General features: G+C 40.2%; 3 protein-coding genes and 2 long non-coding RNA genes across 11 annotated transcripts in view; 3 read left to right on the top strand and 2 right to left on the bottom strand.

Annotated features, from left to right (window-relative positions):
- The window catches only part of TACC2 (transforming acidic coiled-coil containing protein 2), a 127392-nt gene extending 107326 nt beyond the window's left edge, over positions 1-20066 (bottom strand). The window contains exons 1-5 of the mRNA XM_017809161.1: positions 19946-20066; positions 19322-19453; positions 14615-14694; positions 12999-13059; positions 3036-3208 (exon numbers count right to left, since the gene is read on the bottom strand). Of these exons, the coding sequence (XP_017664650.1) occupies positions 3036-3208; positions 12999-13059; positions 14615-14640 (260 nt within the window). The 5' untranslated portion in view covers positions 14641-14694; positions 19322-19453; positions 19946-20066. The remainder of the gene's footprint in view (positions 1-3035; positions 3209-12998; positions 13060-14614; positions 14695-19321; positions 19454-19945) is intronic.
- Positions 20067-34265: 14199 nt separating this feature from the next.
- On the top strand, positions 34266-43412 carry NSMCE4A (NSE4 homolog A, SMC5-SMC6 complex component). 2 transcript variants are annotated; one of them, XM_017809234.1, is made up of 11 exons: positions 34266-34446; positions 36035-36115; positions 36623-36753; positions 37765-37904; positions 38568-38667; positions 39936-40026; positions 40475-40569; positions 41333-41381; positions 42017-42108; positions 42700-42791; positions 43130-43308. In XM_017809234.1, exons 2-10 carry the CDS (start codon positions 36049-36051, stop codon positions 42781-42783), a joined length of 849 nt encoding a protein of 282 aa, XP_017664723.1. In that variant the 5' UTR covers positions 34266-34446; positions 36035-36048; the 3' UTR covers positions 42784-42791; positions 43130-43308. The 2 variants fall into 2 exon arrangements, with proteins under 2 accessions (XP_017664723.1, XP_017664722.1); XM_017809233.1 differs by lacking the exon at positions 43130-43308 and adding an exon at positions 43315-43412 and having other exon boundaries at positions 34338-34446.
- Positions 38221-44421, bottom strand: LOC108494554. 2 transcript variants are annotated; one of them, XR_001873893.1, is made up of 4 exons: positions 44223-44419; positions 43469-43835; positions 41809-41894; positions 38221-38378 (listed from the first exon to the last, which is right to left on the bottom strand). It is a non-coding gene; the product is annotated as an uncharacterized LOC108494554 (long non-coding RNA). The 2 variants fall into 2 exon arrangements; XR_001873894.1 differs by lacking the exon at positions 38221-38378 and adding an exon at positions 41189-41692 and having other exon boundaries at positions 44223-44421.
- ATE1 (arginyltransferase 1) lies at positions 44415-119579 on the top strand. Of its 5 annotated transcripts, none has more exons than XM_017809232.1 (12): positions 44415-44542; positions 45743-45806; positions 46163-46225; positions 46715-46818; positions 47579-47851; positions 51830-52062; positions 54890-55018; positions 63077-63109; positions 68953-69134; positions 73414-73513; positions 99691-99811; positions 116434-119579. In XM_017809232.1, exons 1-12 carry the CDS (start codon positions 44455-44457, stop codon positions 116610-116612), a joined length of 1569 nt encoding a protein of 522 aa, XP_017664721.1. In that variant the 5' UTR covers positions 44415-44454; the 3' UTR covers positions 116613-119579. The 5 variants fall into 5 exon arrangements, with proteins under 5 accessions (XP_017664721.1, XP_017664719.1, XP_017664718.1 ...); XM_017809230.1 differs by lacking the exon at positions 54890-55018 and adding an exon at positions 53759-53887 and having other exon boundaries at positions 44416-44542; XM_017809229.1 differs by lacking the exon at positions 44415-44542 and adding an exon at positions 44720-44861.
- Positions 119580-141261: 21682 nt separating this feature from the next.
- LOC108494514 overlaps positions 141262-143502 on the top strand; it is an 18290-nt gene continuing 16049 nt past the window's right edge. The window contains exon 1 of the long non-coding RNA XR_001873875.1: positions 141262-141497. This is a non-coding gene — a long non-coding RNA (uncharacterized LOC108494514). The remainder of the gene's footprint in view (positions 141498-143502) is intronic.

Raw genomic sequence — 143502 nt, 5'->3', positions numbered from 1 at the left:
AGAATTTGTGGAGGGCAGAAGAAAGCCACCCAGAAGATTGGAAAAAAGCAAACGTGGTAATTTTCCACCCAGAGATGCTCCATCCAAAAACGGAAGGTCACACGCTCTGAAGACTCCAAGAGTTCACTTTGAGGGTGGAAAAGATGCGTTCAAAGCAACACAGGAGAGCGAGTTAAAAATAAACAGCCTGGAATGTGGGACTTCAAAGATTTTCCGTTTATTGTCTTCGTTTCTGTTTTGGCAGGATATAACTCACGAGTCACCCAAAGCAGGCATGTGCCAGCAGTCGCAGGAGTGAGGCTAAATAACAAGTAACTGCCTGAGGTGCCGCCCATCTAATAAATTTCCCGAAACAAGAGTCTTGTGAATCCCTCCGAGCTGACTCATCCGTGCAACATTCATCTCGCACGAGTCAGAATTTTGCCTGCTGCAGCCTAAAGCTGTCTCAGCCAGCTGGAATGTAAGTCCAAAGTGTTCTAGGCACTCACATTTTGAAAAGCAACCCCTGAAGAACTGCTGTTGTACGGTTCTTGAGTGATACATTTTTTTTAAAACGCAAATTAGTTACGGAACAGTATAAAGTTACTATGCTAATGTTACCAAAAAAAAAAAAAAAAAGCAAAACTGCACTTGCTGCAGCCAAACCACAAATACTCCAACCCCAAGATAAGAGTCTCCAGTGTATCAGGTGGATGCTGGTACAAATGCTCTCAGCTGGAGGGTGTGTGGGTGGTGCAGCTCTAGGTACACAATCTCCTACCTGTCATTGTGCAGTTCCACAAACAACTCCAATTTGCAGGAACGTTAGTCATGACAGGCCTAGTGTAAAAGTCAGCAGTTGGTAATACTCATAATTCCCTCTTATTTTCCCTCTCCCAATATATAACCTGCATACTGATAAGAGCAGTAGAAAATGGCTATTTTGCAGTCACAAATCAGAATGCACCACGTTGTAAGTAGCTTACAAGAAATTTATGTTTTTTTCAGTGGGACAGGTGTGGTTACCATTACAGACACAAACAATACAGTGAGTATGCACAATACCATGGAGAGAAACTACAGGCTAGAGGATACATGTAGTATTTGTTAATTGACATAACAAACAAACAAAATATACCTCTAAAAAGTCTCACCCTGTCCAATTTTACATCATCGCCCCAAAACTGATTTTTTTTCACTAGTGAGAATGATATCTGTGGCTTCCCTCCTCTGACATGAAAGTGGACAGACACTCTCAAAGACATGAGAATCTCATCCAAGAAAAAGCTGTTCTGTGTACAGACCTGGCAGACAGCAGAGTGAGGCAGCTCTAGGAAAGAAGCACAACCCCTCATCCCTTTAAACTTCATGCCTAAATATCTTTATCATTGTAAATTGACTTTAGCAGTCTTAGGCTTGGTCAGGCTCTATTATTTTCAGTAGATAATTAAAACGTGTTAGTGGCAGTCAGAAGAAATAGAATTAATAGTAAATAACTTCCTATGTGTGCACTGAAGTACAACAACCTACTGAAATGTAAGAGCTCCATAGCACAGCCAAACTGTCCCTTCCAGAAAATAAGCTGCTCTTTCTTGGAAAGTCTTTTTAGATTACTCATGTGTCTGATTTTCCCTGAACTGTGGTCACTGATGATCTTATTTAATACCTGAATTTGGATTTAAACTGCCACAAACTGTTGCATAATATCAATAATTTAAAAATGTAATAGAATAGACTAGAGTAGACTAGACCAGGCTTGAATACTGCAAGGGACTTACCATGATCCAACTGCCTGACCACTTCAGGGCTGCCCAAAAGTTAAAGCAAATTATTAAAGTCGTTGTCCAAATGCCCTTTAAACACTGGCAGGTTTGGGGTGTTAACCACCTCTCTAGGAAGCCTGTTCCAGTATTTCTTCATAAAGAAATGCTTAATCTTCATAATTAATCTTAATCTTCATAATTTCTTACAAAAAAGGGGAGAAGAAGAGTTTATTGCCTGCGATAGCATTAACAGTATCTGAAACATTTGTACTGGACTCCTGTTTGTTCTTGGTTTTCATTTCTCAAGGTGACATCTTGCAAAGAAATGGCAATCAGAAATGGTAGCCAGGGTTGGTGGAAACACACTCTGCTTTAAAGGATGTGGCAAATCTTTCTGTAGTGAATTCTCCAATCTTAAAGAAAATTAGTGAGAACGCTTCAAAAGGTGCCCACAGCCTAAAAATCCTACACATTTCTCAGCAAGTTACTGCTACTCCTAAATTGTATTTATCATTCTGTGCAATGGCCTTGTCCCTTCCAACCCAGGACATTGTATGGTTCTGTGATTCCCTTCTATTCCAGGTAACACTGATGATTTGCAAAGTACTCAGCTCTGTCTTGAAATCATTCTGGTATTACATAATTTCTTCATTGCAGCTGCTGAAAACAAAAGTAGCATGGGAAGTGTTCAAGTAAAAAGTATTAATGCTTCAGGCAAAATGTTCCTGTTGGGATATTAAATAAAACCCAGATTATGTTATCTTCTGCCATCCTTAGTAGCACTGAAGAATATCTTAACTCTGCAAGTGGTCCTATTTATTTCATAAGGTGAATTTTAAGACACTTAGAAGAGTGCAATGCTAATAAATATTAGCTAGGCTGGTACTTTTTAGTAGGATTTTTATACAGGGCTGAGCACAGCATTTTGCAATTGTTAACAATTACATCTTATTTTACAGTCATATACAACCACAAAAGACTCTCCAATGTTTCTCTGTCTCAGATGAGAGTTTATTAGTACAAGCAAAAAGCATAGAAAGTTTAGGTCAAGGGTTACTACAACAGATGGAGCCTTGTTTATAGTTAAGCAGTAAAGCAAGAAAATCAGTTTGGTAAATAGTAGTCTGGTGCTGTCAGGTTATTTTTGAGGGCATCATCATCATCACAATCCATCAGGATGACAGACATTGAAAATCAGTTACACAGGAACAGAAACTAAAAAATGCACAGCCCCCAGCTACCAACAGCATCAGGGCTTCAATTCTACTCACAGGGGGAAACTTCATTTCTTACCTTGTAGGTCCTGGCATTGGTGAGGTTTTGCTCTCAGCTGGTGGCACAGCAGCAGGAGGAGGATCTGAGATGTCCTGACCTCCAGACCTTTCTGTGCTGTTGTCCTGAGGGCTCCTTTTTGTACTGTGCCCATCACCAGGAGGTTGGCCTAATTCTGAATCTTGTGGAGTGTTCTAGAATAAAAAAAAAAAAAAGGACAATTTAAGTGGCTGCTGCTAATTTGGAGAATACACAAGCTGGAGGAGTTTTATTCTGCCCACTGATAGACAACTTCTGCAGCAGATTTCACTGCTTTGATGGAACTTGCAGGTTGTAAAGCCAGGCCATTTTTTTATTAATGACAGAAAAACAGAAGGAAGTGATTGAGCCAGAAATAAATACTAGGAAAAGAGGAGAGAGAGAAGAATGCAACAATTGTTCTAAAGCAGCCAGGGCCTTTACTGACCCAAGGAGGGTATCATCTCCTTTTCCAAGCCTGGCAAATGCTTCCTTGCTAAGCAAGTTTAAAATGAGAAGGATGGAAATAGGCTGTACACTTGTACACTCATAATATTAGCAGTATATCTGGAGTCAAGTTAGAGACAAAGCCAACATCAGTCAAGACCCAGCACTTGAATCCAAGTCCAGATAATTTCCCTCCCACTTCAACAAAGCTCAGAATGCCTCTGAACTGAACCAGAGGGCTTGATTCTTCCCCACACTGCCTCTCTATGATAACAGCCACAGGAAATGCTGCAGTTTCTGCAGTCATAGCTACAGAAATGTAATTGCACAGCTGAGGCAATGCTGCATCACCTCTTCTCAAAGGTAAATATTGAACCAGGACCTTCATCCATGGAGACATGCCTTTACATGAATGGGGGTTTTCTTTGTTTTGTTTCCATTGCAAACTACTGGTTTTGCTCCAGGGAGGAAGAGGGAACTGTGCAAGTGCCAGAGCTGTGACCCAGGCTGAGCCTGCAAATCCCTGGGGTTCTACCACACTCTGTGGGGCTGCTTACAACAGGTAGCGGCATCTTCCTGCTGATATTTTTTTTTTCTTTGGCAGAAGTATCTTTAGAAGGTGAAGAAAAGCTGGTAAGGGCTGCTCTGAAACAGTAGCTGAGGATGTTCTTCAAGTACAGCAAAAGAACTGGAGTAGTGGAGAGAAGCAAGTGCGGCGCAAAAATGAAGTTAGAACGAAGAAGGTCTTTTTCAAATCCTCTGGCATGTCAAGCAGTAGTTAAAGAGAAGGAAAACCGTTTCATCCGATCACCCTTAACATACAATCACTGTTGTTTTAATTTTTAACTGTAACTGCAAGAAGCCTGAGGCACACTTAATGTAAAGACATATGAGTGCATTCACTGAAGGGACGAGAACCACTTCAGAGTAACGTCAGAGTTTAAAAGCACAACTCCACACTCTTTTGGGTTTTCTTACTCTCAGTTTTAGTGTTTATTTTGCTCTAGCAGTAGTCAATAAACTGCAGAGAGCTGTTGTTGACAAAATCACGGTGTGCTCCCACACTGCCAAAGGCTTCCCGTGCCCGGAGCCGGGAATGAGACACCCAGTGGACAAGCAAAGCCCTTGTAACGAGCAAATGAAAAGGTCAGGGCATATTGAAGATATAAAAAGACTTCCTTTAGACTTAAGACAAACTTGATTAACTCTCATATCCTCTACCTGTCCCTGGAGGAAGCCCTTCACTACGGCTTTGTTTGCAGGAGCCTCCTTTATCACACCCCTTTCCGCTGGGAGAGACCAAGGGCTCTTGGTTTCGTGATTATTAAGCACTTACCCAGCATGTGCTGACATCTGGCATTTAGAATATTTATCTAAGTATATATGTTGGCCCCAAACCCAGAGTATATGGCAAAAAAATACTAGAACATCGAGATTTATATGAGGAAATTTCTTTCTTACAGCCAAAAAAAAAAATACTAAAAACCAGACCTGAGTTAGCTTACAGGGCTCTGGTTTGCTTTTTGTGCTGCGTTTTGGGCAGCCCTGCTTTTGTTTGCACGAGAAAATCTGAATGGAGAGTTTATTTCAGCATGAGTATGCGTCTGCAGAGAGAAAGAACTGGGAAAAAAAATGTGTTATTAAATTAATTATCAGGGAAAAAAAAACCCAACCAGTGGTTGGTAAACTCCCAGCAAGCCAGGAGAGGCAACCACAGCGACACACTCTTCCTTAGTCCATGTGTCATGTCTTACCATGCGAGGTACAGGTGGGTCAGACTGGAAGATGTGCCACAAACAAATACCTCATGGTAGCAGCCAAAGGAAGAACCATTCTCAGGCCACTTGCAGGCAGAAATGACCTCCTTTTCTTTCCCAGCAGGGCAGGGAGGGTAAGGAAAGTGGCACAAAGAACCCCAAGAAATTAGGCCAATTTACAAATTTGTCCAGGTGCCTCCAGCAGTTGGCAAGAGCAGTGAGAACTAATTATTTTTTTTTTTTTCTCCTTTCTACTACCACCATCTCCACTTTTCTTCAGCTGCTTTGTGTGCCAGGCAGGAGGAACCACCTCACAGCTCTCTTCAGAAGATGAAGAGCTGCATGTTTTGTCTCCTTCTCCCAAAGCCTCTGTCATGTCCCACAGCAGAAAGGTGCACACTGAATAATTGAGTCATTAACCTACTGCACTTACCCTGCAGTCTCAGTAGCCAGACATGGCCTCTAATTAGTCTCTCCTTCACAAGATCAGCCACTTAACTGAGAAGGCTCCTTTAGGTTACAATTCTCTGTTCTACTGACGTGCAGTTATCCCTCTTCTGGAGCCATGGCATGATGGGGATGCCTCCTGCACATAAATCTCTAAAGTAAAACTCCTGTGCTGAGAACCAGTACAGGTTGGTTTGTAGCAACAAACCTTTGGATTGTCATCCAGAGCCACAAATCCCACGAGCCACGTGATAACCAACAGTTAAACACAATATGGGCTCAGTTGTGGCATCAGAAAGAAACAATACTGATCAGCCTGTCATGTCATAAACCAATTAGCCCCTTGTTTCTAAGGCTCAAATAACACAGATACAAGGAGACCTAACTTAGAGGTTACACCTGCCAGGTACTTGCAAGCAGCATTAGGGCTATTTTAGGACAGTTTGAAACTGTAACATGGAATCAGGCTAGTTTGTCATTGACTCCCTGAGTCTGATGCTTCACAGAACACTTTGGGGCCAGAATAATTTTGGTGGAAGTTTGCTGGATTTTACTATTACTGTTTATCTCCAGAATTCACAAGTGAACTACATAATAGAGACATTTATTATACCTCGACACCCCCTCTCACCAAAATTAGGATGTTTCCATATTAGACACAGAAAAGGGCCCATGTTCCAGTGATTGTATCAGCTGTTACAACAATATCTGGGATTAAAATCCAAACAAAGACACTGGGAGGGGCAGATTGAGAAGGCAGGGAGAATGATCACAACAGACCAGGTCAGGTATGTGCACATGTTTGAAGACTACGTTTAATATTTTCCATGGGGTGTTTGGGGCCAGGGGACCAGTGAGGGTTTTTTTTTGGTGGGTTAATTAGTTTTGACTTTTTTTTTGGTTTTAAATAGTTTTGTGCTTTCAGGGAACTAATGTTTAAGAGGTTATAGTGCATCTCTCAACTATCCCTAAGCGACTGTCATTGGTCACAGGAAAATCTGACTCTCCAGTTCATTACCAAATTTAACATGTATTAAAACAATCTTAGCAACACAGGTCCTGTTGGAGCAGAGAGGAGTTTGAACTGTAGACACACTTATTTCTTTCTTTCCAGGATGTCTGAGTGATCAAAAAGCAAAGGTGTGCTATTACCTGGTAAGGCAAAGGCGCACATACATGTTCAAAAGAAGCTCAGAGGATTATTTTAGCAATAATCTAAAATAAATCTTAATGTAGATATTTAAATGTAAAATCAACTCCTAATATTCAAAGATACAGGAAAACTTTATATATAAGTCTTTTCCATTTAATGTATTAATTTAATGTTCACAAAAGAACATGTTCTGTGAATCTAAGCCAGACGGAAGAAAAACATAATTCAATTTTTCGATTAAGTTTTTCAAATTTAAGCTAGTCATGCAAATCAGGTGCTGAACTAGCTTTGCAAAGCATGCTGTTTTATTTTTAATTAACATCTGTGAAAACAATTAGGAAGGCTATGTTTTGTTCACAAGTATCATCAGAAAGCTGCTGTTAAATAAATTACTTTTGAGGTTTCAGTACATGCAGCCTCTGAAGTGATTGACTACACAAGCTTGTAGCTAAATTTATTCTATATTTGTTTCAAGTGTTGCATACTCCTGTTTGAAAAGGATTTTCATTATAAAAAGTTAGTCAACTGAATGACTTAAATAATTGCAATAAAAATCAGAACACAGAGGTTCTCAGCAGTTTTCTCTTTAAATCTGGAATAATTAAAAAAACCCACCAACAACAAACAAAGCAGGTTTGTCACAGAGAGTACACAAACAACAGAAGCAAAACCAAACAGCCTGTACTTTTCCCCCTTTAAGCCAGCACACCATTTAAATGGATAAAACTGATTCTCCTGAAATATGCAAGGTAATTTGCTTTAAACCTTTCCAGAAGCATTGGAGTCTGCGAGGACACAAAGTAAATCTACAGGATCGCTTTATTTTCCCGGTGACTTTGAACAGGAGGCCGAAGGAACAGAGCTCCATTAACAGTGTAGCCAAAAGGATTATGTGCACTGAAGTTGTCATACCAGAAAGAAATTCCTTTTAATGCCGCATGGGAGCCTTTTCCCAGCCCGGCTCCCAAAAGCCTGGCTCTCCCTGCTCCAAGCCATGCCAGCAGCATCAGGCACGGCCACAGCCTGGAGTCACAGCCATCCCGGGAACCTCGTGCTTCCCAGCGAGGCTCCCGGGCACAGAGCAGGCACGAGGCTGCTTTTAACACCTGGTATTCCCACTCAAACCCCCCGAACAGGTGAACTTCCTTTGACTCCCTCTCCTCTCAGTAAAAGTTGCTTCCTTTTCCATCTGCCCTCTGTGACATTCCTCCATTAAGCACACGGCCTTTTATAGCAGCTGCTGGAACGTGCCAGAGCTCTGAGGAGCTGGAAGTAATCTTGGAGGAGTTACATTAGGTTTCCATTCCCACCAACTCCCCCTGCTTAGTGGAGGGGAGGCTGGAGCAAGCCTTTACAAGGCTCAATCAATAAACCAGAAATTACCTTTTCTTTTTTCTCCATGCCTTCCATTACAATTTGGGGAGGTTTTTAATAGTTTCTTTTTAAAGTCTGCCCATTACAGGTTGTTCACGTCCACAGGGTGAGCAGTGCATGTCAGGACAAAGAGCAAAGGTCCTGTTGCTCTGCAGGAACAGTAACTGAGCAGTAAATTAAATTTTAAAGATTTTGTATCTTTGGAGAGCCGTTGTTTCTCCCTTATTTGGGGAAATGGGACCAAAATAAATAAAAATTAGATAACGAGTGGTTATTGCTTTAACAACCAGAACTTTACAATCACATTCAGCAAACACTGGTCAGCAAAACCAACAAATTGGTACCCGACATACCGGACCAAGCTTGAGCTCCATGTGACACTTTAGATCTGAAGAACTACGCTGAGACTTGGTTTTATCACCCGGTAAGGGAGCTAAATTCTGGTTTTAACAAAGAGCTGGTGCAGCAATCTGCATCACTCAGTGCCTGCCCCTTGCTGAGGGTGGCTGGGGTACAGCAGTTTGGAGGGGGATGCCTGTCATGACCACTTCCTGGGTTTTGGTGCCCAAACATCATGACTGCTGATCAGTTGGATGTAATTATGACATGATCAGATAGGGAAAGCAGACTCTTTCCTTAAGGGAGATTCTGTATAGAATTTTGCAATTAGAGAAGGTTTTTGTCTTTAATCAGTAATGGTGCAATTTGCTATTGCTTCTGGCGTGGTTTATTTGTCTCTCGCAGGAGTAGAATTTTAAGCTCATGCCTATTCTAATTAAAGCCCTCAAAGGGGCAGGAATGCAAAAACTGGCATTTGGAGGAAGCCTCGTTTAATTTGCTTCTCATGAACACAAGGAGCAAAGCAAATTGTGATATGGCAACAATGGTATTTGAAAAATTCTGGCCACAGCTTTTGATTGTAAGTACCTGTGACCTTCTCTTAGAGATAAAGGGTTGCTTTCCCTCCTGAGAAACACCTACAGAAATGACTCTGTGAAGGTAAAAATAAACACTCTGTGTGTGTATATTTATACAGTCACCATCTTGTCCTTGCTTTGGCTTTCTTCACAGAATACACAGATTCCTCTCAGCCACAAGAGCAACTCAAACCTTCAGGCTTCATTGCTGGTGTTTATGACTCTTCCAGTCCACTGAGGGCACTAAACTGTTTATCTGCAGATCCTTGTAATGTCAACATAAGTGTCTTCTCAACATCTTGAGAAGACTTGCTGTGTTTAAGGAGCATGCACTGAGCTAAATGAAGCATGGTGCTACAACTGGCTTCGTGGTTCTTGTTAACCTTATCTTTCCACCTGGTTAATGTGATCCATGTTCAGAGAGCAAAGGAAAATTCATAGTTATCCTTGTATCTTCACTGATCTTGCTTGTCTTCTTAGTTTCCTTTGTCCCTTTCCTCACTGATCTGATGAGTACCTACATTACTTCCTTAAGGATGGCAGGTATATGAGATATGGCAGGAGAGAAAGAGAGAGAGAATAGGGCTGATAATCTTGGAATAAAAATCTTCATCACATAACTTGCAATTTTCAGTCAATAAAGGTTGAGCTAAAGCAGCTTTCTGCTGGGTGGTTCTTAGGAGCCTGACAATAAAACACTCCAGAAGATGCTGTTGGATTCAAATGAAGTTCCAAATGCTGTTGTGCTCCCCAGACAATAGTGTTTGCCTGCCTAGTAATTTCTAACTACTCGTAGCTGTGGAAAATGCAAGTCCAACATTTTCACACTACTTCTGCATGGAGAAATGCAGTAAATAAGTGTAGAGGAACTTTAAAATGTAAAATATTTTCCCTTCTCATCTGTACCCATAAATGTACATTTCCCGTGAGAAATGGTGGTGGCTTTCCAGATGCCAAGGAAACTTTAACCATTAATTCAGGAGAGAAGGAATAGTCTTCTTCCAACTTCCTTTTCACTATGCTTTCAAATAAGGAACCCCGCCACAACTTTGAAGCTTTGTTCTTCTTTCATCCCCCCTCCTTTGCTCACAGGGAAGATGAGAACAAGAATAATAATTATTCATGGCAGTGAGAAGTGTCCCAGAATTTGCTGCATTTGCATAAAAGGACGTATAGTTCTCTGAAAACACACCATGTTCTTTTTTGTGTAAACTCAAAGAAACACTTGGTACTATTTATCATAGAATATTGGACCAGTAGTAATTACCACTTGGAAGTAAGAATTCACTGAAATGGTGACTAGAGGTGTGCTAGCACTACATAACCATCAGGAATGGGCACACTGGGCTGTAGCCAGCTGCCATCAACATCCTGATGTACACTGAATAAAATAGAAGGAAAACTGAAAGAGAATCATAATTTAGAGAGTAGAAGTGGTGGATCACAGTGGGCACAACAAACTCAAAGAAGAACCCATGTAGGGTAACGGCACATTGCACTAAAATGCTGTAGGCAAAATTATTATGCGGAGAATTGGGAATGTGTTTTTGTTCCCAGTTGAACATAAACAGTGGAATGTACACAGATGTTATTGCACGAGTCAAAAAGTATGTAAACACACAGTATGAGCACCAGAGCCCAGAGGGATTTGCCCAGTTATCATCTGTGGGAATGGGGGCTGAATGCTGGGATGTGCCCAGTGCCTCCTCTGCCAATCCCCACGACACTGGGATCTGGAAGAAGCACCACACCAATTAACAAGAGCCATCATTTCACAGAGGCACAAGGAAGTTGAAAGATGGGAAAAGCAATAATGCAGAATATTAACAGCAGGATGTGCAGCAGTCAGATTTGTCCATAACAAATAAATGGAGGAATCCTAGCAGGATCTCAGCATGACACTTCAGACTCTTCAGAAGTTGTAGCCCCTCTGGCAAAGAAGGCATGTGCTGCCTATCTTACACTTTTCACAGGAGAAAAAGAGAACAAAAAAATAACCAAAACATTAGGATGTATGTTTAAAGACAAATTAACAATAACATAGATGTGGAATAACCAGCTTTGTTTGGCTATTTACTTATTCAGAAAACCAGGAATAAGAAAGGGTAAAGCAAAATATACAGAAATAACTTATGTGTAGCTGACTTTGAAATTGCCTCTTCAACCGTGAGACAAATGATGCACTGCTAGAATTTCATCTTGGCAGCAGTTTTCACCTTCAAAGAGCTTTACAATTACTTGGTAACTTTGCCTTTTCTGTAATCGTGAGAAAGGCTGTGAAATATGACAGTGCTCCTCTTCAGAACTCTTGAGTGGCAAGAATTAAAAACCTGAGTTAAAATTATTCCATATTAGAAAACCCAGCCTATTCAAGCTTTCGAAAATTTTGTGCTCAGATTTCCAATGACAGAGAACTACTTCTGCCTTAACATCTTCCACACAACCCTTTAAAGCGAGAGCAGAGATGCCCTGGAAATGGCACAATTCTAGTAGAGGGGAGATCAAGATTAAAAACAGTAGTGGAAGTCAATAATGATCGTGTAACATTGGTTACTTTGGGAGCTCGTCCAGACTATCCAGAGATGTAGGGCTGAGGAAGTGCACAGATACATCAGTCTGTATGAAACTCTAAGCCTTTTCTTTTTATTACAGCCATGTGGATGATTTCTGGGCATTTGGCTGACCAGAAAAGTCAAGGAACAGCCTGAAGGCAGCCCTTGCCATTCCTCCATTTTACCCAGTGCCTTTGGGTGGATAAAGAAAGATGTGTCTAACAGGCAGCACAGCAGCTGAGACCTTCTACAGTTCCATAAACTGCAGTGCTTTCCCATTAAAAGAATTAAAGAACACCATTAAAGGACATCTCTCCCATTAAAGAACACCTCCATTACTTCACCTGTATTTTCCCTGCTAAAGGCTGGATCTCAAGCATCAAACTTGGTCAAAGTATTTGTTCTTCTATTTCTTTTTCAATTTAAACACCTTTTTCTTCACGTGGAGTTTCTATTTTCAGGGAAAATGCATCTTAAAAAATAGCTTATATTGAATTCATCATAAGCCCAACAAGCTGTGCCACTGACAGGGACCCTTGTTTGGGAACAATCTTTGCCACTGTAACAGGGCAGGGCACAAACCTAAAATCTCTCAGCAGTTTGGACTTTGTGTGCTGTTACAGCAAAACAGAACATGGTTGGTACATGTAAAATCACTTTGTTAAATACAAAGTGATTTTACATATACTAATGGCCCCAGCCTTATTTCATCCAAGCATTATCTTTGCTCATTTCCACTGAATTTACAACATATTTTCCTCAGAGTCTGGTCTTTACAAGACAGATTGAGTGTTTAATTTTTCCCTAAGTGTCTACTGCATTCTTCATAGTAGCACATTTATTCCACAGATCTTCCCACTCATTAAATGAGTTCTAAACTTAGCACAGGCTCTCCCATCTTCAATGCAAACCATGTGTGTGGCTTCCAAATGAGCTCTCACTGAGAGCTAGAGCTGGGCAATGGTGTTCTCTGATAAACACACAAACAAAAACAACTCATGTCAACTGGTTCTGAGTATAAGAACAACACTCACTGAGCTATTTTAGTGGTGTTAGAGTTGGAAGGAAAGGCAGCGTGCAAAGAGGGTCAAGTACAGGCTGTTCCTCTAAAGCTTAGATTGCTACTAAAGGGAAAAGTTAAAAGAAAGCAGATTTTTTTTTTACAACTTGCTGAAAACTTAAATGTAGCTGCCTCACAAATTTGCAGTCAGTGTCGAAAAACCCAAGAGCCAGAAGCAGATGCAGAGGAAAAAGAGCAGCCAAGCCTGATGTGAACATTTTGAATGCAAACCATGCAAACCAGTTTCATCATCCACTACCTGCTGTGCTCCTTGGCTGGGTGGTATAAGGATGACTTTATTTCCACTGGGGAATTTCTTACTAAAAATTAACATATTTGAGCATTTCAGTGGCCATATGAATGTTTGCTGTTTGTTAAGTGATTCTTTTCCAAAAGCTGTTCCCAAAAGCTTATGTGGCTTTTAAGATTTTATCACTACTTCTTGTTATTTCTCTGTTCATAGAGAGTAATTTGGATTCCTAACATGTCTTTTGTTTTGCTTTGGTTTTGTGGGGCTTTTTTTGTTTGTTTGTTTGCTTGTTTGTTTTTCTATGGGATGGAGTGTCTTTTGGGAGGGTGTTTTGCTTTGTTTTGTTTTTTACAGTCTGAAAAGGAGACCAGAAGCTTCCTTTCCTTACTAGAAGAGTTCTTCATTAAATTTCCTAATAAATTCAATAACTTTTAAATAAAGTTGCCTCAGGATGACTTCTTAAGAAGTACATTTGACTTTCAAAAACTTGGAAGCTGTACACAATGGAGAATAAATTCTCATTACTTAGTTACAGGGATTAACACATTCCTCTCTTCCCAAGCCCTGAAAAAAGCTGGGACCAAACCTTGGGCTAACAGTGCAACTTGGCCAGAATAACTAAGAATTATGGAAGATTTTTATTCTGAAAAATGATTTATGAAAAAAATCTTGTAATACTGATTTTCTTGAGAGGGCCCATTTTGCAATGCACAAGGTACAGCAGATCTGCTGAGACCTCAAGGGGAAGCAAAATGAATCCTTTGCTGGCTGGGGCCAGCAGTATATTTAACTGCAATTTAGCAGTTACCATAACATATGGAAGAAGAGAGGATAAAACATATCCTCGTATTTTAATAATTGAAATTATTGAATTACAACTTTTATTCAAACTTTTACCAGTATAGTAACTTCTAATGTAATTGTCCACCACCAGCCATAGCATATGGGTTCCCTTCATTTAATAAATCCAAAAATAACTCACGAAACAGCAACATGGATTAACAACACACCCTTCTAACAGGGGTGTAAAGTCCTGGATCAGGACATAGAGGGTGCAAGGTCATTTCTGAACGAGGAGAAGCTGCTGTGTGCCAGGGTTCTGAGGCCACCATAGCCATTGCCTGGCTCTCAGGGGCTCTCTCCACCCTGCCCATAACCCAGCACGCTATTTTATTCCCCCAGTGATTCCAAAGGATGTTGGTTCTGCTCCACCACACTCCTGCCCCACAGAGCAGGGCTGACCCACAGACTGAAATCCGGGACCTGCCTGGGCCCAGCCTTCTCCCCAGGGATGTGCCTGATGCCTGGGGCTGGGACTGGCCCAGCTTCCCATGGCTGCCCAGCTCCCAGGATGGGGTGGTGGGATGACCCAGCCCTGGAAATCCTCCACAGTTCCTGTTGCCCAGGGAGCAACCCCCTGCACCGTGCCCCGATGCTCTGGAGCACTGTCATTGCCAGAGGAAAACACACACAAAGGTGCTTTCAACTACCATTAATGACACTTAAATATGAGTGTATCGAGGAGCAGAAGACAAATGTGGGGTAAGCAGCCCATGGAAATAATTTCTGAAAGGTCTGATCCAGGCCAGAAGGGAAGGAAAATGCGATCCCACCATCACACTCACCTCATTTTCTGCACTGCTGTTCTCATTGCCCATTTTGGTGCTGAGAGCCAGTGTCACACAGCAGTTAAAGGGAGAGATCACTGGAACAAAAGAAAAAGCTCTGAGTCTTCTGTGAAAAACCAGAACAAAATAAAAACAACAGAAAACCCTGGAAATTTTGGGGGACTGTCATCTCAGTCACCCTATCAGCTGCCGCTCCTGACATCCAGTCTTACGATGATTTTGAGTCATAAATCAGGGGAAGAGAACACCTGAAGTGTTTATTTCCTAATGTTTCTCTGCTGTCTTCCCTACACTTGCTCTACTTATGCTGAAAGACATTCCTTGAAGCAGAGCTTTGTTATTCTGTTTCTGGATTATCCCGTGCCATTTGTGCAGGAAGGCATTTTCCTTGCCAAAGCTATTTTGGATGGCAAGCCCATAGGAAAACCTTATTGTCTTAACTGTGTTCAAACCTCTTGTACTCCTTGGGAGTTCCTGGATCAAGCTGCATGCTCACATTGTCAGAACCACATTGTTAATCCTGACCATCACTGAAACAAACCATTTTCCATAGATGCACTCAGAGAAAGAGTAACTTGACTTTTTATCTTCATCAGTGGCACTGTTCCCTGTTTTTCTTAGGTATTATTATGCTCACAATGTTATGATCTAAACACATTCTTTACACTTCACAGGTTCTGCCTACCATAATTACTATTGGTTTTATACTAGTTCAGCTCTAATTATTTTAAATTTTAAAAAAATCCTCTGAGCAGTTCTAGAATTGTCTCCCCAGGCATCACTCATTTCTGTATTTTTTGGAAAAGGGTACTCAATAATGAGTATACAACAGAGATTCACTTATAAACATTCACATCTTGTTCTAGATATTTTATTTTGGGGTTCATGCATTTAAATTCAGTGTATTTATTGTATTATTGAACAGGTGAAAATTACACAGTCTCTTGAATTTTATTTTCCAGAGAACTTGGGATTGGTCTGCAGCATATGTCAAGAAAAACACCATTGAAGTCAGGCTGTAAAAGAGAGGTTGCACTTTGAATCCTAAGGAACCATAGAAGATTTTAAGGAATGTTGTTCCCTATTACTACAGCACACTTTTAAAAACTTGGAACATTGTTCTTCTTCACAGGAGTCTTGGAGAGAGAAGTTCAGTGCTGTGCTTTTAAGCTCTGCTCTGTTTAAACTGGAGTGTCTTCAGGGGATATAGTGGTGCTTGAACTTGCTCCTGTTGGAATCACCGGGGCCAGGATTGCACTTTTGGTGATTAATTAGCAACATGAGGTTTTATCTGCTGAGATTACTGCCAAATCCTCTGCTCTCTTGAAACAGTTCTGAGCTACTTGAAAGGCTGCATGTAACATTTTCAGAATCCCTGCTCCCCAAGTATGAAGTACTCCATCCTGAAGCAGTGTGCACACATAAATCTTGCCAGGCTCAGCTCAGGGAAATGTTCCAAGACAACAGATTAAGATTATAATGTCTTAAGTATGCACTGATATAATAAAACATTCTTGCACTGTTAGAGCTGCTGACTAAGGTTTAAGTGCGCAGGAGGGAAAGAATAACTTGGCTGTAGCAATGTGCTTCCCTCAACAGCCAGCACAATTCCCTAAGAGTGACTATCCTGGCATTTCCGTGCCACTGACCTGCCGAGCTTTTCTCTTCCCAGATCTTTTTCTGTTCCCACAGACATCGTGTGAAAACGCCTCAAAATTTAAAGCTCCCTAAACTGTCCCCTCAAGACCACTTGCATTAATAACATAAACTGGGGGATAAATGGAACTCTCCCAAGTCCCCATGGAGTTTTTTAGTTAATTGGGGTGGGGTCTCGTATATCAACTGGGCAAAATGCAAATTTTGCTCATCAAGTCCTTAAATAGATAAGCTCATGCATGGCATAATATTGTTTTATTTATTTTAGAGCAAATTTTCTCCAGTGCATAAAACACTCTCAATATTCCTGCACCAGCTCAGCAATGCTGATTGTTAAGAACAGCAACTCGAGGCCCAATTTGTAATATTCATTTGAAAGAAAAAAATACTTTATTTACAGTTTTCTATTTAAATGTACAGGAATCAAAGTCGAAAATTGCAAGAGCACTGCAAAAGTGCCAGCTACCACAAATCTCCACTAACACATCATATCATACTGCCCACTCACTCTTTTCTTTCCCTGGAGCACGAAATTTCAAAATTGTCACACAATTCTCACATTACCACCTGTTCAATAATGAAGATAAATGTCATAAATAGGAAATAGGAAACGTCATAAATAGGAAAAAGACATTATATATTCTCCAGTAATGAAACAAGTGATAATAATGTGTGAATTACATTGCAGAGCACTAAGATAACTTTTCAGATTACAATGTTACTGTAATCCTTTTTACATACATTATTTCTCAATCATTCTCTGAATGCACAAGTATTACTTAGATTGCAAACTACAAGGGCTTTATCATACGTATAGAATTTCAAATAAACATTAAAAGCATGCTAAAAATCCATTCATTAAATAAACATAGGTTAACAAAAAGATAATCTCCATCATCTTTCTACGGTATCTTTTACAATTTACATGTCATTATTAAAATTATTATAACGCTACATATCTCAGAAACTGCTCACTAGTACCAAAGTGGTCTGTTCAGCCTATTTTGTGCTGTGAAACCACTGCTTTCCTGAAAGCAAGAGATGTTTAATGTTGCACTTACATTCCAGGATTAATCTGGCCGCTTTGGATTCACTGACGCTCCTAGAGCACGTCTTCAAACCATTCCTTCCACCTTCACCTCACCAGTTTTCACCTTATTTTCCTGCTCCTTCTCCTCAGACTCATGCAATGTAGGCTTTCTCCCGGGGACCCACCTTCATAACCTGCTCAGCAACCAACTTGCCTCCACCCCAGGCGAGAAAGAAAACAAGTTATACCTCCTCCACCCGGCCTCCCCCTGCTCCTGCCGGGCTGCTGTGGCTCTGCCTGTCAGAAATTGAGCACTACTGGTTTTCACAAAAGCAGCCCCAGAGAACAGGAACTTTGGTTAAAACGTGTTTCACTTCTACTGTTTCTTGGCCTGTGGCACGAGCAGTGCTCCTGGCACTACAGAAACTGTTCAGTGAAACTGCAGCAACAGTACACTGAAGTCATGCGTGTGATTGTTTTCAAGGGAGAATTAGTGTTGAGGGGAATATCTATTCTGCATTTTGTTTTCAGGCTTGTTTATGTGTTTGTGTTTGTCTTTCATTTTCTCGTATTATTCCTGAAAGCTGTCAGAAGTACCTGCTGGCAAATGTTGATGTGCTTGTTCAGGTTATGGTGAAATAATTTCCCATTTAATCATCCTGAAGGGTGGAGACGTGACAAAAACCCTTTGAAATGTGATGTTACAAGAAGTACTGGTTTATGGGCAAGCTGATTGTTATTATTAATTCTGGTTGTCCGTTCCAGTGATGTCTCCACAAAGGGGTGCTCAGAAACACAGATGATAACAGAAGACAGTGTATTTATCATTAGTGGGAAATCCATGGGACCAACAAGTTCCTGTGAACACCACTGGTGCTTTTTGGTGCCATATCTGACATGATAAAAGGCAGGATTTCATAGGGCAGCAATATGTTGTCTGCTGACTTTTGTTCCACACAGTCTTGGTCTACAAACTCCTGCCTTGAAAACATAAAGCATGTGAAGAGCTGGAAAGCACAGTTGCAAGGTCAAGGACTACATGAGTGGCCCTGCCTTTTAAGCCTTTTTTTTTTTAAATGAAGCTGGTGATCCAGCAATCCAAGCTGTATTATACCACCTTAAGCCACTGTTACTGGTCCAAGAAGAATTTCAAAGAATGGAAATAAATTACCTGAGCTTCCCCCCCTCCTTTTTTTTTCTAATTATCCTGAGCTTTTTCAGGTTATAAAGCAAAGTACATATAAGTGGGTTTGGTGGCATGTGGGTAATACAATACATTAAATAAATCCATATTATAACTTCAGGAATTTAAGCTGGAAAGGTCAAGATCTATAGAAGCTCAAAAACTAAAAGATCTGAAAGTGGTTGCAGTATCCCCTTTTCTCTGCTCTCCCCAGGCAATTCAGAACCCAGAAAATCTGAAGTTCATCACATCATAGTTTTAGTGTGCTTCTCCTTAGAAAACAAAACAGCAGCTTTGCAAAATTCATTGCCTTATAGACAACAAATAATGCAATGTTTTTTTTGTTTGGGCTCTCTGCCATGAATTTAAGAGCAGGGATCCTATGGGAGGTCAGGAAAACACAAGCCTGGTAATACATCCTCACTTCTGCTAGCTGCATTATTTCCTCATAAACACAAACTGAACTCATATTTGGTGCTCTTCCATTCCTAAGCTAAGGCCAGAAAATGCCAAAAAGTGAAAGTGAAGCAGCTGCAGAACAATTCTCTGGCACGAACTTGGAGGAAAATGTTCCCCTGGTATTTGATCATGATTTCTGACTGTGTATTTTTGTCACCACGTGTGCAAAGGAGAATTCCTCCGTTTGCTTGTGTAAGGTTTGCAAAAGCAACCTCTGCACTGGTGCCAGAGAGGTGAGCCATGTGCAAAGAGGTTCCACTACAAAGTCAAACCAGTTTGTGTAAACCACCAACTGTGAGGGAATTCCACATCCCTTGATGTCCCTATTTATTCTCTTTTATTTTATGATAGAACTGGTGGGAGAAGAAGTACTCACATCAGGCTGCTTTACTGTTGTTTGCTGGAATTTCCCCTGTGGTTCCTCATCCACACTTCATGCTCATCCAGGGAGAGACTGTCTTTTCTTGATCCAAAGAGGATCTAACCCAGGAGGACTGGAAGACTCAAACTGGGGGAAAACACAGGTCAGGTTAAAGGTAAGTTATGTAGTGGGTTAATGAATTAGGTATTCCAGTAATATCCAAATAATTTGTCATGAGTGATCAAATTTAATCCCAGTATATACAGTATTTGGTATGCTTACCAACCACACACTGCTCAGGTATGTTAGCTTCTTATAAATTGAACACATGCTACCTCAGGTATTTATATAAGACAATTTAGTTTGAGGTCATTTTGCTTTATGGTATAAATACTGCCAAAATAAGACAAAATGTTTTTATGTTCCTTACTTTCACAAGATTGATACCACACATAAAGCATTGCAAAGCTCTGCTGAAGCACTGAGCATATTTTACACACCAGCTGTTCTCACAGGAAGGAGAAGAAAGAGAGGTGTTCAGAATTTTGTTCTTTTCTGATCTTGATGTAAGCAGTGCAAAACCATTCCTAATTTCTGGATGTTACAACAACATCATAGAGATCTGCAAGAATGACTGACCTACGACAGCCCTTCAGCTTTCTCACAAATTCTAGAGGAGCAAACACCAAGAGCTGGGAGGGAGACCAAAATCCGTCCTGAGAATTAGTAAACACGTAATGATTTTCAAGTGCCCAGCTTGATGGGAAAGACGTTGCTTGGTAACATCAGCAGCTGGATCTGCTGCAAAGCCGTGACGTCGCCTGGCAACGGAAAGCTGAGCTGGATTTTTGTGAGAGTTGTGTTTGCTGCCCTTCCCCCAAGATAACCAGAAACTGCCTGTGGGGACTGCACCACTGAATCCAACTAGGACTGAGATTTAAAGGACAGAGAATGAGACAGTCCTTTGATGCAGCCCCACCTTGACTGATGTGCCCCACTTAAAGTACAAGCACAAAAAGAAACAGGGATGCCGAGTACCTGCTGCTAAGAGACTAAAGCATTTTTTAAAAAGCAGGTTATGGAAGTTAAAAGTTGTTCTTCCTATTTCTGGCTGATTTTCAATCAGTATGGCAACCTGGTCTGGAAAAATCCAATCAATGGCACACTTCCATTGCTCCCAACCACCCTGGTGCAGCACTTCAGGGCACTCCTGCACTGGCGGTGTTGGTGTTCTGTGGAGGCGTCACTGTGGCACCAGAGGTGGTTGGGTTGCAAAACCCAGTTTCCAGGGAGGAAGTGAAAGGGAATTATTTTTCTACAGCGTGAAACCTGGAAAAAAAATCATAATCCAAAAGTGTTTTGACTTCTGATGTGGTTCAACCTCTTCACTTAGCTAAGGCATTTGGAAAGGTTTTATTGACCCTCGTGGTAATGAAATGTTTGGACGTGGTGGTGATAACAGCTACAGAAAGATGTAACCACCTTATTATGCATACTACCCTTAGAAGAGATTTTAGAAAGCAGTGAGAGACATCAAGTGCCTGCACGACTTCACTGCGTTTTAGTCTCTGTACAGACAGTTCCTCCTCCCTCCTGCAGTTGTTTGTGTTTCAACATTCATGGCACAAAAAGTTTAGAAGGAGACACACATTTCTTTGGAGATTAATTGATTTGCTCAAGGTAAAAAAGCCTACCAAGTGGTAGAACTAGGATGTCAGCACTGGCTTCCTCAGTATGCTCCAGTTGCCAGACTCTGCTGGAACTTGAGTTAACGTGATTGGAACCTCCATCAGGAGGTACCCTTCCTAAGGAAACACAGGAGGGCTAATTAATCTAGGAATATTTTCCCAGCTGAAAAAAAGAAGTCTGATGTTTGTGGTTTTAACAAAACTTTCATAATACTGTATGGTTTAATGCAATAATAAATAAAAGTGATTCTGGAAATCTTAGCTGTGGTTCTGTTGCATCCTGCTTATCCCTTAACTGCCTCTCTGGAAGACATGGGTCTCAGATAAATTTTGTGTTTTATCTGCCAGTCCCACAAGGATGCTAGGGCCACCTCAGGGTGTCTAAAATGGTACTCAATGCCTACATGCATGGATCTCAATAATCCTTCTGTTGTGCATTGAGCATTAAATGTTTTAAGCACACGTAGTTTCCCTTCTGCTGCACTGTTTGCAGATGTCAAAGTACCGCAGAGGACCCAGTCCTTAAAACGTGATGCCAAAAGCATTTCATAAAATATATGTGATCCAAATAATAATATCCAAGTATTGGAACGTTTCTCTTTCCAAACCACATTTATACCAGCAGTTTTTCACCGGATTCCATATGCAGCACTTAAGTGAGTGGGAAGGTTGTGGATTCAGACAAAACACAGAGCTCCCTGCGCTGGCACTGACTCTCTCTCTGTATCCACATGCACCATCTAGCTATAGAGAGCTGGATAAAGAGTCATATTTAAGTTCTTAACACCATAACCAGCCAACAGGGCTGAGGAGCTCTAAGGGAGGCTGACCTACATAGCTCACCTGGTCAATCTGTGCCTATCATTGTACAGGACTGCAAATTATTTGCTGATTATGATTTATGAACAATATCTCCCCCATACTTGTATTATGAAGCATATATGACTGTATAATTCAGGTCCATAGCCAACTTGGCAAGAGTGCACATGTGTTTTTACACTCTAAATGCAAACAGTCATTCAAAGTGGGAGATCCCTGTTCCTAAAGCTCAAAGCTGAGGCAAGAAGAACATAACTCTGACTTGTGGAAAAATTCTGGAAGCAGTGGTGGGAGGTCTGATGTACGGGGTGGATTTTCAGAACCTGCTGGCTCTCTGCTCCTCAAGCTGGTCTGCCTGCTGTGGTGTCCAGTCTCAGCACTGGGAACGGTGGGACACGACTCAGAGACAAAAATCCATGTTATGTGAGGCAGAGGAGGAAACATAAGCAAGGTGGGGGTCAGCTGGTTTAACATGTCTCTAGAGGCACATACAAAGCCTGGGAAGAATGCATCACAAGATGAATTATTTCTTGCCTCTTTTTGGTCCTTCCTCCTTCAAACTATTTGTTTTCCTTTCCCCTCTGGCTTTACCTGCTTCTTCTGTCCATGCATTCCCTCTTTTCTCCTCCCTTTGCCCAAGAGGCTCAGTGGAAATACAAGGGAGGGCGAAGAGTTGCCCTAAGGTCTGGTTTTGTGAGAGCTGATGAGAGTGGCAGGGGAGAGCCTGGATATAAAGCTGCTCAGGAGGGAAGAGATTCCTCCCTTCTCGTTCTCCTTCAGCCGTGGGGTCTGACCCAGCTGTCAGCAGCTGTCTCTCCCTGCCTGGGGAAGGCAGCACTACTTAATCTCCCCCTTTCCTGGTCTGAGGTGTGTGTTGACATGTCAGAGTGGGCAGGTTGCAGCTGCTTTCTGGGCTCTGTGCTAACACACCCTCCGTGCCCACACAAATATCCCAGGAGAGGAGGACTCGTTCTTAGGCTTCTGGAAAGCCTCCAACACTCAGAGGCTTTCCTTGGGCTGAGGGGAGGATGCTTATTTTTTATTTCTGCTGACCCAACACAGGTACATAACCACATATCCATACAGTCACAGACATATATACACATGCCTATATTACATATATATATATGCATTTAACCTATGCAGGTTATATTCTTCATCCTCAGAGGCCGTTTAGCCTGAAGCTGATTTTCATAATATCATGATAGTTGTTTGATCCCTGGGTGAGAATAAATTACATTATAAACCCAGCTACTGAATATTTAGAAGTGATCAATGCTCTCACACCAGAAATGCTGTTTTATCACTAGTGAGGGCAGGCTATGAAAATAAATCTCTCAGGAGACTTGCACATCAAAACAACTTGTTAATAGCCAGACAAGGGTTAGGTTTCAGATTCGAGTCCAAGTAAGTATATTAGTTTTTTGCAGGACTAAGTCTGGGAACTGAGTCACTGACCTCTGAAACTGTAGTCAAGAGAGTGCTCATAAAGCCAGGAATCCTTATTTACAAATATGTGAGGTTGGCTGAAAAAATATTGACTTTGAAATTAAACTTGTTGAGTTTCTCCAGTCTTCTGCACCTCGAAAAGTTACATCCAGTAAGCACAACACTTACATGTGCTGTAAGCATTTAGCTGGCTTACTTATGCAAATTCTTCACCAATTCACAAAGCAGGATAACGCTGCTGACATTTTAAAAAAGCAAAAACTGAGACACAGGGGAGTTGAGTGATCAGGCCATTAATATGTTGTGTAATGCTGAGCTAAGCAGGAAACTAGGGCTAGTGTTCAGCCCTCAGAATAGCAATACAGAATAAAAATGATTGGTTTGATTTGGTAATACTGTTCTAAGAGAATAGGTTATATTTTACACAGGATACATACTGGATTAGGGACTTTTCACACTGATTTAGCCCTGCACTAAAAGACTCCATCACATTTCAAGGCTAATCAGGACCAAAATGCTTCCTCAGGCTTATTTGTAAGGTTAGTCAAGAACATTTTGGTGCACAGTGACATCACAGAGAGTATCCTCAAAAATATCAGAAATAATGAAGCACAGAAAAACAGTAAGGCTAAAATAATTTTTATGTGCTTTTTCACAAGGGATAATAATTGCACATCAATCAGAATGCTTCCTTATTGACATTACCATAGTTTCATCCTTGTTACAACGTTTAAAACCAATGTCATGAATGAATGTTTAAGCTGAATGTACATTCTAAACCTGTTTTCCCCTCGATTCCTTTGGTTCAGCTAAGCAGGACTGCAAAACAAGGTTGAGGGAAGTCAGCTAAAGCCAGTCCTCCAGGCATTTACAATGATCTGGTGACAACAAATGGTGCCCAAACTGCATTATCCTCCTCTAAACCTGAGCTCTTGCTGTTTGCCTCTGAGGCAGTGGCTTTTTGAAAAGATGATCTAATGCCATGCTGGTGGGAAGTGGTCCCAGTGATCCGTGGTGGTTGGTGAAGATAAAGTTACCTAAGCTGCTCACTGTTGTTACAGATGGCACAAGCCTTCAGCCTTTTGACAGACATAAACCTAATCAGCTTCACCTAACGACAGATTTAAACTCATAGAACATATTGCCTCGTCCAGCTGGGTCTACACTATTTATATTCATGTTATCATTTTCCAGCAATATGAACAATATCCAGTTTCAGAAGCTCACTCTTAATTTACGGGTGGATTTTTTTTCACGGGCTTTTCTTCATCGTTGATGGATATGTTATTGCAGGCTTTACAATACTTCAACTCAATCTAACTTTTGATTTAGGGAGCCTGGAGACCAGACTCGTAAAATAATAGCTTTTATGCACAATTATGCACTATATCGATTTTTTAAAGTAGGAACTGTAACACTGAATGAAAATTTGGGAAGAAAACCTTCAGAAATGATCTGCAAATGGCTGCAATACTGGCTGCCTGAGTTTGGAAACAGGCTTGGTTCTTAAAGATGTGAATTACCCTTTTCACCTCAAAGTAAGATTTTAACATAAAAATCAAATCATGTTTTAGTTTGGGCCATTACACAGATGGAACTTAACAGATGAACAGATTAAATTTGATTTTGCAGCCTGTTTTTATTTATCTACTGTTTATCTACTGCCATTGAGATGGTTTTTTCATCCCTAAACATGATAACAAAAGGTAATAAAGTGAATGGAAAAATGCAACATTGCCTTAATTCTTCTCCAGCTGCACCTATGATGTCTATAACCCCAGCACACAGAGCTATCCCTGTGATCCAGGGACTGGATCCATATTTGGATGGGGACTCAAAAGTGAAAATGATAATTCATCTTGGCACAGAATCCCAACAGTCAGCACTGATTTCTCAAATGATGGCAGAAGACCAAAGCAATGTGAAAAGTGGCATCCAGGTTTTTGAGCTTGTCGTATTTTTCTTGAGATTTGATCTTTCAGGTAGAAATACTCTGTGTTTATCCAAGCCTTATGCCTGTTTCTTTTGGATATTTAAGATCAAGTGCCTTTCTGTACTGCACGTCCTTGGCTCCCTGACAAAAAATGTCTTTTCTTGTTAGGGCAGGAGCCAATATGGAAAATAAGGCCTGGGTTGATGCTGTGTGCAGGTTCACACATGGAATTTTTGTCTCCCAGTTACATCAATTATTTTTAACTCATCACAGAGCGCTTTGAGATATTAGTAAAAGAAAAAATATAAAACTTCTACTTTAAACAGGAAAGTGTGACAGAATGTAGGGAACTAAGTACCAGTAGCCAAAAAGTGGTTACTAACCGTATTTCAAGTCAGTGGAATAAGCACAAAATAAGGTTTACAATTGTTTGTCCAGTTTAAAGTTCATGTGAATAAAGATTTGCATCTCCTTCTACACAGATGTGACCCCCTTTTTTTTTTTTTGTATGATCAAACTCTTAGGGATTACTTATTAAAGTCCTGTGCCTCTAGAAAGGAGCAATATTCTCCTCTGAAAAGTGTGATATAGGGTGACTCAAACCTCTTTAAACCTCAGATGTAAGAACAGAACTTGCCACAGAAAGATACCATGAAACTGTAGGATGTATTAAAGCAAAAGGCTTAAGCATAATTTCCAAGATTCCTGAAATCTTTGAATTGGAATGGTTTAATAGCGCCATGGTGGAAATACTGTTTTGGGGCTGTTAAGTTTTCATGCAGGAACTAAATATGGCATGTGTGACAATTAAGAAATGTTCAGGTTCATTTATTAGAATGCGAGAATATTTCCATGGTCAGTGCTCCTGACACACTTCACCTCCTGATGTGAGCATTGCAATGATTTAAGAGTCCACCAGAGAAATTGAAAAAAACCCAGCACTTTATCTAGACCATGAATTTAAACCTCCTGCCCCTTGCATCATGCAGAGATTTTCATATGGGTTCAATCAAACTGTGCAATGCTCCACATTTGTGGGTAAAATCAGGTCTTTCTCATCGAGAAAGTGGTTAAGTGTAATTTTTATTTTACAGTTGGAAGTGGCGTGGAAACTGTGAGTAACAGACAGTGTAACAAGTAGGCATGCAACTTATTCCAGCAGATAATAATAATTACTGTAGTTTCAATGGCACCAATATGCTGTATATATAATACACATATACATACAGAAATACAGGCAACAGCTCACATCATACTGGTATTAGAAATGACAGACAGCTATGAATAATAGAGCACATACACATCACCCTGAAGTGCTGGAGAATTCACTCTATACCAGACAACAGAGCACATTAAAATCTAGGCATACAAGGTCAAAACCTGCACATTTATTAATCTGTGCTGTAAAAATTGGGGGTTTGATACTCGTTAATGGCTTTTTTTGTACTTTCTCTCCCCATCCCTTGCTGCAGCAATCTTTCTGTTTGTGGCTTCAACCAGGAGTTGCTCACAACATCAGTTTGTCAACATCAAAAATTGTTTGTGCTCCAGAAATCTGCACACATCCTCCCTGCCTCTTTTGGGAGGTGAGGGAAAACCTGACACGGGACCTTCAGTGCACAGAAATGGTGCTGTTTGGCTGACACTTCATAGAAACAGAGAAAACAGAGCTGACCTCCTCTATTTTAGTATCTCTCAAAAATAAACATATTTAGTCAGGTCTACTGGAGGAAAAACACGTTTTGGGAATGGGACAAAATGCTCTGAAATCATATTTACCAGAGAATTCCTCTGAAAATATCTGCTATTTTGTCTAATTTGATCAATTCTTCAGTCAGATCTAGTCTGCAGAAACATCTACAGTGTTGGTCCAGTAATAGAGTCTTCTATTTTCTTTCATTGTTTACAGGGAGATTATCTTGCGGTCCTGTTTCCTCACTCACAGTTATACTGGTCTTGTTCCCTTCTAAAATATTTCTCAGGAAAATACGGCAGCTGTTCATATAAAACTAAAAATATTAGCCCTACATCTATCACATTATGTTTTGATAGCAAGAAAAACTGTTTACACCATACACCCAGCCAGGTTGCCATGAGCCAGGAAATCTTTTCTGATTACTTGTATTCAGCAGATTTCATCTAGGTAATAAAATAAATCATTCTTACCTTTTATTTCTGTACAGTCCCATTTCAGTCCTATAAAACTCCCCCACAGCACACTACTGTTTACACATGAAGCAAATAAACATATCCCAATCCATCTGCAAGGAGCTGGCTGAGCCCTGGGCTTGACCAAGAACCAAGAGTGCAAGCTGGATCATATGCTAGCTGGGAAACCAGGGAAGTAAATGAGTCTGTCAAGTCCTAACTAGCATTTAATGACAAATTTAATTTGGCAAGACTATATAGTTCAGTATTTTGTCAAGCTTGCTGAGGCTTGTATATTCTGTATATGGATCTTGACCAACTGCTATATTTTCATAGGATCCTGCATCCAAGAGCTTCTAATGAAAACATACAAAACTTAAATCAAACTTTGTTTCACCGTGTGATTTTTAGAACACAGTACTTAAAAAGGATTATGTCAAGAAAAATAAAAACTATAATCTGTGATGGCTCTACCCTTATCCTGGCTGTCAGCAGTGCAACTCTTCAAACCATTAGTTTCTGCAAATGAATGTGGAATCAATTAACATAATTTAAGCCATTCATTGAGCTTTAAGCCTGGATCATAGATGTAGGGTAAAATTTTACTCTTTTCAGGCTTGTTATGGACTTAAGGGGCTTCTATAAATGTTACTTCATCAGCACCAGAAAACACAAAAGCTGATCTGAGAGTTTTCTGCAGCCTGTGCAGGGGCTCCCACCTCCCCCAGAATGATGGCCCATCTTCCCAGAGAAAAGGTCCATGGAAGTTGAATTTGGCTTCCCTTACTGAAAGAAGCTGCACAGCACTGATTACGGGCTGCATGGTGTTACAGGTCAGTCATTCCCAAATACTGCCATAAAATCATTCTCTAACACTACCACAAGGGCATTTTAAAGAAAGCTTCAAGTGGTAAGAAGGGAATATACTCAATATTCTTCAGTTCTTCCATGCAGCTGAATGGAAGCTGCCAATGAAGACAGGGACCCCTCCCCAGCCTGCAGATTTCACAACCTGAACCTGCCCAGAGATTCCCTCTGCTGCCTGCTCTGGAAGCTCTCCAAACTGTTGCTTCTATTTCTATCCTGCTTGGTTTGTATCAAGCCCCACAAAATAACTAGTAAGCAATTTACAGTGCAAGTTGATTTTTTTGGATAAGGGGGAAATGTTCTGCAGGCACAGCTGTGAGTCTGAAGTACAACATTGGAACTGGGGTCATTTATTTGTTTTGAACGGGTGTCCTTTCTAATCAGCCCCACAAAGCAGTGCCCCTGTGACAATCCAAGCACATTCAGTCATTGATAACTTGCTTTGCTGATAAAACAACCAAGCTGTGACATAACTTAGACCTGCTGAGACTGGCTTTTCCCCAGGCCAGGTTGCTTCCCACGGCTCGCCCTGGGATTGTCAAAATGCTCAATGAGAAATACTAACGAGGTGATTCTGGAGCATGTGCAAAGTGACTGCTGATCTCCTCAGGCCTGGATATCCAAGCCTGTCATTGCCACAGGGCTCTGTCTTAAAGGTGGGAAAATGAATGGATGTAATGCAGATGCAGCTGTAAATGCAGATGGCAGGTTACTTAAAACTAAGCCAGTGAGGATCAGATCTTCCATCCATAGGCCCATCTGACTTTTCTGGTCAACTACCATCCCTTTTTTCCCTTTCCAAAATCCTTTTAAAATAAGATTTGTGGATTCTATGCATTAACATCTATTTAACAAATGTTTCAATCTATAATGTAAAAGGTTTGACATAAAGGGATGGAATTTTTTTTAACTCTGACACATATAGCAGGTTTCTAACCCATCTCTTGGCCTGTGTAAAGGGAAAAACGTCTCCTCCTAGGTAATGAGCAGCTTGATCCTGAATAGCTGAACCATGAGGGAAAAGTTCAAGCTATAAGCACTCTGTTTTTTTGATAAGATCAGATTTTGTAGGAAATATCGGCTTTATAATAGATAGGAGCATGCCTGCCATTGTCATCCTGTCGATAAGATTGTTATTTTCTTCCTGAAGACTTTTTTAAAGGCAGTTAATTGCAAAACAGTTTCCAAATCACTGCGGTGATATAAACCCCGCTCAATAATAAAATCCAGAAATAACTGAAATGGCCATGGACTTACATGTTGACAACAGGTTTCAATATCATGTCATCAATGTTTAAAAAAAATAACATAACCAAACCCTTGCTAATCTCAAACTAGTGAAGCATTATTTTGATCTAATTAGTTCTCCTAGCGGGTAGGACTAAAAGTGACTTGAACTCCCCTAAGATCTATAAGAGTTTTGGGTTACCTGAGGCCATATTGTACCTAGAACTGTTCAGTGTTGTGTTTTGCAGCCTGAAGGAAACCTTACTGTGCACGAAAGGACGAAACACCGCAGCCAGTTCTCACTTGAGAACATTGTTGAACATCTGCATAGTGACCAGCCAGCTCATTTTATCTCTGAAATTCTGCATGGGAAAAACACATTCTTGTTGCTACATGGCAACTTAAAAAACAACAAGCAATCCCTTCTGAAACAAACCCTTAGAACTATTTCTGAGAAAAAAAAGAACAACAGTGGAAGAGAGCCACATTTAAAAACTCCAGCATTTGCAAATAGTTATTACAGTCTGTAATGTTGTAACATGCTTTTAAAATGGCTATTTTAGGACATGCACATTTAACAATCAGTCTCTTGGTCTTAGAAAGATACTGACTAACTAGACATCATCCTGCAGACATACTATATAGGGTATGTGGATTGTAAAACAAGTTATACAAGAGATCATAAAACTATAGAACCTCAAAGGAGACACTGTTTTTTAATGGTACAGAGAAAAAATTCTTTTATTTTGAAAGACACTCCCTTTGCCTTTCTGTAATGTCTAAAACATAATTAGTAAACAGTTTTGAGTCTAGACATTTTTAAATTTAAAGAACTAATGAAAAATTACTTACCCAATTTTCCTCTGGACTGAAAATGAAAATGCACCACTCTGTCCCTGATTTATATAACCTTCTGCACTCCTTCCCTCCTGGCTGGTGTGTGGATCCCCTTTCTCCCTGGATCACATGAAAGTGTTCTATTAATGTGAATTGGCTGATGTTTGAGAACACTATGCTGGGTAGCTATGAGGTGTAAGGAATCTGACCCAGGGAGCTGCGGGGCTATGACACATCAGTTCTTCACAGGAATTCTCACTTGCTGGATGGGAAGAACACGAGACAGATCCTGTACACTGGGTGCAGCATGTTGTCACTGTTGTGGTTGTTGGTGGTGGTGTATGGTTTGCTTAAGGCAGTGAGACAAGTTCCACGTTATACCAATGTAAGTGGAATTTTTTCACTGCCTGACTATGACTACCAAGTATCAGGCTGTCTGTCTCACCTGACTCAGTAAGCAAAGGTTGGGAAAATGAATCAGTTTAGCAGGTGACAAACGTATATAAACACAGCATGGCTAAAATTGACAGCTGCCTTAAGAAAGACACTGCAAGTCAGCACTGCTCCACATATTTCCTAAGGAATGCTTTGCTGGAGTTCAGAATAAACATTCAAAGTCTAGGAATGCTCGTAGGTTACCTGGCAGGAGGGAGAGAAGGAAACTCTTCGGCCTCCATCCCATTCTTCATCCTTTTGCCTGTGTTCAGTTTTCTCTTGCCCACGTGGCCAGAAAAGAGGGAATGCAGCTTGTCTCTTCCCAGGATGGATAAGATGGAACTTTCAGCACACTTGTTTGGATGTAGTGGTTGAAGTTACAGTGTTACATGTGTGAGTCTTTCAGGAAAAAACCCATTCCACTTCAGTATAGACTCGTCTCAACTATAAACACCCAAAGCACACGTCACTGGAATAGGAAACTCACACCAATCACAGAATTTTCTTTTAAGTAGAGCATGTTTTCAGTTCCGTGGTACTTTTGGAAAATCCTCCCTTGGAATACACTATTTCAGAGAGGAAAAAATATTTCTTTCATCATAGGTTGTGAGTTACAGGCCTTGAAACACATGTAATAAAAATATATCCACATCAGCACAAGATATAAAAAAATGATTGCTGTGATAAGATTAAACCTGACACAGAAGTGCTTAGGTTTAAGTCAGTTGTTTGCATGGTGTTGGCAATGTCTAACAGGTGATAATTTCTAGAGATTGACATAAAGGAAAGTGAATTTATGAATTGTCTGTGAATACAGAAATTATTAGCATATTAAAATTTCAATGTCCAAAAAATTGCCATGCAGTTATGCAAAATATGGGCACAACTCTTTAGAGCACTAATTGGCTCTTTGCTTTTGCAAAAATCTGACATTGTTCTGCATTTGCTTTGTTCCTTCATTCAAAATGTACTGGATGGGCCACCAAGGATGCAGCTGTCTGGTTATTCTCCACTCTGAGGCATCATTGCTTTATGTATATATTTCCTGCTCCTTCTTGCAAATATTTATTTTATTTTATTTTATTTTATTTTATTTTATTTTATTTTATTTTATTTTATTTTTCTAAATTGCTGTTTGATTGTAGGGAAAAAGTAGAAGGTTTTTGGCATTTCAGTGCCCAGCAGCATGACTTCCACGTGTTGTTGTAGCAACCTGGTGTCAGTTTTTCACTTAATGAAACCTTCCAAGTCCTTAAAAAGAACTAGTCTCTGGTGCCAATCAGGGTTTGATCCTGCCCGGGTTTTTCTCCTTGACACCCCACCAGATTGGGCCCCAGCTTTTTTCACAATTCTATTAATAATTGTTCTTTCATATTCCTCTGAAAATACCTCCTTAGACTTGTACAATGTCTACTGTGATGTGATGGGCTTTACCCTAATCCACACTGCTGACAGAATATCTGATTTTTACCTCCCACATGATTATCTGTAAGTACAAAAATGGAAGTTTCTGCAAGAACCAAGTACAAAAACTTAAACTTCCACATTGCTAAAACAAATTTTTTAATTTAGCTACACTCATTAAAAATATTTTTCCCCATCTGTGTTTGCTTGCAGAGCTGGCAGATGAATGCCAAGTACCTTGGATGTTTTGTTTCTGATGTTTTCAATTAGTCCAGGCCCCATTTTGGATCACTGGGATTAACTTTATGTCAGGAACAGCCATCACTGGGCAACAAGTCCAGTGTTGCCATGGTTTTAGACAGCCAATTTCTTGTTTTATCTCTTCATCCTGAATAGTAGCATTTTTTTTGGTGTATTCCAGGGAAATGCAAAACATTTATGCTTCAAAATCATAAGCAATACTCCTGGGCAGTGACTAAACTGTCTCATTTAAAGACATGTCTTTTTTCATTAATGCCTAGGAATATCTGCTAGCAAATCAGGGATTTCATACCAGGAGATCGGTTTCCAGAAGTGGACAAATGGTTAGATCTGATATTAAATTGAATAGTGGTAGATCCACTATTTTAAGGGCTCTAGATGAGAGCATCAGCATGCTGGACAACTCCCAAGCTGAGATGCACTGCGAACCCCACTGGTAATTCACTCCTCAGCACCCTAAAAAGACACATTATTGCTCTGTATTTGGTGACAATGGAGACTGGCTTTTGCTTGCTGAAATACAGTATCTGTATACAACGTGAGGAATTTGAATTCAGTTGGAGATCCTCTGCTAAATGCCAGAAACTCTACATTCATTTCTGAACTCTGAGAGGAGCAAAGGAGGGAACGGTGAAATCTGCACACAGTGATCTCTGCTAATAAATCTGAAACATTTATTTCAAGATTCCTCTTTGTGAGTCTTCTCATTTCAATGAGAATAAGGTTGTATGTATATGCATGGATGAAAATTGAGTGAACATCAGACATAAAAAAAATCTTGGTGAGTAAAGACAACTTGAAAATCTTACAATGAACTGAATGTAGGCCATTTTCTTCACTTACTGTTTCTCACTGTTGACAATAACAAATGACATAGATACACAATAATAGCCAGGACAGCAGAAATCTGATCATCTGGACAAGCAGAACTGGAAGTGCTGGGTGTTTGGTTGGACTGGATGATGTTGATGGTCTCTTCCAACCCTGACGATTCTACAACTAGATGGTCTTTAGGGTCCCTTCCCACCCAAACCATCCTATGACTCCATCATTTATTTCATTTGCTAGAGCTCAGACCCCTGCTCAAGGACTAAGGCAGGCATTTCTATGGACATATATATATAGATAGATAGATAGATAGATAGATATAGATAGATAGATAGATATAGATAGATAGATAGATATAGATAGATATAGATAGATAGATAGATATAGATAGATAGATAAGATAGATAGATAAGATAGATAGATAGATAGATGATTGATAGATAGATAGGTCGATAGATCGATAGATAGATCGATAGATCGATCGATAGATCGATAGATCGATAGATCGATAGATAGATAGATAGATGTACTACAGGCGCTCAGCGGCGCCTTCCCTCCCGTTTTCCCTCCCGTGCCGCTCGGACATGGCCTGTCCCGCTCTCCCGCTCCCGCAGCGCCCTCCGGAGGCGGCGGCGGCCCCGCGCCCGCTGCGAGGCGGCCCCGCCCGGCCCGGGGGAGTTCCCTCCCGTGCCGGAGCTCGCGCCCGTGCCGGGGATCGCAGCGCGGCTCGGTGCGAGCGGCGGTTCGCGGGCCGTTCTGTCGGTTCGTGCGGCGGTGAGAGCCCCGCAGCCGCCCGGGGAGCGAGTGAGAGCGGCCCGGCCCGGCCTGCTCGGGAGCGCGCCGCGCAGCACAGGCGCTCAGAGCCCGGCGCTCCGCGGCGGCCACGGCGGGGGGCACAGACCCCCCGGGCGGACCCTGCGGGCCGAGGTACGCAGGCTCGGCCATGCCCGTGAGGCGGGGCCGCCCCGGGAGCGGCCCGGGGAGCTCGGGCACGGCCCCGCGGCCCCGCGGCCCCGACATGGCGCAGGGCGGCGGCGATTGCTCCCCGGGCCGGGGCCGCCTCCCGCTGCCCTCCACCTCCCGGGACGGGCCGCCGGGCCTCCCGCGCTCGCCGTCCCCCGCCGAGGACACGGAGGAGGAGGCGAGCGAGTGTGTCCAGCGGCTGGAGATCGGCAACGGGGCCGACAACGAGCACAACAGGTCGATCCGCAGGCAGTACCGGGAGCTCATCTCCAGCGTGCACCGTAAGGCGGGCGGCGGGGCGGGAGCCGGGGCTGGCGGCCGTGAGGGCTCCGTGAGGGTCCTGCGGTTGGGGGGAACTCCGGGTTCCTTGGGCGGCTGATACTTTGGGTTCGTGCTCAGGTCGACATTCGCCTCCCGGGAGGCATTTGTATGGAATGACAGCATCATGGAGTGGTTGGAAGGGTCCTTAAAGCTCATCTTCTTTCACCCCCTGCCATGGGCAGGGACACCTTCCACTATTCCAGGTTGCTCCAAGCCCCGTCCAGCCTGGCCTTGGACACTTCTAGGGATGGGGCAGCCATCCCTGCTAGCATAAATTCAACCGTAAAAATCTTATGCCATTGAAGTAAATGGAAAATTGGTACTTCAGTCTTAGTTAATGCATAAGCATTAATAAAGATGGAGCCTGTATCATCCTGGAATTAATGTGTTATATATTCTGTATTTTCGTGTGTATGACAGGGAACGAAGCAGCCAATTTTGATTAGGTCGTGAGTATGTATTTGTATTGGGTTTGTGTGGCCAGGGTTTGGTAGCAGGGGGGCTGCGGATTTGAGAAGCTGCCAGAAACTTCCCCCCTGTCTGCAGAGCCAAGAGGGACCCCCCACTGGCCGAGGCTGAGCCCATCAGTGACCGCAGTAACACCTCTGTGGTAACATATTTGAGAAGGAAAAAAAGTAACTGTGCAAAAGTAATTGCGACCAGAGAAGAGAGCAGCGAGAACCTGTGAGAGGAGCAGCTGTGCAGACCCCCAGGGCGGTGCAGAAGGAGGGGCAGGAGGTGCTCCAGGTGCTGGAGCTGAGGCTCTCCCGCAGCCCGAGGTGCAGCCCATGGTGAGGCAGCTGTGCCCCTGCAGCCCAGGGAGGGCCACGGGGGAGCAGAGACCCGCCTGCAACACGGGCAGGGTCCTACACTGGAGCAGGGTCGTAGCAGGGACCCGCGGGCCCATGGAGACAGGAGTCTGTGCAGGGACAGAGCTGCTGCCTGTTCCTGAAGGACTGCACCCTGTGGAAAGGGACCCACAAACTGCTGAGGCAGTTTGTGAAGAGCTGTTCCCATGGGATGGACTCACGCTGGAGGAGTTGGTGGAGTGCTGTCTCCTGTGGGAGTAACCCCATGATGGAGTAGGGGTAGAAGGGCTCCTCTCTCTAAGGATGAACCAGTGGCAGAAACAACATGTGATGAACTGATTGTAACCTCCATTTCCCTCCTCTACCGCTGGAGGGGAGGAGGTAGAGAATCTGGAATAAAGTGAAGCCCGGGAATGAGGGGAGGGGGGGGAGGAAGGTGTTTTGAAGATCTGTTTTACTTCTCATTATCCTGCTCTGATATTATTGATAGTAAATTCCACTAATTTCCCCAAGTGGAGCCTGTTTTGCCCGTTACAGTAACTGCTGAGGGATCTCTCTCTGCCTTTATGTCGACCCATGAGCTTTTTGTTCTATTTTCTCTCCCCTGTCCAGCTGAGGAGGGGAGTGATAGAGCTTTGGTGGGCACCTGGCCTCCAGTCAGGGTCAAACAAGCGCAGTATTTCTCAATGCTTCTGTGTTTAAATAATTTAGGATTTCATGTGTGTCTTTTCTCCCCCAGAAAATCGTGAGGAGATGCTGAGTTCTAAAAGCAACAGATTGACAGAAGCTTTGGAAGAAGCCAATAAACTGTTTGAGAAAGGTAAAACGAATTCTGTGCTCTTTATTCAAGGTGTTTGGCCAAGTGTGAGACGATGATGCCTTATAAACAAGAGAGTTGAGGTCCAAGTACTTTATGAGAAATTCTATATAATTTAAAATAGATATGTTTAGTTGAAGATTGTTTAAGTTGATATGAGAAAATAAATATTCCTGTTTATTTGCACTTAGAAATACTCCTTGCTTTATTTTGACAATGTATAGAAGTAGTACCCATAAAAGATATCAGTGTAGAGGGGTTCATTTCACTTGGAGAAGTGGAAAACATGTTGATAAAAATGCGTTTATTCTTTGTCAGTGTCACTCTCTCCTATTCTTTCTCCTTTTTTTTTTAATGCAAATATTATTATAAGGATTAAGTAAGTGTGTTAGAGGTGGTTGTAATAAAATGATTTACAAAGCTCTAATGGCAGGATAGACCCTATGCTGAATTTCATGATTATATTTTAGACAATTTCACATTGTTAGCATAAAATCTTTTCTGTGACAGTTTGCCGTGCACGAGAGGCTGCGCTGGATGCCCAGTTTCTTGTCTTAGCATCCAATCTGGGGAAGGAGAAGGCCAATGAGTTACACTCTGAGATGACATCATTTGATGCAGCAACATTTGCGGAAGACTTGGTGAGTTCCAGCCTCTGAATTTGCCAACAGTTTTTTGCTGGAGGTTTGCCCTGTTTGTTACAGGATCATAAAACAAAATCCTCAGCTCATACATGGCAGCTCTGATGGAACTGAATGCTCTTCCTATGGATTTCTTTGATTAACTTTCTGTATCTGGTTAGTGTTTTTAATTGTTTTAAATTACGTATTAAGCATTTCCAATAGGGGAAAATCCAACTTAAAATGCAGAGACCCCCAAAAAAATTATTGCACTGCTGCTGCTTTATCACAGTTCAGTCAGTTCGTGCTCTTGAAGTCTTTGCACCTTTTTTTAAGTCACTCTTTTGTAGTTTCTCAGTAGCTAAGTTTCTTTATCCTGCCTACCATTTTCTGTGTTTTGGGATACAGTCCTTAAGGCCCTGTGTCACTGGCAGGACTTTGGATGACTTGAATGCTTTTAGATGTGACATGTTTGTCTTTTTGTCCTGTGGCTGGGTGGAAGAGTTGGTTCAGAATAGCTTTTAAGCAGGCTGTTGGGGTTTTTTCCTCCTTGAAAATTTTCCCTTATGTTACAGCAGATTAATAAGGAATCTGATTCTTTGGTCAGGTCTAGAGCTCTACAGTATAAAACCCCATCAAGTTCAGTTGTTTTGTTGAAGTTTTTCTTGGCTTAGTGTGGACTGGTGGATGCAGGAATAGGCCAAATAAGTTGTTCTGTGGTATTCCTGGGAATGTGTGGTGTTCAGAAATTGTGAGATATCTGAGCTCTCTGGTGCAATTTAAGTAATGCTCTGCTACTTCATATGTCATCGAAAATTTGTTGGAATCTAAGCAGTTTTATTTAACTGTGGCTCTTTTTTTTCTCAGCTTAACAGAAGTTATCTGTTTTCACAGTATGTTCAGGAAAGTCCTTATGCAGTGATGTTAAATATTAATCTATCAGGCAAACACCACAATACAATTTCATGGTTTCACCATGAATGTATCTCCTGGTTTAAGTGAATTTTCACTGCATCTTTTTTTATTTTGTAGCTGACCCTCATGGGTATAAATCGCATAGAAGTAGAAGAAAATGATAGTGAACCTGGTGGTTTTTTACCTCGTGATGCCTGGCAGAAAGTGGGAGAAGAAGCACTAAAGTACTTCAGAAGAGCCCCTACCTTTCACTATATGTAAGTTCCTTTAAGGAAATACTATATCCTGCAGCACAAGGTAATGCCCTTAATGGAGTCTTATCTTTAATGCCCTGGGCTTGAACAGAGTTTAATCTGAGGTCACAGCAGAGTGTCAGCAAGGACTTCTGTGTGATCTTTCTTCTTCTGGTACAGTGAACTCCTCATCTCCAAAATATTTAATAATATTTCTTGCTTTGGTTTTGGTTTGGCTACAGAATAATATCACTAGCCAAAGTATTCTTGAAATGCCATCAGAAGTGATCCTCTTTCCTCTGCAGCCAGAATCAGGAATACAGGAGCCTTTTTGGTTGGTTGTTTTTTTTTCTTTTTTCTTTCTGAGACAGTTCCAGAATGTCAGTCCAGGGAGGTCTGTATCTTTTACCTGATGATTGTATTAGTGTGAAGAGACTGACAGTTGTTCTTGTACATCTGTGTTGATGGATTGTCTCTTAGAGTCTTGCAGTGGATCTCCTGAGAAAAGTGTAAAGTAATGACTGATATCTAAAGATAAAGCTTCATCACATTCAGAGATTTCTGGAAAGAACCATCCCCAAGAGTTGCTCCCAATATATTGGCAGCCTCATACCAGAACATGTATAGATTTCTAAGCATGCAGTGTAAACCACATTTCCATGTATGTGTTCTTTGTATTTCTGTTAGGTTGGGATCTTTCAAGTCTGATCCTCCTGTAGCAAAGCAACGGATTGAGAGGCAGAAAAAGGCTTCAAAAGGAGAAGCAAAACAGATGATGCCTGCTCAGGTTTGTAAAGCGTTACCTTTATTAACCATTTATTCTGACATAGTTATTACTAGTGACTTCTAAATCTTTCTGTTCATGTTGGTTTGGATTTTGTAATTCCAAACTGTGTAGTACTTGTGACATCCCACCCTTGAGGGGAAGGGATCAGCCAAGATTCATAGATGCTTGTGCTGTCCTGGGTTGTGCTGTAACTCCAGGAGCCAAAACAAGGATGTTTGTCACAGAAAAGTGCTGCCCTACCTCCATATCGTTCTTTTTCCAGCCACATCCTGTTCTTTCTCACAGTGTGTTATTAGCACAGTCCTTGGTTGTTGCTACCAGCAATCCTTGTTTGGCTCCGTGGCCATCCAGCTGTGTTTGAACCATACACATCAGCCCTTTCTGGGCTTCTACAGTACCAAAGGACTCAGACTTCATTATTAGGCCTCTTGATTTGTTTGTGTGGACTGCAGTGTTTCACTGAGTGGAGGGAAATAGGATTTACAGACTAATTTCATGTTCAGAAATATGATTTACACACTGATTTTTCAAGTTCAAATGAGCTTACTTGCTCTTATGCCTGTTGCTTTAAAAGGAAACAAAAAAGAAGCTTCTTTACATGGGCGTGGTTTCCGTTTTTCTGTAAGAAGTGTCTGACAGGGTGTGGCATTTGCCCTGAAATGTGATTAACAGCAGTTAATTAGCTCACTTAACCACTGTTTTTTCTGCCTTCTGTTTCCCTCTTCTTTCTGTCATGCACTGGCAGAAAGGCAGAAGTCTGGGCATACTTAGAGACTTGACATCTGAAACTTTGAAAACATAAACCATGGTGTTTTAGGGAAGCTCAGGCTGTGATAATGCCAGGACATGGAGGCAAAAGCTTGATTATTGTTTTCTAAAATACTTAACAGTGATTGAAATAGTGATAGGAAGGATTCTGTTGCACTTTGTACTGGGAAGAAGAGGAGCTGGAGGGTTTTCGAGTTGCTTAAAAATGATCTATATTAACCTCACAGACTGTACCACAGTGTATCCCAATTCCATAGAGCTATTGAAGAGTAAGTGTAGCCCTTAATGGGTTCAAAACATACAAGCCATGGCCTTTCAGGTTGATATTTTAAGATGGGACCTAAACCCTAAAGCTCTTAGCAAGCTGTCTCATGTTTGCATAAGTGTGTTTGTAATAGTGCATGTTGGGAGAAAAATTCAGCTTTTATGTTCTGTGTTCATAAAAGACCCTGTAATACAACAGTGGTTATTTGAGGTGAATCTGTGTTTCTTTTTCACAGTTAAATCAAATGGAGGAGTCTCATGACGAAACTACAGAAAAAGAAGTAGAGAGGATCTTGGGAATACTGAACACTCTCTTTGAAAATGATCGTAAGTATGAGGAAATTGGGCATTAATTGGTGAAAATGAATATTTGCTGTTTTTTACAGTTAGGAGTGGTTAAACTGCCAAAATGAGGTGAAGTTTGCAAGCACAAATCTTCATGTGGAAGCACATATACCAACTATGGATTTGTTACGAACACTCATCAGGGGCTGTTTGACTGCAAAGTCAATGTGAATCCTCTCCCCCTGATTAGAGCCTGCCACTTTTTAGAAGGCAACCAAGTAATCACTGCTTATGGATCTGCATGGGGGAAAAGATGGAAGAAAATAATAAACTCTATGGAAGATTTGTTTCTTTTTGCAGGCAGCTGGGAATTCAGCATTGTAACTAAATTGACAAACATTCTGTTAGGTTTTGAAAGGAGTACTGTCTCTCTTAAGTTTGTTTTACACCTTTTAACTCTGTTTTAACAAAGCCATTTTTGCACCTCCAGCTGAAACACCTATTTCCTTCTTTGATTTTGTGATTGATCCAAACTCCTTTGCACGCACTGTGGAAAACATGTTTCATGTGTCCTTCCTTATCAGGGTAAGGCATGATATGTTCTTGAAATCTCACTTTAGATATTGGAATTATCTAGACATCCTGATTTGTTGTTTTTATGTCTTCAAGATCGAAAAATTAGGTTTCAAATATGAGGAATACTAATTTATTTTCTACAAACAGCCCGTGATATTTTGGTAATCAAATAAAAAAGAAAATAGAGTTGACAGACTGATTTTTTTTCTTAGATCTTTCTGCTGCAATCGATTTACCAACAAAACAATTGTGAAATTTTGCTGTCAATACGCTTTTCAGAAAAGATTCTGGCTCACATTTCAGATATAAGAAAGTAGTCACAGAGTATAGAAGAGTTATTGAGGTTGTAGAAGAGTATGTTAGTGCAGGGGTTTATATGCACTTCAAACTATATTTAGTTTGTCTAATAAATAAAATTAATTTTAAAAGACAAAAACTGACAAAGATATTCTGACTAAATTCAGGTTTATAATGAATAGTGATGTGATTTGGTTATGAAGGGTTACCTTCAAGTGTATTTAATGAATAATAATGATTTTAATAAAGCAAAACTTTTATAATCCAAGTTAGCCACTGTTCCATATGGGCTGCATTCTTCATTAATAAGTGCTATATTTAAATACTTTTGTCCTATTTGTTATGCCAAGGAAGATTCTTTATCAATATATGTACTAGTTTATGATTATGTATTAAGTAAAAACACGAAATCTCAGTGCATTACCCTAACTGGATAACTCTAACTTCTGAAACTTTAAATCCCACTGTATTTTAGGATGGTCTTGCAGAAATAAGGCTGGATGATGATAAATTGCCAATAATAGGTAAAATCTAGCTTTTAAAAGAGCCTAATTGTTTTTTGCTACATTACATGTTACACATTCACAAAGTTTCAGGTTTATTTTTAGCTGGGGACAGTGAATGTAATTGAAGGTATGAAGAGATTTATGAGGAGTTGAAAGGATTGAGTCTTTTCAAATATCAATATATGAAAAAAGACCATTATGATGGTTTATACAAATTAATTCTATTAAAATAAATCAAAGATTATTACCTTTCAAGTTACATTTTTGCTAAAGTATTTCTTGTGTGCAAGAAGTCTCCGTTGTCTCGCTTGAGTTGGGAACTGCTGCAGCTTCAAAACATTTGGAAAGGAAATTCCATGCTACACAAGGACTTTGGCTTTCATTCCCACAGGATATCAATGGGGTTAAGACTTTGGTGGGATTTCATAAGGAATGAAATACTTACATCTTTCTGGGACTCTGCAAAACATTAGTTCCTAAATATTGAAGAGGTGGGACGAAGGAAATCTCTTCAGCAGTGTATGGTACAGGCTGTTGAGAGAGAGAAAGTGGGGGGAACATGCAGAATTGATTTGATTTTTGTGGAGCTTTTGTGTTCCTGGTGGACACTAACTTTGCAAGTGTAAATACTGAAACTACTGTGTTTTGATCAGAGTCTACAAAATTCAGGAGAGTAGGGGAGGAAAACCGAGGACCTGGAGCACGGAAACAAGTTGTCATGTCTCTGACCCAGGAGGAATGGAAGGTACCATAGAGACCGTTTGATACTTTGGATTAGTTCTTTTTTCCTTAAATGTAGGAATGCATCTGAGAGCTGGGCTGTTGATGCTCTCAGGAGGAGAGGTGTTCCCATGTACATCATCACTGCATTTGACCTTACGGGTGCCAGAACAATCACAGATCTAATGGGTGTTTTTAACTGCAAGAAAAGTGAGAACTGGGATAGCAATTCCATCTTTGATCCCTGAGGTCTGGTCAGTTTTAAGCTGTGCACTGACTTGCCTTTACTATTTTATATGAGACCTGTGTAAATACAGAGTCTGTTTCTTCCCTTCCATATACTTACTTCTGGAGGGGAAGTTCTCCTCACTATTTTGCTGTTTGTAGTAAACCTCAGAAGACAAAAAGTAGTTTTGAGCTCATACAGCTCTTCTCCTTTGTCCCTCACTTGGAATATGCAGGAGAAACATAATAATCTGAAATGGTGCTTTAGTGTGAGAAATTTCATTATTAATTAATTAGTAATTAATTTAAAATAGTAATTAGTAATTAATTAGTAATTAAATTAAAATAGTTCAGCTCTTGTGACTGACTGATTGCTGTCATCTCTAACCAGGAGATCATAGAAGTATTTGAAATAAGAGAAGCCATGATTAGCCCTCCTTTTCAGAGCACTGAAGAGGAAATGGAGACAGAGTAATTTTCCAAGTAAGTTCTTTTAATAAATCAAACTCAGTAAGGATCCAGTGCATGAGTTCCTTATGCACCTGGAAGAACTGCAGGGAAACTACATGGCACTTAAAAATGTAGGACTGTAAGCAGGGTGACTGTAATATGTGGAACATTGCTGTGTTCTTGCTCTCTTCATGGAACAAAATGTAATCTAGTCTTGTATGCAGTAATTAACTGGGGGGAAAAAATCCTTTATTTTTACATTTCTTGGTCTGTTCAGTGCTAGACTTGAGTTAATTTTTGGAACTTCATACTTGGAATGCAATGTTGGGAAGAATCATAGCTTAGTTTTTCTGTCTGTTTTTTTAACTTAGTGGCAGCTGATGTTGTTAATACAAGGAGTCTGAAGAAGGACTTAGAGGGAACCAGACTGTCTTCTGTTCCTACTTCCCTAAAATTTTTTCAGTGATAGGACTGAATTCTTTTACTGTCACAGTTGTTTCTTAAGTTCCAAATTTTATTGCATATTGTCTTACTTTTTCTTTTTCTCTTCCCCTAGGTGCCTTATACTTCACAATGTTTTCCTCAAGAACTGTTTTATGTGTATATATTGTAAAATTAAATTCATTCGTATCGGAACATCTCAACACTATATAAGCTGCTTTGTTCAGAATCATGGAATGGTTTGGGTGGGAAGGGACCTTAAAGCTCACCTTGTTTCACCCCCTGCCATGGGGAGGGTCACCTTCCACTGTCCCAGGTTGCTCCAAGCCCTGTCCAACCTGGCCTTGGACACTTCCAGGGATGGGGCAGCCACAACTTCCCTGGGCAACCTGAAAAAAAGTTTAGACTTGTCACAGGGTTATTACTATATACTGGCTTAGTTTACTACTTTATATAAAGTTTACTGACACTCACCAGCTTTTATAACAGGGAAACACTGCCCCCCTTCCTTCCTCCCTTGTCTTTCCCCAGCAGCGGCAGCAGCAAGTAGAATTCACCTGGTTATCCATCCCTCTTGGGATAATCTTGCTATCCACGTGATTTTGGGTGTTGCAGGAGAAGTTGATAGTGTTCTCACTGTTCCAGAAATAAAGGTTTGAGTTTGGAAATTTGGTCCCAATTACAGATAGCAATTCCCCTTTCTGTTTTTCCAGACTCCACCTGTGTGTGGTGGGTAACTTAGGCAGGCCAGCTCTATGGAGCCACGATATTATTTTGTTAAATATTAATAAAGTCTAGCTCCCTTTCCAGAAGATGCTCTGTGGGGGAGCACTGCCTCTGGAGTTGCAGAAAAGTGAAAAGTAGATTGGTGTGCAAGGTTTTACGTTCTTTTTGAGTCCCTAGATTTGCACTTCAAACTATAGTTTGAATTTTAGAATTTTAATTAGTTAAAATTAATTTTCTAAAATTACAGTTTTAGAAAAGACAAAACCTGACAGTTATATTGTCTAAATTGAGGCTTACAGCGAATGGTGATTTTTTCTTCCATCCATTTATCCTGCTGAAGCAGCCGGGTACAGAGGGATCTGGCAAATTGTTGCGAGGGTGTTTGTGGGGGTGAGAAACCGGTCAGGTCGCGAGGGAAACACGGTTAGAGCATCCAAGCCGAGCCGAGCGCGCTGTTCTGTTGCAAACCCGGCCCTGAGGGGAGGCGTGGGCACGGCCCGGGCGGGGGCGCTGCGAGGCCGCCGGCGCCATGCCCGCCGCCGTGGTGGAGTACAAGGGCTGGAAGGAGGGGCGCGGCTGCGGCTACTGCGGCTCGGAGCGGGGCAAGGTGTCGGCGGGTGAGCGGGGCCGGGGCGCGGCGGGCGGGCCGGGCCCGGGGGTGTCCCTGGGGCCCTCAGCGCTGAGGGGAACCCGCCGCCGCTGCCCGGGGGAAACATGGCGGCGGCGCCGCTTCCTGCGCGCGCCGCCCGCGCGCTGCCCGCAGCCAAGATGGCGGCGGGCGGCGTTTCCGGGCGGCCCGGGGCGCTGCCCTAAGGCGGGCGGGCACCGCGGGGATGGCGGCGGGCGGCGGCTCCCCGAGCATCGTGGAGTTCTTCGGCGGGGAGGATGGCTACCGCTGCGGATACTGCAGGAGCGACACCGGCAACCTCTCGCACGGTGCGGGCGGCGCGGGGAGCCGCGGGCGGGCCGGCCGGGTGCTGGCGGGGAAGGGGCGGCGGCGGGCGCGGGGCCGAGGGAGGGCGGCGGGGAAAGGCGGCGGCACCGCTGCCCGCCCCGCCCGGAGCTCCGAGCTCCTCTTACGGCCCAGTGCTTCCAGCTGGTCGTAAGAGAATTAAGCGGCAATTTCGTGTTGTTTTCCTGGGTTATTTCGGGGAAAGGAAGGAGGTGGAGAGATAAACTTTGCGCTTGTACAGTCGGAGAAAAACAGTTGCCTGCATCCCGAGATTTGTGTTGGGATTGGGGTTTTTACACGTAATGTGGCTGTTGAAGTCAGTAATCACGATATTAACGAATATGCCAAATCCTTGAAAGACATCTGCGTATACTCAGATTTGCAATAATCACAGAATCATAGGATGGTTTGAGTTGGAAAGGATCTTAAAGGTCACCCGGTCCCACCCCTTGCCATGGGCAGGGACACCTTCCACTATTCCAGGTTGCTCCAAGCCCCGTCCAACCTGGCCTTGGACACTTCCAGGGATGGGGCAGCCACAGCTTCTCTGGGCAACCTGTGCCAGGGCCTCCCTTCCCTCACCACCAAGAATTCCTTCCCAATATCCCGTCTAACCCTGCCCTCTGGCACTGGGAAGCCATTGCCCCTTGTCCTATCACTCCATCCCTTGTCCCAAGTCCTCTCCAGCTCTCCTGGAGCCCTTTTAGGCGCTGGAAGGGGCTCTAAGGTCTCCCTGGTGCCTTCTCTCCCAGCCCCAGCTGTCCCAGCCTGTCTCAATAGCAGAGCTGCTCCAGCCAGTTCCGCAGAACTTGCATTTTAAAGCCCAGCTGTGGTCGGTCAAGTGTTGCTGTGTTATTTATTTCAGGCATGTGGGCACATTCGATGACAGTTCAAGATTACCAGGATCTCATAGACAGAGGATGGCGAAGGTAAATCGAGAAAGAAAATACAAAGCCCTGTTGTCAGTTTAGATACAGCTTAGAGTCCACATTTAAAATTTAGATCTCTGAAAATAGTTAGCTAGTTTCCATTGGTAATTGCAATAAAACTATTTGTCCAGTACTCTGGGACTCTTTGTAACGTGACACTGTCGAACAGGAAAAGCTTTAATGATTTTGGAAGGATAACAATGTAGTGTAGCAGCAAAGAGCTGAAGAATTTGCTTCTCGACTTTTGTTACTCATCATGTAATACTTTGATATGATATTAATAAAAAAGGTTCTTCTTCCATTTATGTTTTGATATAAACAACAAAAAATCAATTCATATTTATTACTATTTTCAGGAGTGGAAAATATGTCTACAAACCTATTATGAATCAAACATGTTGTCCTCAATACACAATAAGGTAAGAAGCTCAAAATACGGTTGTGTAAGGGATTTGACCACTTCAAATTTGTTCCACCATTTCTGTTTATGGCTTGAAATACATCATATTTGGAAAGTTTATCTACTTTTAGTGATAGTTGGAATAGTAAATATGTACTGTTGGGTTTGTGCATAAGGACATCAACAGCTCTAGGATATTTTCCTGTAAAGAATCTTGTCTTTAACCCACAAACTGCCTTAGTAGCCCAAATAAGAGGGGCTTACACACACATTTTAGTGATTATAGTGATAAAAACACAAAACATGCCATGAGGACTGATGTTATGCAGTACAAGACAACATAAATTTCATTAAATCAAAAACGTTGATAAAATATTTGATCACTTAATATAGAAGAACTTCAGAGATAAATAGAAATTACATATGCAGTGTAATTTTTTTTAAGTGGCTCCTTAACATTTTCTTAAACTTTCACAAAAGAAATGTTCATAATTTTTAATTTTTTTAGGTGCCAGGCTTTGCATTTTCAGGCCTCCAAATCTCACAAGAAGGTTCTGAAGAAAATGCTGAAATTTCTTTCCAAAGGAGATGTTTCCAAAGTAGCGAGCGAAGGTAAGAAACTCGTAGTGTTCGAAAACCAGAGCTGATGTTTGGGAGGAGGATTAAATACCTTTTGTGTACAGACCCCTGGATGGGTTGTGTCTTTGCAGTGGGTTTTGAATCAAGAGCACTTCAGAAGCCCAGAGACCAAGTCGTGCAGGTGACTTGTGCTAATGAAGGTGTTCCCTTGCTTTTTCCATAGACCAGATTATTTTCCTAGGCACGTTCCTCCTTTCTAGCTGGGAGCTGTAGAGGATTAGACTCTGTTTTTACTTCTGCCATAAAACTGGCAATCTGGAGAGGATCAAGCAGAGTGGTTGGTGGCAGAGAAAAGGAAGAGCAAACAAAGAGGTTTTTTCCTGGTGATTGAACAGTCACACCTCATTTATCCAGCACCAAACCGAGCTATTCTCCATTGTGGTGGAACTTGTGTTGGTTCTGAACCATTATAATTTGCCCTTTTTTGTGTGTGTGTGGTATGCTAGGAGTTTTTTTTGGCTCTTTTTTGTTGTTTGATTGCAGCTATGGCCTGAGATCAGTTGACTGTCCTGTTTTAGTGGAGAGAATAAAACCGTTCCCAAAAATGAATTGGTGTTCATAATTCGGGGTCATAAAGGAAACTTTGTTTTCAGACTCTTACAAATACTTTATGTGTTTGAAAACACTTGTAAAATTGGAAATCAGTTACTTTAGTATTAATTGTAGTTGTGCAAAGTGTGAGCTGTGGTTACACAGAGAGAAATTCAGTCCTGCATGTTCTGATTGTCTGCAGAGGAGCCGATGGATTCCCACATAGAGGATGCGGTCGCCTGTGATTTTCCATACAAAAGTGAGTCTCAGGTCAGTCAGTCTGAACTGACTCCCTTGGGTGTGGATCACACTGAGAGTGTGCAGAATGAAGATAAGGACTCAGGGGAAACAAAAGAAGAGGTGAATGTGCAGAAGGTGGAGTCGGATTCTCTCCAGACCTGTGCAGCCAAGGACACACCAGTCCCTGGAGAACCATCACACTCGGCTAAAGTTGTTCATGCACCACCTAAGCCAGGTAATCACATTTCTGGTAGTCATTGGAGTATACTGCCATGATTTCACATCTTGTTGAAGTCCTTCTTTTATCTTGCCTAGTAAATCAATCATTGTTTTGTTTTACTCCCTGTGCTCCTCCCAGTTTATGGAACTACAGTGGGTGTTACTTGTTTTCTTAGTGTTTCCTGAAAGTTACATTGATTTTCATTATGTATTTTTTAAAATCTTATTTGCATTATATTTTTTTTAAATTATTTTTACTTTCAGTTAAGTTATGGTGAGTACATAACTACAGACAATAGTTTCCTGTAAGCTGTTTAGACTGCAGTCAGATAGGTCAACATGATAGAATCTCATCAGACATTGGGATCAGTTCCCAGTTCAGGATACTTTTGTGTGCAGAAGAAGATGTGCAGCCCAGCTTTCCCTTCCTTCTATGGGATGTGGTGACTCAGGCTTTATGTACCTTGAGATATGGCTCATGGATTCATAGAATATCTCAGGTTGAAAGGGACCCATAAAGATCATCTTGTCTAATTCCCTGATTATCCAAGCTGGATACAGTTTGCTGGTTTCTGAGTTAGGTCAAGGCTTAAGCTTGTTTCTTGTGCAGTGGTGGGAAACCAGTTTAAGACCCACAAAAAAGATCCCAGGTATTATTTTTATATTTCTTAATTTCTGTGGTTTATTTTGTCATATAAACTCTACTGTTTATACTATGCAAATAACTTAAGACTGCATTTTTCACACTTTGATAAAGTCTTTGCCACAGATCTAAGTAACATTGGAAATAAGTTTGGTGTATTGTGTTGTTATCTTGTGGGCTTAAAGAAAATCAGATAGCTCTCTGCTGATTAAAAAAAAACCCAGATTCTTCTGGTCCTCTATAAAGAATAACATTTTCTAGGTGAGCTTTTTCATCTGTTTGGGAGCTTTCCTTGTTTCAGATTTTGAGTAACTTTAGAGAAGAAGTATCACTAGAGGATTGGAAACTATGTAGGAATTTCTCCTTTTTGTCTTGCAGTGAACTTAATTTTACATTTCTGTAAGGAGATGCAGTAAGTACATACAAGAAGTAAAGCAATCTCTCTCATTTTACTTCTCTAGTTTTACTTCTCTCTCATTTTACACATTGCTACAGCTCTCATGTGCCAAAAACTGAAGTAAAAAAATGCTTATTCCTATCTACAGTTTTATGGGAAAGTCCATGGAATCTTGGAGGCATTTTAATATAACACTAAAAATTTTTAATATAATACTGATTTTAATAGTATGGTCACTCTCTTCAATATTGAAGTTATCACTCAGTCAAGCTTCTTTTATTATAATTTATCTTATTGATTTATTTGTTAGAATAAAAAGTTGTATTTATCTTCTTATCCTCACCTCTAATTTCTTAAGTAATAAATGAAAAACTTAGGCCTGTGTAAACTTCAGTTTGGAAGCAAACCAAGTGGCCGCTGACAGCAGGTGGCAGACTTGGGTAAAGATTAGGAGTGTAAACCTGCTATGAAAAAGGTGAGCTGAGGTCTTCAGTGAGGCTTAGAATAACCTCGGGTCAAACTTTAAACACGGGAAATGCAGATAAGAAATCTTGTAATATTGTAATGTGTTGCAGAAAAAAAGGGCTTACTTGTACAGAGGAGAAATATTCATTAGTGTGGTTCTTTCTGGAGGCTTTAAAGGAAATATAAAGTGAATAATAAATGCATCAGAAAGCTTATTTAATTTTTTAGAGCAGATGGTGTAACAGGTCAAATCCAGTTTAAAATTTTCCAGATAGAAAGATGTTTAGTTTTTATCTTGGAAAATGCAGACTTAGCCCGCAATAAGATTGTTTAATTGCATTTTTATTGCTTTATAAACAAAACAGGTCATTGTCCTGTAGGAATAATGCGCTGTTTCTGCACAGTTTCAGATAGAAAAGAAGGTTTGCTTATGTCTGTGTATGCACATTTATTGTTTTAAGAAGTTTTTCTTGCTAACTTACAGCTTGTAGAAGATGTGAGACACAAAACAGATCCCGATACAGATGAAGTGCTCGTTCTTCAAATGTATCGTGACTGTTTTAAATAAACTCTTCCTGTGACTCGTTTGCCTGAGGACAGGTCACATAGTATCCCTAATTCCCTCTTGTTTGTCCTTTTCTGGTGAATAATTTTAGCTCAATCATAAAATCTGCCAGAGCCATTGTAGGATGTCTGAGGCCAAAGGGATAGCAGCTCCTTTTCCAAGTCCCTGAGGCGCTGTGAACGTTTCAGCTGTCGTGGAGAAACCAAAACTGGAACTCCTGGATGAGCCACAAAGAGCTTCCCACTAACTTGCCCCAGGAGTACACTCAGAAAGTCTATAAATTCTCTATGGTAGGCATGTTAAAAAGAATACTTTACAGCATTGCCAGTACTTAAAATTATCCCAATATAAAGTATTTTTCCAATTTCCATGATGTTTCTGTTGGGAAGGAAAGATGCTTCAGGCAGCGGATCTGAGGGCTACAGGTCTTTCCAGGTGAAGTGACTCTGAACACACCAGTGAGCTTTCAAAATATCAGTGCTCTCACCATTTCCACTTTGCAGAAGGATCCCATTGTTCCCATTGTCCATAGGAAGGTCTGAAGTGGGTAGAGAACAGGAAATACGTGGGTAGAGAACAGGAAATACGTCAGTTTTGGCTAAAAAGTTACTGGTGGGGAGGAGGATGAAGGAAAGATTTATGTTTTCATACGAGTTCTGGAAAAAACAATTTCCACGTAATGTCCAGGCCTTCAGGAGAGTGAAGTGGGATAAGCCATAGTTACGTCTGAGTTTGGATTGTTTTTTGCTTCTTATAAATATTAGTGGACTTGGGAATGTGTCTTCTTCCCAATGCTTCAAATGAAACCGCCTTACCATTCAGGGTAGTTTAATTTTGAAAAGTATCCCAAAAGTTGCCAGCCTGTCTTTTGCAAATCAATGGATTTGGGGAGAAATATAATGGTATAAAACATTTCTTCAGCAGTTTGTAATAACATTTGTTACCATTTGGATTCTGTGAAAGATACATGACTGTATTTCCCTATATTAGTTTTCCCCGCTCTTCCTCACTTTTTAAAGTCTTTAATATGGGTCTTTTTTGTTTTCCAGCTCATCTGCCATCCTTTAAGTGCCTTTAGAGGGTAGCATGGGGACCAGCCTTTTTTTTTGATTGAAGAAAATTATATATAATTTTTCTAATACTGCCATTCTTCTGTCTTGACGTTTTATCTTACATTAGTGTCCTAATTATAAATCTAATTGGACCCCTTCATTGAGGAATTTGGACCACTCGAATTTTTATTTGTGCATGTCTCTGGATTTGTGTTGATTTAAAACTGAAGTTCTTGTAGTACTAGAGAGCAAATGGGTCAGGATGGGAAACTGGTTTGGCTTCTCTTTTTAGTAAATACCTTTTCACAAATAGAATGTTACAAATGGTTGATCTGTTCAAGACAGACTGACAGAAGTGGATGGATTAATTAAAACAGACAATCTGAATATAATTTTAAGCATAGATGTAGCACTAGTGTCAGTGGCACTGATGGCACTGGCACTGGCAGCATTTCTGCACAGTGCCCACAGATTCCAGGTGACAAAAAAGAAATCCTTTTTTTTGGGGTGTCTGTCTTCTACAGGAGTTTGTCCTGTAGCCACTCTGGCTTTGAATGTGGTAGAACAGTTCTCTGAGTTTGGTTGCGAGGTTTTGTTGGTTGTGTTTTTGACCTTTCAGTGTTTCAAGTTTTTAAATATATTCTTGGCTTTGGGGTGGAATCGTGGTCAAGGTGATCCCAGATTAAAGTGCTGCATTAAATAGCTGCAGCAGAATCGTTGCATTAGCTTGGCATCAGGTGTTGGGAGTTGTAAATGTAAAAGGCCACAGGTGAAATTAGTGCTGATTTTAGCCATCTCTTTTCAGTGATTGCATCAGAACTGCTTGCTTGTTGTTAACTGTGGTGTTTAATTCTTTGCCTGTGCCCTTGTAGGGAAAGGGGCTGATCTGAGCAAGCCACTGTGTCGAAAAGCAAAGGACATTCGGAAAGAGAGGAAACTACAGAAACTCCTCCAGAACCAGAAGTGCACCTTAGAAGGCTCTCAGCTTCCAGGGGGAGATCAAGCTTTCCTCTTGCAAAACTCTAAACCTAAAACAAACCAACCTAAAACCATTGAAGACTTTGTTCTTGTGTCTTTACCTGATGATGCACGACACAAATTAGAGGTAACGTCTTGTTCGCTGTTGTGGGAGGCAAATGAAGGAAAAGTCTGGTTAAGGAGTTTTTCAAATGCTTAGGTCTGTACCTTTGACCTTATGGAGTAGTTGTAGTTTAAATCTTGAAATATATGTGATACTGCATTATATATATATATATTATTTTATATAACTGTATATATATATATATGTAAAAAACATTATATATATAATTGTGTATATACATATATATATATGTAAAATGCAGCTGAGCTCTGTGTAGCCACAAGAGGGTACTCTTGCACTGTGCAGTCATTTCTAGCAGAAACCAGTGCAGTGACCAAAATAACTTGCAAATTGATTTCATACAGCGTGACTTGAAAATGAAAGACTTTGAATTAACCGAGTGTGGAATGATGAGAGAAATTCAACGTTTAGTTCTGGAGCATATAAATACTTAAAGTATCTATGCTAATGAAACCTGACAAGAGAGCAGTAACTTCATCAAATTAAACAGATACCAAGATAGCTGCTCTTTATGCACGTCTTTGAGGCGTGTTGATGTCTTTGAAAGCTGTAAAAGTGATGGTAGAAAAATTTGCTTAATATACTGCTTGCCACTGCATCTATTAGAGCCAGCAATCTGGAAGGTTCTGGGCCTTCTAACATTTGTTAATCATAAAAAGCCGTTTTTCTTTTTATTTTTCCTGTAAGCTGGAAAACTTAATCTGAATATGAGTATTTTCCTGATCATTTTCAGTGGTGGTACTGAAAATTAAAATACTTACATGACTAGAAGCCATGAAGTTGATCCATCTCATTAACTCTTCCCCATTTTCTCATGAGTTGTATAAAAGAAGCACGATGGCTTTATCTGAACACCTTCATTTATAAGAAGCAGGGAAAATCCAAGAGTTTTTTCCCAGTTTGTCTTTGCTCCTTCCTGTGGCTGTCAAGTGTGCTGTTTTGTTATATTGGGTTTTTTAATAGATCAGAACCAACTAACTATTTGTGAAAATAGGACCATTCTGAAAATTACACAGCTTTTGAAATTAATATGACTAAATATATTTGAGAAGACATGCACTGCTGCTCATGTAACAGCATTCTTCTGCTTAGGGGGAAATTGTTTTTACTTAGGAGAATTTTTAATTTATAAAGAATTTCTAAAATTATTTTTGTGTGTTTAAGAGTGATGATGGGAAGACTGATAACTGCTTATTACAGTTAACTCGTAATTGAGTATGGAAACACTGCTTCATCTTCTGCTTTCAATTTCAAAATATCAAGAAATCCCCTTGGGATTATTGCCATAAAAACAGTCTTTAGATGAGGAGCACAGAGTTGAGTCTTCCAAGTCTTTCAAGTGTTTCTTAGTGTAGTATGAAACTACAAATGGATATTCTAAGTAGTACAGGAAATCTCTTTAAAATGTTGATCTGTTGGTGTTATTTCCTGAAAAGTGTTTGTGTATTTCTTGTAGAGGCGTTTTAGTTACCTTAATTTGCAGTTTGAAAACCTCCTGTGTTATTCAGTGTAAATATAAAAGCCTTCAGCAGCCTAAATTGAGCAGAAGAATTAGAAGGCTGTTGGCTAATATTATCTGAATTGTGCTGACCCTTGTGCAGGAGGTTAAAATGTGTCTCTGTTGTGATGTTTGCATTATGTGTAAGTGTATAGTTACTGCGTGTATTGTAATAATAAATGTGTTTAACTTCTTCTGAAGGTGAGGGTGGTGAGATCATCTCCACCAAGTTCACAGTTCAAAGCCACATTTCAGGAGTCTTACCAGGTCTATAAACGTTACCAGATGGTTATTCACAAGGACCCACCTGATAAACCAACCATAAATCAGGTCAGAAGGCCAAATTAATTCTATGCAAAGCTTCCCCTCCATTTCATGTGTCTTGTTTCTTGGAGAAACAAATGTGGATTTTATATCCATTGTATATATTCAGGAGCATTTAAAATACTGTATCAAAGAAAATCAACATCCTGAAAGTGCAAACTCTTCTTTTTGTGAGAGCCACAAATATTTGGTCTTAGTTGCAGACTGAAAAGTTATGGATGTTCCATGGGGATGCTGTTGGGTAAGAGATGGAGAGGATGAGGCTCTGGGAGAGAGATATTTTGGGCCTTATAAATACAAATCTCATAAGAACTAAATCCAGCTGGGCACTCAGCCTGATAACTGGTCTTGTTGGCTTTGGTTTAAATGCTTCCATAAGGAGGAACTAATGTGACCAGGGCCAACACGTGAGCAAAAGTTTATCACACAAATTGTTGGTTTAAGGTTCACAGGAGTTGAATAATTCTCTTCACTTTCAATTTAAGCCTTTCAAAAAGTGATCTGTGCACTCCATCTAAATCACACATTTTTACTGCTTCTTGTAATGACCAGGTGGAGTGTAAGAGTGAACTGTCAGACATGTTACCTCTCTGATAGTATAAGGAAAAAAAAGTATATGTAGCCAGACTATGTTATTGCTGAACGAGAGAAATGAGTGATGTGACATTAAAAATAGTACATTTTAAAAGTCCTTGAGACTGTACAACGAAACTAAAATTTGTAGTTGATTTGTTAGATAGTAGGTCAATAAAAATAGATTGAATAGACTCCTGCTTTGGAGTGTTCTAGTGTTACACAGCTTTTATTGTTTAATGGAAGTATCAGCAGTCAGTTTAAGTTTGGTGTTAGTTGTCAGACTTTCTCCTCTAGGAGGTTTTAAAATAGAAAACTGACTTCAGAGGCTTTGAAGTGGATAGGAGGAGATCTTCCACTAGCCTTACCTTCAGAAGCAGATTATCTGATGATATGCACTCAAAATAGAATGCTTGTATTTCCCTTGCTCTGAAGGTGAGGTTAGTACCTGTCTCCTTTGAGGACCCCCAGTTCAAATCATCCTTCAACCAATCTGCCACTTTATTTGCCAAGTATCAGATGTCTGTACACAAGGACACACCTTCTGACTGTGGGGAGAATGAGGTACAGTTCACTGCATGCACCTTTCTGAAAGCATCTTTTTAAAATGCACAGTTAAATGGTGGGAAATGGTGTCTCTGAGGGTGATTTTAAATATTAAAATACTGCAATTTCCATTTGGGAGGGAAAGCACTGAGGTTTTCAGTAAGGTTCTGTTGCAGGCTTCAGCCCAGGGGTCACTGAGCTGAAGAGGGAGGGATTAAACATGATTTGTAAAGAGGTTGGGGACTGAGAGTTCCACTGGAAACAAGATGATGGTATCAAAATGTTTTTTTGATGATAAAATCATCTTCTGCCTTAAAGTTGTTTGGTACCTTTTCTACATTTCTCCTTAATTTTTTGTGGTCTTGCTTAATTTAACAGGTGGAGGTTTTAAAAATCTCACTTTGATTCCCATTGCACAGTGCTCAACTGGAACTAACCTTTGCAGTAGGAACAGTGCAAAAATATCTCCTCCAAATATTGATTGAGAGTACACTGCATATGGGTGCACCCTGCTCTTAAAATGGTGTTTACAGGAGGCTAATCCTAATCTAATAAATTAAAAAAATAATTAAAAATACTCCTGGGGTTCCAAACAAGCAGCAGTTCTCCATTTCTCTGGAAGGTGGCACAACTTCTTCATTAGCAGAGTTAATGAAATTGCAACCTCAGAGCTGTCATTTCTATCTATTTTCTATCTACTGCAGATGTAGAGCTTTAATATTGGTCAGCTCTCTAGCCAGGCTTTTCTGTTCTTGGGAGTGATACCTCACAAACTGTGGCTGTTTTCCAGGTAGAAGAGTAAAACCCGTAATAATTTTTGGCTTTAGTTCAAGACAGTGTAAGGAGAGATTTTTTTTTTTTTGTGAGATGTCTGTAATGCTACTCTGGAAAGCCATAAAATCCATTTCACTTTGTTTTGTAAAATAATAGGTCTCATAACAATAAGTAGTACTCTGTGCCCTTTTTATAATTACTGATATAAATGGGTTTAATTATAATAATGTGAAAATGGGACACATGCCAAGGTAGATTGAGCTATTTACTAGATTTGTACCAGGCATTACCTGGTCTGATTAGGGACTTGATTTTTCTGCTATGATGTCAGTTTTTCAGCCTGTTAAGGTGTAAAGTCTGTCATGGGAATTGCTGTTGAAGAAGAAGGGGATGGATTTCTGTTCACTGCTAACAGTGTAATGGATTTTTATCCCCTTTTTCCTTGTTACTAGCCATAGGTGTTTCCCTACATTATCCCATTTTTTTCTTAATTTATCTGGTATAAATTAAAGTTACCTGGAAATATTCTCACCCCTCTCAAAAACCTTTGGCCACTTGCTGCAGAAATTCAGCTTCAAATCTGATCTGGTTGTTTCTGTGCTATGGAGTGGAGTGAAGTACTGATATTACACAGAGTTGCTGGCACTTCAAAATATTTATGGCAGCGTGTTTTTATTGAATTGAATTGGTGTCCTGAGGAAAAACACAGCAAACAAATTTCTAATTAGAAGTTTCTTCATAATACTTGCTCTTAAAAAGAGTGCTGTGGAAGAATTGATTTTTCAGTTTTTCCCTGGGGGAAGCACAGAACTTTATTGAGCTGCAATGTAAGTGCATGGTCATCTGCTGCTTTAGGGATACGTGTATTCTTATCTTAAAATAGTTGGTGGAAAAATGAGAAGAATTAGGGGAAACCTCAGCAGATTGTGAAGTGGTAAGGTATAAATAGCTTCTGAACGAGGTAAATCGTGGAAAATAGGTGTATCTCTGCCTATTGGAGAAATTTATCCAAGGCTACTCTTGAATTAGTCAAGTTCCTGAACTGCTCATTTTTGGAAGCTACGAAAATATTCATGAAAAGAACCTGTTTTAATGTTTGTCCCATTCTTTGCATTTTTTCTGGGCCTTTATGAAGTGCTGTCTATGGCCCTTTATCTCAGGTCCAAAGTGACAGTTGTCACGTCCTGTTCCCAGGACTTTAAATAGCATTTGGTTATATTTCTGGGAGAAAATGTGTAGATTAATGTATGGAAGAATGATCTGAGACTAGGAAGAATGAACTTGTTATGTATTTTATATAATCCCAAGGGGCATAGACTGGCTCTTTGGAGGAGACCATTGGATTAAAGGAGTCTTAGTAATGGTTTGCCTTCTTACCTAAAGTCTTATCTGCAAATATTTTAATTCTTCCTCAGCAGCAAAAATACCTGTTTCTGGGTAGGAAATGCAGGGGAGGACCTTGCACAGCACAAGTCACCTGGAAGATGATCCAGGTCCACCCCAGCTTCAGGATGATTTATAAAGCATGTGGAGTTAGATAGGTAAATGTTTCAGGACATTTTGCCACCTGCCTCTCTTTTGTGTTTTATATGAAATGTCAGGATTTATTTCTTGATATTTAAATGATGGATACAGGTGTGGAGCTGTGGAGGTCTGGAGGCAAAGATTTGAGGTGAAATGAGTGCAGTCAAAACATTTTTTTTCTTGGCCTTTTCATCCCAAGAAGGAAATGTTTTGATCCCAGTGAAGTAATCAATGGATAGTTTGGGTAGAATAGTGGGAATCTCCAGCAGTTCTTCTTCATGAAGTATCATCTCACCAGAAGCATCACGTTTCTGAGCCAAGGTTGTCTTTTTTAAAATGCTTCTTGTAGTCAGTTATAGAGGCTGTCAGTGTATTTTGTACACAAACACGTATATATATATATAAAAACTCCTGGCTGCTTTAGTTCTTTGACTGTATTCAGTTACTGTGCTAAACAAAAAACCAGTGTCTGTCATTCCAGACTGAGTTTTACATATTACATATTGCCATGTAAAAATTTGGAATTAAGCGTTTTTTCTGTTCCTGCCTCTTCTCTAGAGAACTTAATGATTGATCTGTGTGGTGTAAAACACTGATAAAACACACCTAGTTAATTAAGGTGATTTTTAATCTTCAAGTCTTTTTACAGCAGTCTTTGTCTTTAAGAGACACTGCTGAAGTGTAGCTGAAACAAGCTATGTGGCAGCTACACAAGTTAGAAAACATTTCCATAAAAGATCATAAAAATTATGCAGTAGTTTCCAGAAAGAGCAAGAGTGAGCAGTTTATTGCTGTTTAGACCTCCTGAAACAAGCGTGGTATTGAACTTTTCACGAGCGTCTCGTAATGACAAACTCGTAGAAAAATAATATCTGTCTGTTCCCCTCTGTGAAAAGTAGCTGGACACTCTCTTTGCTTTGTGCTTAACTAAATATTTGTCTTGGAAGAAAAGAATTTCGCTGCACACAAAAGAGACACTGTTTGAAAAGGTGCAAAAAATTACCGAAATACGTACGGCGGGTTTTTTCTTTCCGAGGTTTTTTTTTTAATTGCCTCCCAGGAATCCACTTGAACTAATATAGAAGACTGAGGGAGTAGTCTGGGAAATACCAAGGAGCATGTTCTGATCACTTCCAAATTGGTGTCAGCAGCCAGTTGCAAACTTTTAGGTCTCTCTAACCTAGTTTCCTCTTTTGTTTTTTAGTGAGACAGTGCTTAAAAAAATCAATAGCCTTCGTGGTTATTTTTAACCTTCTGTAGCTTCCCTCAACAGCCCAACATTTTTATCATGCTCTTGAACGAGTTCTTTTATTATTTGGCTTGATGGCAGCCTTGGCAGAACATCTCACTGTGATAAACTTGCACTTCAGGTCTCTGGTAACACTGATTTAAAAATTTAGAACGAGTATTTCTATATCAGCCTGATGCCTTCTGTCATGGATTATAACTTGAAATGCCTAAAAGAGCTGAAGAATTTAGGCACCCAGACAGTGAATTTATTGTCCACAGTCATATCATTTCAGTTGAGATTCTTTTTGCATCACAGTTTATGTTGTTCTTCCTGATTTAGCCACTGAGTTTTTTATGCAAATCCATATAAAATTAAATAATCTTTACTGTAAGACTGATAGATCTCTGCTATATTGAGAGTGAATTTCTTCTGAGCAGACAAAGCCACAGTGACTTTTGTCATTCCATAAGGGAATTGAGATTGTTAGTCTGAAATGTAATTTCTGTCCCATCAGCAATTTTTTCCTTAGCACCATTCTTGTAGTGAAAACGACATTTGAGACATGCATTTAGTCTTTAGATCCCCTCTTTCCTTAAGTACAGTGTTTTGAAGGCTCTTTCTTCACATTCAGGTCTGTTTAACTCTCTGAAACTGTGGGTTTTTAGCATTCCTGTATTTTTGTAGGCAGTTGTTGAAAATACTAAATAGAGCCAGTCCCAGGATAAGTCTGATTCCTCTGCTGACTGAGCTCCACTATATTGCCCAGTTCAAGGGTGGTTTGGCACCATCTTTTCTTGTAAAGATGCTACTTTCTGTCCCATTTTCCTGATTTTTACAGAAAGTTTGAGAACTTTTGTAATTTTCCAGCTCAATTTCAATCTATTTTTCTAAATATCTTCCTTTTGTTGTTTGGTTTTTGTCTTTTTTTCCTTGGGAGGGGGTTGTTAGCAACCCTTATTGAAAGTTTGACTTATTTTTACCTTTTTTCACTGTGCAGATTTATGGTTAATACTGATTCTAATCTGGTTTTGGCTAAGGAAGATAAGGTTTGCATGAAGCCAAAAGAAGCTGGATAAAACAGGAATAACATTGGACCTGGGAAGAAGCTTCTAGAGCAGAAAACCCCAATTCTAGCTCTGTGTTTCCCTGCAGATCTAAAAGATTGCACTGCTTGTGAGGAAGAACTCCTGGGAGGATGCCAGTATCCCTCTAGGAAGAATGCCAAGTTTCAGGGCTCTTTTCTGTTGCTGGGTACAGGAACATTCATTTGGCCACTTAGAGTTGGGGGAAGCACTGTGTTGTCCTTGGAATTAGGGAGGGGAAGAGGGAATGAATTTGCCTACCACACGTGCAGGTGATGCACTGGATCTGTAGCTTGCATGACTTGTCATTGTTATTTTTTATTGTTGTTACGACCTTGGCACATTTATGAAAAATAAAGCAGAGAAAACCACGACCAAAAACCAAAAAGAAGAAAGGCCCAAATCCCATATCCATTCCTCACCCTTCTGTTCCCCAAGAAAAAGGGCAAATACTCAGTTTTCCTTGACAGCGAATTGCAAATATGAGCAAACTCTTTATCTTGTCAAGGGGAAAATGATAGATTTTTTTTGTGTGATAATTTTTTTCTGTGATGTCTTTGCACTGAAGACAGTTTTACAGTGCCTGATGACCCCTGAAAGCTGTGTTTTCCTGAGAAGGCCATGATGCCCTTGTGTGACATCACAGACCTTCACTTGCAGAAAGTCTCTGGGCCACCAGGTGAAACCCATTCCAGTTTAGCACCTGAATATCTTCCCACATTTGTAAAAGGAAGCAGGTGTTAACACTCTGGTTTTATTACCACTTTTTAAAGCTGGGCATGTGCTTTTACTCCAGCAAGTAGCTTTGGGTTGGACCCAACTCTCCATTTATTTTTCTGCCTTTTTTCTCCCTTTGATTTAATTCTCAGTGATGTGTTCATCTCTTAGTTTTATTAATTCTGTTTAAACTTACTCCCTGTTGTTGTGCTGATTCTTTCTGGCAGCTGTAATTAGTTTGCAGCAAAGTAAAAATGTTGTGGATTTCAGATATATTATAAAGCTTTTAAAAGGCTCAAGTTTATGTAAATCAGTTGGAAATTAAAATTAGAAAAACATGACTTTGTGAAAGGAATTTTAATTGTGCTTATGTGACATATTGAGTTATTTTACATGCAACATCAGCTTTTGGCTGTATTTCTTTCATGGTTTATTGAATAATTTTTAACTGTATTCAGAATAATCTTGCAGTGAGTTTGTTCATTTAGAAACTGAATCTTATGTTTTCTTCTTTTTTAAATAAGTGTATAGACTAAGTATATTCCTGAGTTATGATTTAAGTGCTGTGGATTTGGGGGTGGGAGGGGAGAGTAAGGGAAGATAACAACAGAGATCAGTGGATCTAAAATATTTATTATACTCTCCAGCTCTATGTGTGATTTAAATTCTTCCTTAAAAAGAAAATGAATAAACCCACAGCAATAAATTGTGGGTTTTTTTGGTGTTTCTTAATTGACATCTAGGGAAGATTCAGTGTCTTCTGAATTTTTTTGAGGATTTGATTAAGAAAACTGTTTAATAATATTTAATAATTTATAACAAGACTTGCAATGTTTTTTTTTTTCCCCTTAAGATTGTGATCCAAATTCAAGTGCAGTTGGAATTTTCTCCAAGCCAGCAGTACAGCTGTAACAGGATATAGTCCCCAGCAAGGGGAAGTTATGCTTAGGTGCACTTAAAAAGTCCCCCCTCACCCTCAAAGCCAAGGGATTGGACAGCAGGGCCTGGAGAATTGATAAAACTATCTGAAAAGTGTTGTGGGCACAGTTTTCTCACCATAGGGTTTAACTTGCACTATAAAGCTAAAGTTACAGATCAAGAACTACTGGGGGTCTTCTGACATGAAAATTAGTAACACATGGTTTATTTTTTCTGAAACCTGCACTTTCTAAAAGCATTGACTGGAGGGACTGATGCACTCAGAGTGTAGGAATTTGTAACTCTCTGCTCTTTTACTACAGGAAAATGACTCAAAAATTCAAATTTTTGATTACCTTTATAGGTAGTGCACAGTCCCCTGCCTGCACCAGCACTGTATGAAATTCAGTGCTATTCCATAAGGTCTATGTCCTAAGGTTTATTGTTCATCCAGAGATCAGCTGCTGCTGTGTTTGAGGGGGAAAGGTTTGAAAAGTGACTTCTGCCAAGTCCTGACTCTTTTACATCCCCAGATGCACTTGGTTAGAGACACAGCCCTGGAGGTTAAGGTTCTCTTCAGTTCGAGCTGCAGTGGGCCAGTTAACGTTTGCAGATCAACATCAGTGTCTACCAGAGGCTTCTTTTTATTTCTAAAATCTGCTTTGCAGCTCTTTCTGAAGAAAAGAGAAAGTTTCACTTCCTTAGGCTGTATGTGGAACTCTGTTCTAAGTCAGCAACTTACACTGTTGGTACTTTTTATTGTTGCCTGCCTTCCTCTCCGCCCCTTCCCTGGGTAAAATGGGATAAGTGACAAGCAACCACCCCTTTTTTTTTGTTTTGTATTCCCCTTTAATTAATTAATCCCAGAATTTAATAGAATCCTTAACAACAGGCAGGTTTTTGTAGGTGTCTCTATATATTCTCTTTATCAAACTTTTAATTAAACATTCCTGTTTACTATTACTTTGCAGTTTGTGAACTGCTGACTTATTAAATCACCCAGTTGATACCAGAGGGGGAATTAAACTGTGTAACACATATTAGTTATTTAACAAGGGAATGTTTTGGGGTTAAATACATACTAGAGTTTCATAACATGTTTAATGTGGAATCCATTAATAAGGAAGTATTTGTATCAAATAAGTAAATGGTAGTGAATAAATGTTATATTTTATTACTCTTAGAACCTTGGACAAGCCCCAGATCATTAAAATATTACCTTTTTGGTTGATTATCTACAGCACATCATTTTCTACTGAGTAAAAAAAATCTAGGTTTGAAATGCACTTTCAGGAGGTTGGTTTTTTTTTTTATCTTTTCCCTTCCTCTTCTCTAGACTTAAAATGGGCTTGCTTTTGATTTTGAATGTAAAGTGACTTAATTTATTTTAAGAATTAGGAGGGCCCTGGCCCTCATAATAGTGGTGGGGCAGGTACCAATGGAATCAATGGGAAAAGACTCTGTTGCAGGGAGTCAGAGAGAAGGGTAATGTGTGATTTAAAATAAAGGACACCAGAAACAGACCTGTATTACAGGGTGATAATTCTCTCACATCACATATTTAAAAACCATCTTCTATTTTATAGGAAAGGAAGTGCTTTGGATAGTTAATCATTATATCTATTTGTACTTCTAAACAGAATGTGAGAGTTTGTTTATGGAAATTTAATTTAAAATCTGATGATGCTTTTCAAAGATACGGTTTTTAAAGAGTGTATTTGACTATTAATCTATCTTATAGTACTGCTAATAGTTTTCTTTGTTCTTCTGCTTTGCATATTTGGACTGTCTTCTTGGGCACATGTTCCTGATGAATCCACCTCGCTGCAGTTCACACGATTCCTGTGTGATTCTCCTCTGGAGGTAGGTATTTGTTCTGAAATGAGTGTGTTTTTTCTCCTGCACTCTCTGTAGTCAGCCAACCATTCTGGTATTGGTGGGTGGCACAGAATTTCTGTCATCACCAACTGGTAAGGAAGATACTGCTGTGCTGCTGGGTAATAAGCTACCACTGAAGTTCACAGCACTGCACTGGAAGGCAGAAGCAGAAAGTGCTGTGTCTTTGCTGGGTTTTGATTTATTTCTGTGAAAAGGAAAAAAAATGTGTAACTTGCCAAACTTGTATTTGACTCCAGCCTGAGGTAAAAGTTGAGGAGAGATGCTGTTCTTTCATTTCAAGTAAGCAAACTGCTGTGGGTTTCTTGCACTGTCTTTCTTGTTAGTGTTGAAGAGCGAAGGGCCTCGTGACTGTAATGAAATTGTCAGGTTATAGTAATTACACTGGTAATTTGATCTGTGGCACTTTGAATGAATCCATGTGTGCAGAGTTTGCTGCTTTTCTCTGCTCAGTCCACTGGCCTTTACATTCCTGAAAGCTGAAGAGTAATAGAGCTCATTAGACTTTATAGGAAAAGGGCTTTTATCACCTCGTCAACTCAGGCAGCAGACTGCCATTATATTCTTAATTTTGTGTGGCTACATAGATGTTGATGCACACTGCCCTGCCAGGTTTGTACTGATATTGTTTCTTACAGACACTTTTTATTGACATTTCGAAGCTTGAATTAAATTTTGTGTGGCACCACTACAGATGTCTTCAATTAGATGAAGTTAAATAAAAGGGGTTATATATCAGAGGCCACGGGATTCTTGAAATTCTTTATTCTCAAACAGTTGCCACAAGCAAATCTAGCAGTGTGTAAGTCTGTTTACTCTTTTGAGCAAAAATAATTTAAAATAGAATTTAAACCTTACATGTTTTCGATTTGTCGGGTTTTGAATTTTTAATGTTATTATTAGCTGCAAATAGTATGAACACCCAAACTCTTCCTGTCTTTTTTGTTTTCTCAATTTATTATTCAGTTTGGTTTCTGTTTTGGCTAGGGGCTCTGGCATAAAAAATGAATGCTTTAAAAAAAATGATACAGTGCGTAGTAGCAGAAAACTAGGCAGTTTTCTAGCAGTAAACAGGGTCATGTAAAGAGAAGTTTGAATGTTATTTTACTCATGCTTTTGTTTTAGAGGCTACTTTTAAACATTTGCCATTTTACCACTTCACATATGCAAATATAGCCTGGTTGGGAGAGGAATGGTGGTCATGGTTCAGCACAGAATGGCCTGCAGGACTCACCCAAAACCCTGTGCCCTGGTACCCTGTTGTTGTCAGGGGGAGAAGGGCACAAGGAAAATCTGGACTGCTCAGAGTGATTCCTAGTTTTTAGTGCTCAGAGAATTAGGGGGATGTTCTGGGCCAGTGTCATCATCACTAATAATCATCTCAGTGCTTGGTCTCCTCAAGTTCTTCCATGTCATCTTGAGACAGCAGTTGGAATGAGCCTCAGCCCTTGGATGTGCTGTGGCATTCTGCAGGCAAAGGATGATTTTGTTTTGTTTTCAAATTACTCTCTAATTGCTCTTTAATCTTTTTTTTTCCTCTTGACTGATGTTAAGCATTAAATTGCCGATTTCATAATGCTCCTGTCAAAATAATCTTTTTGAAAGAGCTGGTAATTTATACCCATTGTTTTGGGTGTGTCTACAGCAATGTTTTTTCCTGCATGTGTTTATGCTCTGTGGATTTATGAACTTTGGGTAAATCAGTGTTATGGGATCTTTCTGTAGCTGTTTACCCTCAGTTCTTTTTTAACTGTCCTGAATACTTTTCAGTAATGATCTTGTTTTGCTGCAACATCCTTCAGTCTTGAGTGATTCACCTGTGAGTCTGGAGAACCTGGATCCAGCACAATGGAAAGGGATCTGTTTTCTGTTGTGCAAATGATCATTTGTTCTCACTTTGTTTCCTGTTATATGTATGAAGAGGCTTTTGAATTCTAAAGAGCCGAAAGATGTTTGTGAATCTCAGTCTTTGCTCTTCAAAAGCACATCAGCTTCTGCTTTGCATTATTTTGTTTATTGATTTGATACTTAATTCTCACTGATCTAATAATAAATGACACCATTACAGGTCTGTAAATCCCAGGATCACCTTCTGTAGGATGTCATATTTTACTTACATTTGATACATGGCTCGGGACTAAATCAAAACACATTTCATGTAGAGATTTTGGCAAGTTGCTTTTTTTTTCCATCATCTCCACGATGTTTGTAGAGTGATGCTCAAAGTCTCTTGCAACTGAAGTCCTTTGTGCCCTCACAGCTTCACTAATCCTTTTAGGATTTTAAGCTTACTGTGAGTTTAGCTCAAATTCCAGACTTTTCCAGTCAGGTACAGAAGTTACCTCTGTAAGGAATGTCATATTTCGATGCTGTGACTTGATTTACTTTGTTTTGATCTGGAATCACGGAGCTGTTCAGGTTGGAAGGGACATGTTGAGATCACCTAGTCCAGCCCCCTGCTCGAGCAGACAAGAGCAGAAAGTTGTCCAGGACTGTGGGTTTTGAACATCTCCAAGGGTGGAGACTCCACCAGTGCCATTATTTGTCCCTCTTCTGAGTTAAAACCTCTGTCCTTCTGTTCAGATTGGATTTCCTGTGTTCCTCATTGCCCAGGATGCTTTTGGCCTTTTTTTCCTGAGAGAGGGTGCATTGCTGGCTTTCCTTAACACAGACCTGCAGTGCTGCCTCTCTGCTGCCTCAGCCTGTGTTTGTCAACTGCTTTCACAGCATCTCCATAATCCCTAATGAAAGGAGGACAGGGTACTGAAAAGGGAATAATACCTTGCTAGCCAAGGGATAGGAATCTGCCATATGGTGGGTTGTGTGTGTGTGCCATTGGGAAAGGAACTGCTGGAATTAATCACTTTACTTATTCGGCAAATAATTTCCACTGGAGTGTGGGAGTCAAGAGTTTCCTGCCTTATTTTTATTTTTTTTCTCTGATTAAGGGATAGCATGGGCTTCATAACTTCCTCCTCCCTCCATCCACAGGGAGGGTAAAATGGAAGTTCAAAATATGAAATTTCGTGAAACCTTCCAGAGAAAAATAATCATGGAGTGTGTGGGCAGGCCCCATTTTGGGTAATTATAAGTAAAACACCTCTTAAAATTAAAGAATGACCAATGTGCCTTGAAGATAATTGAGCACTCTCACCATCATTGAAGTTCAATTATAAGCAGTTATTACATTGAGATGTACTAATTGGGCAATATATAATACCAGTTCTATTAAATATTTAAATTTTAATAATGTGTTTTAAAATATGAGCAATCAAATGTGTTCATGGAATCATTAGCTAGCAGAATATGAAAACAGGTAAAATTAACGTGTAATGGAATATATTGTATTTTTCTCTGCATTACAGTCTAAACACTGGAGAGAAAATTATGAGGGTTTGTCGTGGATTTAGTTATTTTTTTCTTTTTTTCCTCAATATAATCAGATTGTAATAATTCATTGTATTGAAATATGAGTATAAACTGTTAATTTTAAATAAATGGGTCCCTCTGGATTGTTTCCAGGCTAAGGCATAATTTTAGTTAGATAAGGTAAGCCCCTTCTGCTGGGTCTTGCTCACCTGATGTCAGTGGTATATTTTACATCACCCTTGACAAACATGGTCCCAGTGGAGCTGTCAGTAGTAGGGAATGGTTATAACCTCCTTCAGGAAAATGTTTCATATTCTAGACCTGTTTCAGGTCAAATTGCCTGGATGGTGCTTAGGAAATCAAGCTAAAGGAGCCAAGTATTCATTGAGAAATGGGAGAAAACGTAATCCTGACAAGCATTACAAAGGATTACATTGTATGAGAACTTTTGAAGGAGGAGGAAAGTCTTACTCTTTTTAAAACGTTATTTGCTTAATGTAATGGGGATCCCTGAACATTCTGCCTGAGATCAGTGCTGTGCTCATTATGTTTGTTACCGAGCATAGACCCTTTTATGTTCATGACATTTTACTGTAATTGCATTAGTGAAATAACTGTAGGTTGTACTTTACCAGAAGTTTTTAACTTCAGTTTGCAGAGTTCCAGTTCCATGTGATGCTCTTTGGAGGTTTGGGGTCACACACAGGCACAACATTTGTTTAACTTCAGGAGACTTTGCTTTGGGTGAAAATCTTTTCCATGCTGGCTAAGAGACTATCTGTTGTAACATCCATTAAATCCTATATGACGAATTTTTGGCAAAGAAAGAAAATCTGTTTTAACTGAAACTTCTTTAGGCAAGTCTGTGTTTCATTACCAATCACATTTCCCTATGGCTTTGAGGAGATGTTTCATTTTTTGTCACTGGCTGCACCCTGATAGCTGAGAAAAGAACCTGACCTGTGCTGAGAAATCCTTAGACAACATTTCTTACTTGACTGTGTCCCTGCTTAAAAGTTGGACCACTGACCACGTGATTTCATTTGGCTCTGCTGAAAAGTTGAGGATACAGAATGAAACCTTAACTGTTGGATAAGTAGGCTTTACCTGAACAAGATAACCCAGTGTAATGTGCTATATCTGACTTTAATATCCTCATGTACTGCAGATGGAGCTCTCAAATGTTTAACCATTTCACTTTTAGAGTATTCCTAGCTCCACATCTAGTTTTGTGCTATATAACTATATAAAAATGCAAACATTTTGTTATGTGGCCTTTGTTTTGGGACTTACTGGTTGGGTGAGTCACTTGGAATGATTTTTTGCTCACGTGGCTGATTTCTTTTGACACATGTGGTACCAATTAGAGTAATTTCTCCTGCCCATCATCTCTTCAGCCTGTGCTACTGTATCAAAATACTTGATTAAACCCACCTTCTGTTGTTGTAATGCAAAACAGTTGGTAATAGCAGGCAATATTGTCGGATTTATTGAGTGAGAAGCAGCTTTCTGAAGACCTGGCAATGCAGTGGAAAACATGACTAGATGGATAATTAAGTTGAGCACAGTGGAATTCGGGATTAAAGTAAACTTGACGTGGGAGAAAATGGAATGCCAAAGTCGGTTGTGTAATACAGTTTAAATTAGGAGATCATTTTCTTCTTAACTCGAAGCATGAGTTTCTGGCTCGAGGTGCTTTACCCCATCCAGAGGCAAAGTTCACATCCAGAACCACAGCACACAACAATAGCCAGTTCCTTGGTGTTTTTGCAGCAGATAACTCTGATGTGGGATGACAAAGTAGTAGTTCCACACATTTTTGTTGCAACACAGTTTCAGGTTCTTAGATAAAAAGTATTTCATCGGTTATAGAGAGAGTAAACCATGTTACATAAAGAATTAACTGTTCACTTCTTTTTATGCTCCTCTGAACTAAATTTAATGGCCACTGTGAGAAGCTCTGTGGCCAAAGAGCTGCCAGTGCCTGGGGACATAGAGGAGAGAAGAAGAATGGTCCTTGGGAAGGGCTGGCACAGGGACATGGCATTCACCTTTCTGCCCTTGGGCTTTGCCTCTTGTTGCAGAGTAGGTTGGTCACATTAAAGGGTGTCTGCAGAATTTGCTTGCATGTCATAATGCATTAATAACTTGGTGAATCACCTGGTTTGATCATGTCAGTCCCATAAATGCTCAATGGCTCTTTCATATTTGTGTTTGGGATGTGTGATGTGTGAGGTTTACCCATTACAAATACAGCAAAGTCACAAATGATCCAGTGAAATAACACTGTTTTCCCTGCTTTTCAAATTCCTTCTTTTCCTAAACACGGAAGGCCAGAATAAATTTTCACAGCATTGAGTTGTGTGTTAAAATTCTTTCTAAAATTGCTTTCTTGCTGGAATTGTGTCAGACAGTCATGTCCCTCTCCTGTTTTCTCTTAGGCAGAGCATGCCCCGAATGGACCGGAATGTGGCTATGGATCTTTCCACCAGCAGTACTGGCTGGATGGGAAGATAATTGCTGTTGGTGTGATTGATATCCTGCCCTACTGTGTGTCCTCTGTCTACCTGTACTACGACCCAGACTTTTCTTTCTTATCCTTGGGAGTCTACTCTGCATTACGGTAAGAGGACATTTTCATTATCTGGTTGGATGTAAGAGTAAGAATTGATACCTCTCTCTAAACTTGTGCTTTTATTTTCAGTCTAAACATATACTGGTAACACTATACCTAACAAAGTATTTCTGGTGTTTGGGGTTTTTTTTTTTGTTGTTGTTGGGTTTTTTTTAAAATTCTCTGTGGTTGGTCCCATTCCAAATAAATTTTTAATTGTCATCATGACTAGGGATGTATCTTTCCCGTTAGCTGAATACTTTTACAGATTAAGGAAACACTCAGAAACTAAATACCTAGTTTTTATTGCCCCTGAAAATAATTTAGTATTGCTTGGTTTCAGCAGGAAAAGCCCCTTTTTTGTTTGAGTAGAAATAATTTTTCCTTTGACCTTTTTCTTAGCTCAGTCAGCAAATGAAATTAATCACTTTTATAGTTTTATGCACATTGAGATCATAAATAACAGAGTACCTAAAAAACATTGTCTTCTGCATTAGTAGTCTCCTGCTGTACTAGCACTAAGTATATTTTTCAGGTATGTTAATCTCATTATCTTTGCCTTTAGAAAGGCTGATGGAGAGAGTAATCCTATGAATTTTAAAGCCTTACATTAATTATCAACAGCCTTGCAAAACAGTAGGAATAGTGGGTAATGCTTTTCACTGTGAACTAGACTTGTATGTGAAATTGCAAGTTACTGTTTTTCTTTCATAAGCAATTTTATGATTCCATTATTATTATAAGGAGGAAAAAAAAAAAAACCCTTAGTGAGTGGAAATACTTGTGCATCTCAATTTTTTTTCCTTACCTTTTTGCTTCTCTGCTTACATGAAGTGAGTTGGTCACAGACACGTGGTGTTCCCAGGGAGGTTCTGGTGAAGCAAACTGGGTTTGAACCTCATGGCAGACACATCTGTTTCCAAGTTTGAGTTTGAGAAGCTGCAGCACAAGTTCTTTTTGCCTGTTGAGGTTTGCACTGAGCTCCTTCAGGTGCAAAAGAAGCACAGGAGTTGTGAGGCCCAGCTTTCTTCTTTCTCCAAGGCATCTTTTGAGAGGCATCTCCTCTGTAGGTGGAGCTTCTCAGCTAATTTTTATTATTACCCAACAGGGTGGGTAAATGGCATGACTGGAACTACATAAAGCCCAAACACTATTTTTAGGAAGCTTTGTATCACAGTTACTTCATAAACTTTTGCTTTTTATAACTAATAAACCGTGTGCAATTTAATCTCTCAAAAGTCTAATCTGAATTTGTTTAGATTCTTAGGAAATAAAGACATCCTAATCAAAATCTCTATTTTTTTCAATTCTCCCTTGGGTGTGAATTTTGTGATTTCTGAATAATCTTTATATGAAGGAGAAACTGTAGAATCATGTCAGGAGGGACCTCTGGGTGTCATCTGCTGCAGTTCCAGCACAAATCAGGGCCAACTTCAAAGTCATTGTGAGCATTAATGAAGCTGCTCCTGTAGCTTCTCCAGTGGTCTGCAGCTAAAAGGGTCTGAAGTGTCATTTTTCTGAGGCTTTCAGTGCCACTGGTGATTTTATAGAATTAATCAGAATTAACAAATGTAGAAAAACACTGGAACTCCTATGACTTGGAATTGATCTATTTTCTGTTAGATTTTTAGAAATATTTTATTACATACGTTAGATACTTGAAATTAGACTATTTTTTCCTTGCAAGCTGAACATATAACATAAAACACTAAGTCTTCCTAAGAGCTGTTTTTTTTAGTATTTGTACATATCACATTACTTTATGTAATAATAGACTGACATAATCCATGCTTATGAATTCTCGAAATGATTTTAAATTTTCTGTATAATAAATTTAAAGCTGTGTCAGTGCACCATGGCTCAACTTGTGAAAAAGCAGCTTATAAATTGTGTGGCATTCAAGGCAATAAAAACAAGTTCCCAACAGTCTTAGAGGGAGCCAGCCTTGTTCTTCTTTCAAAGAGGGAGGAAAAAAAAAGTTGAGTTCGGGAGGACTGAGGAAGTTGCAGAGGAATCTGATACCATCAAAGCTGTTGCCAATTTTACTCTGAGGAGGTTAAACTGCCTCGCAGTGCTGTCACTTCCACTTCATGCCACTGGGAGAATTTTTGCTGCTGAGTCGTAGAAAGGATGGGATTTGAGGATCATTTGAAATATGTAGGCATGTGTTAAAGAATGAGGGGGGAAGAAGCTGCTTGGAAATACCAGTCTTACCAAAGGAAAAAAAAAACCAAACATCCCAAAATACTGAGTGACTCCTGTTCATATGATCAGAAAGTTAAACCTTCCCCCTGCTACTTAAGATCATGAACAGTAGACAATCACAGTATTCATAATCTCTCTTTAGCAGGAGGACAGGTACTTGAACTTCTTTTGGAATTGGGCTGTGTAGCACTGAAATACTAAATCTGAATTTTGTGTTGATGAGATGGATGTTTTTCTCACTACCTGACTCCTCTTGTGCCATTTTAACTCCTTATAGATATAGAGAGGACCATAAATGAAAGGTTTGCAAAAAGATAGTTGCAAGTCTGTGGTCCCTTTTCTTTAGGGAAGATTTAGGCAGAAGGTGTGCAGGTGGTGTGGTGCCATCCAGTGACACATCCTTGCTGTTCCTGGTGTGGAATGATGGAGTCAGAGGACTCTCCTGCCCTGGATCACAGCACACCCTCCTGGAAAGCAGAAAGAAAAGGATGTTACAGCATCCTCCCAGTAAAACTGTGCCTGGAGTGGGGTTGGCTGGATAGATGAATGGAGGACAGAGGACAAACTGGAGTTCAAGGTCCTTTCCTACAGCACAGCACTGGAGACTGCAGGAATGTGAAGGCACTGGCAGTGGTTCAAGCTCCCTTTACTATCAGAGGCACTAATTTGGTTGGATGAAGCATTGCTGCCCATGCTAAGATTTGCTGCTGCTGCAGCCCAATTTTTACCTCATTACATTGGAGTCTGTCTCACTTTCTGTTCAACCTTGAGTCCTTTTATTAGATCTTATTGTATAGTTCAATTGGAAAGAGCCTTTAAGGGATTTTGAAATTCAACAGTAATGTTTTTCCCCTGCAGTATTCCAGCTTTTGAATTGCAGGAAGGTGTTTGTTTAATTAGGTCCAGGATAACCTGCATGAAAACAGTAAGGTGATTTAATTTCATGCTCTGGCTTGTGAAGATTATGTATAGGAAGTGCATCTTTGTACTTTTTTTAGAGGTATAAATCTCACTTCTGGAATCTGTTGTATTTTCCTGGGGTTTAAGCTATGGAATAGATTCAGTTTCTAGACAGACTCTTGTTTTTGAACAGGCCTCAGCAAACTACACACAACTGAAATGTTGAATTTTCAGTACATTTAAACATCTTTATTACTAATTTAACATTAAATGATAAAGAATCTCCAGTATTTGTGTATGCTTCCTATATGCATGTACTCATATCTTGGATCATAGAGGGGTTTGTGTTGGAAGGGACCTTTTAAAGTTCATCTGCTCCAGCTCCCCTGCAATGAGCATCTTATTCCTTTGTCACTGAAAGCAAGAACCAACATCCATGTTTTACCAAATTGGTTACAAAAACGATCTGCAAAGTTAGAAATGCTGTAAAAATGATCCTTATAGAGGAAGCACTGACTGAGCCTTTGTAATAGTGCTGCTTTCCTTGGGCCAGTGAAATAAAAAGCAAACTTATTTTGGAATACACTGACACTTTTCTTTCAAAATGAAGGAGAAAATTGTACCAACACTCATGGGATGGGTGAAAAATACCTTTTGTTGCATAAAAATGGATGTTTTTACATGCAAATTGTTGGAACACAAATGATGGAACAAACAAGAGGCTTATCCTTGAAGCTTATTTTTTTAAAAATACTCTGATTTCCTGAGCCAGGTTAGCCAGTCTGTGCAATAGATGGGCCAGATTTCTGTAGAATTCCAGTATACATGAATATTAATAAGAAAGCTGTTAAATAGAGGCTCTTAATCACTTTTATTTAAATTTCAAGTCTGGCAGTTGGCAGGACAAGGCACAAAAATGAAAGTATTTTTAAGCCTGACGTGGTGTTGTTTATTTTGGTGATTTGTTTGTTTGGTTTTTAAGTATTAATTTTCAGTTTTTTATGTGTGGGTTTTTTTTAAAACATTAGTTTGGAGTTTATGATCTTCATATTTTATTTTTTAGAGGTCTAGTCCTTTTAAATAGATCAAGAGCCAGGTAGCTGTAAAATATTTCACTATGAAGAGGTAAAATAACTGTAAGAATCGTATTCAAATGTAATTAGTCTTTTCTTTCCTTTCACAGAGAAATTGCTTTTACTAGGCAACTTCATGAAAAAGCTCCTGATCTCTGTTTTTATTATATGGGTTTCTACATTCATTCATGCCCCAAAATGAGGTACAAGGTAAAGTGTGTTTTTACATATTTCCTTAGTGTACTGTTATTCAAAGCTTTTGACAGTGCTCACAGTAATATAATATTTTGTAAGTGTCCTTTTGGATTTTAATGTAGGCTTTATATGGTTAAATGTGAATGTTGGTTACTATTTAACTTGGCTTAGGATTTTTATTTTTTTTTTAATTTAGCTGCGTGTGCTGTTTGTTCCAGCTTGGCTTAAGAGCAGTTCACATGGAGAGCTTTTCAAGAGTGTCAGATAATGGTTTGTCATTGGCTTACCTGGTTATCTCTGTTTACAGTATCTCTTCCAGTAGACTGCAATTCTCCCTTTTTTGGGTTTGCATATTTGTGGAACTGTTGCTTGGTGACCAGAGGCAGTGATAAGATGCCTTCGTGGTCTTGGAAAAGCTTGGGCTTTTCCTCCTTGTTTTTATTTTAAAGATGGGGGACTTGTCTGCCCCTGAAATCAGTGAGAGGTTTGGGGAGCAGCAATTTTGAGCCAGGTAGCAGATTTTTGAGGAGGGGGCCAGGAGAACCCCCAGGATGTTGAGGGTGACCACTCTGTCACCAACCCTCCTTTGTAAAACCCTCTTGGCTTCAGCTCAGTTTAGACCCGAGTGCTTAAGAGTGTCTTTCCTCTGTGTCTTAGATCTTTTCTCTGGAACTGTATCATTGCTTTTGAATATTATTATGATACAATTCCAAGTACTGAACATTGATAGCAATTTCCTGAACATTTGCACGTTTATATCTGTTAATAATGTGAAAAGATAAAAAGCTCACAGAATCTAGAGTAAGAGGTGCAGTGTTTTCATTCCCTTTTTTTCCCCTCAAAGTGTGCTAGAAGTCTGCAATATTTTCAGCTAGTTTGCAAATACCCAAAAAATTGTGAGGCTCACTAAAAGTGGGGGTTGTGAAGGAAAAACCATTTCAGCTTTTTTTATGGTCTACACTCCAGGTGACCACAAGGATTCAGTCTTCTGAAAATAACAAATAACAAATGCCTTCCTCAGATTTTTTTTAGAAGATGTTTGTCTGTGTGTGTGTGTCCCTTTTGCCAATTTGAATTTATCATGTACATCTGCTGGCCAAACAAAGAGAATATTAAGTTTGAGGGAAGCAAATGGGTTGGAAATGAGTTGGAAAGCACTGCCTCTGCCATTGAAATCATCTTGCTGTCACATCACCAGCTTGAACCACAGGTTCTGATTACTTTCTCTACTCTTTGGAGATATTTTAAAAGTTTGGGATGAGTTGTCCATGTTGAGACGCTGCAATTTAACATCTTTTGTCTGTTCTACAACCTGCAGGGTTCAAGACTTGTAAAAAGAATGCCTTTGGTTTGCCAGGGCACTTAGGAAAAGAAACAAATCTGGCTATAATGGCAAAAAGTGTTCCAGTTCTGAAATATGTCATGGTTAAGAAACTTTGGGTTCAGCTGCTTGTAGTGTTTTATTAAAAACATGAACTTTGTATACATGGATTAAATAAATGTAATAAAGTAGCCAGCAAAATATTTAAATACAAGTTAATTGCTAAACTCAAGAGCCACTATACATTGGTATTATTTATCTTAATGTGGTATCTGTTCTGTTGGGCCAGTGCTGGTATTTGGAAATGATTCCATCAGGAATATAAGATTCCCACAATGCTTCTGGATTTCATTCTTAAGTGTTGGAAATGGAATAGATTGTAGTGGGAGTATTTTACTTTTTGTTTCCCCCACAAAAGCTCTTTTTCTTCCCTTGCTTAGACTTCATGACTACCTGATATGACTGTGATTGGGTAGAATGTACATTTTAGTCTCCCAGAAACCTGCACATGTTGTTGTGCTTGGGTAGTTCAAGCTGGGGCAGGGGCTGTGGGGGGAGAAGAAGAAAGCCTGCTCTCAGATAATTAGAACACACAGAAACACACATAATGTATTGGCAGAGCAATAATTTAATAAATTAATTGCAATTCTATTTTATATTTCTTTTCCTGGGTGTATTTGCTTTAGAAGTAGCCAAAAGGAACGTGACTGAAAATCAAGTTGACGTTAATTCTGTGTGGTTCCACTTTACCCTCACTGAAATAATACACCGAAAACAAATTCTAAAGCTAAGCTCTGAAATGTGTCTGGATAATGCCACTGCTCTTGGGAAGTGATTGGGAATGGTAAAGTAGGGTGGGCAAGTACTGACTTTGCAGATTAAGTAATTTCAGTAATGCCTGCTTGACTTAGAGGCATTACATGCTGGAGACTTTGCTTTATTACAGTTTAATAGAGATGTTAGAGGCTCCCTTCCCTAAATGGTAATAAAATGGAAAGAATGAGAGGCTGTAGGCAACTGTTGTTAAACTGATGGCAGGTAAGGAAATTAAATAAAGGGGAAAAAAAAAGAAGGAGCTGGAAAGCAAACCCCACTGGGGTTTTATCCTTTGCTTGTAATTTTCTTTGCAAATCTTATCCTAGAATTTTTAGAAAGGGAGGCTCAGCACAGTGTCACTTCTCTGAACATGCAGTGTCTTCTGAAGAACACATACCTACATAAAATTATACAAAATTTATTACAGTGGAGTCATGGAATTCGGGAAATCTTTGAAAATTTTCCTTCTCCTAGTCAGGGTGATCAGTGGAAATGCCTGAGCTGACACTTGCATTTGATTTTTGATGGCCATGCAGTACTAGACAACTTCTAGCAAAGGTGCCTGGGCTTGGCTACTGGTTTGTACCAAACAGCTGAGTCTCTTGCTGCTGGTTAAAGAGGGATGAATTGGGATGCATAAGGAACAGGGACTTCAGGATGTTGATTTAAGGAGCTTGGAAGTGTTCCCCTTTGCATGGAGTAAAACTCAGTCTGCTGTACAGGATGTGTTTGGAGTAATTGGGAATCTGTTCCATGAGCTGTTGTATTCCTCTTACAATGCAAGGCTGATGCTTTAATGCTGTGCACATGAGGGCATGGCTGGACATTTTGGTTTGGGATGCACATGGCTCCAGGGTTGGAGCTATGGACGTCCAGCAGCAATCATTAAAGCCTTGCTCTGCAGGGGTACCCTCTTGCAGTGCAAGCTGTAGACATCTCTTCTGGATTCTGACTTTTTTGGGTCTGTAAAGTAGTAGTCAAACATTGTTTTTTAAATCGTTGGTAATATCTGATCATATATAGCAGTGTCTGGTGTTTGGTATAGCTATGGTATAATTTTAATTTTTAATTTCTTATAATATTGTGGTATAAAATTCGGCAGCTGCTGAATATTTTTAGCTACAGCTGAACAGGTCAGGGGCTAAACTGGCAGAGAATATGTGGGGGTCAGTGTGTGACCTCCTCATCTGAAGGATTATCTTTCCACAAATGGTACAATTTGTGGCATGAATACTGTGTAATCCAATGGAAGATTGGAGGCCTGAGTGTCCTGGAAGCCAATCCCAAGTCAGGATTCCTGTGGCTAAGTAACAGAGTTGAAGAATTCTGCATTATCAGGCAGGAAGATGAATGGTTAGAGTGTCATCTAACCCATGGATCAGACATAATTACAGAGGTTTTTAAAAATAAAGCTTCCTTTTGACTCACTGTTCCCATTCCTTTTGTCCCCAAGCAGCCTTGGCATGGATTGCAACGGGATTTTGAAACAGTGGAGTCCCAGGGAAATCACTTTAAGATGGGACAAGGGAATATATTGTGACATTTAGACTATTTTTTAGTTCCCAACTTCTCTCAGATTTCTTCTCGTGTATGGGTTAATATTTATAAACTGGTAAAATCTACATTAAATTGAGACAAAAGGATTTCTGTAGTCCTGTTGACTCTTAATATGGAAAAATCCAAGGAAAAACCTGAAGCAATGGCTTTGTTCCATTTTTTTCTGGGTAGGTTGGGGTAATGCAACATTAAAATGGTTCTCTGAAGGAATTCATGACCTTGTGGTAAACCTTCTCAGGCTCTGTTAGATGTGGTGGGTCTTACATTGGAAAATAGTCTCCTGGAAAATTTTCCAGGAGTCATAAGATGCAAAGTCTTTTTCCTAATGCATTTTAGAGTGTGTGATCAAATTTTAAGTATAAGAAAGTATTTTTCTTTCAGATGAGGTTGGTCTCAGGGTTGCTTCTCACGTGTTTAAGTCCTGTATGTGTACTTGTTAGTGTTTTTCACTTAAAGACACTTGTTTACAAACATATTTATAGAATTACAGAATTAAAAGAAGCACCTTTAGCAAGCAGCCATATCAGAGAGATGTTTGAGATGACCTTGGATTTTTTTCCTCTACTAATATTCTGCTTTACCCTGCATCTTTCAAGTCAAAAATTTTACTCTATGGCTCTGTGTTAAGAGTTCACATTTTCCAGTCTCTACTGAACTCTTTGAGATCCTTTCTGTTCTTTCCATTGCAGTCCTTTGCTGATTTTGAGTCTCTTTAGGGGTGACCCTAAACAGCTGCTGGGTTTGTTTCTGGTGTAGTTGCTGCTGTATTTGCTTTTGGGCTCCTGTTGACGTTTAAATAATTTTCTCCTCTTAGGTTTTTGTGTTGGGAAGGATTTGTTGGTGACATTTTCTAGGTGAGTGTCCTGGGCTTTGTGAGGTTTCTTCTGTGTCAATATTTGCACATAAATACTGCAGTTGGAGCTTGTATCAGTACTTGTTTTGGTCAATAATCTGCTTTCCCTGAAGCCACTCCACTGATGCTGGTAAATAACTCTCAGTGTACTTTGAAGTGCACAACAGATTTAATGTCTTCTTGCTGTGTTATCTCTGTGTGCCATTTTAAGACCATTCTATGATGTGAAGAGGTGTTTTGACTGAAGCCTTTATCCAGACTTGTATGCAGGCCAAAGTAAATGGAATTATTTCAAACAGTCTCCTTCAGTATCAAGTCATGGCCAGACTTCAGATAGATGGAATACTAGAAAGGGCCCTGAGATGTCAAAAAAGAAACAAAAGGCTGATTCAACTGTGATTAATCATTCTTAAACTAAATACCTCTTACTGACTGTGGTCCTAAGCGGTGCCCCTGGAATTTTATGGCACTTGAGAGGCAATTTCTTTGGCTGCTTTCAGGAATTTCAGCATCACTCCTCCTGCAGCAGCACAATGCATCCAGTGGTAGCCTGGACATCCACAGGATCTGCAGAGGTCTGGCTCATCCCTGCTTGTCCAGACCCTCTCCTCATATCTGCCTGTGGAATTTAGTTAACCTTTCCAATAAGCTGGGATTTGCTGTGCAAGCTGAAATGTGTGAGGGAAGGAGCTTTGATGTGACTCACAGTGATCCTGTGGGATTTTGGGGGTGGTGAGCACACACTGTCGTGGTTCTGCCATGGAGCAGCAAACGGCTTTGCTTCATGTGTCACCAGTTCCACACACAGAGATCTGTGCATGGGCTATTTATTCAGTATTATTGAAGTTGCTACCAGCTGTCAGCCTCCTTTTCTCACTGGTATTACTATTTAGCTTGATAATGGGAAAATATTCTGAGCTGGGAGTAGTTTGGAGGACTGGAGTTGCTCTGCTCAAGTCTGTTAGCATGTGAGCTAGTGGCTTTTCCAGGATTAATGTTGTCAGTTTACAGGAACAAATCTGCATTCCAATTAGTACAAAACAATTTGTTTTGTTTTTCTTTTTAATAAACAGGTCATAAATAGTCAGCTAAACATCCTGAAAAGCCAGTAGTTGTCACAGATTGCCAGGTTGTCGTTTGCAATACCATTTAATAATAAAGAAATGAAATATCTGCATTGTAAAACCATTATCTACTCTAAGAAAGCAATAAAAGTTGTGACAACACAGTGGTTTTGCTTTTTTTTGGCAAGACTGTTGAAAAGAAACAGCAAATAATATAGACAAAACCATATAATAATAAAGCCCTGAAAATTATAAATTGTACAAGTAGGGGGGGATAATCCCTGGTTTTATCTTGTTGACATCACTTTTAACTCTCTCCCTCCCTCCTTCCTTCCTTCCATTTCCTCACTGCACTTCCCTACTGGTTGGGTTACTCCCCTACATGAGCTTCAGCAGCTAAAATTGAACATTGATTTCTTCAGAGCTCTGACCTTACCCAGTGTGTTCCTTCTAATGGTTTGGGTTGGTGTCTAAGGAGAAAAAGCCTACTCTGGATTATATTGGGCTTCAGGCATTAAAACCCAAAGGGATTTTGAGAAGTCTTTAGAAGCAGCCAAGACTTCCAAGAGGATTTTGGATGATTGATTCAGTGTATGTGTTAAATGCTTCTGAAAATCAAGCTGCTTTAATACTCCTTCAAAGTATGACTAATGCAAAAAGTCCTTATCTGTCTACATGTATTTTATCAACTGTGTTTTGACTGGAACGTTGGATGTCTGGTTTTTGGATCTGAGAAGTCAGGTGCTGTAGTCAGGATTCCAGTGTCCTTTCTGCTTAATGCTCCCCTCTTCTTTTTTTACCTTTTTATTTCCTTTTGTTTCTTTCCTTCCATAAAAGCTTTCTCCTTTCACCTCTCCTTATCTGGAAGCCCACACTAAATAAATGGAACTTAACATGTTGGAATAAAGAACTCTGAGAATGTGGGGCAGAATAAAAATACCACAGGGGAAAAATTATTGGTTCTTTAGTTCTTGATGTAATGCTAGTGATTAAGTATTTAAAAGCTTTTCTTTTTGACTTTTGACAGCTTCCTACAAAGTGTTTGAGGACTCTTTCTAGGTTTCTTTTTTCTTAAAGACATCTAGAGACAGGTTGTGAAAACTACATTATTATGAGCATCAACAAGCAGAAATAAGGAGATGCTCCTGCCATAACTGAATGTTAACAGGGGATTTCCAGTGAAAATGTAATTATTTAGAGCAGAATTGCAGTTTCCATGTTGTATTCGTAGCAGGTAAGCATAGTGAATGCAATTACTCAATCACTTTATTTTTTTCCTAAGCTATTGGCTTTTACTGTGTGTGATTGGTAAATTATTACAGTTTTTCCTCAGTGCAAGTGTTGAAGCTGTGCCAAATTTCACACAGCACTTGCAGGGCTAAAAACCAATTGCAATCCTGTTTTTCTGCTAGAAGCAAACACAGATCCCAGCCATGTCTTTTTGCTTAACTTTATTTTTCCTGGTAAAATAGTTTGAATGATGACTTTTTGTTTTTTTCCTTGTCATTTAGAACTCCTTAGGGAGAAAAGGGAACATGTCCCTGGGGTTTTATTTTTCTGATATTGGAAATCTGGATTTCTTTCCGTTGTTTATTTGAAGTCTAGCAGAAATGAAGTGAAAATAATAATCATATTTAGACCTGATTGTATTATTTATAGACTTGTATTGGGGCAGAAGACTTTGTTCTACAGCTGAAGTGAACAAGTCTCATTACTGCCCCTTGAGAAAATAAACATGTGTCCCAAAGCAGAAATTTTGGAGTGTATGTTGTACAAATATTGAAGGAATTGTGTCTGAAAGTAATTTTCAGAGTGAATTTGTATATGAGGAATGGGCTTTCTACAGTTTCCTCTGTATACCTGGAACTTGGTCTTTGAGTGCAAAACAAATGTCTTCATGTTGAGTAAACTTTGGTTTTGTTGAGTTGAGTAAACTTTTCTTCTCTATACTGGAGACATAAATGTTATTAAATAGGAGTAGGTGATTTTGTGTAAGACTTTAGCCAACTGAAATCTTACCTCATTTTCATTAAAGCCCAATAGTAAGAGGTGTGGTTTGTTAAATTGTTGGCCAGTTCTGTACTGGTGGATGTTTTCTGAGTTACTAGAGACAACTTGACTGCCTCTGTCAAAAGGAGCTGCTAAAAAGATTTATTCAGGGTCATGTTAATAAACCTCAGGCAAACCATCTTCTGAATGATAGTAGCTGGTAGAAATTTATCATGTCTAATTCATGACTCTGCATAGTCATAAATTCACTGCTTATTGCTGACTTACACTAAATCTTATTTGAAGGCTCATTTGGGGACTCCATAGTAACCATTAGCAATTAAAGAGAGAACTGTAAATTGTGAAATACAGAGACAAAAGAGGTGTGGGGTTTGGTTGGTTGGTTTACTTGGTTGTTTTTTTTTTATTTCTGTGAGGGGGAATAATACACCTCACAATTCACGTGCCTTTAATTTTTCTGCTTCATCCGAGGAATGAGATCACAATTCCCATTTCACAATTTTCCAATTACGGATCTATAAATCCATTAGTCCTTGCTAGTAAGTGTAAGAATGCATGGAATTAAGTGTATAGTGCTGCTTTGTCAGCTTCACTTCGTTTTTTGTTGATTTAATCATTTTGGATGATCTTCAAACACTACTTAACACCCTTTACTTCTGAATTTTGTCTCTGTTTGTGGGGCGTTCCCAAAAGTGAGTGAATTTGAATATGCAGAGGTGGACGTCCACAGCACTGTGATGCAAAGGGTTAAAACATATTTATGAAGATGCTCTTCACTTTTCCTAACATAGTCCCTGTGTGAAGTTGTCCACAGCCAGGCCAGTTTTCAGGGCAAAATATTGAAGTCCTAGAGAAAAATCAGCACTTGAAATGTGTCACTGAAGTCATTGAAACACTGGTTACTTTTATCAGTGCACCACATTTATTGAAGGTGGCAACACTTGGACTGTTGGATCTCTCGTTTAACTTCAGATCCAACTGCTCTTATTTTTGCAGTTTTGCTGATGATATTAGCTCTAATTAGGCAATATTGTCAAGTGGAATTTATTTGGTCTGAAAGCCTGGAGCTCCTGCTTTTCCTGGCTCTGCCGTTTTTCACTTGTGGTCTTTACAGTAGGAGCTGGCTGACAGGCCACTTAATCTGCAGGAGATGTTTTTTTCTCCAATTTTCCAGGAAAGATTTAATGGGAGATACTTTAATGAGGCCTGGTTTAGCTAAGACCTCATTAATTTTAGAGGTATCACAGTACGTTTCTCTGAAGTGTTACATTTAATCTAGATGACAATTTGTTACTTTGAACGATTATTTTCTTTGTCTGAGTTTGTTTAGCTGCCGACTGCACTGAGTCTCCAAGTAAAAGTATAATTAATGAGCAAAAAGTTCCCTTATTTATCCTCAATCTTTATATTAAACACAGTGCTTCTCACAGTCTAGTTTGCAAAAAGTTCAGCATCAGTGTTTGGATGGGAAGGAGACCCAGAATTCTGTAGAAGTGAGTGATTTGGAGCCAGGAGGGAAAAGTGGAATCACACATTATGCAGTTCATCCCTTTTCTGCAGCACAGGTTCAACTCTATTTGTGTTAACCTTTCAGACCTGCTGGACATGTGTGTCAAAAGCCACATCTCTGGGTGTCAGTTGTATACTTATATATTCCTGTGCTTTAGTGGTCTTCCCATTGAAATTCTTTTTCTTAATGTCTGCCCTGAACTCTTCTTCCTAAAAAATAATATAATTTCTTATTATTATACATAATTATATATAATATAATATTATAATTTCTTTTATGGTTATTGTGTTTGTGGGGTTTGTTTGCAACCCCCCTTTTTTTTTTGAACCTGATGGCTACCAACATATGTCTTCATGAGCTTCTCTGATTCTTGCTAAAAATCCCAACCAACCCTCCACCAAAAATACCCCTCAATTCCTTCTTTTCTTAAAGTCTCATTTTTTTTGGCTTTTTGTAATTTTTTTAAGCTTTTTGTCTTTTTTTTTTGTTAAGCTTTTTGTCATTTTTTTAAGCTTTTTGTCTTTTTTTTTTTTTTAAGCAGTCTAGAAGATTTTTATCAACTGATGTATTTCTGTCTTAGAGAATGGTGGCTAAAATTAGGCCCTCAGATGCTGAGATCAGCTTCTAACACTTGTTTGTGTAACATGAGTTACTGCCCTCATTGTGCTAAGGAAGATGGTAGGCTCTGGAGGCAAGGAGGAAGGGGGGAAAGGACAAAAAATGGGAATTGTGCAAGTACAAAGTTTTCAGAATGGCCTAAATTGAGATGTGGGCTGAGTTATTTTTAGTGTCAAGGTTTGTAACTACGTGACTATGAAAGCACATGTGTGTAGGCTCTCGAATTTCTCTGCTGCCCACTCTGCTTTAGCTAAATCTGTGCTAAAAAGTTTCATTTTTCTTTCTTTCAGGAGAGAATATTGCATTAAATGCGTTGACAAAACATAGAGGGCTATATGGTTGTTCCTTACAGTGCTTATGGAGATCTCCTGGATGAGTTTTATCTTCCTTATTGTAATAAATTATTATTTATAGTACTGTAGTAAATACTGGAAGCGACAGCTCAAAGAAAGGCATAACTGAAGAATAAAACCCCAGAGCAAGGGTGTAATAGCACTGAGTTGCAGAGGATGGTAATTAATCATGTTTTCACACTACCAGCATATCCCTGGTATGGGAGGAGCTTATTTCATGTTATCCTGTGGTAGCCACCACTGTTATTCAGATGCAATTAATTTAAAACTGAATTTCTACTCTTTAATCTGTCCTAGAGACAGTAGTTGAGGTTTGTGGGGCCTGGCAGGCTCTGGGGTGGTGCTGTGTTTTCACAGAATATCAGGAGGGCACTGCAGCTCCGAGAGGTTGCTCAGAGCAGGGCCCCGAGCGGGAGGGTCAGTGGAGGAGCAAAATATTTTGGTTACAGCTTCTTTAAAGCTTTTTCTTAATCTAATAAAATCAGTTCCCAAAGGCTTTCTAAGGTTACCTTACGGTGGAGACCTGGGACCTTGGTGAATTGTTGTCTTCTGAGTGTGAAGTTAAAAAAAAAAACAACCTCCCTCGCTGTTTCCAGACACTGCCCCGAGGTTTCTGCTTGTCCTGGGAGACTTAACCACTGCCAAAAACTTTATTTGGTTTAGTTGTTTTCATCTGAATAACTGAACTGTTCTGAAAGGAATGACTGAAACTGTTCAGAGTAGTTATTTGCTGTGTTAGATGTGTCGGATAATTTGGGGATTCTTACTAGAAAAATTTCAAGGGAGTAGATCATCTTTTTTCATAGCGTATGATACTGTTTGCTCCCTCCCCTTTTCTTGTTCGGAATAAAAATGTTTTCAGAAGTAACACTGAGCTGGAATGACACAAAAAAAGGGTATGAAAATGACTCCATTGTCAATTAATTGAAGAAGGGTGGGATCGTGGAGCAGAAATACATAGGACCCAAATTCTCTGTTCATCCCAACAAAAAAATGGGCTGTTGTTCTATGAATGGACAGAAGACAAGATGAGCTTTTTGTTCCACTGATCTATTGATTTTATTTATTTATTTAAGCTATTAAGGCTACTGTTCTCAAGGGCTGCTTAATGCTGGTATGATCAGTGTGGTTGATCCATGATACATTCTGTGATTTAATTTTTTTTAATACGTTCTTTCTGTTTTAGTTTTTACCAGTTGGCATTGGGTGGCTTGCTATTAACTGCTTTTAATTATCTTCCATTCAGGGGGAAGGGAGGAAGGTGGAGAGGTATTATTATTGATCCTCTCTGCATCCTCCATTTATTTCATTTATTTCAGTGAAGGATCTGAATAAAATGTAGTGCCAGAGAGCCCGTCCCAAGTTCTGCCCCTGCTTCTCAGTTTGGGCAACCTGAGGCTGCTGTGCAGGAAGATCAGGGGGGGCAGCTCTCCACGGGGAGAAGCTTTGGGGCTTCTCCACCACAATTCCTTCTAAAAACTGGGTGTGGCACTGAGAAAGGACCCAAAGGGCAGCACCTGCGCAGCCGAAATTATTGCAAGATGGTATTTTATGTGTTTCTCATAAATGTTTGTGTGCTTCCAGTAGAGCTCAATTTGAAAGCCCTGAGTGAAACTTTATGGCAGCAGATAAATTGGTTTCTTTTTCAGAACTGTATATTTATTTGCTGTTTATTGTTGATGATGGTTTAATGGATTTATAAGCACAAAATGATTTTCTATCAGTGGAAGATTATAAAGAAACTGAACTTTAAATGCCTTCTTGATCACATTGATGACTTGTTAGTCCTTAAATGCCTGCAATGACAGCCCTACCTTCTGATGCAGTTTTAAATGAGAGTTCATTTACCTGCTTTACTTCTGATGTGGGAAGAAGTTGGAGAAAAAATATACTGACATTCCTCAAGACAATAGTATTGAGTTGAAAAAGCTGTAAACTCTTATGGAAATATCTAAAATCTAGTACACTACAGACTAAATTCTGTGTAAAGTGAGCTTTCTTTCATCTTTTTGCCTCTCTGGTGGTTTTGTCTTTAAAACAAAACCAAAGAAGAATAAGTGTGAACTTTCTCCCGAGAGGCTCTTAAAACTCCAGATATTGTTCCTTCCCTGAGATTTATGAACTTTTTCTGGGTTTTTGGCCAGATCTGCAGGGAGTGGTGGTGGAGTTGGAACGTGCCAGGCTTCTGCCAAGCCTCATCCTCCCAGTAACCTCCCAGTTCCAGCTGTGCTGCTGCACATTGGAACAGCCTCAAGTGCCACCAAGGCTGGACAGGAGGCAGAAACATTTTTGGCCACTGTTCTTTAGATGTGTAGATCTGTATTAAACTTACTTTGACTCAAACTTACTAAAGTTTTTGTCATTTAAACTTGTACTGTGTCAGTCTTTGTTGGCATGTGATGCTAAGCATGCAGGTGTTCATAATACTTTGTCCTCTATTCTAAAAGTGTGTTAAAGAGGCATGGAAGTGCATAAAGCTGCTTTCACATGTCAAGATATACATGCACATGAATGCAGGGTGGAGCTTTATTGATTTTTTAATAAACCAAGGTGATTGCCTGGGCAATTTTTAATTATTTTAACTCTGAAAAGCGAGGACTGTAAAATGTTAGAATGTCAACAAAGTGCTTGACTTTTATAAGTGCAGTTGTAATTTTAACACTCCCCTAATCCTCTATTTGGGTGTATGTTTAATACACCCTTGAATTACCAGGTTTTGGTAAGATCAGGACTTAATCTAGCATGTAGTATAGTTACTGATTCCAGCCCATCTGCCTTCAAGCTTTAATGTGAAGGTGATTATAAAGAAAAGCTTACAAACATCTGGCATTAAGAGAAAACTGAAGTGTTGATGTTTCAGCTCAAAGGCTTTGGGGATATATAATGTTAAACAGCCTGTTTTCCTAAACATGCAAGTAGACACTTGTGTACCTTTAAATGGCAGTAATTCAGATGAAAGCAGAATAGTGAATGTGTTCTGACCAACCATGGAGGATGATGTTGGGCACTTAAACAGAGCTACTAGATGCAAAGCTGCATGCAGAATGACTGCCACAAAATTTCCCACTATAATTTCATTTTGTTCAGCTTTGTGTGATAAAAATGAACTTACTTGACAAGAATTTCAGTATTGTAAGTTGAATATTTTGTTTATAATTAAGGAGAGAGAATTTGTTCACATAAGGAGGAGTTTGAAACTGGGCCTCTCTCAGTTTAGTGTTTCTTCTGACAACTAATGTAGCTACAGCCTGGTTTGTGCTTTGGAGTGTTCAGGCAGAGAAGAAAAGAGAAGAAAGCCAACCAACCACATCCTGGGCTGCATCAAAAGCAGCGTGGGCAGCAGGTGAGGGAAGGGATTCTGCCCCTGTGCCCCCTCAGGTGAGACCCCATCTGCTGTGCTGTGTCCAGCTCCGGGGTCCCAGCAGAGGAAGGACATGGACCTGCTGGAGTGAGTCCAGAGCAGGCCACAAAGATGATCAGAGGGCTGGAGCAGCTCTGCTTTGGAGACGGGCTGGGAGAGCTGGGAGTGTTCACCTGGAGAAGAGAAGGCTCTGGGGTGACATGAGAGCCCCTTCCAGGGCCTGAAGGAGCTCCTAGAGAGCTGGAGAGGGACTGGGGACAAGGACATGGAGTGATGGGACAAGGGGGAATGGCTTCAAACTGACAGAGGGCAGGATAGGGTGGGATATTGGGACAAAATTGTTCCCTGTGAGGGTGGTGAGGCCCTGGCACAGGTTGCCCAGAGAAGCTGTGGCTGCCCCATCCCTGGAAGTGTCCAAGGCCAAGTTGGACGGGGCTTGGAGCAACCTGGGACAGTGGAAGGTGTCCCTGCCCATGGCAGGGAGGTTGGAACTGGATGATCTTTAAGGTCCCTTCCCACCCAAACCATTCCATGGTTCTATGATTCCAAGATGATGGAAAGCTGGTAGGGCTTTTGGTGGCAGTTCAGATTCTTCTTCTTACAGCACTGGGGCTGTTGGCTCTCCCAGGGGATATTTGTGTGGGATGTGGGGTGAACGCGGTGCTGCCTCACTTTGCACATTTCTGTTTTGGGAGACCACTTACCATCTCTTCACTGGTTTTGCAGTGAGGGGCTTTGTCTCCTCAGTGAGGGCTTGGGTTCAGCCTCATGGTTTGTGAGCCCCACAGGCCGAGCTGCTCCCAAGGTGGGGTCGGATGCTCTCCTGCTGAGAACGGACTCCTCGGAGAGCACAGAGGGGCTTTGTTTGCAAATTCTCCTCTCCCAGAAAACAAAGCAGGCTTGTTTAACAAACACTTGACAAACAAAATGGACCTAAAATTAGAATGCTTATTTCATGAATGAAAGCTTACTATGAAAACAAACATTTCTGAGGACAATAGAAGAAACTTCTTTCAAAGCGCACGTGTTTGGATGGTCCAGAATTCTTGTGCAGATCCTTGTTGATCTTTTGTACAGATAGCTCTTGCTTTACTTGCTGTTAAGGTTTAAGTTCTAACACATGCTTGGAACACTGTGGTAATGTGAGCCTTTTTATTTATTTATTCAGTTTTTAATCTGCAGATGTAAGGGAGACAAGCAGGTTTAGATTTTTTGGCAGAGGTGACTTAGCCTGGTAATATAAATCTTAGACCCTTAGAGACTGAGATTTATCATTGCCTTATTGTCTCCTTCACATTTCTAGTCTGAATAACATTTTTTTTTGTGTGTTAGGGATACATTAACTTGAATTTCACAATATTATTTATTCAAAAACCTGCACAGTTCTTTTTACTGATAAACTTGCTGTTATCTCCCCTTTGTCCTGCAGTTTTCTATCCTAAAATTACTGTTAACAGCTATTTGTATGTATGTGCCACTGTTGTTGAGGTTGTTTCTTCAGTAATAGGCTATGGATATTTCTTTGATGAATGACTAAAAGTAAATTATTTGGCTTGTACTAGTTTTATTATTGTTGGACTTAAAAAAACCCCTTGTCTAGTGTACTATATATTGATAGAAAGCCTTAAAGTTAAAAATCTTGTACTGTTCTGAATTATAGATTTCAGAATATTATTTCTTGCTCTTAGATGTATGAAAGCAAATAGAAATGAAAAAAGCTGGAGGGGCAATTTTTGAAGTGACATCGCTTTTCAACATGATTTAGTGGCCTAAAGCCTATAAATGCTTTTGAAAATCCCACATAGCATATCTTAATCTAAAGCCAACATCACACATCTGAATTCTTAATTAGGAGTATATTTCAACTTGTGAATATCAGCGTTTCACAATTTGCAAGGCTGTCAATTAGTCTGGTATTTATTATGTCTTGAAATATTCCACGGGCTGAGTCGGTAGCTGGGGCGTGAAGGTGAAATATGAAATTATTTATTCAGTGTAAGGCTACCACCAGCCCAGACTTCCTTGGGTAGGTCTCACTTTCTTGCCCTCAGAGTCTAGTCTGCGTGGATTTTTGGCAAGTTGTGTGTGGTTTTGGCTGGGTTTTGTGAAACCAGAGGCTGGAGCAGGACTTTGGGGAAGTCTGGTACAGGAGGGGTATTCCCAGTGGTGGGATGGCCACAGAGGGACCTGACCCATAAGGCTGAGCAGAACAAGGGGCTCTGAGTGTTCAGGGGCTCCTGAGGGGTTGAGTGGGATGAAGGGTTGGGTTTTGGAAGCTGTGGAGCTCCAGGGAAAACTCCTGAGAGTCATTGGAGAGACACCAGGAGAGGTGGGGAGAGCTCGGGCACTGGTGAGAGCTGGTGGTTGCCGGGGAAAATGGACTTGGGAGTAACATCAGAACTGTGCTGGGAAGTTCTGAAGGTCAACATAATGGCAAAGAATTGCCAAAAACATTAGAAATCCAGGGAAATTGAGGGGCAGGAAGAAACACAGGTTTCCATGTGCCCTCTTGGTGCTCAGTCCTGAACATTTTTATCCAGAAGCTGAGAATGTGCAGTTGGATTAAGTTGCAAGAGCAACACGTGTGTTGTGCATGGATAGAAAGAGGAAATTGGAGGCTTCATGATACCTGAAAAGTAAATATATAGAATTTACCTCCTTTCCTTTTGTGTTGTCTTGTAGAGTTGTTGTGTTAAAAGGTGAGGAAAAACCAGACTGGAGTTGAAGTGAGTCATGTGAGTAAAAGTAGCAGGTTTGACAAAATAATTTCTTGTAATTATCACAGAAGATTAAAAACATTGGTTTACTGTTTGGTACATCATAACCAGTGTCAATGTTTTTATAAAATAAAAATAAAAAATTATGCACCCTGCCCTCACACCCATTTCTGTTGTGCTGGTGCTCTAGTTGTGGTGAACTTTAATTTTTTGGTTCCCTGTGCAGTTGTACAGAAAAGAAAACATTAAAACATGCTCACTTTCATTTAAATTCTATCAATTTGTGTTTGTCTGTTAGATAAAGATGGTGTGTTGTGTTTTTACTTTGATAACTACATGGTAGAAACCTCTTTGACAGGGAATTCATTTAGCTTTCCTGTGGAATATGTCTGTAAGNACAGAGGAATGCTGTTCTTTTAGATATGACTCCAGCTAGGGAAGTATTAATGAATGTTTAAGCTATTTGATATCAGTGTGACAATTTTGTGCATGCAAAGCGTGTCTATGATCTATAAGGTTGGGCATATTTTTCCCAGTAATTACTTCACTTTATGTTAAATATGAGAAAATAAACTTTAATACTTAATTTCATACATTTAATTTAATGAACTCAAAAAATATTGTCAGTTTATGGCAGCCCTTCAAGAGAAAGATATGGGATCCACACGATTGAAATACTCAATTCTTTTTCTCTTTTTTTTTTTTCTCCTTTTGCTTCTTGCAGCTGCCAAAATAAACTCCTTTTGAGATAGACCTAAGTCAACAAGAGTTGGTGTGTCTCTAATGAAGCATTCCTCTTGAGGCCCCTACTTGGGTTTTATCTTTGGGCCATAGTTTTTTTTTTAGTCTCACTTTCCAAGTTAATGCTGGGGTCTCCTTAAGAATTTCTGCTGCAGATTCAAAGTAAACAAATTCCATTTCAGTAATCATAGGATTTTTATTCCTCCAAGCTCTTTGATTTTTTTTTTTCAGTAAAAAGACAATGCATATTACATTTTCTTCTGTAATATACTTGAAAAAATATGAAGTTGTTGAAAAAGTTGGCTAAAATTCAGGGAAGCTAATAATGCTCAAATGTAGAAGCTTATAACTCTTCTTATTGTTTTCTACTCAAGTTTTCTCAAACTGTGCTACTTTTTTTAGCATTTCTAAGTAGCTTCTCTATGGACAAGGTGTATCCCAGCTTCCACCTTCAGAAGAATATCTGGGTGGTACCATCTTTAATTAGCTTGTTCCCAATTGAATTTTCAATGGCCATTTCCAGTAAATGTTAGCTGATTTTAGGTATCTGATTTGAAATCACGGAAGAATTTTCCCTGTGAAATGTTCTGAACGTGAAGCTCTTTGAATTCATAGGGAAACTCAGTCTCTAGATGTGCACAAATATACTTGAATTAGAAATGTTCTTTGGAATCTCAGTCTTGTGTCGATGCCTCTGTTCTGCCAGCTTAGTATCACTGATACTAAATATTAATGACTGAGATAAAATGGCAATATTTGAAACTATGCAGTGTTTTGATGTTCTTGGTGGCAGTCTCTGGAATTCCAGCTAGGAATTTCAGCCAGTGGAGTTTTCCTGTAAGTACCATCTCATGTCTTATTTTTGTACATCAAACACAAAGTTTATGTAACAACATTGAAAGCTAAACTTAGTTTCAACAGTCTATTTTAATAAAATACCATTGTGTACAGCACAGATTAGCAGATATAAACAAAAAATAGAAATAGTACTAAAAAAGGGAAAGGAACCTTGGGAAATGGAAAGAAGGCAAAATAGATACATCAATAGTATGTAAAAATACTTTAAAAAAGGGGTTAAAAAGTGACACTAATTTTATGTAAACTACTTTTGAGTAGCTCCATACTTGTAATATTTCTCTTTGTTTCTCACTTTCAGGAGTTGATTTCATATTTGTCTGTCATTTGGATATTATTATTTCAGTTTTGGATAAACAGTCAGCCTATTTAGGGCAGTTCAGGATCCATAAATTTGCTGCTCCTGTCATCCAAAGTCTGGAACCAGGGGACAGCAGCAGTTTCAGGGTAAATAATGCACCTTATTGGTGCATGAAGGGACCATTTTGTAATGTTTGTAGTGTTTGTTGTGTGAAACACCTTAAATGAGGCAAATTTAATCCAAGATTAAAAGTTTAATCTACACAGTGAATGCTACTAAAATCTAAAAATCGTAAATATTGAACTTGTCTGTGTGTGTCTGTCCATCTTTCTTAGAGAAAAAGGAGTAAGAGGGAGAGAATGGGAACAGGCACAGCTATTTAATGTCCTATGTCCCAGTTCAGAAATGTTTATCTGCACTGGACACTCATTGCTTGAGTAGATATCAAAGTGCAAAGAATAGAAACATAAAATACTGATAACTGCCCTCTCAAAGGTTATGTGTAAATTATCTTTTCATAAGTATTCATTTAAATAGTGTGGGTATCTAGTCATCAAGGAGATGATAAAAGTATAGTTTTTATGATGCAATTCCTGAAAATACAGATATTTTTCTTTCCTCTTTTGTGCAAGCCTAGTCACTGGCTTTATTCCAGATTTAGTGGCTTTGATATGGTGGCTTTAGATAGAGTGTAGCTTTAGTTGCTTAGAACAAGTAATGGAAAACTCTCACTTATTGCTCTTTATAAATGAGAAAGAACAATCCCTTGGCAAGAAGTCTTGGAGGAGAGAGAGCAATGCCTGAAGTAGTTGTCAGAGGATGCCCAGAGCTGTGTCTTATCTTTAGCTCTGGACAGTTGCATCCCAAGCTGATAAGAGCTGGACAGAGTTAGAGACTAAAGGGGAAAGGAGAAAAAGGCAAACCTGTCCCAGATGTTCCCATTTGCTCTCAATGGAAAGCAATTTTTTGTCTCCCAGCCCATGTTGGCTGTTTGACAGTGTCAAAAACAAGCTAGAAAGTGCTCAATATTTCAGATAATTGCTATGAAAGAGGACAAGGTGAAAGCAGCTATTTAGGGTGTACACTAAGTTATGAAAATAGCAGAATCCAAACAATCCAGAAGATTGCTAGGATTAGCATGTGTTGACAAAACAAAGAAATAGTTTCTGAAGGTATTTCAAGGGGAGGGGGAAGTATTTCTTTGGAAGTTCTGCTTTACAGAGCACCATAGACAAATGAAGTGCTGAGATTTACCTTAAATCTCAGTGAAATTTAAAATAAACAGAATTTAATTCTGTTTTTGTGGTGGGCTAAGAGCATGTAGGCAGTTAATGGCCAAATAATTGCATGATAGTTGTAGGATATTGAACATGAAACTCGGCTGCCTTCCTTTTTGACTTTTACTCATTATCTTAATCTGTTTTACACTTACCTGAAATATTTTATTTACCTGAAGGACACTATGGAAACCTTCTGAAACACTTTTTTTCCCCTATGTTTAGTGAACAGCTAAGTATGAATATAGAGTCAATAATTGTAGGAAATTATTTGTTTCCTACGAGTTGTATGACATCTAAAAACAAGTGTCAGAAGTATTTTTGCTTTGGAAACAGTTTATGATTAGTTGTTTCTGTTAATACTCTACGTGGTACTGGGAAATAAACAGAAAAGAGGTGAAAGTTGGCAAATTATATACAAATTTGCTTTGATCAGTCAGTTTAAAGATCCATGAGGCACATTGAGAAAGAAAATACCAAAAATTGTAAACTGCCCTAAATAAGGGTTGGAACTAGATGATCTTGAAGAAGCCTTCCAACCCAAACCATTTTATGATCCTGTACTTCTGTTGGAAATACAATTTCAAATTATATTTACATTTCACTTATGGGAAACCAAGGAATATAGGAGAAGGTGGGTGTTTGCTCTGACTTTCCATGTTTGAGGTGCCTTAGGGAGCACCTTAGAGCTCCCTGGCTGCCTGTAAAATTCCCATTACACTGATTTTGTGCCTGTGATGACGTAATGAAAAGGATGAGAATCAGCACAGCTTTTTGAAGAGCAAGGACTAGCCCTTCATGGATTTCTCTAAAGCAGTTTGAGTTCTGTGAGCTACGAAATGAATCGTGGTTGTTATTTGTAACATCTTTTAAGGATTACAACTCATTATTCTTTAATAAAACAGAAAGATGGCTGAGCTCTCAAAAATGCACCCCTGGGGTCCTAAAAATGTGGAGTGTGTAATTAAATCAGAGTTTGCAGTTTGGATAAAATCAGCTTGTTTGATCCTGGCACTGGAGTACCAGGCAGCCTGTTCACACGGGGTGGAGCCTGTGGTGAAATCCACGGTGTCACTTATTCACTGAGTTACCTAATGATGTAACTCCTCTTTGGTCCCGACTTTCTTGTGTGCTGAACACTTTCTGATGATAAATTCAAAGTCTCCAGCCATCTCTCATGGATAAATAGAGCTGCTTGCTTTATGTCTATTACTTAAGGGGTTTTTGTTTGTTTAAAAGGATTTTTAAAACAGTGACCGCGAGGTGGGAGTGACTTTGTGTAGGTAGTTTGGGGGGGGGGAGGTTTTTTTGGTTTCTTTTCTGAAGTCTTTTAGGCCTTCCACAGGTGGATCCCACATGAGTGGCCATGGACAGTTGGCATCACAGAGGGATTGAGGTGCCCAGCTCAACGCGGGCACCGCCGACCTCCTCCTTTGCAAACACGGCGGTTCGAGTTACTGGCAAAGGGCTCTCCTGGGGATCCATAAAGCCCATTCCTGTTTGTGTAATGAAATCAGGGAGCAAGGGTCTGCTGTAGTGCTTTGCTGGTGGGATTCCAGCGGGGTTGTCTTTCAGTGGAAGGGCTGAATTTAATCACCCCGTGGTCTGTCGTGCTCTTCCGCGGGCGGTGCCGCCTCGCCCGCACGGGTCGCGCTGGATGATTTGGGGTTGCTTTGTTTGTGTAGCCAGAACGCTTCTTTTTAAGCATCTGGCTGGAAATGGAGATGAAGGCAGTCCTAATTCACTTTTAATAAAAGATCAATGCCTTTATTGTGGAAAAATAGAATACAGATGTAAGCTGTACCTGATAAAAGAATTAAATGTGTGTTTGACCTTCCTGTTTTGTTTTTTCAGTGCTACTGGTGCTTGACCTTCTTCATTTCTGAGACTATTGTCTTTCTTGCTAGTTTTACATTTTAAATTTTACTTAGACTGCAAAAACAAACTCTGCTGGTGTTTTTCATCTCAAGTGCTTACCAAATCCCTCAGATTTTACAAAATATTTAAAAAGTAATCTCCAGACTGAAGTCTCATTAAAACCTTCGCCCTTCCTGTGGAACAAAAGTTCAGAGAAGTTCTGGCCGATTCTAATTTGGAAACTGTCAAACAAAAAACATCACGGTGTGAAGTATTAATTTAGGTTTGGCAGCCTCACTGTAAAATTTATTTCCAGAAGTTTCCAATTAAAATGCAGCATGCCTAATTGTATAAGAGGAAGCACCTTGAAGGCTCTTATGTAATATAAGAGGAAAAATGCCCCGAAAATTAGTGAAAATAAAAAATCTTGGAGGTATTTTTTTGTTAAACAAGCAATCACATTTATGTTGCAGTGAGTTGACTTGGTAGAAGAAACCATGTACTCAGGAATTTCTTAGCCATACTGATTTTCAGTATTGCTTTTTAATCAAGCCATTTGATAGATTAGTCAGGTATTTATCTTTTGGGTTTCTTTGTATCTTTATTGTACCTGGTGCTGTCCTGCTCCTTGAGCGATGCAGTTTGTATGGTTTTGTCCTGGGATCCTTTTTCCCTGATTCAAAGAAGAAAAAGCAAAACTGGCTAAAGGACAGGTTGAATAAGATGGTTAAAGGTGTAGAATACCTTATCTAATAGTGCAGTAAAGAATATAGGTCCCTTCAGGCTGATGGAGGTATCGTGGTATCACAGAATGATTTGGGTTGGAAAGGACCTTAAAGCCCATCCAGTCCCACCCCTGCCATGGGCAGGGACACCTTCCACCAGCCCAGGTTGCTCCAAGCCCCATCCAGCCTGACCTTGGACACTTCCAGGGATCCAGGGGCAGCCACAGCTTCTCTGGGCAACCTGTGCCAGGGCCTCCCCACCCTCACAGGGAAGAATTCCTTCCAGTATCCAACCAAACCCTCATCTAGTTTATGTGGTACCGTATTTCTCTGTAAAATCATGAGTGACAGTGGGATAAGGCAACAATTGTTCACTGTATTTCTGTCTCAGAGGCAGGAACAAGCTCTAGCTCGCAGATGGAAGTAAATCAAAGCAATTGTTTAGGATTATGCAACGGCAAAATCCATTATTACTGAAATTACCTGGTTCTAGAAGGACCTGTGCTGCAAACTGTTGGAAGTCAGGAGTGGATTGGCAGAGTAACACTAAAGGCTCATCCTGACATTTTAGTCTTCACTGGTTGTTTTCTACTCATGGTTGTCAGAGATGGGATATTTGACTGTACCATGGACATGAGTATGACCTGCAGTGGCTTTTATCTTATAATGGTTCAAAAGGTATTAATATTCTGTCTCAAGAAGGATGTTTCTGGTGTCCATAAAAATTCTAAATAGCACCAAAAAAAAAATTAAATTTTAGGTAAATATATGGGGTTTGTTTCCAAAAACATTTCAAAAAAGCACATTTTTTTTGTTTCTGGACAAAATGTAGATGCAGAGAAAGAAATATGTGCAGTTGTTGTATATTGACAGAGTGCATTTCATCAGCAGGTGGTGTTGGATTTGAGAAGCTGAAACCTGAGACAAGTGCTTAGGGATGGTCTGTAAGATGATACTTTTTGTTGAAAGTCTTGTAGTTAAATATTCCCAAGATTGTCTGGACAGCTTAAACAGTGCTACTGTGCAAGAGCTTTTATACAGTGAGATAAAAGAAAGCAAAATGTTTTCAGTTGTGAACTTGTACCACAGACAGAATGACTTCTGAAATGAATGCTGATTTAATCTGAAGTCAGAGAGAAATGGTTTTCAAAAGCAGTTTTGCAAATCTGATTAAGTTCTGCTGTGATAAATCCCTCTGCAGCACTTCCCTTTGGGAGATCCCCTTTCTGTTTTGGATTTATGTTGTTGTACACTGCAAATCAGCAATATATAGAATAAGGAGTATAAATAGTATGCTTAGAGGCAATTTTTTTAGATGATGTAATCATTTTAGAGTGAGTAATGAAATTTGAACATTTTTCTAGAAGTGCAGATGATCCTGGACAAGAGGTAGAATCTGTCTGGGTTCTCAGGTTTAGATGTTTTCACAGTCCAGGAATAAGGAGACAGAGGGGAAAAAATACGAGTTGAATTCACGGTGGTTTGTTTTCATATTGAGGTTTTAAATATTTGGAAGAAAGTAAGTAAATTGAGAGTAAGTGCTTATGGAAAGGGTGGTGATGGGGAGGTAAAAGCCCTTAGACATTATTTCATTTGATTTAGCAGATTCTGTGGGTTCCCTGTTTAATTCTGTCAATACAGACACAGTGCAAATGCTGTTCATTAGAAAACTCCCCTCGATAGGTCCCATGTTCCCACTTCCTCTGTGCAATGAGTCATGGGATGTGGGTTCAACCATCAGTGTAAATAAAATGCCTTTTCAGGAGCACTGTCTTCCTTCAGGTATGTTTGTAAACACTTTTAGGAAGGGAGGATATCAAAGAGCATCAGTGGCTCCTTTCATTTTTACCTCTAATTCCATTGTGTGTCCCAGGTCAGCAGTGTGTCATCCCCACAGCCTCCTGTGCCTTCAGGGAAGTTTATTAGCAAGATCCTAAGTTTTGGAGGAAGAAAACATCTAAAGGAAGCCACCTCAGAACTATTTCTTCCTTTTTCTTTCCTAAGTAGGGTATTTTGGTGCCCAAAAATAAATACTGAACCTGCAGTGATGGCTTGGATAATCAATTTTTCCCGTTCCTGTGTTGCTCAGTACTGAAGAAGCCTTTTTTTTTTTTTAATAATTATAACCAAACCACTAATGCTGCAATGCAGTTAATTTTATATATCCTATTTATTTGCCAGACTATGACGTTATAGAATTAATTGGGAAATTTAGAATACGGCTGCATAGTGATACAATTTTCATGTGTGGGATTCACAAAGGTGATAAATCTCAAGATGTGGGAGCAGTATTTCCTAGGAAAACTAAGTGGCTGGGCTGTCTTTACATATAGCCATGAGTATGCCCCTCTACTGGGAAAGTCTGATTTGCCACCTTGTATTTTCTGTGCTCTGAAAAATGATTCCTTGGCTATTTCTGCCTTCTGGGCCACTTGAGAAAGTGTCTTTAAATCAAGAAGTAGTTTATATTCTGGTTTTTTTTTAAATATGACTGAAAAGGCATGTTTTTTCCCCCAAGTCCTTAAATTGTTTCATCTGAGTAGTGGTGGCTAAAAGTGTTCTTTAAGCACTACCTTCACATACCATTCAATTATTTCTGTTTACAGAGCGTAACATTTCAAAGTGGTTTATTTAATAATGTCATTTCCATTCTCTGGCTTTAGAGGATTTTCTAAGGCCTTGAGGTTTAAACTTTTGCATGGACTTGGAAGAATATTGTTTTAATTTAATATAAAAATTTGCCTTTAATTAAAAAAAACCTAAAACCAACACCAGTAGTCACCAGTCAGTCCTGAATGTGCTTCAAATGAGAAAATCAGTCACACACACCATTTCAGAAAGGTATATTAGATATTTGACAAGGTTCAGCAGGAAGCTTGCCTATTTTTATGTTTTTTCATGTGGGCAGTTTGACTGGTTTTATCAGAGATAATTCTTGTATTTTCTACTCAACAGTTTACAGTTGGTGGGAAATACATTAAAAAATGTTATTTATTCTGTAAATATTATGAAGAGTCAAACAGTAGGAGTGTAAAAAGAATTGGGGATTCTCTGCAAACTTGCAATTGTTTCTTCTGATTCTCCAAAATGGGGTGTTGCTCCATAAGTGTCCCTGAAGGAATGTCTTTTCGTCCAGGCTGTAGTCAGGATAATTATGTGTGTCCCTTCCCAAATATTGCTCAGCTTCATTCAAGGGTACTTTGCTTTTTTCATAATGGAAACTGGAAAAAAACTGAACTTCATCTCAAGATGATAATCTTAATTACCTATTTACTGTAACTGGTATGAAGAACTCCTAGTGGCCTGAACTTCAGTGTCACTCCTGATAACACCCAATCTTTTAACTTTTAATTGAGGTCCTTCAGCTTCTCATTCTGTTTGCTGTATGGGTGGTTTTCAAGCTGATACATGTAAGGAATTTGCAATTTAAAATTTCATTTGATATTGCCACCATATGGCTGTGGATGTTGAGAGGGTATGGGTTGAATGAGTAATGGCTCCAAGATAGATTTTTGACTGAAGTTATAGGCCTCTGAATAATCTTATTTTAAATCAAATGAAGATCTGATTAGAGGAAGTTATTGTTGCTGAGGTGGTGATTTTCTGTGTAGCTAAAGGGAAAATAGTTATGTCTGTTTAGTTTCTGGGAATGTCTGCAAAGAATATCTTTTTAATAAATCAACAAAAAATGGTAGAATTTCACTAATCATTACCTGTAAGCTAATCCAGGAAAAACTCCATGAATTAAAGTGTTACTGTTTAAGTAGCAATGAACGAAATGCTCCATCACTAATGCAATAAAAGCGTCCTGCTTACTGTTAAGTGGGGTTTTTTTCTATTAGATTTTTTTTTTTGGTCTCCATTATTTGCTAGAATTACCAACACTTGAGATGAGCTGCCTTTGGAGGTGCTGAGTTTTTTAGTGTCGGCACCAGCTCAGCAGAACTCTAGAGGATAACTTAAATACAGAGTTTCAGTAAGCAAAGCCAAAACTCCTCTAGTCCATCTTGGATGTCGTGGAAGTGTGTGATGTTAATTTTACATTTTCATCAAGTGCCAAGGTTAGGTTTGTATTCCTGAGATGGTGCTGAAATGACTAAAAGCCTGTGATTTCACTGCACGCTCATTTGGTGTAGATTAGATTAAAATTATTCCTCGTTCTTTGGAAAATCTGTAAAGCTGTGGCCAGAGTGTTCTTGTGCAACTGGGTATGACTGCTCTCTTTTTTGGTTTTCCCCTTCTTTTCTCTTTTCCAGGGTCAGTACAGGCCCTCTGACCTGCTGTGTCCAGAGACCTACGTCTGGACGCCGATCGAGCAGTGTCTGCCCCTGCTTGAGAACTCCAAGTACTCTCGGTTCAACCAGGATGGAAAAGCAGGTGAGTTTACCAGGAACGACAGGCCTGTAAAATATCTGTCTTTTTATGATGTATCAGTAGCATCTGCTGCTGCAGCATTATGGAAATGTGATCTGTAAAATAGAAGAAGCGTAAAATTCACAACTCCCGCAGCAAAACTTAGCAAATGGAGAGGTTTGTTTTGTAACATAAAGTAAGCAATGCAAATTTGAAATACATTCTGTTTTAGACACTATACATAGTTCGAAATTAACACATATTGCTGCCTTTCAGGTAATTATATTTGCTATTCTGGGCATGAACAAAACCAATCAACTAATTGTTCCTCACATTCCAGTCGGAGGGATGCATAAAAGAAGGAAATTGGAATCAATACAGGAAAGTAAAAGGGCTGGAGAAGCTTAAAGGCATCAAGTGCTTTTGTTAAGAAACAAAGTGGCAGATTTATTTTAACAGTCTGTCAGTGAATGTGAAAAATACAACCAACAGCAGAAGCACCTTAAACATCTTGAAGTAGATAGATTTATACACTCTGTAAAATAGGTGCTTAGTGATTTGCCACCACAGAATGGTTGAAAATGTTACTGACCAGGACATAATACAGAAATGCTACTGTAAAACAATGCAATCACATGGAAAAAAAATACATGTATTTGCTTTAGTTACTGACTCTCTGGGCCGATGGCAGGTCCCAGGGGAGCTGTGTTAGAGGATGATTGAAGTGGTGCTTGTGGGGAAAGGGAACCAACTTAACTTTAGTTATTAATTGGAAATTGCTGAATATCCCCTTTTTCCTTTGAATAACAATTGAATGTGGCTGTGGTATTAGAGATGTGTGGTGTTACTCAGCTTAAGAGTATGTAACACCATGGTCTGTTTCTGAGCACCAAAATACAGATTTACCTGTCTCTGAGTAGTCTTCAACAGTTGCTTCTTTCTTTTTACCTTTTTTCTTTTACTCTCTTTCCTTTTTTTTTTTCTTTTTGATCTTTTTACTTTTTACTCTAGTTTAGTAGGATTTTCCTTCCCTAGACAGCTGACTGTTAAATCCTGGAAGGGTAGGATGTAGATAAATCAAAGGAACTTGAATAGGCTGCTTAATCAGGACTGTGAAGTTCTGGAAGTGCTGTTGAGTTCCTTGCACATCCTGTGCTTGTTACCTGGTTGCTCAACTGGAACACTAATAATAATTGGAAGAACTACAATAGCAAAGTTCAAATAGATTTCTAGCTATAGATTATGATTTAAAGTTTTAGTAGCAGAATTACCTGAAGGGTTCTGTGCAAATAGAGAATGTTCTTTAGGGATTGTGGATGTAGCCATGTGATGTGGTGGGAAACAGACTGGGGAGCACATTTGGATGCTCGTTGAAAAGAGTATTTATCCCCCTGGGAAATTCTCAGTGTGTAAAAGATTGAAATGAGCAGCACATGATCATGTCTTGGTCAACCAGAACCATCCTTAGACTGGGGAGAGGAAACTGGAAAGAAATTACAAAGGCAGGAGGAAGAAGAGAGTGGCTTTGGAGGCCAGGAGGTGTTCAGGATTCTCTTGGTATTCAGAAAGCAGAGAGTGCTAAACTGCTGCCTTTGAAGGTGTTAACCCCATGCAGGCAGAGGGGCATCATCTCCTCGACTGTGTGAAATCCCTGTGGCAAACCACGTGTTTGGAAACCGCGGGACATAAAGCTTTGCATCATTATCAGCACAGAATATCTCACTCCAGGCACTACTGGAGCTGTGACTCATGTCCTGTGGTTTAAGGAAATTAAAACATAGCTCCACGTTGAAGTGCACAGAGCCTGCTGTGAGCTTGAAGTCATTTGAGGTTTAAGTAGTTGCTTGCTCCAAGGAAGCCATTTCTCAACAATGAAATCAGTTCCCTTCTTGATTCTTTACTCTCTACAATAGTCAGCAATATGAGTTTAATGAAGTTACAGTGAATTTTAAAGAGACCAATAGGAATGATGGTGTGCTTTATTCCTCTTGAATCAGCTCTCTGTCATACTGTCCATGAGTGTGGTGAAGCAGGTCATGATTTATTAGGAATGGGATGTAGAAACTGATATAACCAGATAATTAACAACCAGATCCAGTAAAGGAGTGGGAGAAACAGTGCAGCTTGCATTGCTGTCTGGGGCAATAAAACAGTTGCTGGAAATGGTCATCTTCTAATATTGTCTGTAATGTCAAAATTTCTTAGGCATTACCTCATACTAGTTTCTTTGTAATTTTCAGCAATTTCTGGATGTGTTTTCCCTCCCTTTAAAAAAAATTAAGAAATTTACCTCATAAATTTACCAGCTGCAGTTTCAGGAGAGAATGTTATGTGCTCTGACCTCTCAAACCTCTGTAATATGAAAAGGATCTTTGAGTATTCATGCACGTTACGTTGCAGAACTCCTTCCTCTAATCAGATTCATTTTTACTTTTCTGGAGAAAAAAAGAAAAAGATGCTCAGAAAAAGTAGCCTTTTCTTTTCTAAAGCACAAGAAAATATTAATTAATATTTGTGGAGGATTTTTTCCTGTTTTTCATTGTGTGGTTGTGTGAAGCTGTAGCATTTTCAGATGTTTTTTAGAGTGTGTTGTTTGCCATTTCCTTCTTCTCTGGTGTGTCATACTTTTATCAACAGTTGGAGAATGAAAAGAGGACAGACAAACTAAACAAAGTCCTTAACTCTTTATACAAGACAAATAAGTCTAAGGAAGTGTCTCAGTTAATAACACTTTACTATCCCTACTTAACCTCAAAACACACCAATCATACAGAGACAGCAGTGAGGTTTTGTACCAGCAAACACTCGAATTAGATACTTAAATAAACTGCTGGTGTGTGCATTTCCTAACATGCACTGAAAAACATCAGTTACCTCTGAAAACATTGTGCATAGCAACATTCAGACAGCATTCATGGATGGTAGGTCATGTTTGTCAAGTATTTTTGCTTTTATAAATCAGAAGTTTTGCCTGAATTACTCATGCCTCAGAACAGATTTTTCATTTTTATTGTCTGTTCAGTTTGAAAAATTCAGAAGACCTGGCATCATCTTATAAAAGAGAGAGGTTTATTAGGATTCTGATATGTTTATTATTAACTAGTCATCAGTCATTTACTTACAACTAAATAAGTAGTTAGTGAGATGGGGCACTAATAGAGGGTTTGGATAGTGATGCATTCTGGAAATTGAGATAGTGCTGAACTTCATTTAACAGGCCATTAGCTGTAAGTACAGATGGAGATATGCTGAAGAAAAAAGAAGTTAATTAAAAGGTTGCTCTGCAGATAAGTACTTGACAGGGACTTTGACAAGACATCAAACTGAGGAGCAAAATTCAGTCACGTGATAGCAGCTGCTGAAATATTCCTGGGCATGATCTGTGTGCCATACCCATTAACTTCCTCCTCTCAAAACTGGTCCTCGGGGTTTTACTTCACTGGTACTTTCACCAGCTGCTTTGCCCATGGGACAAAGGCAGTATGGAAAGAATTATAAGTAGTTTACTTGGTATCCTGGCAATATTTTTATCCTTCCACTTCCCATTTTCCTGAGATTAACCCAGTGACGTGTCTTTTCGCTTTCTAACATCTGTGGAGATTTTCAGTTGGTTGCTCCTGAGAGAAGCCTGTGAAAAATGTCTTCATGAAGTAAAATCTTTATTAAAATCTGCTTTTGAGATGGTAATTAAATTAGTGGGAAAGTTCAAATCTCTCTTCCCATCAGCACTGGACTGTAAAGGCTGTCAGATGAGGACAGATACAATCCCAATCTAAAAGTGCTTCAAAGCCTTCATAGTTATGTGACTGTGTCATAGAATGTGGGGTGGACATAGTGCCAGCCAGGGTGAACAGGGGACTGTTACCCAAGTGAAGAAGCTTGATGTGAATTTCTAGGAATGATCCACAGGAATGTCAGCAGTGGAAGCTGCTTCCCACACTCCTGCATCTGCAGAAGCTGTGTGAGCAGGGCTGTGAGTGCTGCAGATCAAAAGGACTTCAAGGCTTTTTCTGCCTTGACTGATTTGTCTGCTGAAGTTGATAAATTTGGTAAGCTAATACACATCTGCTCAGCTTCCTGTCTATCTAATAATAGACTGAAATCAAAACGGAATCAAATGGAATACATTAATTAAAATGAAAGTATTTTCTCCAGCGTTGAAAAATTACACAAAACAAAGCCATAACATAGGCTCCTCTGTCTTTGCTTTGTGTGTTCTTAGAGACAAGACAATCTTTGCTCCAGAGAGTGTGGTTAACAGAAACCATGGTGGAGGCAAAAGGGTGGGATAAAGAAACAGAGAAGCACTTCTGGGTTGCCTGGTGAATTGTAGTAGTAGACTAAATTATAGTCTATTAATAGACTAAACTGAACTTTTTGTAAACATCACAGTGGAGGAGAGTTTCAAGGAGGGCTGTAAGGAAGTACTTCAGTTGTCTTTCAGAGTTTATGGAGAAATCTTTTGTAGTGTGAGAGGTGTAGGAGGAATGAAGAATATGGGGAGACACAAAACAGATAAACTCGTCTGGGATCTCAGATCCCAGAGTCAGAGGTAGAACTTACATTGCTGCCTGCAGGTGCTAGGAATGAAGATGGAGGGAAACAGAGAGTGGGAAGCCTTAGAAATGATGTTCTCTGATGTGATCAGGGTACAGGTAGCTGGCAGAGACGTGCATGGAAAGATGGGGAAGAAAATTTTGCAGTAGTTCATGTAATTAGAATAGTGCAAAGAAGGACTTGGCAAGAACAAGCTGTTGAAATAAGTAACAATAGGATTCAAACTTGAACATCTAGGTAGATATTTGTAGAGATGAATAAGAGAGGCTGTTATTTGGATACACTGTGTAAAAAGCAACTGGATGTGGAAACCTGAAGAGATGACAATGCCAAAGGATTCAGCAAACACCTTCCTTCCACCCCTTGCTCTTGCTGCAGACCAGACTTTGCATCTGCCACTTCCACACGGCAATAAAGACCTTGTTTCTTCCAGCAGAGTGGAAGTCCTTAGGAGAATTTAGGCTTGAGTTGACCAGTTCCCAGCTGGTCTGAGCCAAAATTATGGTAGACATTGGAATCAAGAGAAGATGATTTGTCTTTTCTGTGCTTTCCAGTGATCGGCCTGCCCAGCCACCCAGGAACAGGGCAGGCTGTGTCTGCACAAAGGGCAGATGCTGAAACCTAAAAAAACCTTTAAAATTGCCTCGTGTTCACATACAAGTCTTAACCATTGGAGAAAAACAAAACCTAAAAGGAAAAGAACACTAAAATCAGTGCCTGAACTCTCATTCCCAGGCGTATGAGTCCAACAGTCGGTGCTGGAGCCCTGGGACACGACACAAAGTTATGTAGAGGTCAGAAAATCTTCACTTCAGGCTCACAAGAATCACTCTGTAAAAAACTCCATTCAGTGTAATCCCTAATGGACAGAGTTGATAGCAGATCACTAATTTTGAGTTACCAAACTAAAGAAAATTATTTAAGATTTTCAGTCTCTTTCTGTAGTAATCTTGTAACTTTTGTTGCAAGTTTTTACCGGGTTTTTAAAATTTATGAGAATATAAGCTGAAAAAAACTCTTTTTCTTCAGAAATATATCTGTGTATTTCTGTCTATTCTGCTGCTCATAGTGAGCTAGAGTAGTGAAAGGCAAACAACATTCCCAGTATTTAGCAACAAATGAATCCTCTTATTAGCAGTTGCTAATAATGCATCTTAATGCTTCTTGCAAGAAACTGAGGGTTATTAGTTCCAGTAAATAAAACTTAAAATCCTTACCCAGAAATCTGCAGGCTTGTTATACAGAACTATGTTTATTTTAAATATATGGGTTTGTGCATAACACTTTCAGTAGAAAAATAACCTGTCACAACTATTTTGATAGCTATCATTTCTAGTGTTGTGTCTTTCAAAACATTTAATTTTATGTACAATTTAGATACTGCTATTAAAAGTATTTCAGACGTGTTTTACATTTATTGTGTGCGTGAACACGAGTATTTTGACTTTTTTCCCCCCCCATCAAGTGCAGAGGCTGTTTAATTTCACAGTGTATTTAAAAATATAGTGTATTAGCATGATACTGGTCTTATCCCTCCTCCCTCTCTCAACAGAGAAGCCACGATCACATATTTGTATCCTGAAAGTGAACTGTGGTTGCCATTTGGTCACGTCTGATAGTTCAGATCCCTGGCAAAGTCCATGTAGTGTTGCATCTTTGGATCCAGGCAGAGGGATTAATGCAAAAAGCCAGTATATGTTAATGTTAATAAGGGTAGTGTGATGCAGATTAATGTTTACAAGGGTAAATGCACTGAGGTTCTTGAGACGATGAAAATGTGGTCACAAAACCTTCCCAGATGGAAAACATTAAACCAATTGTTTAGAACTGTGCAATCATCTGATTTGGGAGAAATTGCTGGTTTTCTGTAGAACAACTGCTGTTTATAATATTTTTTAAGATAGTGTTGTGTACTTTGGAGAGTTGGGAAAGAGTTTAAATAAACTCTGATAGACCACGAACTAAATTCTCCTCAAGAACTGACTTTCCACTGATATCAGAGCTATGGGTAATAAATTTGAATGCTATAACCAAGAAAAAGACAGACATATCAATTCTTTCCAGCAGCACCTCTAGAACAGACACATCTTACAAGTTTGTATCTGTTTCTAATTAAGTTTATGAACACTTAGAGCCGTCAGAATGCATATTTCTAAATCCAGTGTGATCCTTGAGCGTCCAAGATGTTAAAACAATGAAGATAATGCCAGTAAGGTGTAGCCAGGCAGATTTTTCCCTCGCTTTTTAGTATATTTGTATTACAATGCAATGACTGGCATGGGGTCTTAGCCTTATATGCAAAAATATGCTCAAATATTGCAGTGCTTCTGTAACAAAAAGGCAATGTTAGTCACTTAATTTGTGGATCCTTAGCAACTGGCAGGGCATGAATTGTTATGTGGGTCAGAAATTGCAAACTTTAATAAATATTTGGGATTTAAAAATTTGTATTTATTGATATTCTGAATATATCTGCTGCTGACATGTATGTGGCAGAGAAAACCAGTGCCCCTCAAGCAGCACCACTTAGTTCCGCTGTGGTTCATGAAACCTTTGGCTTGGACTGCAAAATCCTCAAAAATATGTTTTAATCCAAAATTACCATCATAGAGATTGTGTAACGAGCAGAGGTATTTTGAAATTAAATTCTTTTGAGGACTTTGCTTGAAAAAGAAAGATATCCAGGCATACTTTACTTCTCGTCACATTGAAGAGACGAATCTTAGGTGACTTTATGCTCAGCTAGACCAGAAATGAACTTATGAGTTGCTGAAGATTCAGGGGAATGTGGGGAAGGGCAAGGACTGCCAAATCCTGGAGGAACCATTTTCCACACGCAGAAGGCGTTAGAAGCACAAGGGCAGAAATTAAAAACCAAATAATGTGGGACAAGCAGAGAGATGATGCAGATTTATTCCATGCTGAGGACAACCAGCATATGGGATTAGTTTCAAAATGTGATAAAAGTTGAAAGCTGTAATTAGGCCCAGGCACAGAGCGGCTGTGGAAGGGACACCACAGGCATGTGCTGAGCCCTGGCTCAGCCACCTCTGCCAGGGTCAGACCTTCTGGAACGATCCACGGTGCCTCCAAACATGTTCACTCTCTGCCCTGGTGACATCATCCCAGCTTTTCACGTGGAACATAACTGATTCCATGTTTTAATTAATTTAGCCAGTAAATTGATTGCTGTAAATCTGATTTATTTAGCTGATAAGCTACTGCCAATTGCTTCAGTTTTTCCTATTTCATGGAAGTGTTTGCATTTGTAATTCTCAGCTTGACTCTCGTCTCTGGTTTTTTTCCTCCCCACATATCAGTCTTAACAAGGACTTTGCCCTTCTTTTTGAAAGATCCTCTTGCTGCTTTCTGCCATTTTCACTTCTATACAGTTCAAGTATTTTAATAAGTAGTATTTAACTCTTTTTTTTTCAGCTTTTCCTTCCTATTTTTTTGGAGCTGTTACTCCTTAAAGCATAACTCTCTAAATTTGTTTTTTGTGCTGTCTTTTCATGGAAATCACAGAATGGTTTGGGTTGGAAGGGAACTTAAAGCTCCAACCCTCTGGGCAGGGACACCTCCCACTAGCCCAGGTTGCTCCAAGCCCTGTCCAACCTGGCCTTGAACATTTCCAGGGATGGGGCAGCCACAGCTTCTCTGGGCAACCTGTGCCAGGACCTCTCCACCCTCACAGGGAAGAATTTATTCCTAACATCTAATCTACATCCAACTCTCCTTCCCTTTAAAGCCATTCCCCCTTGTCCTGTCATCCCCACCATCATCCCCATCCCTAACCTTTTCTATTTAAGATGCATTAGTATTCTTAACCTTTAATTCACAGATTTTATAGCATGTTTACTGTGTCTCTCCTGCCATTAACTGAGCCACTTTGGATTATGTTGTTGGTGACAAGTAGCTTGCTAAAGTCTCTGTAAAGACACATGTGCAGTTTTCATTCCCTGCTAAAAGTGACTTCGAGTTGCTTTCATGTGCTGGTTCCAAGTGCCTGTTAGATTAGAAAAGCCTGCAGAATCCATCAGGCATTAGTTTGGTCATGAATGAGCTGGTAAAACTTGGATTTAGCTAGTTCTGATCTGCAGAACTACCTCGTGCAGGCTGCTGAGTCAGGACACCTGGTTTAGGGAGAACATACCCTGGAATAGCATCTCCCAGAGCTCATGCATTGAAAACATTGTGCCTGCTGTGGTTCTGCCTCTGGCCCTTGTCTGCAGGGTGCATTTAAACTGAAGGCATAGCTGACAGTTGGTTAGATAACCAAAAAGTAGAGTTAGAACAGGAAAGACAGAACTAAAAAAAAAAAAAAAAACACCAAAGTTTGCTGGGTGTGCAGTTAATATTCTTCACTGGCAGTTCACATTCTCATTTCTCGTATCTGAAGTCATCAAGAATAGTGTTAGAGATACAACTTCAAAGGAAGTGACTAGTTCATTTTGTCCTCTGGAAGAGCATCTAAAAGTGAAATAGTTATCTTTGTCAACTTGCCATCAGCTGGATTATGCTCCTTTTTTTTTTTTTAATTTCTTAGTGTCATGACTTTGGAGGCACTGGATGCTGTTTTCAGATGGGAAGCTGTTCAGTCTCATTTAACTAACATTTTCCCAGGTAGTGCAAGGGGGATTTTTATACTGCATCCCTAAAAAGCAAGCCCTTGGAGAAATATCATATCAGTCCTTGATAGGACAAGAGGAAGTGGCCTCAAGTTATGCCAAGGGAGATTTAGGTTGGATATTGGGAGAGGTTTCTTCACTGAAAGGGTTGTCCAGCCCTGGCACAGTTGCCCAGGGCAGTGGTAGAGTTCTTATCCATGAGGGATTTAAAAGCTGTGTGGATGTGGCACTTGGGGACAGGGGCTAGTGGTGGCCTTGACAGTGCTGGGGAATGGTTGGACTTGATGATCTTAGAGGGCTTTACCAACCTAAACATTCTGTGATCTATGCTTTAAATCTTGCCCTTCAGTAGCTATTTTTCAGGCACCTTTTTTCAGGATAATAAATTGAGGTATAGGATAATTGTATTATATGAGAGCTCCTCATAAATAAACTGGGAATTTTATATATTATTGTTTTATGTGCAGTTCTTGGGTTGTGTTTTGTGGACACATTCTTTCCAGTGTGTCCAGATCAGCAGGACACAGTTGGATTTTAGTGCTGGGCAGCTTAGTCAAAGACTTGTTTGCAGGTAAGCCAGAAGCTTTTGCTTACAGCTGAAACCAAGAGCTGCTCTGAATTGCTGTATTCACAGGAAATGTTTTCCATTGGCCCCTATTCATGTTTACTACTGGAATAATAAGAGTCACAACACAATGAGTGATTGTTTCCTCGTGGCCCAGCGGGGTGAGGGCTCTCAGTGTGTTCTGGGGGGTGATTGGGCTGCTCCCTTCTCGGGATTGAATTGCAAATCATAAAGCAGTTGTATGATTTCAGGCACCAAGCCCAAAAGTTTTGTTTGGAAGATGTCTCTAGGATTTCCCCTTGTTGCAACCTCCTATCCTTACCCATTTTAAGGATCCCTATAAGTTATACATGTAAAACTGTAATTTCTCTGTCTTCACGTTTTAAGGATCATCGACAATGTTCTGATAAGGTGCTTTTTTCCACTTATGAACATTCTCTTTTTCAACAGTGCTTTCAAAACCTCCCCCTTTTTTTTTCTTTTTTTTTTGTTCTTGTTAGAGTAACTGCAAAGATTTGGCTGATTGAGAATATCCTGAGCGTTTTACTGTACTTCCTTTGTGACTTGTGCTTTCTGGTTTTAATTAAGAATTCTTTTCATTGAATTTTTGTGTGTCGTTGTTTATGCTTCATTTTAACTGTACTCTTACTTTGGTTTGAGTTAGTACTTTTATACCCCAAGGCATAGAGGTCTTTAATATTCCTTAATGTATGAGTCCAGTGTGGAAGAAGAAATATGAGAAAAAGCACATTTCAACCATTGTTTTATATAAATACGACTATTATTGGGTATTGCTTATTGTCTCTTTAGTTTTTGAGGATGACATCCTATACTTTGCTGGTGAACAAAAAGTAATGATGCTTTAAACTGAGTAAGAAATGAGCTTAAATTCAAAGGTCAGATGTATTTGGCTTCTGACTGCAGTGGAATAATTTTCTATTTTCATTAATTAATATCTCCTATGTTTCAGTTATAAAATTTGAAAAGCTAATTTGTTTCTTCCTTTTACAGTTTCTTTGTTTTAAAATCATTGATCATTAACTGTGACAAGGTCATGTAAACCAGATGTAGCTTTTCTTTAGAAAAAGTTGGACAAGGCTGTCGTGTTTCTCAAATAAATTAACATCGCTGTAGCATAACCAGCAAGGGATGGTGCTTCTTTTGATCATTTTTACACCTAGTTTGAAAGCTTGGCTATCATGAAACTTTTTAACTTGCTGTAAATTGAATTTTAAACCTTTTTTTTTTTTTCATTTATACAATGTGAACATTCTGTTCATCTTTAAAAAACATGTAGGTCCTAAGTGCTTCAAAATTGACAATTAAAAACCAAGAACAACTTGAAACAAAACCAAAAACCCAGCACACCCTTTGGGCTGTCAGTCTGAAAAATACAGTTATCAACTGTTTATTTTTGTGCTTTTTGTTCTGTGGGTTTCATGCTTAGAGGTAAAAATAATTTTTTCTGAGATTCCATTTTTAAGTAAAATGAAAACTAATTTATAAAGTGAGTTATTTACATGAGAGTTTCTTTCGAAGTCTGCTTTCAAGGTGAATCACAGGTTTCAGTCAATGGCAGTTTTAAATATTTAAATTTTTGAATTAGGGCTGGTTCTTTGCCTTTTGCTTTCCTTCTTTCACTGTTTCATCCTACTAATGGAGGAAAAAAATATCCAGGTTCTCTGTGTAGCATGGATGCTGAAGGACAAAGTGACCATGGCCAAATACTTTCACTATTCCAGGAGTTGAAGGAGCATTTCAGGAAAATGAAACTTATGATCAGAAACAGCATCATTTCAGAGTTTAGTGGGAGTGCCACATTTCTTTTTTGAATTACTAATTCTGAATCCATTCTGTGCAGAAAATGTAAGAAATATGGTCCTGTGACTAATGTGGGGTGTTTTGGAATTTGGCAGTTGTCCTTTTTCCTATTTAAAAAATAAGAATGTCAATAAATTTGTCGCTTGTTTATAATTATTTCTTCACTTGTTTTTGCTGTAAATGGAAAAAAGGACTTTAAAAAAATGTTAGCTTGCATTAGGGCATTTTTAAATAATACCCCTGACAAATTAAAAAATATCATATTTTTGAGGAGGATATCCAAGGGGGATGAGGGAATAGGTGCCATTGGCTCGGCGTCACACCTGGCTCTAGAGAGGGGCAGAGAACACTGTGGCTGCCTTTCCACATCACTGCTGATCAAAACCAGCTTGGCCCAACTCAGCCAGCACCAAAGAGCTGGTTTAGCAATAGTTTGCTGCAAAACCCTCTGAACCATCATGGGTTTTGCAGCGTGGTGTTGGCTCCCAGCCTGGGCCAAGCTGCGGCTCCGCTCTCCGAGTCTCGGTTGTCCAGCTTTGCCCGTCCTTCCCTGGCTCCCTGACCACGTTGGAGCTGGTTTTCACCTCAGCTTATGCTAGGTAGTAACAATAAAGATTAATGCACTTTTGAACAATAAAAGCCTTCGGAGATCAGCTTCCCAAAATAACGTTAGAAAAAATGCTGATCGACTCCTGGCTGCGAGGATTCCGAACGTGAAATTCCAAATTTCTCTGTAAAAGAGCACTGCTGAACAGTGAATAAAAAAGGTAAAATCAGTCCTCCTTATTTCACACTGGCATTTCAGCAGGAATGTGTATCAGCATGTTTTGGTTTCAGGAGGGAGCTTGTAGTTTTAGGAGGAAGTTGATTTGGGTTGTGCAAAGAAATAAAAACTGGATTGTACAGGAGCACGTCAGGCTTCCTGCTCCTCACATTCCTCCTCATCCCTTGGGTGTAAAAGCATTTTTGGGGCTGATTGCAGGCTGGGGCTGCCTTTGAAAACCCACTGCTGGTACTTTGAGTGTGTTGCTCAGTGGTGCTGCCTGTCCTTTTGATGAAGGTGATGAAGGTAATGTGTGAGCTGGGTCAAGAACTCAAATCAGTATCTGCAGAGACAACCCATTGCATAAAGGGACTTTGGATCACTGCTGCTTTTTACTCTGTTTTTTACTGGTACTTAGCAACATATCTGCTATGCTTTGTTTTTTTAGAAAGGAGATCCTCCATGTGTGAATTCCAGGGAACAGTGGTATATGGGGCTGGGAACAAAAAATTCCAACACCTCTTTGAGGTCTTTATTGGGTCACAGTTGCAAGGTTGAATTATATGTGAAATCTCTCCTATATTCGAATTTCAATAGATGACTGCAATATAAATAATTTGCTGCTTTAGGAGTACAGGGGAGAGGAGAAAGAAGTGACAGGTAATTTATTCAACAAGAATTCACCTGTATTTTTAGCTCTGAGACTTACAGGATAATATTTTTGTAAAGACAGTTGGCAGCTGCAGTTGCCCAGTTTCCTAAAATTACAGATATTTCAATCTACAGAATTGATTTCTCTGCATTTTGTGTATCTACCATCCAGGCTCTATTGATAGATATAACTGAATTAAAGGGATAAAGCCTTGTATGTTTTATATACCAAGTGACAGCATCTCTTGTGTAGAATACAATAAATCAACAGCTCAGAAGGTAAAAAATGAGAAAGAGGGAGAAGGAAAAAACAGGCTTTTTAAAAAAACCTTTTTAGTGGTAACAGTACTGCATTCAGTAATTACAGTAATGGTTAAAGTTGCCCTAACATGTTGTTACACTATCTGATGACAGTGTCTTCCCAGAAATTGAAGTCACTAATTAAAATTTCTTTAGTAAAGCTTGGAAATAATACTTACTGATAGAGATGTTTTTTTCTTCTTTTCAAAAAGAAATTTTATTTAATTAAGCATTTGAATTGGGATTACTCCTCTATCCCAGCATCAGCCACACAGGGAAGGCCTGTTAGAATTCAGTTGGCATCTTCTTAAATATAAAGCAGATTTTATTATGTGCCACTCAACAGGAGCAGATATTTAATTTTTCTTATTGGGAGAGTAATTTCTTTACTGAACTGTGCCAGAGCTCAATCTGCTCTTATTTTCCATTCAGTTATATTAAATTTATTGTGCTTATGTTTAAATTGTGTGTAAAGGGAATTCTCTCCTGAATTCCTAAGGTGTTGCTCCCAGAGTGGCAGCAACTGAAAGGTGGTTGAATCTTGACTTACAGATTTGTTATGATGGTGACACAAGTTCCTATTTGCCTTCTCTAAAAGCTTAATTATGTACCTGAGATTATTTTACTCATACTTAGCATCTCGGTAAAAGGTTTCTTTTTCAGATGGAGTTTAAATTATATCTATTTAAGTACTTTTGCAGAAAGTTATTTTTATTATTAAATATAGTATTTAGGGGGAGTCAATGGAAGAACAGGTAATCATTGTAGACATTTGGACTGTTATTTTGCTGCCTTTCAAGGATCTGGAATGAACTTTAATGTGTAGAACCAATACAAATACAGTCAGTCAAACATAAATTTGTAAGACCATGTCTTTCTTCAAACTTTTCCTGATGATAAACTCATCACCAAGTCTCTCTATATGTAGTTTATGCACAGAACTTACTGTGTTCAGCTTAAAACATGTGTGAAGTATATTACAGTGGTTTTTTTTTTTCAAGATATTGGTGTTTTCTGGATTGCTCAGGGAGAGCCTTCTCCTGCCTGAGGGTTTTGTTGTAAACCTGTCCAAGAAAGGGCTGATCTACAGCAGGGTTTGGCAAGCCCCACTTCTCCCCAGAGAGCGCTTGGCTGTGGTGCTTAAATTTCCTAGAACCAAACTTGCTTGGTCGTTCCAGCAGTTCCATGTGGCTGTAGAGCTGGAGCCAGAGTGGTTGCAAGGAGGTGATGAGTAAAAGTGGAGTAAAGGGTGTAAATGCTGAGCAGCAAGACCAGAGTGCAGCTGAGCCAGGAAGGCCGCAGTGAGACCGAAGGTACAGTAGCTTTAGTTACTCAAAGAAATCAAATCTGGGGCCAGGAGCACTGCAAGCCAAAAGATGAACTCATCCAGAGCATCAGGCTTTGGGACTGTTTGAGATCAATGAGTATCAAACAGGGAGCAGTGAACAGCTTTGAAAGTGCTTTTGGCACGAAGCTGTGAAAGGCTGGGCTTGGCCTAAATCCATCTCAGGACTCTCCATCTCACAAACTTACAGTCAGCCTAGAGGTGCAGTAAACACAGACTTTCCAATTTAAGGAGTTAAAATAACTTTACACTTGTGTCACCTGCAGAAGATAAACTTGCAAAATTTTTCCTTGGTGAACTTTCAGGAAGGAGGGGGATGTAACAGAAGAGGCAGAAGGGCTGGTAGTAAAACCAACCTGTTGGGATATCAGGAAGGTGTTGGCCACACATCAAAAACCTAATGGATTTCAAAGCAGGAGAGAAAGCCATAAAGTGTTTTTTGACTTGGTGTTTATCTAAAGCAATTGCCAAGAGTAATTAGTGCAGAGCACAATCTTAGCAAGTACTACTCAAATTTTCTTCCTTCAAACCATGTTTTCCTGGTTAAATCTTAAGAAACACATTGTGCTTTCATGTTAGGAATCAAAACACAGATAAAAGTAATGAAGTCATTCTAAACTTGCTAAAGCAGCCTTCGTTAAGTTTCACATACTAAATTTTGGGCAATCAGCAGAAAACAGTTTATAAGCCATTTCTGTGGAAAATGAGGGCAGGTTCTTCAGAATGCCTTGCAAAGAAAAGCGTTTCATGACCTCCTTTGTCTTAAAGCATAAAGAAGCACGAATTGAGAGCATAAAGAAGGCCCAAAAGGGAGTCTTTGCACAGTTTGTGTCCCCAAATACTGACATCCTAGTAAGCATCTCTTCCCCATTGCTACTCTAGTTTAAATGGTTCTATTCTCAAACTCGTGTTTCAGATTCTCTGTTTAAGTTGACTCTTCCACTGCTGACTTTTTAAACCTGATGCTCTGAGAAGTCCAAGATTTCTTTTACCAGTATTTTGTAATAATTTTATTAATTCATCCTGCAGTGGCCTCAGGTGTGTGGCATATTCTCTGACTTTCTGTGAAGAGTTTTCTAGCACTGTGGAGTCAATTTTTGTGACACAGATCTGCTATATAACATCATTATTATTATTATTATTATTATTATTATTATTATTATTATTATTATTATTATTATTATTATTATTATTATTATTATTATTATTCAGCAACATGAGCATCAATTGCATTAACTGAGGGAAGTTTTAACTTGTTCAATGATGCTCTTATGTGTTAGACTCTGGATAAATTAAGTCACGAGGGATCTGTATATGAGGTTGACAAGGTTCCACTATGATGTGTGTATCTTTGAAGAGTAATTCCTTTGAAGAGGAATTGTGTCACTAACCCACACAGTTAGTGCTTGCACAGCTCTGTCAGTCCACAGAGCTTGGGTTGGACTTGAAATAAGGGCATGTAAGCTCAGTGTGCTAGAGAAACCCAGAAACCAGTATAAATGAGGGGGGAAAAAGACTGGGGCTGGAGGAACAGAGAGTTTGACCTGGGAAGGCAGTTTATTGCCTGATGCTTACCTAAGGCAAACAGCCTGGAGGTTGCTGGTTTTAATCCACTTTTCCCAGTTTGCTGGTGGATTTGGCAAGGGCTGCAGTGATGGCAAGTCTCTTCTGGTCAGTTCTGCTGGCAGGTCTTTGCCAGGTAGAGTTTCACTTCTGGCAGTGGGCTCCAGCGAGCATTAAATGAATGTGAATGTTTAAATACAGCAGTGGGGGCATTTCAGAAATGCTGTATATCACCACTGGAAGTGTGTGATGCATGGTTTATTTTTTCACACACTGCAAACACAGGTTCTGTTTTCAGCCACAATTCAAGGAGAGTGCTCTGTAGCTCAGCTCTGCTTTTCATCTGCAGATTAGTCTCCTTACTTCCATGCAGTTTTCATTGTGCATTCTGAAGTGAGTGGCATAAATTAAGATCCCATAACTAATTTTTGTGCTCTCTGGCTCCCTTTGCAGTGGATGAAGGTCGCCTGAAGGAGCTGGGCAGGGTGAGGGTGCTTCACAAGAGGACAGTGATGCCTTACAGCGTGTACAAGAAGAGGAGGAAGGGGCCAAGCGACGAAGCCAACGTTCAGCAATATGCAAGTTTGGTTGGACAGACCTGTTCAGAAAGAATGTTGCTGTTCAGAAGTTGAGGAATCATTAAAAATGGCATTTCAATGGCGCTATGTTTGATTGCACTGCCACTGGATGATGTGTACTATAGCTGTGTGTTGGTGTGCCCACTCAAATAGCAGTCTGAAATACAGGTATATATCCAGGCTTATGTGAGTACATGGTACTGTGTATAAAGGCCAACTCCAATAAATCTTACAATACAGCAAGGCTTTAGCAATATAAGTTTAGAAAAACATGCTTGCAATATATTTTAATTAAGTAGTTCTAGCCTTTCTATGCATTATTAATTATTCTAAGTAAGCAAAATGAAAAACAGGTGTCTTTTTTGTTTTTTTTTTTTGGTAGAGACAGAAGTTGACTAAATCTAGATTAACAGGAATTAAATTACAAATGTTCCCAAGTAGCACCTTGGATATCTGTGGTTAAAAATTGCCGTGAAATTTATGCTCGCATTTGTACGCTCCTGAAACCTTGCAAGAGGACTGAAACGTGCTGTTACTTTCTAATGTGGAATCTGGCGTGGTTTAATTTTATTTCAGTAGTGTGTTTAAAAAAAAAAAAAAAAAAGAAGAAAACAGGAAGAAATTATTTTCACTGCACATTCTTCATCTGTTCAAAGCAGTAGGTTGGTGTCTGAGGTCCTAGAGAGCGTAGGAGTTCATGGTAGGTTCTCAGTGGAAGGGGATGCAGTGCTTTGGAAAAACTTCCCCTTCAGAGAAGAAGCAGACCAGTTGCACTATAAATATACCAAAGATATGCAGCCAAGTGGCACAGTGTTTTTTGGTATAAGCCTTATCCTTTGTCTAAAGAGAGTGGGTATTTTAATGCACATCACTAATGTGAAATAGAGCTTGGGAGGTTTATCCTGTAGCTCTCAGTGCACATTTCACAACTATGCTAAACAAAACAAAAAAAAAAGACAGGAGGTGCCACTGCTGGGTTTTGTTGCAATTTTTTTTTCTGCAGAATTGTATGGGAAGTCTTAAATATCCTATTCCTGTGTTTTTACTGACTGTTCTGTTTATGGTGCAGCAGCTCACGGGTTAACATCTTTAATAACATTTTAGTAAATACTTCTGTCATAAACACAGGAAGTTGTGATCCTTTATGAAAGCACTTTATTATCTCATATAGAACGTTGTCTGTGTCCCTATCAAGTCATACAGGTTGTAGGAATTTGGGGAAATAACCCTGTTGTATAATTCAGTAATGTATTACAACATGATAATGTTACCAATGCATTTGTGTTTCTTATCTTCTGGGATAACAGGAGCTGACATTTACCTTAAATCAACCTGAAGTTTCCTGTTAACCTTTGAACAAAGATTCTTATTGAAGGATATGTGGGTGGTTTTCCCCCAGAAAGGAACCAAATTCTGTTTTACTCTCTGAGAGTTACATCTCCTATCATTCATGGCCTTGATTGAATTTTAAACACTTAGGCAATTTTATTAACCATTAATTTTTACATGGAAAAGACACAAGAATCTGGGGAATCGAGTGCATTGCAGATTTAACTTTTTCCCCCTGTATCTGTTTGATCACTGTAATATTATTGGTATAGAGCACAGCTTCAAAAGTAACTTTAAAAAGGAATTTTATTTTTTATTAATTGGAGTGTATTGTATTGATCTACTGCCAGTCTGCAACAAAACTGGTCATTCCTCTCAGCATCATATCAGGTATGTGTTTATCTGTTGCCTGGTAGTGAAAAGTTCCTGTACCATCCAGTTTGTCCATGTCTTATCTAAACCTATTACTCATGAAGATTATTATGAAGAATTCCTTTCTGTGGAGAAAATCCTTTTGCCTCTCAGTGGCTTGTCAAATAGTGTAACATTTTCTGCCTACACCATGTGTTGAAAAGTGGTGATGCCCATATGGCTTGCAAGAAAAAATAAATGAGAAAACCTTTTTATATGATAAAAAATCAGTTCAGAGGCACTGAGAAATTCCTGTAGGACTTGCAAAATCTTAAAAGATTATCCAAACCATTTAATGATGGCCTCACTGAGCTCCTGGAGGAGTTTCTGTTAGATTTCAAGGGAGCAGACCTAATATCCCTACTGAGAGTTCCTGGAGAGCTCCATCTTTTTGTGCCCGTATTTGTTCCTGATATGCCTTGTATCCCACTTTGATCCGATGCTCTGTTTCTCTTGGGGAGCTTTTAAGGACTGCAGTTAAAGAAAAGTGAGATAGATAAGTGTAAAACTGAAAATTGAGCACGGCTTGAAGTTGTCCTTAGCGTGACCACTCCAGGTAAATGACCATTTTTCTGTGAATTCTGAAATGGTGCTTTCGCCTCGTGACTCCACTGGAACTGCAGCACCACGACAAACTGAGCTTCTGACTCTCACCCAACCCTAATATATATTTATATTTTAAAAAAAGTCAACGCTGAGTTTAACTCCAACATCGAGTTCACCTGTAGTTTGCTGAGATCTGACTTACTTTAGTGTTATTTTAGAAGGAAACTGGTGCAGTGTTTTTAAGGACCGATACCTCTAACCCTGTTTTAGAAGGGGGATGGAGGCTGAGGATGAAGTTCTGTAAATTTTGCCGGTGACTTCAGTGGAGCTGAAAATTCACCACCATTACAGTTTTATTGAGGATGTTGTCATTGACAATTATTGAATTTAGAGATGTTTAATTTAGTACAAACTATTTTATAGGAGGTTTTTTGGTGTAGCTGGTTGGCAAGAGTTATCCCCAACGTAAGGTTGCCTTGTTCTATCTTCTGTTGATAAATGAGCATTAAATGGTGGTAAGAAAATGCAGAGTTGTGACCAGTGTTAAAAAATACCATTTTTTGTTTTAATTGGAAATAAAGGGGGAGCTTACTCATTTCCAGCATCAACACCTTTTGGTAAATGCAAAAGAACCCGCATGTTGAGTTTGGAATCGCTTTTCAGCAAGGCCTGTTTGACTTGCAAGTGTAGAAAATAAAGTTATTTCCAGTCTCTGTGAATTATTACAAGAAAGAACAGCTCTGAGTGTGTAATCTTCTGTAATTGTTTGTTGGGAATTCATTATCCTGGAGGTTGACCAAGTGTCCAGTGAACAACAGAATCGAGGAGCCCATCAAAGAGTGATTGGAAGGAATACCTTCAAAATCAGTGTTCAAAATCACGTTCAAAACACATGTCCACATTTTGGAACTGAGTTTTAGTTCTAGCTAGACAGATTAATGAAGATATTAAGCTTGAAATGTAATTTATACTTCTTGTCTGGGTAAAATTAAGTGGCTTTTCACTAATGGAGACTAGATAGGACTAGCTGTTTATTTGAGTTAGGCTGTACCATTTCTAGTTGGTTGAACAAAAACCTGTCTCTGAATAAAGGAGCCAAACCAGCAACACAGAAATATGGATTACGTCCACAAAAATAACCAAACACTGAATGAGGCAGAATTCCAGGTAATTCTGGATTCTTGAAGGAGATCTTTTCTCGAAGCCCATTGCTCAAAATACTGGTGAGACTTTTTCTGTTGCATTTCTCCTCTGGAGTCTACATCCCTCAATCTTTTTGAAGTTCTGTAAATATCTTTACAGGTGATCATTCTGAAGCTCCAGCCTGATCAGCCATATATTTCTGAATTCCTTCTCATCCTGGTTGTCCCAGATAATCCTCCAGACATGTATTATGTGCTCTACTGCTCAGCCCCTCCATCTCCACTGTCCCCCTCAAGCCTTTATGGCTCTTCTTGCTTGTTCTGTCCCAGCCCTGCTACAGCAAGAGTCTGCTTTTGGAAGAAATCTTCCCCACTTTTAGGAAAATCAATGTTTCCTGGAGCATTGTAGCCACATCTTTTACCCAATATATTTATAAAACAGAACCTCTTGGATATGATCTCACATATTGAGTATAAAAAAAAAAAAAGCCAGATTGTGTTTCCACTTGCCAAATGATTTGGGTTTTTTAAGTTAAGACAAAGTTTTGGAGAGTTTCCAACCCCTGAGTGTGGCTGTCCTGAGGAGGCCAGGGCAGTGATCCGTGTTGGGATTCTGCATCATCTGAGGAAGGTGCCACAGAGAGAACACCAAGGAAGGGCTGGTGATGACCCTGAGTGACAGAGGGAGGCACTGGAGGTGGCTGCTGGTCAGAGGAGAATTAACAGGTAAATAGCCTTTAGTTATGAGACAGAGATTAGTCTCCCTGGGTAAATAAAAGTACACTGTGGAAGACAAATATCATAAATAACACCATTTATACGCGGTGTTACCCATCTGTGTTAGCCACAGCTGTTAATCCACTGAGTGTACCAGCTAGGTGGGGTATAAAAAGCTTATTTTAGATGAGGTTTTGGTGAAAAGCACAGTGACTAAGTCTCTGAGTACACAAGCACTTACTAAACAGAACTGTTGGGAACAGAACTGTTTAAGTGCAGAGATAATGGGTGGTGTTAAAATATGTTGTATGAGCCAAAAGGCCATTTACAGGAGCTGATGTACAACAGTAACTCACACTAAATTTAGTGTCCAGGTGTTGGTTGTGGTTAGTGGATTCCTAAGTTAACAGTATTCTATAAATTAATCTACTATGTGCATTTATAGCACATTTAAAGCTCATCTTCTGAGAGCTTTGTAGAGCTTTGTTTTCTGACTATTAAACAGGAATGTAAATGGATTAAATTAACATACAAACCAAAGTACTGCATATATTAATGCTATCTATATTAATACAAAACTCTCTGAACTCTGAAAGCAGTGGCTCTTACTGATCATCTCAGACAGGCAGCAGCTCAGAAGCTTTCTGGCTCTGTTCTTCATGGTTATGTTTTACTGTTTTGATGTTTATTCATTTCCTTATTATAACTATTCCCATCAGATTTTTGTGCTTCCCATCAGTTATTTCTACTTCAGTTTTGACACATAATACATGTGTCTGCCAAAAGTCCTGCTGAGAGATTGCTATCAGGACAAAAGAAAGTGTTGGAAAGTCTGTTAAGTAGTGAGAAGAGAGCAGAGTCCACGGGGACAGTCAGTCTGCAACCTTTGTGCTGCAGAAAAAGCAGGATTTATTTATAATTTAGTCTGCTGCAGGCTTTAAAATAAATGTGTCAGATTTCATTCATTTCCCTTTGTCTGTGACATCTGATTGTCATTGTCCAGGAGGAATCAATGGGGCATTGTAGAATATAAAAATAAATTAAGGGCAGCGTACTGCACTGATGGCAAAAAGCTCGAGTTAAGGAATGAAATCACATGAATTCTGTTGAAATTCTCACTTGTTGTCTACACAGGAGCAGAAAAGCATGGGCTGGGTGGGAATTTCAAAAACTATTTGCTGTTTCTCCCCTGTCTCCTCCAAACTGGAGCTGAGCAAGAACACACCCAGCATCCCTCAGAGGGAATGCATTCATCTCTAGTGAAGCTCCATGGACTGATTTCGTGCAGGAAATATTGAAATACTGGAAGTTTTTATAACTCAGGATCTTCATCCTTTTGTTTGGCCCTGAATATGAAGAGCCATCACTGAGGTTCCTCTTTGCAACAGCACCAGACCTTTGTGGAGGTTGTTGCCAAGTCACCCTGCTGCGTCTTTTCTAAACTCACCAATCCCAACTACCTTTCCTTAAAGTCGTGTCTTTAAGATGTTTTATTGAGCTTTCTTAAGTGTTGTCCCATTGGTCCACTTTTTTAGTGTGGTGCCCTAGTGCCAGCTGCTCCAGGAATCAAAATAATAATAATTTCAGTGGTTTTCCTCAGCAAATAAATGTTGCTTTTTCAAAATAGTGATTGGCACTATCCTAACTGATTTTTCTGTGTAACACAGAACCCTATTTGCTGTTTATCTCCCACAATTCAGTAAAATATGGTGAAGAACCAACCTTTACTATACCAGCAAACTTAATTTTTCTCCCCTGAACTGCTCTGAACCTGCAGCCACCAGATGGCATTTCCAGCCTGTGCAGGTCACTGTAGCACCAATGTTACTTCTTGTCTGAGTATCCAGATCTTCTGGGTCCCTTTTATTAACGTCTCATTCTGAGTTTAATTTTTTACTCTGCTCTTAATTGTGGTATATTAGAAAAAGTAAATATTGTCGGGGTGGGGGGGTTGACAAAGCTCTGTGCTGTGTCAGTTGAATGAAGCACAAATTTGTTAAAAATCAGCTAAAGTCCTTTCTTTTCAAAGCCAACTGACTTTTAAGTCAAACACAGAATTTTATTTAGAAAAACCAACGCTCAGTTCACATCTGTCCCCCAGAAAATAAGTCTCTTGATTGCCAGGAGATGTCTTGGTGAGTTTTGTAGTGCACTGATTGTGAAAGCTAAAAAAAGTCAAGTGTGCATCATTTTTCTGCTTTCTCTTTATCCCTCTTTCATTCTTAAACCTTATTTTTCTATCAGGATTTCTTTCTCACCTATGCAGGGCATAAAATGATGTTTCTTGAAATAAGGTTTCTAATAACTAAGAGGTCAGGAGACTGCAACACTTTATTGCTAAGGGCACTGCAGCCCATTTGCTTTGTGAATATATTAGTTTCTGTTGCTCAAGATGAAAGCAAAAATAGATCAGTTGGAAAAAAAAAACAATTTTAATTCCCAATTTGAAGTTATTTATTATTTTTCATACAAATTCGTTATTACAATGTCCAGAAACTTGAAGAGGGTTTGCTGCAACAGCTGCTGCATATGTCCTAAAGCTGAGATTATTCTCAGCCCTGAAATTCTTGTACTCCATAAAATCCCAGATGTCTTGTACTCCATACTAAGCTGGCTGTAGTAAAGGGAGGAATAACTCCTTTCCCTGGGAAGGGACACCTGCCATTGGACCAGGTTGCTCAAAGCCCCATCCAGCCTGGCCTTGGATGCAGCTCCCTGTGTCCTTACTGTCACCCTTCACTCCAAATCAATACCTGCCTCAGGTGATCCTCTCAAGCCTCCTGTGTTCATGCATGGAGATATTCTAGGAACCCAGTGCTGTACAATGAAATTGGAGCTTCTGTAGCTTCTTTTGGTCAGCTTTTAATATATTAAACCTGTACTTTTCATTTATAGCTTTGTATTGTGAAATAAAAAATAGTTACTGTTTACACAATGGGGAAAAAGCAGAACAATTAAACAGAAAAACAAGACTTGCTAAAATTAAGAATGGACATTCCTGAAAAGACAGGACTCTCCTAACGAAAAGCCCACTCAATCCAAAAAAGAGAAGTTGTCAAAATATACCTCCCATTCAATGCACTGAAGATTTTGGTGCTTTTTAACAGCTGCTTTTCCATTCACATTTCCTTTGTGTTTCTTTGTTGTTGTTGTTGTGTCCTCAGTTTTTCTTTTGCCCATATGAGCATCTTTCAGTTCTTTAGAGTCCTTAGAAACTGAGACATTTATCTGTAGCAGCAGTTCCAAAGCACGTTTAGCCTGTTGTTCATCATTCCCTTGCAGAGTGACCTAGGAGAGAAGGAACACATTGACATTTACAATGGATAATCTATTGATCCGTGGGGGAAAACAAAGGCGATCAACGGGAGGGCTGTAATTGTTTCATTAAGTCCTGTGAGCAGCTCACTGTACATCGATCCAAAATGCCTCAGGGCTGTGGCCTCACAATGTCACCACTCCCCCCGTGGGCACCTTGTTTTTCAATTTGCTGGTACTTGAAAGTGCTTTGACAGTCTCAGAACATCCCTTCACTGAACTGCTCTCGCTGAGTGTGGCCAGGGAAGTGACTGAAATCCAGGCAGCCGAGTGGGAATGGTTTCCCCCCTTCTGAATTTATCGAGAAGTGACTCCACTTCTCTCAAAAGTAAGGTCAGGGAAATCAAACACACCCATGTCTGGCCTTCACTGAGCCTGAGTGCTCTTCTGAATGGGCTCCACTAAGAATATTAATTTTTTTTCAGTCTGCATCAAGCAGAAATTATACGATGGCTTTAAAAGCCATCAGTCTGTCCTCATTAGAAGTCCTGCAGTCACTAGTGATGTGTAGTCTCATGGCTAGGCTTCACGAACAAAGATTTGGGAATGATGTGTAGTAATAGTTGGATATTTAATAAAAAGTTCAATTCTGACATTAATAGTTGGATATTTAGTAAAAAGTTGACTCTGACACAAGAAGAAAGTGGTTCCCCAGTTCCTCTTCCAGGCAGCATCTGGGATTCTTTTCAAATCTCTCTATATCAGTATTCATTAGTGTATTTTAAAGTAAGTAAAATGAGGTTTACAATCTCATAGACCTTCAGGTGGTACTATAAATACAACTAATAATTGTCTGTTCATCTTATTTTTGCTGGAAGTAAATGTGCTCTGGATCAAAACATAACTTTGTACCATGGCCAAGCTGTAAACACTTGTCCCTCAAAGAAGGTGGAAGTTGGGGTATAATGTGAATTTATAAGCTCAGGTGAATTGTGTCACCTCTGACATCAGGAGCTTAGTAGAATAACCATATATCTTGTGATTTTGACTCTTTTCTGGAAGTTTTCACCCATGGCTTTGTCCCTTTTTCCTCCTGCACACCTGCACAGGTCCCTTTGGTGTGTCTGGTCCTTAAAGATCTCATGCTTGACGTCCTTCCCAACAATTCTACCTATAGAAATGTGTGTGGAAAGATGGTATCTGGCCATTAGATGCATTATCTGAGATTTCACAGTGTTCTTGCTGAGTTGATCCTCCTATTTTTCAAGGATTGTAGTAGTAAGAAAGGCCATAAATTACCTGCAGTGTTGTTTTTGTTGTTAACTTGAACTAAGAAAAATGGAAGACTTTTTATGTGCCAACTATTTGCTTAGTTGCCTGAAGTTTTATGTAAGGGTCTCTTGTTTTGGGTGATGAGGTTTTTCACAGGAAGTGTGGTTGTGTTTGAAACAGAAAATGGAAAAATGACCAGAGCAGTTACAGTTCTTCTCACGATGCTGGTAAAGACCTTTACCAAATTTCTAACGATTCTGATGTTTATAGCTTGGAATATTTTACACACATGTTCCAACTTTGCATCCACAACATTTGTTAAACCAACAAGTCTGTAGCAGACACGATAGCTACCATCAGGAAACTTGTTTGACAGTTTAAACAGGCAGCATCTGTGTTTCCTACATTTCATAGTACACAAAAAGAACAAGGATTGCCCATAGCTCAATTAATTCAAGATGTTGTTGCATGGTGGAACTCTGTTTTGGAGATGTTAAAAAAAAAAAAATCTAATTGAAAAAAGGGATTTTGCTCTTGTATTTGGCTGAGTTTCATCGATATCACCTCCTCAGTGGAATATTATTGAGAGCAGTTGGCTTGAATTTGGAGAATTAAGATAAATTGGTGATCATCAGGACTGTCCTCCCTGTGCTTCCAGCTACATCTCTGTTGAAAGTTAATTCAGGGCTTTCAAATTTCAAAGTCGTGTAAGAGATTTGAATTGGGGGCCACTTAAGCATCTTTTAAAATAACACTGAAATCGTCACTGTTGTCAACAAAAGGAGCAGTTGCATTGCAGGGCTTGGGTTCAGCAGAGCACATAAACAGATGCTTAAGGCTAAGCCCACGAGGAATGTTTTGATGAGGTGGACTCCAGGAGAGCCAGGACACCACAGTGTGGTCCAGCCTTGCAGTAGAGGATGTAAAACATTACAGCACTTTGGTTATAATCAGAAGGGCCGTGTTTTGGCCGCTGCTGCAGAATTTTCCAGCTTTGTGTTGCTATGAAGAACTAAGAGAAAAATGAAAACTTGATCTTCTCTGACAACGTCCCTTCAACAAAAACTGGGTGGAGGGAAGAAGTGGGAACACTTTCCCAGGAGCTGTAATCGTGGATCACATTGCGATAGCGGTGTTGAATGATATCCGAGCCCATGATTTCATCTGTTGGCTTCAGGGAGGCTCTTTGCAGGGCAAGGTATTATTCAGTGTGTTGTGTCTGAGCCTCTGACTCTTGCCTCTGGTGACATGAGGCACTTCTGTCTACAGGAGCAGGTTTTACACGGGCTGTTGAGCTGTGCTGTGGCATGTGCTGGTGAATTAGCCCACAAATACACCAGCTCTGTGTCAGTGTCTGTACTGGGTGTCTGCTCAGAGATCCTTCCCCACACATTTTTCTGGCTTGTTTGATAGAGGACGTGCAGAGAAAATCATGCACACTTATTTGAAAATTTATGGGCTGACCTGAGTATTATCTCTGGGGAGGACTCCTTGGGTCAGTCAAAATGAATTAAAACCAAATGTGTCTGTTTTTCGTGTTTACTCTTTCCATAAACACAGCACATATGCAGTGTGCAGCTGCTGTCCTGAAAGGGTTTTTCCCCCTGGTATTTGTGGGATCTGTACTTTAAGAGCATGTTCTATTGATGGGGCTGTGGAAGGAACAAGTGATGCTGGACCATTTGACAAATCATTTATCAAACTGTCTGGAAGAATTTCAAGTAAGGTAAGACAACAGTGGAGTCGGAGCTAAGACAGTCAGTACACAGTGCATTTGAGTAGATAAAAAGCAACAAAAAGTCAATGCCTTTCCCCTCTGCTTCTATCAACTCCAGGAGAAATGAGATTGAAAGATACAGAACATTTCCTTTGGGGAAGATTACCGTTTATTTTTATTGATTAGGGCTCTCAGGCTGTGACCTCAAGCACTCCTGGCAGTCTCTTCCCCCTCCTTTAGTCACTCCTCGCTGCTGATTTTTGCTCTGACAAAGCAGTTTGTGGTTCCCTTTGGCAGTGAAGGCTCCTCAGAGCCAGAGCTGCCCTGATGCTCCATTTTGCTGTGTTCAGGCAAAGCCTGACAAGAGCAATGTGCTGAGCCACTTAATCCTGGAAAGGCACCATTCCTCCTCCAGTAAAAAAAGGGATATTTAATCAGCCCCACCAGGAACTCTGACATCCTCAGACAAGGACATTGAGGGGCTGGAGCGTGTCCAGGGAAGAGAACAGAGCTGGGGAAGGGTTTGGAGCACCAGGAGCAGCTGAGAGAGCTGGGGGGGCTCAGCCTTGGAGGAAAGGAGGCTCAGGGGGGACCTTCTGGCTCTCTGACAGGAGGGAGGATCTGGGTGGGATTTGGTTTCTTCTCACAGGTAACAAGAGATAGAACAAGAGAAAACAGCCTCAATCTGTAGCAGGTTTAGATTGGAGATTATGAAACATTTCTTCACTGAAAGAATGGTCAGGCACTGGAAGAGGCTGCCCAGGGAAGTGGCTGAGTCACCATCCCTGGAGAGATTTAAAAGCCATGTAGACATGGCACTTGGGGACATGGTTTATTAGTGACCTTTGCAGTGCTGGATTAATGGTTGGACTTGGTGTTCTTATAGGGCTTTTCTAACCTAAATGATTCTATGAATGGGCAATGGGCACTGCAGGGGGGTGAAAGCCCACCAAGCAGTTGCTCTATCAAGGAAATGACAGATAAGGTGAAAATTGAAATATCCCCATGAAGATTGTGGGGGCAGATGAGGAACACAGTTGGAATCAGGACGACTAAAGTGCTTGATGGGTTCATACAAGACTTCAAGGCTCCTGTTCTTATGGCAACTTAATGGTATTTTTGAACTGAAAGTGAAGGAAGACCGTATTTTACCACACAGCTGCAAGGTCCTTCAGATAAAAACAGAGGACAGGAACTTGCCTCAGAAACATAACATTAACCAGTCTCATTCTCTTGTGGTTTATTCCATTTTTTCCCTCCGGAGTATAAATGAGAATGTCCTTTTTTTCCAGGCATTTTTTGGTGTCATTAACCAAGTCTCTGGGTAGTGGGATCTGTAGGAGATGAGAGCAATCAATGGAAAAGGGCACTGAAGCTTCATGAGGTCCATGCAGAGAGAAACCAGCCCTACAGCTGTAGGACCCAGGCAGAGTGTGTGGCTTTTTGGCTGGCAAAAACTCCTGTAAATCCTGTTGTTAGTGCCAACCCCAGGTATCTTGTAGCTCTGGGTGTGCAGTTCACTGATGAAGCAGAGCTTCCTCTTTTCCTGAGCTGGTGGGAAGCCTCAAGCTGGCTCTGACCTGCTGTTTTTCTTTCCCAACACTTTCAGTGGGTAGCAATTATTAACCATGTCCTTCTCCCTCCTTTCAGCAGGATGGTTTCCACCCCATTTGAGGGGTCTGGATGAGCTCTCTATTTCCTGCTCTCCTCTTGTCCCATCCCTGGCTGCTGGATGGAGGGGAGCATGTGATGGGACCCACCAACCTGGGGGAAGTGCACATAATGAAACCCTTTCCTGGTTCAATAGGCTTGCAGAATGCCAACCAATTTCCCCAGCAGCCAGGACCTTTCGGAGTCATTCTATATCCTTTTATTGCCGTTGCCATAGCGAAGGACACTAATTCACCTTTGTGTGAGACTTAATAAAAATCAGGCCATCATTCACTTGTCTGTAGACCATTAGAAATGCTTGTGCTGAATTTTAGAGACGAGCTTTTCACTATCTATTAATCCACTGGCTAAAGAGTTGGTTATCTCATTCTCTTGTCGGGGATCTTTTCAGGGCACCAAGGAGTCACTGTACTGGCTGTGGCTACAGTTGTCTGGAAATAGGCAAAAAGGCTCACAGTTGCTGTGGTTTAATCTAAATGCCAAAATTACCTTTAGGGTGACTGTTCTTTGCTGCCTGGGAAACCCCTGCAAAGTACTGAGAACACTAAACTGGCCTGACATCAGTCAGAAATTGTCCTTCGTGGCCTAAATTGAAGGGGCTGTTTTACAGACACTGAGGGTGCATTTGGGCTGTGGGGCAAGTTAACAGGGTGGCATATTGTGCAGAGCCAGATTTCAAGTGACAGAGTGCTGTGGGTCAGGCTGTCAAAGGCAAAATACACCCAGTTACCCTTTAAACTGCAAGAGCTGCTCTTGGTTTGAAGGTGTGCAGATGATGGTTATAAAGCCCTGTTTCTTAGTGTTCTCCAAAATTAGCCTAAAAAGGCAAGAAGCAGCCAAGAGGCAGAAACTATGAGCACTGGGATATTTATTCATTAGGGTTTCTTGGTATTTTATTTTACAGCAGCAGTTTTTGCATTACAGTTTTGCTCGCTGTGCCGGAACAGCGGTGCAATAAATGAATACATGAATAATATATAATATAATATGAATAATATAATAATATATAATGAATAAATGTTTCTCACGTTCAGACTCACACAGTGGCTCCACCTCCTGCAGCCAGACTTGGATTCCCTGCAAAGAGGTTCCTGCTACCCCCCCCCACCCCAAAAGCCCAGATCCGAGCCGTGGCAGGGCATCCCCCTGGCACGGGGTGGCTGAGCTGCGGCCAGTCCCCGGCCCACGGCGGGGAATCCCTGCATTGTGCTGCAGGCATCAATGCTCTCAATGGGATTAGCCTGGAGAAGGGGCGAAAGGCTGTGGGAAAACCTGCGTGTGTCATATTCCTGCCGTCGGCCGCCGCAGCCCAACGTCGCCACCCGGCCCCGCAACGGGGTTAAAAAAGTTAAGGGCAACTGTCGTGGTAGCTCGGATTTTTGAATTATGTATTCATGGATCTGCATAATAGCCTTTCAGATGGGGCATTGTTGTTCAAGGCACAGTCTGGGAATTGTGAGAGGGGACTGGGTGGGTTGGGGAGAGAGAGAGAGAGGGATGGAGAAGCACAGAGGGTGGAAACGTGGAAAGCTAAGACTTAATCAGAGTGACAAATTGTATGAAATGAGATTTTCTTCCCTGCTTGCACTGTGCCTAGGGAACAAGTTTTCACTTGGAAATGCTGACTCCTCTCCCAGCCTAATAATACTTGTATTTTCTCCCTTGGCTAAGTTCTTAGAGCCCTAAGAGAGGATGGAGCAAAGCTGTAAATGCAGGTACCTGCTCCTCTCAGACTTGCTCGCCCAGGTACTACTGGATTTTCCTGTCCCTAACAAAGGTAAGATGAGCAATGGGCTTCCCTGGTTTGCTTAATGCAGGGCTGCAGCAATCAGGTATCCAGGAGAGGGAGAGACATATTTGGAAAGGGATAAAGATGGGAAGCAGCCAAAGGGGCAGGTTCATTGGCCAGTTTTAAGGAGAGCACCAGTAAGAAGCAGCCTTAGTGACACAATCACCTGTTATCCTGTGTTTGAGGACTTACCTCCTGCAGTCACAGCTGGAAGGTCCGAGGAAGAGGAGGACAGTGATGGGCAGGAGTGGGAGAGGCAACATCAGCATCAGCCCTGCCTGCAGCTCCACAGCCCCAGGACCTGAGCCAGAGCTCAGCCTGGGAAAAGGGCCCCAGGAACCCTCCCTCTCCAACATCCTTAATGGGCACAACACAATATTGGGCTCCAAACACATTTTCTTGTGAGCAAAAATGATTTTTCTATTATTTACCCCGTTTCACCCCACAGATTGTAAAGGAAATATAACGGGAAAAATATTTACTCCCTCAAAGAGTCCATTTCAAAATGCAAGGGATTCTAACCATGCTGTGGTAGACCCTCCTCAAAGCCCTCAAGACCCTTGTTCAGTGTGCCAAATGTGCTCCTTGACTGGGAGAACACATCCCCTTTATTCCACAGCACTGGAAAGTTGAAGGATTTTCTTTCTGCTCCAAGTCGATGTACAATCTGCATGAATGTGCCCAAATAAACTTGCTGATCTGGCACAACTAGCATAAAATTCATTAGTAAAACATACATTATGAAGTCCCCAATCAACTAGATGTGGCCTGTGCTGCTGCTTAACAAATGTGCACATTGTCAGTTGTGACAGCCTCTGGAATTTGGCCCAAAGCTGCAGTGGCTTAAAGCACAGGGATTTTCCATAGCATCTATTTTTAGCAATTATATAGAGTCTGCTTAGAGTAATACCTGGACTCCTCTTGATGTTCAATGTATTTATTCTCCCTGTGAGGTCGGGAGGAGTGAACACAAGCCAGTTTAGCCTTTTCTGCTGAATAGCTGGAAACTGGTGAGGTTTATGCCTCTTTACAGGGGAGGCACAGCCACAGCACACAACAAGTGTGAGGCCTTTTTTAAGGCATTAGGTGCAATTAAAGGTATTTGCAGAAATGTTAGGTGGCCACATGCTATAGGTGGGGTTTAGACAGTGTGTATTTCTCACCACTTGTATTTTTCTTGACATTTTCTTTGTAAAATATCACAGTTATGTAGATATAAACATAGTCTATTTTGCTTATTGCTATTTCCACTCCCAGAACTTTGGTGCCAAGGAGGAGATGCACTTGCTTTAACTGTTGTAAGAGTGACTTTTTGTAAGTGGATTGAAAGTAACTTTGTGTTTTATCCTCTCCTGGAGCACTGGCTACCAATCCAGAGCTGGGCTGTCCAGTTTGCTGGGTGGGTCTTGCTCCTGTAGCTCTGCTCTGTGGAGCTGCAGCTGACCCTGTGTCTTACAACTTCTTCCTTTTGTGCCATCTGGGCTGAGTCTTTCTCTCCTGTCACTCATGCCATCCTTTGGTTAGCCTTGACTGGTTTTCTTTGAGTTCATCCCTGTCTCCTGTGACTCATGTTTCACTGCCATTTGGCTTGTTACCATATGCCACTGCCTGGAGTCACTAGTGGATGAATAGGCTCCATCCAAACAAACAGGTTTTTCCCTGGGATGGATTTTTTAAAGCTGCCCAGACTCGTCCTCCTGTCAGTTGTGGTACCCTCTGCACACCTACTCTCTGCCTCTTAATGCCTGACCAGCAGATAAATCCTCTGGCTTTCCCTCAGGTTGGAATGGTGCCTCTGCATCGTGGTGTCAGCTCTTTCAGCTACTGAGCTTGCTGTAAAATCCCCTCAAATAAAACCTGGGCTTGTATGTACAGCTGCTCCCTCCTCGTGCCTCTTATGGCACTTGATGAATTTTGGCCAGTTCCAGAAAATGAATGGTTTTACTGTTCTGCTGTGTTGCCTGGACCCTCCCTCTGAGATGTGCAGATATGGAAATAGGTGGCCAGGCTCTGGCTCTGCAAGGCTGTTTGCATGGCACACTCTCCCTGCTCTCCCAGCCTCTGGAAACAGCTCCCTGAGCACATCCATGTCTTCCTCCTCCGCTGCCACAGCCTGAGATCTGTCTCCTGTTTACTTTGGCTGCATCCCACGTGTTTTCTTCATGATCCCACCTGGGACCAGCCTGCCTCTCCTCACTGGGGCTTCCCCCCTGCTTTCCTCCCCCCCAGCACAGTCTGTGGTTGCATTTGCTCTGCCCTGTGGCTGCTCTTTAGTGCTGTTCACCTGGAAGGGGATTGCTGCCGCTTCCAAGCGTGCCAGGGAATTCACTGTGAGTCATCTCCAGGGCAGGCACCTAAAGGGTCCTTGTGTCTGCTCACTTCTGCCATTCCTGTTCTCCTCAGCACAGTTACCTGTCTCTTCAGTGCTGCTTTTACCAGGAAATGATACTCTGAGGGCTGGAGCCCCTCTGCTCTGGAGGCAGGCTGGGAGAGCTGGGGGTGTTCACCTGGAGAAGGGAAGGCTCTGGGGAGACTTGAGAGCCCCTTCCAGTGCCTGAAGGGGCTCCAAGAGAGCTGGAGAGGGACTTGGGACAAGGGCATGGAGAAATGCCCAAGGACATTATGAAGTCAGGACAGGACAAGAGGAGACTGCATTAAAATGACAGAGGGCAGGGTTAGTATGCTGGGCATCCTTTTCTCTAACTTTGAAAATACTATTTCTATTGGAATATGATATTCATGCTCCATCTCCTTCCATCCCACAAAACCTCTATCCCAACTCACCGTTGGGCTCTCCAGTAATGCCTGTCATCATTCACTCCTGTGTTCCCCAAGCTGCCACTGCAGTCTGGAGGCATTTCTGTGAGCCCAGAACAGTTTCTCTTGAAAATACCTTCTGTTGAAGAAAGTTTATTTCTGTGTCCTAGAAATGCTCCCATCCCTATTTGGCAAACTGGTTTGTATTCCTAATTAAACACAGAGCCCAGAGTGTTTTGCTCTGCACTGCAAGTATGTTTCCCTTCTTTTTCTCCCTGTTTTTTTTCTGTAGGATGTGTGAAAAGAGTGATATCTCTCCACAACCTCTTTCTTTCTGAGATTGCAGAAGTCCCTGAACACTTTTTATTAGGTGTTCTAGAGCTCATTAATCCTGGCAGTGGCACATCATCCACTTCTTGTCTCTTTTCCCTCATGCAATAGAAAGAAATTTTACTTTCCTTTTCTCCTCTTTATTTCCCTCCTGGTAAGCTCTGGAGTCAGACTCAGTTCTTGCTTCCATTACTTGCACAAGTGTTTTTACTCTGGAAACTCAAGTTACTTGGCAGCCTGACTCCACATGGCTGAGTCCAAACTTGTTTTCCTATGTGAGATGCAGTAGTTGGAGCCTTTGCTATCCTTGTGTGTCTGTGACCCCCCAGATGTGTGACAGATGTGTGTGAGAGAAGTCTGTGCTCACAGCCCATCCACGCTGGCTCAGATGAGAACCAGGGCTCCAGTACACAATCCAATTTCCCTGTGTCAGCAGAGATTTGAGAACAAGCCTCGTGTCTGCTCCCGACCTTCTGCAGAAACAGTGCAATTCTGCAGTGGGAGAGTGTCTTGCCAATTCTTATGACTTTGCCTTTGCTATGGGCTAAAAGTATGTGTGGAATGAGCTGCAGTACCTCAGCTGATGGTAGTGGCTGATTATGCACCGAAGTACAGTGAGATGTCCTGCTCCCTCAGTCCTGAGAAATGTTCTGCTCCATGAATCCAGGCAGATGTCCTGCTCCATCAGTCCTGAGGGATGTCCTGCTCCATGAATCCAGGCAGATGTCCTGCTCCATCAGTCCTGAGGGATGTCCTGCTCCATGAATCCAGGCAGATGTCCTGCTCCATCAGTCCTGAGGGATGTCCTGCTCCATCAGTCCTGTGAGATGTCCTGCTCCAGCCAGGCTTACCACGAGCAGCAGCTGAGGAGGTTGGTTGCTCCACGATCACTGTGGCCAACCCTCTGTTGTACCAGGAGTTGGTTCACCCCCCTGAAGGGCAGGGACTCTGCCCTACTAGAGGTTTGTGCAGCACCCTGAGGGTTGCAGGCTCAGCTGTAGCTCTCAGGTGATACTTTGAGTCAATAACTACAATACCTGTATTCAGGTAACCCAGCCTAAATTATGGCCCTGGTGAATCCTTGCTGTTGATTCCCACTCAAGCCAGTGGTTACCATGGATTACCAGACATTGTGATCTTCAAAGACTGGTTTGAATTATTCTCCCTCCTTTGCCTTTCTATGGGCAGACCACCTAATCCCCTGGAGATCCCAATCAGTGGGAACAAAGAGTTCTAGGTTTTCTGGGAAATGCTTGGCACAAGGGGGGATTTACTGCTGTGAGATGATTAACATTCTTGAGGTAATTTTAAATTAAATGAAGGAAACCATAGCATCAAACTGTAGCATTTCCAAGTAATTTCTGCAATGGAATATCTGTAATGGAATATCATGTCTAGATGTCTGTGACATGTTTGATTTCTTTTAGGCTGGATTTCTAATTTTATTTAACCACTGCATGAAGCCTTACAGCCAGAGGCCCGAGATGTGCTCTTTTGGAAAAGTATGAATACCTCCTTGGCAACACTTGAGAGGAAAAATTTAGGTAGGTTGTAGTGCATAGGCCAACAATCTTGTCACTTTGGATGTAGAAAATGAGATCATAAGGAATTTTTTTTTCCCTGCTGTTTTTAAACAGATTGATGGATTAAATATTATGCAAAATAGCAAGTTGGTTTTGTAATCTGCATTTTCTGTTTATTGAACATTGAAACACTCATGAATGATTTAAGGGAAGGAAGGAAATATGAAATGAGGATAATATGTTACCAAATACTGGGTTTGCAGTGCTTTTTCTAGGCACTGTTTTAATAGACAATGTGCTGTACTTGAATACCATGGTATATGTACATGAAATTTTTGAATGTTACATTTCATGTGCAATATGCAATTTCATATGCAATAGCATATGAATCAAGTAGTCTGATTGCATTCATTTTGATTTAGGCTGTGCTGCTCCTGAATGACAGTCATAACATAAACTTTGCATTGCAGCTGCTTTGGAAAATAGCATTTGATTATTTTTGACTGAAACAACCTGGGCTGCATTGGAGAAACAACACTTCAAAGAAAACGGTCTTTTTCCCAAGAGGTCATTAAAGAATTGTGGATTATTGTAGCAAAATGCAACATGGGATTTTATTCTAATTCATAGGTAAATTGTCTTTCTGAAGCAATCTTTTTTCACACAGTTATAGACATGCATTTCTTCGTGGCCCTGGGTCTGCTGTATGAGGAGTGGAGAGCAGGAGAGGCTTCTTAAAACTCTGCTTTAAAATGGTATGTTGAAAGTTAAAGTATAAACCCACTTGGATCTAGATAAGACTCTGGGGATCTTCAATGATGAAGAAAATGAGGTAGACAGGAAAACTAAACACTTGTTCATATAGGAGTGCTAATGCACCTTTAAAAGCCCAGACTCTGGAATCCTTATAGAATTGAACAAATACCTTTTTTTTTTTTTTTCCTTCTGAGTGAATTGCCTCTTTCTGTATAAACAGTTTTGCTCAGTGTTGACTTAAAGGCACCTCATGAGCTTGGCACCCTTGACTCTGCCCTGGCTGCCTGAGTTTCCATGGGCCCTCAGTGAGCAGCACTCCACTGGGAGAGCAGGATGGGCTCCAGCTCTGTCACTTCCCACCTCACAGCCCGGCTTTCCTTACCCTTCACAACCGTTGTGTCCCAAAGTCATCGCTTTAAAATGACCCTCATGAGTTTCTTAACACTTACAGGGCTGTGAAGCTGATTCCCAGAGGTATTTTTATGCAGTTGATTGTCTTCTGCTCCTGCCCAACAGCTGATCATGAGGATGCTTTCACTGCAGTGAGGTGATGGTCACAGTCTGATTTTCTGTTGTGCTTTGTAAATGGATTCAGGTGCTTTTTAAATGCCAACAGCCACAGATGGAAGCAGCTTTAAAAAAAAAATAAAGTTAGCTAGACCCTGCACAAGTCATTCAGTGAGAACTGACTTTGTTAGAGGAGTGTTTTAGAAAGGAGAGCTACAGCATCAGGTGTTTCATGGCATCCTACTCCACATGCAGGTTCACCTTACTCTGTGTACCTGGGTAGCAGGAACTATGCATGTCTGAGTATGAATCTGATCTTACTCTCTGCAGTCCTGATGGTTCAGAGCAGGATTTGTGAAAGCACACAGTGGTTGGAAAGAAATGGGGTTTGCACTCCCGAATCAGACACTTGAAATATTTTCCTTCCATTTTTTCTTTCTTTTTTTTTTTTTAATCAGATTCAAATCAGAAAACTCCTCACCTGTCTTGTTTTTCCTTCCAAAGACTGTGCTTTGGCCTCTGAATTTGGCCTCTTTGTCTTTGTAGGTGGCATAATGCTGACTTTCATAGTTTGACTTCCTACATAAGGCCTCATCTGCCATGGGATCAAGCCACATTACTCATGGCTTGAGAAGCCTTGAACACACTGTAGAAACTGGCTAACAATCCTATGCATTTTCCTCCCGTTTTCCTTGCTATTTAACGTGGAAGTTTCCTCTACATCTTCCTCCAACGCCACTTTGCAAACATTTCTGTGGCCTTTAAGAAAGTATCAGGATTTGCTAACATTCCCCTAAACCTTTGTATTAGCTTTTTTGAAGGTAGAATGAACCCCAAGCAGTTTGTTTCCTTCTTGGAAATGTTCATAAGATCGGATGCAAAAATGTGAGTATTAGGGTGAACGTGTTCTTTTAATTAATCAAACCCATTGTTCCAGGGTGTATTCTTAGCTGCTACTTTAAAAGGAAGCCAAAACCTGTCAAAATGGTAATTCAATAATGCTTTCAAAGGAGTAAGAGAGCTGCTGGGTGAATGCTGGGTGAATAAGACCTGATGGCGGTGCGGAATCGCCGCTCATCCCAATTCCAGTTGGGACTTTTCATGAGGTCTCCGAATCCTTGCAGATACAGTATTTGCAAACTTAATCAGGAGCAACAGGTTTTTCTCATGACCTATTGTATAGTCTCCCCTCTGAATGGGCTGTTGTGCCGTTGCATCTGCGGGCGGCTCTGGCTGCCGCATAAAGGGCTCGGGGCTGCCCTTCTGCCCCTCTGTATTTCACACGGGTGCCTAGGAATGGCACTACACATCCCCGCTTTCAAGTGACACCGAATGGCTCATTTTCCCCTCTATTCATGGAGGATTTAATTGCCCTGCACATCAAAAGCGGAATGTCTCCCAATTACCATCCTCCTCCCTAGAAAGCAGCCCAACTGCCTATCTCGGGATGTGTGCCAGGAGGAGAATGGAAGTGTCCAAACACAAGCCAGAGGAGCCGAGGGGAAAAAAAGAAACTGGCACAGACAGGCAGGTGTTAAAGCACCTTTTTTATTTTTTTTCTGTGCACCTCCATCTGTGAATGTCTGCAGAATATTCCATCTCCTGGAGCATGGTGCTTTTTAGCAGCAAAAAAGACAGACACACAGCTGCCTCTGACAACTGGCAGGGCTTGTGCCCTTCCATCCCTGGAAAACTGGGGGATCTTTAAGGTCCCTTCCAACCAAACCATTCTATGATGCTCTGCACAGTGCTAGTTACAACTTTAATAGTGCTTTAGTAGGGTTTTTTTTTGAAAGGTACTGGATGCCCTTGCCTTAAAAATATAGCTTCTGTCCACCTCCTGCAGCTTGAGCTATTTGTTAGTTATAAAGAATTATTTGATGAAGAAATCAGGTCAAATCCAAACTATGTCAAGAACTGGGATTTTTGTGAAAAAGTAGCTTTCAGGTTGCTGTAGGGTTGTTTAGTACAACAGACAAATATCTTACAGACAAATAAACCTATTTTTTTTCACCAAAAGGCACTTAATTCCACCTACCCTGGAAATTCAAACTCCCAAAATTCTATGCTGTTTCTTCCTCTTCACCCCTTTCTGCCTGGATTTCTTTTGTGCCTGTTTTANCTAGTGGAAGATAAAGCTCTGTTTTGTGTGTCACTGGTAGGGGTTTTGTAATACAAATTCAAATAAAATAAGGGTGACTGCATTCCTACAGTATGGGAAGCTCCCGGGGTGTTTGCAAAGACTTTCCCTTTCAGCTTTGCTGCAATGGAGATCTCAGCTAGAAGTGCTGGTTTAAAGAGTTTGTCGTCTCATACAGGAGTCAGGAAACTTTCTAAGCTGATGATAGAGATATGCCTTCAAAGGAAACTGGGAATTTAGGGAAGACTTCACTGGAGCTGCACATCAAGGTAAAGAATGTGTTTGAATTACTCAGTGATGAAAAAATTATTCAAACTCCCTAGAGGTTGCCTAGATAGGACAGTCTGGGAAAAAAATGGCAGTGACTTGAAACCTTTCCAGAGAGACTTCCAGACATGAAAATCGACTTCTGCTCACATCCTGCATCCAAACCCTTTCCAGGATGCCTCGGAAATGCTTTGCCTGGTGGATGCCACCAGCTCTCCAGGGAACTGGCAAAGAGCAGGGGTAGCTGAGTAGATCCAAAAAGTGGTAATTTGCACTATGTCATGGCTGGGGCTCCCAAAAATTTAAGGCCAGCCCAAGTAAGACTCAGTCTTGACCTCTGTCCCATCTCCCTTGATTTTTTGATTCCATGATTCTTCTCACCCTGCCTTGCCGTGCCACAACAACACTGCTGCTACAGCCTCTCTGACTAACAATTCCTAAATTTTTTGGGGTGTATGGGTAAAAATCAGCCTGTGCACAGGCTGCATCTTCAGGCTTTGATCCTGGAAATCCTTCATCGTGGAGTGCATGAATAGCATCCTTCAGGGAAATGCTGCTGTTTGTGTGCTGCAGGTTAAGCCCAGGCACAAAGATAGTCGGTATTAGGGCTTCTGGGGATTTTCTTGTACATGTATGTGTGGCAATTTCAAGTGTCTGTCTATAAATTAGGAGATTAAAAGCAAAGAAAATGGAGAGAGACAGGAGTGTTTTCGAGTTTCTCCCGGATGGAGGAAAGCACGAGGAGACAGGACTTTTGTGAAGGCTGTTTAGGCAGCTGGAAAAAATGCCATTTGTCAGAGAATTACGATAGTCTAGTCTAGACAAGACTAGTGCCTGTTTCCAAATCCTGAAAAATTAATGTGGGCTGCAACTTGGAAGCATAATTCAGATTTTGACAGAGATTTCTGTTGCATTAGTATAAGTACACACACATATGCAGTAGCATATGCACATGCAGAGGGAAAATTCCATTTGGTTTACCTTGTGGATTTATCCCCATGGTTTGTAAGGTGACTGTCGGTCACTAGGGACACAAACATAGCAGGGTGTTTGCAAATGCCCAATTCAGGGTAGTGGAAAGCCTTTTTTTCCTCCTTGGCACCAGCTAAAAAACCCACTAGCTGTCATTGAGGGCTGGATTGCAGACAAGCAGGGGGTGAGATGAGATATCACCCCAATGGACTGTGTGAACAGGCAAGTGTAGCTGGAGATCATCTTCATAAAAAGGATGATCAAAGTAAAATTTCAGTGATATATCTGGGGTTTTTAAAAATTTTTTTCGTTGCTACTTTTGCATGTTGGGTCCCCCTGCCCCTTCTCCTCCTTCTCCTCCTCCTCCTCTTGAGAAGGAGAGTGTGATGGACAGTGAATGCTGCTGCAGAAGGTTGTACTTCACTGGGATACAACCCTAACTGGCCAAACACTCACACAGATACTTTCTAATTTATCATATTATCAGTATCTAATGTCTACACTAAGGAATCTGTTCCCTTTTGCTTCTGAGCACAAGACAACCATCTGTTTATTGTCTCAGAAAAAAACCCCTGCATGCTTTTATAGGTGTAATAAACCACAATTTCACTGTCTGCAAGGGGTTACAGCCCTCACTTCTACCCATGGCTGAGAAGACTTGGAGACATCAGCTCCACCATCCCCTGTTGCTGTCGGCTCCTCTCAAACCATCGCGACCTGTTTCATTAAAAGCTGTTCCCCCTCCTCGCTCCCCGAGCGTGGTGTTTGACAACAGATTCTTTCCCTGCTAGCCTCGGTTTTCATTATTGTTCCTTGCACTTCCAGCACCTGGGAGTGGTGCAGGGAGCATATGTTCCTATAATTTATTTATATTCAGGGAAAGCTCTGCGCAGGTTGGGCAACGCTGAATTCCCCTCTCCGAGGCTGTTTCCTCCATGTGTCAGCACGGTGTTTTCAGAGCATTAGGGTTTCCCGTAGTAAAGCCTTGATTCACTGTTGTGTCATACCATGAATCCCCCCACACAGCCCCTGAGATGATATTTTTAGTTTCCAATGAGGGTTTTGATGCTGTGCATATTTTTGTCTTTTGGATCTCATCTGCTCGTGGAGACCAAGGTCAATACTCTTCAAAACAAAATTGGATGGCATAATTATTGTTCCGGCTCAGTTAAAAGCCTGAATGTTTCCATATTAATGTCTGTCATTCTCTTCTTTTGAATGACAGTGCTCCTGACTGGGAGCTGCCAAGAACAGTTTGAGCATTAAAGATGCATGAGTAAAAACACAGTATTTTGTTAAGCCAGTCCGTTTGAATGTCTTAGAAATATGTGTTCATATCACATCAAAACTGCCAGCAATGGCAGGGCTTTTCCTCTGCAGAAAGGGGGCCTTGTAAATAGTTGTATTCATTGGAGTTAAAATTAGGTTTCTGTGGTGCTGACACGCTGCCAGCTTTTCCCACAGGGTAATTTATTTTTTTTTTTTAAATTTAAAAGTACCCTAAAATAGTAATATGCATATGACATATTTTGTGAACTTGAGAGTCCATTTGGACTAAAGCTTTCTTTGTATTCCTTTTGTCCATGGTGCCTTATAGGAACCCCATGGCAGAAAGCAAATGTGCCTTTCCAAGAGAAAGACTGTGCAACATTTCCCTCCAATTTGAGCTTCTGTAGGTGTATTCTATGAGGATATAGTTAGAGAAAAGAAATTAAATTCTTCCTTAAACCATGGGCTGGCAGAGTTTGCCCAGTACTTGGACCATGAAAATAGCCTTTGTTCTCCCAACTATGCTGTTGGGTTTAAAAAATTAAAATAGGACTCAGACGGATGTCAGTGTATTGTTTTTAAGAGAAAACAGTAAACTTTATGAATTGACCAGCACTTATGTGTATCACTGAACAAATAGACTGGAATTCCTGTTGAACATTGTGGTATCCTTATTTTTGTTCCATTTGTTCCACTCCAAAAGCAGAAGTCCCATTTCCCCACAGAACTGCCCGCCTGGGTAACAGCAAGTTTTCTTCCTGCCTTTTGGCCAAGGTAAGAAACAAATCTTGGACTTTCTCCCAGGAAGGCATTGTTCATTTTACCTCTCTCTTCTGCTCTCTCCTGGCAGAGCTCCACGATGCCTCGGAGCATGGACTGCCAGCGCACCACTGGACTCCTCAGGAACGTGGAGACTCCCATATCAAGTCTGTCAGTATGAAACATTTTATAGGAAAAAAAAATAATTTCCTGATTCAATTGAATGTGGGAAGGGAGATGTGGTGCTGTTGACTTTCACAGGGAATTAGGATCCACTTTCTGAGTCCTCCACCCTCCTCTGCTTTCGGTTTGCCGGACAGTCTTTCATGCAAGCCACAGATGGATGATTATTTTGATTTCTTTTGGAAAGGTCTTGTGGATATTGATGGAAAAAGTGACTTAGGGTTCGGGTATTACTGTCATATGGATAATTTGTCCATCCTACTGAGCACTTCAAGGGGATGAAATACCAATTCTTGTGTCTTTTGGCAGTGTCTGCTTTGTGCAAGATTTGCTATCCCCCAAAGCTACCTACTCTCTATCAGTCCCAGATGGTGTTGCTGTACCTGCAAGTCAATTACAAGTAAAATGAGCCCCCACATATGCACAGTGTGTTATTTGATTTTGCAGGGAGTAAAATGTACCAAATGAGGTTAGATCTTCAAACCTTCATTTTTTGGTTTCTGCTAAAATCCTCATCTGATTCCCTGCTCCAGCAGGTTTCCCTGAGCAAAGTGCAGCCAAGGTGGAGTCTTAAAGATGGTCATAAATCAACCCAGACACAATACAAGCTCTCTTTTTGACACCTCCCGTAAGCCCCTTGTGAACTCCACTGGGTTAATTTGCAACATACTATGGCTTAAAAAACAAAATCCCCATTTGGAGGGCAATGTTACTGAAGAGTTATTCACAAAGATCAGTCACCCAGAAAAAAACACACATCAAAGGGAAACCTTTACTCAGGACCTATGCTACCAACAATTATAAAATGAATGCATGATGCTTTATTATCAAGGAAACTTCATGAACTTCGTGATGGCATGGTAAGGCAGTATAACTAACTGCAGTGGTTAAACCTCCTTCCAGCAGTGGTCTAGATCATGAGGTTATGGATACAGTAATGGATGTCTTCTGTCCTCTGGTCTCTCTTTGGCTCAGAAGAAATACCTTCAATTCTCTGCCTCCTACCTTTTTATTTTTTATTTGCATCCTACTAAAGAGAGCCGAGAAGCACGAGAAGCAGCATGTTTTGTTTCTTAGCATGCAAACCTCAGCTTATCTAAGAGATTTGCTTATCTCGTAGACTGCACCTAAATTTTGTTCATTTTATTTGAGGTTTCAGTAGATTAAGAGCCTCCAAATCCAAGTGGCCAAGGAGGAACACAGAATGGGCATACGAAGGTGTACTGAAGGAGTAGGATCAATAAACTGAAATGAAGATGCACTGAGAGTCCCTTACAAAGCTACTGAAATCTGTGATTGTTTTGGCCTGTCAGATTTGGCCCAGGCTTGGAAGGGTTTGCACTAAAAAATGAACTTCTCTGCTTCTCATTGAATTCAATTAGTGGCAGTGAATAAATGTGAATACTTGAATAAATGTGAATACTTGAATAAAGTGTTCTCCACTCCTTTACTTTTAAAGCTTTGTCTGTGGCAAAGTCTCTCTGCGTCTTGAGTGGAGAAAATGAACCATTCTGCCTTTTTTTTTTCTTTTTTTTTTTTTTTTGTGGGGTGTGACAGCTAAACTAACATTTCTGCCTGCCAGAGCCTCTTGGAGTGTGAAGCTGAATCAAGGGCAAGAGAGAATAGTAGAAA

The sequence above is a fragment of the Lepidothrix coronata genome, unplaced genomic scaffold (genome assembly GCF_001604755.1).
Source record: "Lepidothrix coronata isolate B3197 unplaced genomic scaffold, Lepidothrix_coronata-1.0 Scaffold25, whole genome shotgun sequence".
Lineage (NCBI taxonomy): Eukaryota > Metazoa > Chordata > Aves > Passeriformes > Pipridae > Lepidothrix > Lepidothrix coronata.
Note: the sequence above shows the minus strand (reverse complement) of the source record. Positions and strands in the feature narration are given on the sequence as shown.

Excerpts from the sequence above, each read along its gene's own strand:
- NSMCE4A (XM_017809233.1), top strand. The coding sequence starts at position 36,049 with ATGCTGAGTTCTAAAAGCAACAGATTGACAGAAGCTTTGGAAGAAGCC. Across the intron at positions 36,116-36,622 it reads CAATAAACTGTTTGAGAAAG|TTTGCCGTGCACGAGAGGCT; the intron begins GTAAAACGAATT and ends TTTCTGTGACAG. Across the intron at positions 36,754-37,764 it reads CAACATTTGCGGAAGACTTG|CTGACCCTCATGGGTATAAA; the intron begins GTGAGTTCCAGC and ends TTTATTTTGTAG.
- ATE1 (XM_017809229.1), top strand. The coding sequence starts at position 44,759 with ATGGCGGCGGGCGGCGGCTCCCCGAGCATCGTGGAGTTCTTCGGCGGG. Across the intron at positions 45,807-46,162 it reads ATAGACAGAGGATGGCGAAG|GAGTGGAAAATATGTCTACA; the intron begins GTAAATCGAGAA and ends TACTATTTTCAG. Across the intron at positions 63,110-68,952 it reads TGTGTGATTCTCCTCTGGAG|GCAGAGCATGCCCCGAATGG; the intron begins GTAGGTATTTGT and ends GTTTTCTCTTAG.